At 40.5% G+C, this 144179-nt stretch overlaps 2 protein-coding genes across 4 annotated transcripts; one reads left to right on the forward strand and one right to left on the reverse strand.

The window, feature by feature from the left end:
• Positions 1-17835: 17835 nt before the first annotated feature.
• Positions 17836-22928, reverse strand: DBI (diazepam binding inhibitor, acyl-CoA binding protein). The gene is made up of 4 exons (XM_063105331.1): positions 22821-22928; positions 21613-21730; positions 19530-19592; positions 17836-18130 (listed from the first exon to the last, which is right to left on the reverse strand). Exons 1-4 carry the CDS (start codon positions 22827-22829, stop codon positions 18057-18059), a joined length of 264 nt encoding a protein of 87 aa, XP_062961401.1. The 5' UTR covers positions 22830-22928; the 3' UTR covers positions 17836-18056.
• Positions 22929-23046: 118 nt separating this feature from the next.
• Positions 23047-88700, forward strand: C1H2orf76 (chromosome 1 C2orf76 homolog). Of its 3 annotated transcripts, none has more exons than XM_063113717.1 (7): positions 23047-23091; positions 50807-50876; positions 52235-52379; positions 71525-71575; positions 75077-75114; positions 80725-80806; positions 88526-88700. In XM_063113717.1, the coding sequence occupies exons 2-7, from the start codon at positions 50856-50858 to the stop codon at positions 88600-88602; spliced, it is 414 nt and encodes a 137-aa protein (XP_062969787.1). In that variant the 5' UTR covers positions 23047-23091; positions 50807-50855; the 3' UTR covers positions 88603-88700. The 3 variants fall into 3 exon arrangements, with proteins under 3 accessions (XP_062969787.1, XP_062969777.1, XP_062969796.1); XM_063113707.1 differs by lacking the exon at positions 23047-23091 and adding an exon at positions 23143-23369; XM_063113726.1 differs by lacking the exon at positions 23047-23091 and adding an exon at positions 23160-23220.
• Positions 88701-144179: the final 55479 nt, after the last annotated feature.

Raw genomic sequence — 144179 nt, forward strand, 5'->3', positions numbered from 1 at the left:
TGTTAATATGTCTATAAAGCTATGTGCAGGACTGGCCAGTTGCTCAGTCGATTAGAATGCGGTGTGGTAACACCAAGGTCAAGGGTTCAGATCCCTGGACTGGCCAGCCATCAATAAATAAGGCTATGTATTACACCTCCTCTATTTGTAAGTGGTAGAGGATGAACATGGAGGTGTGAGCAAGTGAGAGATGATCAGGAAAAGTAGGGAAAGATCTGTCAGCACCGGTGGTCACACAGAATTGCAAAGGAGAAAGAAGGGTGAGAGCCTGCAGCAATGGTGGGTATGGCAGTCTCCAAAAGAGAACTGCCTGTCTTGACCCCATTCCTTGAATTAAGAGGAATGAGATGTCTAGTTGTCCTCATTAATCAAAATGTGTCTTCATAAAACTAGCATGTGTTTCCCCTACTCCTCCCCCAACGCCCCCCACCTTCCCTCCTCTTCCTTCTTCTCTTTTCTCTCTTCTCCCCTCCTGCTTTAGGGTCTTTTTACTGTATCCTTGAAGGTATCAAAATCACCACAATTCTAAAAAAGGTAAAAGAATAAGTATAAGGGTGGGGATTATAAGATGGATCCCATGGTGTTGGTATCTTAAAAAAGGTTTAAATGTAAATGTAGTAGTTAGTTTTGTTGTATTTGTGGATATTGTGTTCCAGTCTAAATGTTTTTTTTTAAAGGACCAGATAGTAAATATTTTTGGCTTGGCATGCCATATGATCTCTGTTGCAACTACTCTGTTGTCGTAGAGTGAAAGCCACCATAGACAATATGTAAATAAGGGCGTGGCTGTGTGCTAATAAAACTTTATTTATAAAATCAGCCAGTGAGCCATAGTTTGCTGATTCCCAGATTCAAATAATCATTCATGATAAAACTATAATTTTAGTTTAAATTGTTTAGGCAATTTGTTGAATTAAGTTAAATCAGTTTTCAAATGTTTAAGAAAAATCATTCTCTATAGGTAGTTTATTAAAATTGTGTTTTGTTTACGGCTGGCCAGTTAGCTCACTTGGGAGAGCATGGTGCTGATAACACCAGGGTCAAGGGTTCAAATCCCCATACTGGCCAGCCGCCAAAAAAAGAAAACAATTAGTGTTGTGTTTAACAAAGGCAGCATTAATTGCCACACAAGTGGTGGTAAGTGTTCCTCTCCACCGACAAAAGCCCTTCTGATCTTAAAATAGTCTATCGATGTTAATGGCAGAGCTGAATCTAAATTATCGAATCTTTCAGCTGGTAAAGGAATTCTCCTTAAAGTGTGGCAGACTGGTTGGCTGCTAAGCAAACTCTGTTCCTCTTCTGTCTGGGCCCTCACAGCTAGACTACATTTCCGAGCCTCCCTTATAACTAGGGTGCCATGTGACTGAATTCTAGCCAGTGGAATATCAGCAAAAGTGATGCATGTCAGTTCCAGACCTAGCCCATCAAAACCTCCATGCTTTTCCTGTCTGCAGGATGAATGCCGAGGACCCCGAGGCGGTGGAGAAGGTCAGAGGCAGGACCCGGAAGAAGCCTTCCACTGAGCAGGGACTCTGTTCTGGGCTTTGCAGGAATGAGCAATTAAGTTCTATTGTGTTGAGCCACTGAGATGTTTTACTTAACTGTCACAGCAAATAACGTTATCTTAATTGTGGCAATGATTGTTAGCAATGGCTATTTGCTAATATCGTTTGTTTCAGTATACTTTGAAGGTGGTAGAGCTGAGGAAGACAAGGCGATGGAATTTTGACATCCATCTGTTCATCCAGTCTATAAGGATTTATTGAGGATTTATGTGGCTAAGCTCTGAGGATACAGAGATAGAAAAGATACAGCCCATCTTCAAAGGGCATTTAGAGTTCTGTGATAAAAATGTGTCCATATGGGTGAGTGGGACAGAGGAGGGAGTTACCAGCTGGGGGAGAGAGGGAGCAGCTTTTTCAAGGGCATACAAGGGTGCCGCAGCCTGGAGCCAATTGGGCAGGGGGAGGTTGGGGTGGGGACAAGTACCTAGAGGTGAATTAGAGAAGCAGGCATCCTGAAGGTCCCACAAAGCTGGTGGCAAGAGACAGGCAGTGGGGTCCAGGATTGAGCTCTGCATAAAAAGTTCAGAATTCAGTAAAAATCTGCTCTCACAGCACTGTTTCTAGCCACCAAAAGCAGAGGCTGCACAATCAGCCAGGCAACAGGACTTGAATAAACTTGTGGGAACCCAACATGATGGTCAGCTCAGTAGTAGTTTTTCCCTTGGTCTCCAGAGGGAGTGCCAATGCTTCCTATCAAGGTTTATTTTTTCAATGCACACACTGAATGTCTATTGTGTGCCAGGTACAGTTCCAATCCCATTTCCAGTAGGCAGTGGGGGCAACAGACACATAAACACATCATTTAGATTCCATGCATGTAGTTAGTCCACCAAGAAACCTATGTGTGTGATATCATAGGAATTCAGAGGAGGGGTCAGCTATGTGTCCATCATAGGTAAGGACTTCATTGTCCTCATCTTCTAGGATTAGTACACCACGTCATCATTCCCTCCACACAATAAAATAATCACCCCACTTATTGAGCAGGTGCTGGGTGCCTGGCACTTTATACATCTGAACACATTTGGGTTCACTCAATCCTCATAATAACCCCCTTTAGAGATGAGTAAACGGAGATTAAGTAGCAAGTGGCAGAGGCAGGATTTGAACCCAGACCTGCCAGCACTGAAGTAAATCTCATGTTTTAAGCACTCTTCCTAGGGGTCCCTCCATGGGGGCTGCATACTTTGCTCATCAGATTTGCTTGTCCTTACTTCCTCTAGACCTGGACCCACTCTACCAGTGAGCATTTACACCTTCTCTCTATGTGTCCCTCTGACAACCTTGTAGCGTACTGTTGCATGAGGTTGTAGCCTGTCCGTTCATTATCCTACATTATTCCATTGTGTGAATAGTCCATATCATTTGGTTTTAATAAAGTATAACATCAATTATTTCTTTCATAGATTATGCCTTTGGTATTGCATCTAAAAAGTCACTGCCACACCAAGGTCATGTAGGTTTTCGCACTGTCTTGATTATTGTAGCTTTTTAGTAAGTCTTGACATTAGGTAGAGTCATTCCAACTTCGTACTCTCCTTCAATGTTGTGTTGGCAATTTTGTGTCTTTTGCTTCTCCATATAAACTTTAGAATCAGTTTGTTGTTATCCACAAAATACCTTGCTGGGATTTTTATTGAGATTGCATTGAATCTACAGATCAATTGGGAAAGAACTGACATCTTAACAATACTGAGCCTTCTTATCCATGAACATGTAATATTCCTTCATTGATTTAGTTCTTTGATTTCATTCATCAGAATTTTGTAGTTTTCCTCATAAAGATCTTGTTCATGTTTTGTTAGATTTATAACTAAGAAATTCATTTTGGGGGGATGTTAATGTAATGAATGGTATTATGTTTTAAATTTCAAATTCTGCTTGTTCAAATTCCACTTGGTATACAAGAAAGTGATTGACTTTTGTATAATAACCTGTGTTCTACAATTTTCTATAACTGCTTACTAGTTCCAGGAGGTTTTTTTGTTGTTGTTGATTCCTTCTGATTTTCTTTATAGACAATCATGTCATCTGCAAACAAATATAGTTTCATTTCTTCCTTCCCAGTCTATGTTCTTTTTATTTCCTTTACTTGTCTTATTGCATTAGCTAGAACTTCAGTACAATGTTGAAAAGAAGTGGTGAGAGGGGATATCCTTGCCTTGTTCCTTGTTTCCTTAGTGGGAAGGCTTTGAGTTTCTTACCATTAGATATGATGTTAGCTGTAGATTTTTTGTAGATGTTCTTTATCAAGTTGAGGACTCTCCCCCTCTATTTCTAGTTTACTTAGTGTTTTTATGTAAATGAGTATTGGATTTTGTCAGATGCTTTTTCTACATCTATTTATATGATCATGTAATTTCTCTTTATTAGCCTGTTGATATGATAGGTTACATTAATTGATTTTTGAATGTTGAGCCAGCCTTGCATATCTGAAACAAATCCCATTTGGTTGTGATGTATAATTCTTTTTATACATACATTGTTGGATTTAATTTGCTAATATTTTGTTGAGGATTTTCATATTGATGCTTGTGAGAGATATTGGTCTGTAGTTTTCTTTTCTTGTAATGTCTTTATTTGGATTTGGCATTAGGGTAGAGCTGGCTTCATAGAATAAGTTGGGAAGAGTTTGCACTCTTATAATGGTGTTTCCCACTGTCTTTTAAATTCTATTTAATGGGAAAAGTTTTTCTCTTGTCCCTGAATGAAAACAGCATCTCCAGCAAGCTCTATAGTTTTCCATTTTCCTCCTATATAATAAAGTGTCCTTACAGGGAGTGAAAGAAGCCTCACACAAAAGAATACAAGTGTATAATTTCATCTTTATGAAGATGCAGAACAGGCAAAACTAGTTTATGGTCGGAAAACATCACAGCAGTATTTGCCTTTGAGAGCATGATGACAGATATTGACTGGGAAGGAGTATGACGAACCTTTCTGGATTGGTAGTAATGTTCTATATTTTGACAGAAATCTGGGTTGTAAAAGTAAATGCATTTGTTAAAAGTCATCACATGGTACACTTAAGATTTGTGCATTTTGTTGTACATAAATTTAGCCCCAAAGAAATAATTGAACTGTTATAAAAATTGAACTTTAGTTAATAAATATATATATATATATAAGTATTTAGGGGGAAGCATACTGACATCTGCAATTTACTTTAAAATGTATCAAAAACTTTTTAAGACAAGTGAACAGATATGATGTAGTGAGGGAGGGGAGAGAGGGAAGGGGAAAGAGGAACGGGTAAAGGGTCATGAAAATCGACTACAATGTATATTGAGAAGTTAAAATTTAAAAAAAAGAAAAAATAAATGACTACAGATTCACATAAAAAAAAGAAATGCATCAAAAAATAATTCAGATAGCTGGATGAATAGAAGGATGGATAGGTGGATACATAATAAAGCAACTAGAGTAAAATGTTTTGGTAACATCTATGTAGTGGTTACTTTGTTACCCAACTGAGGGGGTTCTGCTGTTCACCAACCAAATGGCTAAAAAGTCTCTCACATCAGTGTTTGCAGTGATAAAGATCAGCATTTATTTGAGAGGTGAGTCAAAGGAGCATAAGGCATCTCAAAGAGCTTAAAGACCTCAAACTCCCCGATAGCTTAAAATCACAAGCATTTGTAAAGCAGAATCATGACTGTGTAGGGTCCCAGGAGTTGATGGGTTTGGGGCAAAGTCAGCACAACTATTCTTGGCATCTTGACTGATATTTTCCATGGCGCCTCAAGGTCCAGGGTGTGTGCTTCAAATCAGGCTTGTAGTTTCAGGTGGTCTGCAAAAACAAGGTGAGATGTTGTTACTGATATTATCTTAAGCTGTTTACTGAGGACAAACATCTGGTGGCCCTGAGATCTTGTTTAACATCAGGGAGATATATGTTTAACTAACTTTATTCTTTTTTTTTTTTTTTTTTTTAAAGATGACCGGTAAGGGGATCTTAACCCTTGTCTTGGTGTTGTCAGCACCACGCTCTCCCAGGTGAGCTAACCAGCCATCCCTATATAGGGATTCGAACTTTTGGACTTGGTGTCATCAACACCACACTCTCCCAAGTGAGCCATGGGCCGGCCCTAGCTAACTTTATTCTTATCTTAGTGTTAACAGTCACTCCCAGGAATTCAGCCTGTCATTAAGCTAATTTTTTCTTCAGCTACTCCCTGCCCCCAGCTCGAGGCCTCCTCTGGCTGGGGGTGTAGAGATAGCTTAGGGGAAATATTAGGGGTTTGCCCCATTTCTACTTGGGTGCTTGCTGTAAAATTCTATTTTTCTATATGTTCAAAAAATTTTGTAATAAAATGGGGAGAAATAAATAAGTGGGAAGTCCTTTAAAGTTTGATGTAGCTAAAAGAATGGTCTCAGTTCTGGCCCAGGCCAAGTGGTCTTGCTGTTCAGTCCTCTGGCTTCTGCAGGTCCTTAGCCCCCTCTGTGTGTCCCACTGTGTGTTCTGTGGCTCTTCTGCTGCAAAGTGGCTTCCTCCCCTCAGAGCCCTGAACACTGTTTTCAGATGACTCAGTTGTTGCACATGCAAGAGCTCCAGGTTCCCTTTTAAACATTCGAGTCTTGTTAATGTGCACAGTTAAGGAGGTGTGCTTCCTCAGATTCTAGCCGCAGCGATGCCAGAAAAGGCTTTGCTTTTTGCTCCTCCTGTGTGCCTCACTGGCCTGCCCTGACCAGTGGAAGATGCTGCTCTTCCTCACCAGGCAGAAATAAAGTGGGGCTTTCAGGGGCAGGCGCAGCCTCACTCAACACGTCTGCTGGCTCCAAAGTGTTCCTGGTCAACCATTTAACACACACTACCGTGGTTAATGGATAACATCTGACCTGCTGCACCCTGGCAGAGTTAGACTTTGGAGAGTACAGCTGGAACCTGAACAAAAGAAAAGTCTGCCAGAAGAGCTCTGAAGTCCAACCAGAAGGAGGATAAACAATCAGAAATCATGCAAGATGGCAGAGAGAGAGAGAGAGAGAGAGAGAGAGAGAGAGATGTCATATCAAACCTTCTTCACTTTCAAGAGAGTCTGAAACTGCCAGATACCGTTTTTTATCAGCTAAATTATAAAAACAAAACAATTTTTAAAAATGATAATACTCAGTGCTATCAACGAAGTGATGAGAGGGCACTTTATTACATTACTAGTAAGAGGTTTTTATGAAAATAATTTAACTATATATATAAGAGGTCATACATTTTGAATCAGTAAGTTATAGCCAAGGATATCTATTCTAAGGGCAAAAAATCAAAACATTCTCAAAGAGCTACAATTTTTTTTTTTTTATGGCTGACTAGTTGGGGTATCCAAACCCTTGACTTTGGTGGTATAAGGCAGTGCTCTTACCAGCTGAACTATCTGGCCAGCCCTAAAGATGTTTAAGTTATTACAATAATAGGAAAATGGAAGGCTGGCTCGTTAGATTATTTGGTAAAAGCATGGTATTATAACATCAAGGTCAAGGGTTCAGATCCTCATACCAGCCAGCTGCCAGAAAAAAAAAAAAAAAATGGGATATTGTCTGTCAGCGTTCTTGCCTTGGATTGAATGTCCCCCCAAAACTCAATCCCCACTGTAACTATTGAAGATGGAAAATCCTGATATGCTAATTGAAAGATGGGGCCTTGAAGAGGTGATAAGATTGTAAAGACCTACCCTTGTGAATGGATTGATGCATTCTTGGAATAATGGGAGTAGTTCTAAGGGCTTTAAAAGATAAGTGAATGAGGAGATTACTCTCTGTCTCTGCTCCACCATTCTGCCGTGTGAGACCCCTGCACCACTGTCACCACCAACCAAGACTGCACCAGATGTGTTCCCTGGACTTTGGACTTCCCAGTCTCCAAAACTGTAAGCAATAAATTATGATTTATTACAAATTACCCAGTTCCATGTATTTTTTGTTATAAGGAACAGAAACAGACTAATACAGTACTAATTAAATTATAGTTTAGCAATGTGATACAAATATTATACAACATTTTTCATGATATACTTTTAGGGGAGAAAAATCAGGTTACAGGACTTTATACACAATGTGATTCCCATTACATGTTAAAAGATTATGAGAGATTATTTGTTCTTTTTTTCATAGTTTTCAGTATTTCCTAAATTTTCTGCAATGTATACATGTTATTTTTCATATTAGGAAAAATATTTTTAAAAATGCAGCAGTCTAGAAAATGGGAGATGAAGGAGATTTCTGTCTGGGGATTGCTAATGTGATATATTTAAAGAAACTGTATTATAAAAGGCTTTTTAAAAAAAACTCTTAAAAATCAGTTCGCAGAATCTTTTATTTATACTATAATATGAAGACAGTGCAGGTCCCAGTTTAGAATCACACCGATAGAAATGTTAAATCAGGGGTGGAGGGAACAAAGACTCCTGCTGAAGAGCAGAGCTCTGTCTGCTTCAGGCTAGAGCACATGTATTACAAAAATTCCTGAGAGTGTAATTGCAAGGCAAGGCCATGAACTGTCCCCAGTGGCAAAGGATAATGCTACTGCTCTCTTGCAACATAGATGGCATTAGTAGCAGATTTCTCTCATCCACAGGGAAAGCGAAAGTTCACTGGAAGAGAAGGAACAGGGAGAGGGGTACTGCTACTTATGCAGTCCCTACTGTGATGGGAACTTACAAACATTATCACTCATCTAACCCTTAGAGCAGGCCTGTGAGATGTGGTTCTAATGTTCTTGTAGCCAGGAAGTGACAGAAACCCTCCTCACACTAGCATAAGCAGGAATGAGATGTATTGGTTTAGTTATCCAGAAAGGACAGGTTGATCGAAGCCTCATGTGATAATGTCATGAATCTTTGACAGCTCATATTTTCCAAAAATGGCTGCAACAGAATTTCCCTTCCCACAGGTCTTTCCTACAGTGTGACTTTGACATTCCTCTCAATGAAAGATAGGGTCTGTGTTCCCTCTCCTTGAATGTGGGTGAGCTTATCACAGTGGTGAAAGTGATGCTGTGTGGCATGTGAGGCTAGGTCATAAAAGGTGATAAGGACACTGCCACCATGCTGTGAAGAAGCTCAAGCCACATGGAGAGCCACGTGCAGGTGTTTTGGCCAACAGCCACCATCAGCCACCAGATACATGGGTGAGGAAGCTCTGAGATGACTCCAGCCTGAGCTGTCATCTAGCTGCAGCCACATAAGCGGTCCTGAACAAGACCCCCACCAACTGAGCCGAGTCAACCCCAGAACCATGTGAGTGATAATAAAATTATTGTGGTTATTTTAAGCCACTAATTTTGGGGGTGACTTTAACACAGGAATAGATGACTAGAACAATCTCCTTCTCTTAGCTCTTCCTGTCTTTGTTGTTGAACTCATTCTGTCCTGGTCGGGGGTAGAGGGAGTGGCTACAGTAAGCCCTGGGCTTGCATTAGTACCACTAGTAACTCCATGAGAAAGACATCTTTCTTCTTATGACAAATAATACCTCAGGTAAGAGTTAGTCTGTTGAGTCATACGCTCACCTCTGGAAAATCACTGTGGCCAGAGTAAAGGGGTTCTGTGACTAAGGCTGCCATTTGTCCACTCCAACATACATTCTCCTCTTCCCCTGGTAATGAAATCATGATTTTATTAGGGTTGGCAATGCACCCAGTCTCTCTCATAGCTAGGCGTGGCTATGTGGTTAAATTCTAGCCAATGAGATGTAAGCAGAGGTATGTGTGGTCCTTTATAGAAAAATCCTGTATTGGTTCCCTGTTCCTGCTGTAACACATTAACACAAATTTAGTAGCTTAAAACAACATAAATCTATTGTCTTACAGTTCTGGAGGTCAGAGGTCTGATGGGTCTCACTAGGCTAAAGTCAAGGCATTGGCAGAGCTGTGTTCCTTTTGGAGGCTCTAGGGGAGAATCCTTGCCTTTCCTAGTTTCTTGAGGCTGCCACATGCCTTGGCTTCCATCTTCAAAGTCTGTGATGGCCAGTTGAATCCTTTTTATATCCCACCACTCTGAGGTTGACTGTTCTGCTTGCCTCTTCCACACTTACAGACCCTCATGAGTACACTAGGCCCATCTGGATAATCCAGGATAATCTCCCTATTTTAAAGTCAGCGGATTAGAAAATTTACTTCTGTATGCAACCTTAATGCCTCTTTGCCATGCAACCTAATGTATTCACAGGTTCCAGAGATTAGAACATGAACATCTTTGGGGAAATCTGCTAACCAGATATCTTTAAGAAAGAAGGGAAGGCTGGCAAGTTAGCTAAGTTGGTTAGAATGTGGTGTTATAACACCAAGGTCAAGGATTCAGATCCCTGTACCAGCTAGCCACCAAAAAAGAAAGGGGGTGTCCTTTGGTTCTTTCTTCTTCCTTCCTGTTACCTTGAATGGACTCATGCTATGTCCACTTTTGGGATGAGGTACTGTGATTGAAAGCTTGCCAGAACCACCTTTTGGCAGTTGCCCAAAAGAAAGAGGAATTGTTATCAGTAGAATAGAAGGGACGCTGGACAGGTGAAAACATCATGTGTCCACTACAAATGTCTGCTGCTGCAACAAGGCTGCATGAACAACAACCCCTAAGTAGCTCACAACGTTATTCTTCTATATGTCTAGGTCACAGGTCTTTGGTTGAAGGTAGCTTTGCCAGGCTTGTCTGGGATTAGTTGGACTTGACTCTAGGCTGTTGGTTAGGTGCAGGTGTGCTCTACCTGTCTCTCATCCACTTGGCAACAGCTGCCCCTTGGGCACATTCTTCTCTTGACAGATGGCAGAAGTACAAGAGTGCAAGCCAAGCCAAGTAAAGCACATTTAAAGCTCTTGCTTGCATTGGCTGGTCACATTTCATCTGCCAAAGCAACTCACATGATCAAGCCCAGAGTCAATGGGGTGGGGACAATCACTCCACCTATTCTAGTGGAGGCTCTTCAAAGTGGTATAGCAAGGGGCACAGATATACAGTTCTTTATGGGGAGGAGGCAAAGCATTGGGAACAATGATCCAATTTACCACATGGGCTAAGTCAAACTACTTCCCTCATTGGGGCGGGGGGCGTTTTGTAGGGATCCTTCTTCATGCCTTCTTGACCTGGAGGAGTAGTAAAGTGATTGTCTTCCCCCAACTCCTCTATTTTAAAAAATACTGAAAACATAGGAAAGTGCAGAGATTAATATAACAAATACTGAAATATGTGCTCACAACCCAAATTTAAGAAATTTTCCTTACTCAAAGGAATCCCTTGAATTCATATTCTATTCTTTCTCTACTCCTGGAGCATCAAATTTTTGAGACCCTCAGATAACTATAAATGCAGTAGTTTCTGTTCCAGAATCCTGGGTCCCATACACTAGGATTTTATCATATTTACCTTATATGGACACAGGCCTGACTAGTCACAGTACCTGTATCACTGAGAAATTACATTTGGCTGCCCTGAACAGTGCCCTGAAAATAGGTGGTTTCAACACACAAGGACCTATTCTCTTACAGAAAGAAATTTTCAGGTTAGCAGCCCAGAGAGAGTGCAGCATGTCTTCAGAGTTATCAGGAATCAAATCCTTCTCTTTCTGTTGCCATCCTCAAGGTCTCATGGTTCGATACGTCTGCTGGAGCTCCCTCTATCATATTTGCTCATGTGTCCTTTTCCTCCTTCATCACTCCACGTGTATTCTTTCTGAAATGAGGGACTTGGTTGGGAGGATGACCTTTGTGGACCAAGAAGGATGTCGTTTGGTCAAGGGCATTACTGGTGAAGTGAGATTATTGTGACCTGGGACTTCCCATGACTCTTTCCTCAATTATTGTTCTCAATGTTTCTCTTCTTCCCTACAACAGAATTACATACCTATGTCCTTTGCCATGAAACTCTGTTGTATGTCCTGCTGGAATAGGCGGAGTGAACATCCCTGCCTTGTTGACCGGGGGCTTGGCCATAAGACTTGTTTTGATCAATGAAATGTGAGCAGTTGTGACCCAAGCAGAGTCTTTGGCTAGGTCAAACTGCTTGGTTTGGCCTCCTGTACTTTCTCCAATCTTCTGGGAGAAGAACATTCCCCAGATAGCTGCTGGTCCAAGAATGAGGAGACATTTGGAGCAGACCTGAACCCATACCTCAACCTGGAGTCAAGCTCAGCTGACCTCAGGGAGGTCCACCAGGGTCATGGATGAACGGCAGACCCATGAGTGAGAAATACATGCTTATTTTTGTAAGGCACTGAGTTTGGAGCATTGTAATAACAAAAAACTGACCAATATACTCACCAGGCTGGTAAACTCAGGAGAAAAGAATTAAGGATACTGTTTTGTACTCTTTCTGTTCAAAGTGACAAGGAGCCAACTCACAAGTATGAAAAGGGAATGTATTAGCTATCATTTGTGATAAGCTCAGGGGTAGATCTGTCTTCTTGTACAGCTGTATCCAGAACCCAGATAATATTGCACAACTTTCTTTCCATTGATCTGCTGCCTCTGCTTCTCTTTGAATATTGGCATCGTTCTTTGCTATGGCAAATGGCTTCTTCCACACTGTTGGGAAAGATGGCACAAGCAGCTCTAGCTTATAATGTCCCTATGACTAGAGATTCCAGAGGATGGGTGGGCTTTTCACCTAGACCTGGCCAATCAAGGTGCTCCATGTCCCCAGTATGGGATTGGTTCAGAGATGGTCAGGTAATCTAAGCAATCAGTATTCCCTGGGATTTTCATGCTGGGAGCCTCAGGAAAAATACTCTCCCCTATACTCTAGGGTTCTGATTGGTTCCTGATGTCAGAAATAGGGATGGCAGGTTGGAGATGGGGGACTGCTCCTCAAAAGAAGGGACGCTAGTCCAAGCACACGATACAAAAGACATAGTCTAAGACTAGTGAGAGTAGGGCAGAGGTAGTCTGTGCTAGTCCAAGCACACATGACACAAAAGTCATAGTCTAAGATTGGGGAGTCTGGGCTACCTTAACCTCTCAAATCTTAAAGCCCTAAAAGTTTCATCCCTATTCATTCAAAAATTTTGTTTTGATTAATAGCTACCATGTAAGGATGTTTCTATTGTGTACCAGGCACATTACTAAATCCTCACTCAATCTTGCAACATAAAGATTATTCCTATTTTATAGACAAAAACCTGAGGCTCTGAGAAAATAAGAAACTTGCTCAAGGTCACAAAGAACAAAAGTGGCCCTGTTGTGATTCAAATTCAAGTCTATCCGAAAATCCCATGCTGTTTCCATCCCAACATATTGCCTGATGAAGTTCAGACAACACTTATGCAAAACTGTGTTAAGGGCAAGGCAATCAGCCTCTCCAATCCCCTCTCACTTTGCAGTCCCACCTTTCTTTTGGCAAATTTCCTACTGGATGCGGATGCTCTGGTGCTGGTGGACATCATCTTAGTGTGGCCACCTTGGCAGCAATCGGAGCACGCTCCTTCCTGCTTTCTATTGAAACTGCTGACTCTCATAGGCTTAAGGCTCCTGATTGCCAACAGAGATTAACCCTATCAAGTATTTGCAAGACAGCACTCCAGGTAATGGTGTCACTTTTGTGTTTGAACAAAGACCTTCACAGGGTATCAGGAGGAAGATAATAGTCTGTGGACAGCCACATGGGAGTGGGCAGCTCTGTTTCCTAGGGCTGTTGCAACAAATTACATACACTGAGTGACTTAAAATGACTGAAACTTATTCTCCCCTAATTCTGGAGGCCAGAAGTCCAAAATCAAGGTATTGGCGGGGTGCTTCCTTCTGGAGGCTCTGAGGGAGAATACGTTCTGTGCCTCTCTCCTAGCTTCTGGCAGTTGCTGGCAATTCTTGGCACTCCTTGGCTTGTAGATGCATCACTCCAGTCTCTGCCCCTATCATTTTTTGTGGGTTTTTTTGGTGGCTGGCTGGTAGAGGGACTGAACCCTGGACATTGATGTTATCAGCACCATGCTCTAAGCTCCTGTTTATGTGGCCTCTTTCTCTGTGTGTCTCAGTGTTTCAAATGTAGTTCCAAGATCCAGAAGTCTGGGAACCAGTGCTATCAATCAGGAACCAGACATCTCGAGGGAACGTGGAAAGGCCACTGGATTGCAAGTTGGGGGGCTTTGCCTCAGCTGCTGTTCAAGTTAAATAGACCAGGCAAGTTATGTCACCTCTGTAAGCCTCTCTCTCTTATGAGGGCAACAGTCATTGGATTAGGGCCCACTCTAAATCCAGGATAATCTTATATTGAGATTCTAATCTTAATTACATCTGTAAAGATCCTATTTCCAAATAAGGTCACATTCACAGGTACAAGGGTTAGAACTTGTACATATTTTTGGGGGACACAATATAACCCACTACAACAGGGTATTTTGGGGCCCCACAAATCACACTCTTAGGTTATTCAACTTTACCCCTAAGTGCAGACTGCTGTGATATCTTTAAAACTCACCAATTTCCCTGGAAAAGATTTATGGGGCTATCTTTACAGTTACATAAGAAGGGAAATGTTGGCAGTCCATACTTAATGTTCATTCATTGCTTAGCAAGGATACTTATGGAAAATCATAAAACAAAGCATAATCAGCTGTAGACGAATTCTTGGTCTTATGAGGGTTGAGCTGTATCCAAGACAGGGGGCTGATGCCAAGCAGGGGGGATTCTCTACTTGGAGGCAGGCAGAGACGGCCTCCCAGGGCACTTCTGTTGCACAGCGGATTGTGGTGTACAGCTCTTTCAGGGTAAGGATGTCTTAGTTATCTTTAAACCCTAGGGTCCAGCTCAGGGCTTCCCTTATTTTTATCTTTGTTCTTAGCTACCCCAAGTCTTTGGAAAGAGAGGTCAGTGCAGTCACCGAAATAATAAGGAAAGAAACATTCTGACCTTCTCTTTCACAGAAGCTGCCTGGACCCAGACCTCAAAGGCACAACTCAGCGAAAGCCTGCCCCTGCTGGTGATTTCTCTTGGCTCATTCTCAACTCCAAATATCTGTAATTTAATTTTAAGCACCTTTAATCATATGGCTGCTTAAACCACCCCCTCACAACTTCCCAGCCTGACTCTGGTCAAGCCTACCATCCTGGGGCCTTCTCTTTACTCTACTCTGGCTTTTACCAGACTTCAGACCTTCTGCTGAGCCCCATTTTATTGATGAAGAAACCGAGGCTTACAGAGGTGACATAACTTGCCTGGTCTATTTAACTTGAACAGCAGCTGAGGCAAAGCCCCCCAACTTGCAATCCAGTGGCCTTTCCACGTTCCCTCGAGATGTCTGGTTCCTGACTGAGAGCACTGGTTCCCAGACCTCTGGATCTTGGAACTACTTTGGTGTGGGGAGGACGTGCTTGGACAACTCATATTTACTTGCATGGTTGACTCTAGGTGAGGAGCACTGCCCAGGTGAGGAGCCGCTCTGTGTGGCCCCAGGCCAGGATGTGCACAGATGGTGGGGTGAGTACATAAGCCAGGAGGACCTCCAGGCGGTTCACAAGTTGCTGCCTGGTAGGCTTTGTGCTAAGTGCTTGACCCATTTTGTCAGCTCTGTGAGGTGCAGATTCTACCCATTTTCCAGATGAAGGGACTGTGGCTCCAAGAAGATAAGTGAGCCAACACCTGACTGACTGAAGTAGGATTCACAAGTAAGCCTGCCACGAAAGACCGCTTCAAGGTAAAAAGTGCCACAGAGGTGCTGTAGGCTCCTCCCAGAGGTGAAGGTGAGGACTGGTGAACCCCACGACCAATCTCAGTTGTCAAAATAACCCCCTGTGAACCACCCCTGGGCTGTATTTAGGCTACTGTGGCAATCGCAGGAGCAGCACAGCCCCAAGGCTGCTGGCGATTGGCTCTCAGCACACACAGACTTTCTGAGAAACTGGCACAACTACTTTCCAGTGAGGGAGGAGGGTACCTCTTGAACCTGCTGAGCTCAAGGATCACCTGAGGTGCTTAAAAGTAGCACTCACCTGGGCCCCACTCCAGCTTTGGAGATGGGACCTGCTTTTCTAAACCAGTCCTCAGGAGCTTGTTGCACAGTGGGTGAGGGACTTCACGACAGCATCTTACACTGGCCCAGTGAGATGGATGCTGTTATCATCTGACAGACCCACAGTGGAGATGCAGAGCTGAGTGGCAGCCATTGAGAGGGAATGTGATGGAAGGGGACAAGCAGGGACCTCCTGGCCAGAGAGCCCTGGTTTTGGCTCCACTTATGTGACTGTGAGCCTTAATTTTATTTGAATAACGTGCACAGTAATCCCATTACTCAGTAATAAGGTATAATCACCACCTCAAAGGGCTGTGGGATTTGGAGCCTGGCCCTAGCAGGTCCTCAGTAAATGATGGCCATTAATCCGAGGCCTCACAAGCGGTGGCCCTGAAGGGCCTTGGATCCAAGCCTTTTCACTGCCACATAGTGGTTCTTGCCCATCTCAAGGGAGAAGAAATATCAAGTAGTCATAACAGAATCTTAACTGGATGTAACTGCAGAGGGCCAGACTGGCCCCTCTTCACTGGGGCTTCTGTAGGCCAAGGTCCATTGCTCTCTGATTCTGGCTAGCAATGAGGCAGAGACCTGGCACCTGAGCTCTAGTCTTCCAGGGCTGGCTGCCTTTCACAAGCTAGAAACAGGTCAGAATGCCAGGCAGACGCTTCTCCCCACACCCTCTAATTATCAAAGTTGTGCTAATTTGCTTATGGAGTAGGTCATCAACTCACATAGATATTGCAAGGGATGTCACCAGGGCCAAGAGATGGCCTGAAAGCTGGTGGGGGAGACATCCCGGATAAAGTGCCACACTCCGGGCACCTATGCCAGCGGCTCCTCATACAACCTCATTTCATGCTTACCATCAGCCTTTGGGTGGGTGTGCTGGGACCAAGCCTGGAGCCAGATCTGGTTGGACAAGAACTCTTAGATTCCATTGAAGGTCATTTTCCCCTTGATTTACTCCCCAAACAGCCAATAACTGAGCAAAGGAGATGATCCAAATATGAGCACAGGTAAGTGGCTGTGGCTCCGGCTCCCTGCTACATCTCACGGGTCTCACGGAGGTGCCTGTGAGTTTGGTGGTTCCAGCAGCCTCAGTGCAGTGGAGCCAGGTGGAAGGACAGTGTATGTCCCTGCCTCCTACACACTCTATCACATCAGCACCCAGGAAAACTAACTCCCGCATAAATGACACTGCTGCTCTGGAAGTCACTTCACCTGGGCTGCATGTCTGGGTTTCAGATCTTGACCCCCTGGCTTTGTTGGAGCAACCTCCCCATCTATACCTGAGCTGCTGGGCTGGAACCACATCTGCTCTTCAGCAGCTCCCCATTGCCTAGGATCAAATTCCATACATTTCAGCCTCTCCACTTTCTAGTCCCATTTACACTGAGGGTATGCCACAGCCCAGCCATGACAGACAGCTGCCCTCCCTGCTGTTCCTGTTTCTGTGGAGGTGCAAGCTCCCGAACCAAGGAGATATGCATCTGAAAACTGGTTCTTAAGTTTATTTACCAGCTGAGCGATCCTAGGCAAGTTCTCAGGCCTGTTCTTCTGGGGGCGAGGCTGAACTATGTCTAAGAAGAGGGTGTAGGCTTTGGAGGGAAGCCAACTGAGGGCTGCCTGGCCTCACAGGGCTTCTCCTGCATCCTTTCACCTCAGCACTGTCACCTGCGGAATGAGAAAACTCCTACCTCTTTTATAGAACTGCAGAAGCGACTGAAGGGGAACATCTAGCAGGGAGGGTCTTGACAACTGTTTCTTTTTCTTCCTTCTTCCTTTTCAATCACCGATGTCCTCCTTTCTTCTCTGCAACCTCCCCGGGTCCTGCTCCGCCTTCTCCCTGCTGAGGACTCCCTCCGCTCACAACTTAATGTTGCCCTCTTCTGCCTGTGGCTGAGTTTCCAATGGGACTTGGGGAATTCCTCACGGCAAGGGTACACCCCACTCCCGACTGGGCTTCCACTCTTGCTCCTTTGCTTGAACCATGCACTGGTTGGACCTCAGACAGACCTCAGACACTCCTCAACCCTGCCTCCCTGAGCCTGAGGCCAGCAATGTCCCTGACAAAGGACTGAAGTGTTGGCCGGCCCACCTGATCTTCTTCAGCATGGCTGGAATTAGGAGCAAGAAGAGAGGAGAAAAGGCCACTTCTACAACCCTTTTCCTCCCCACAAGGGTGAGCATATTCTGGACCTGGGGACAGGGTGGGACTGGCTGCCTCATGCTCCAGCAGGGTATAGAGGAAGGGAAGCTGAAGCACTTTCAGAAGAAATCTTTAGAAAAAAGATGAGAGGATGAGAGATCAGAGTAGAGTAATCATTTCAAGAATCCAGATTACTAAACACTTAAAGTAACAAAATGCACTTTAATTGATCTGTGATAAAAACTACTCAGGGAAGGTCAGTAATCATTTTAGCCCCAATCTGTTAGAGCCGTATCCTGAACAGCCTTGAGGAGCTGAGTTAACTGGTTATTTTCATTATTTCACATCATCCACAGTATTGGAAAAAACAAGGCATTATATCAGTTTAGGTTAAATGTGTGGCTGGCAACCAAATCCAGTCTTTTATATTCCGTATTTTTTCTTTAGCTCTTCTACTTTGCTGACGTAAGCTTTCATAGCATCTTCCTTGGAAGTCCCTGTAAGAAAGCAACAGGACTATTTGTCAGGGAGGCAGCATGAGAGGCAAGCAGGCTTTAGGGCCACAGACAGCCCTGGTGTAACTCTCCGAGGCTGTTTCTCACCTGGAAGACGGGGGTTCTACCACCACTTATACCTCAGAGACCTGCCAAGGATTAGATTTAAAGTACCTGAGGAACCTGGCCCAGTATGAAAGCACTGAGCTCATGGTGGGTGTGCGGCAGGCCTGAGGCCTGTCCCCCACCTGATGGCTACATGTGCCCCCATGGCAGTGGGGGCGTCGTTAGCATGAGCGTCGGAAGAAAGTCTCGGCCCTCCAGACAGGCAGGAAACTGTCAACGCAGTGATTTTCCTGGTCCTGCTGAGTCTCATGGTTGGCTTTGCCCTATCAAGTACTCATATTTCTGTGTTGAGCTCTTATCTCCCAGAACTGTTAAGCTGGCAGCGAAAAAGCAAAGCCAGGTACCTTCTTCTCCCCAGAGAAAAGTTTTGCGAACTCTGAGCAAAAGCAGCTGGTTTGTGGAGGGGGATGAGGCAATCTGTCCTCCTGCTGCAGCACAAAGGACACTGAATATATCCCTGAGAGAGAGTAACACCTAGTTTCCTGAATTCTACAGTGAAGCACTGGCGAGTACACAAAGCCTGAGAATAGTGTGGAAATGCCCGATGAGAATGGACAGTCAGGCGGGCATTCCCTTTCCAGTTACTTGCAAATCCTAGGAGTGTATCTATTGTATTGTGGCCCTTTCTGAATTCAAGGGTTTCTCATTTGCAAGAAGACAGAGGGCTTATTCAGAAACGAGCCAGAGAGAACATAAAAGCTGCCAGAAGCTTTGGTGCCAACTTTTGGTTCTTGCTGCCGCAGGTGGCACGTGATTAAGTAGGAGCTTGGATACTTCTCGGCTGCTATTGCTTACCATATAATAGCTCCATTCACTGAGCCTACTATGGGCCAACAGCTTGCCATGCATTAGCTCATTCCCTTCTTTTATGTTCTCTTCTGGCTAGAAAGGAACTGGGGAGGGCTATTTGGGCTAGGGGGTCACTGCTGAGCCTTGTGCAGGAGAGGGAGGAGTCAGCAGGAAACGACCCCTTATTCTGAATACATCCAATGCCCATGCCAACTATATCACCTCCCACCCTGTTTTTCAGTAGCCTGGTCTCCAGCCCCTCCTCTCCAGACGATAGCCCTGCTCAGAAATGGTGCTTTTAGAAAGGGCATGCGCAGTATTAGGAGAAAACAGCAGGTGGTCCAGTTTTTTTCCCATCTGGGGAATGCCAGGCTGGTTTCCAGCTGTGCCTCGTCTACTTTGTTCTCTCTGCTCACCCCTTACACTCGAAAATGAAGTTTTTCACTACTGGGCTTTACAAAGGAGGGAAACTATTTAGAACAATTACCTTTCAGTTCATTCCAGGCATCCCACTTGGCCTTGCCTTTGAGGTCCAATATCCCGGGCCGTTCTAAAACAAGGGAAGGAAAGACATTAGATCTGCTTCAAGTGCTGAGGAAATTTAATCAATTTTCTTGCCATGAAAACCATCTTTTATTATACCTATTCCTTTTAGGCCGCGTCATGGAATTCAACAGGTCTAGTGCAGAGGGCTCTGCATTAAGAAACTCACATGTATGGAAATCCAGACTTAAAACCAACAGAAAATAGGAGGAAAGCCATTCTCATAAGGCAGTCTTTGTCTTACAAATTAAACTCCCAAATTCCTCCTTTTAAAAATTGTACTTAAATAAAAAAAGGTCTTTAAAACATCCATTTACATGGCTCAAAATTCAAAAGCCACAAAGGTGAATACTATGAAATTTCCTGCCCACTCCTGCTCTCAGCCACTTAATTTCTCTCCCTAACGCATTACTGTTAGTCTTTGGGGTGTCCTTTTCTGTGAACTGTCTATTTGTATCCTTGCCCCATTTTTCTACCATTTGTTATTTGTATTTCTTGTTCATTTGTGGGAGTTTCTACTGATGGCAAGGTTTTTTTAAGTTATACTACGATTTTATGCTTACAGACCTGTTATCACCTGCAGCTGGCAAACACACTCACTACCTCCCTGCTGACCTATTCCACTGTCACACTGAGCACAAAGCTGAGGAGAGCAATCTGTGTGTCCATAGCCCAGAGCACTGTGTCTGAGGAAATAAGTGTCTTCGAGTGCTTTCAGGGAAGCGTTCCCAGGCACACCTGACAGACACTGCACCTGCACTCCTTGACAGCCCTTTCTGCCACAATGGTACAAACGTACATATGCACTGTCCAATTCAGGAGCCGCTTGCCACATGTGGCTACTGAGCACCTGAAATGTGGCTTGTGCGACAGAGGACAGAACTTTTGATTTTAACTGTTGTCAGTAAAAATTTAAATAACCACATGTGGCCAGTGGCTACTGAATAGTACAGCCCTAGAAGTGACAGATTCCCAAGCCAGCCTACCCCCACTCATGTGAGAGCAGGTAGCCCCAGCATGGCCAGTCTGTGAAAATACTGTTTGGCAGAAAAGCATCCTAGCCCCTCTGGCCGCCTTCCCCTCACCTCTCATTCTCCTCCCTGGCCTCCCAGACTCAGAGTTTATAAACCTACTGTAAAACTCATCTTTGCCACAAGACCTCCCTCAACTAAGCCCTCTGTGTGAACTGCAGGGTTTGACTTGGCATTGCCTGTGAACCTTAGCTCTGGTGTCCCATGTCTGGCTTCCAGGTGGTGAGCAGCCAGCCCACCTGCTCCACCCTCCATTCAAGCTACAGTGAATTGGGACCATGCTTGCCCTCCTCCTGAACAGGGTCAGGGAGGGACCTCCTTGCTCTGCTGCCATGACGACCATTCCTGAGTCCTTGCATGAAATGTAATATGCTGTTGCCTCAGTAAATGCCTGAGTTTCAGGGGCGCAGGAGCAGAAACTGAATGAGTAAAGGCAGGAAAGGCAATATTACAGAATTTGGTAGTCCAAAGCACGGCCTCAAAATCTGTGTCAAGATTTTCAGATAGGGAACAAATGGTTATCAGGAACGTACAGACTTGTCAGCAAAAATGCTTCTGACCTGCCCCAAGAAGCCAGGTACTTCTCTGCTCCTGATACCAGGCTTTGCTGGGCTGCCAAGTGCTGTAACTTTGATCCTGCCCATCTGGAGCAGAAGCAGTATGGTTCAACAAAATTACTACTGAGCTGAGCGCCTAGGGCAAGTCTCCTCCAAGCTGGGGCCTTTGCTTCCTCCCTAGGAGATGGGAGCTACTGGTGACAATCAGTAAAGCCTTTCTAAAACCAAGATTTGAATCCTGCTACTTGAGCCACTGAGAATCCAGGAACATGGTCTTTGGTAAACTCTCCCAGTTTAAGCACTGTGAACCCTCACCATGCCCCACCTGAAGAGTAAGTCTTCAGGTGGTTTGAGAGTGAAGTTCCCACAGACTTCAATCCAGGCTACAATAGGAGCCTGCTTGGATGAGCAGGGCCCTCCCAACCTCAGCTCCACATACCTGTATTCACGTCACCCACGGTGGCTTGTTTGTAGTGGCTGTAGAGGCACAGCATCTCATTGTCTGATGGCTTGGTTTTGAGGTGCTTAACTTCCTCGGCAGCTTTCTCAAACTCAGCCTATATGGGAGGGAGGGGAGAGGAATGAGGGCCTCTTCTGGGTGGGCAGAGCACAGTGGTGGGAAGGGAGAGGACGGAAAGGGAGCACTCTTTCTGCAAGGCTGGTCAGGAAAAGCAGCCCCCTCAAGTGTGCCTCCCTTCCCCCCAAAAGGGCAGCTAGAAAAATTCAGCAACACAAAGAGAGGAAGTACGTAAGTTGCTCATTCAATCACAACTACGTATCACATCGCGTGTTCCAGGTGCTGAAAATGCAGCGGTGAAGGAGGCAGGCCAAAATGCTGCCCGCAGTGGGCGTAACTCGGTGGGGAAAGCAGCGCGGCCAACTGCCTGGCCACCACCAGGCCAGACCGGGGAATGGCCGGGGTCCCAGCGAAGCCCTGACCTGTGGACGGGGATGGCAGAGCGTGCTCGAAACAGCTGAGAAGCGGACAGGGCACTAAAGCACCGCGGTCAGCCGCCAGAGCTCGTTGGGCCCCTCCCTTCGGGGCGCCGGCATTCAGCGCCGACCTCCGTCCCAGTGCCCGGACTGGGTGGTGGGGTGGGGTGCGGCAGGCAGGAAGAGCCAGAGGTTGCCCCACACAGCTCGGTTCCAGACAAGGGTCTACGTTGGAAGTAAAGAGAAATGCCTCATCTCTCCCCGGGCCGCGACCTTGCACACCGGGCACTCGGCCCCTACTTCTCCTGACCTCCAAGGTCCCAGCCAAGGCCTCTTCGCTTCTCCATTCTGCCGTGACGCCCTAGTCCTGCCCTGTCCTTCCAGATGGGGGAGCCAGTCTTCTCGCTCGTTCGGTCGGTGCAACTCTCCCCGTCCCCCCATCTATCTATCTGGGACCTTCGCCTCCACCCCTATCCCTGCTTCACCGCGAAGTCCACCCCATGGACAACTTTCCAGCAGTTGCGGGGTGGGTAACATTTTTAGAAATCCCATAATGGAAAGTTCCGCTCACAAGACTGCCCAAAGAATTAGGGCTGGGCATGGGTCCAGGAGGTACTGCGCGGCATTAAAGGCAAGACCCCCGCAGGGTCATGATCCCCACGCCGGTCTCCCGCACCGCTGCACCTTCTCAGCCTGGCGGGGCACGCGTCGTACCTGAGACATGCTGGCGGTGTTGCAAGGATTCCCGAGGCCCGCGGAGCACACCAGGAGCAAGCAGCAACAGCATAAGACTCCACTAGCAAGTACTGATAGGGTGCAGCCTCAGGCTTCCCACCCACGCTCGGGCGAGAGTCGGGCAGCCAATCAGAAGCCAGCTCTACGCTGGGGGCGTGTCCAGCCGCGGTAGAGGCGCCAGCCCCGCCCGAACCCTCGTGGGTCCGTTCGCGCACGCGCGCGGAGGTGCCGAAGAGGACGCCGGGAGCAGGTGGGGGCCGTGGAAGTAGGGAGCTCTTGGTCCTTTGGGTCGGTTGGTCTGTAGCCGCGGTCAGTGCCAGGCAGCTGTCGGGAGTGGCACGCAGGGGAAGAGGAAAGGAGCGGAGGCCGAAAGTCTGAGGTCTTTCCGTTTGTTTCCTTGAGTCTCGTGCCCGGCGTGAAGAGGGAGGAAGTTGTATCTCTGGAGAAGGAATCTCTCAGGCCTGGGGATAGCGAATGGGACCTGCTTCTCTTGGAGGTCCTGAGGAGACCCTCCGGGGATGGTCCCTGGTGAGCTGAGCGGCGGTGGGAAGCCGGACTGGTCCCCTTAAAGGCGAAGCGGAGGCCTCTTCCTCTGAACTTTTGGCACGTTCTTTGACATGCTTGTGGGCTTATTTTTTGTCCTGTGTTGGACATTTGCTTGTGGTGCGGCTGTCCATGTGGTGCATTAAAGGCAGGGACGATGTCTTATTTGTCTTGACTTTACAAACTTGGACGGGAGCAGGTGTCCAGCGAACATTTGTTGAATGAACGACTGTTTTCTTCATTCACACGTTTATTGTACTCCTGTCGGGTAACCTGTGCTGTTCTAGACCTTGGGGATACAGCAATGAACAGAACAGATGAATCCTTGCAATCATGGGACTTATAATAGGGATAATAGTTAATACTATAAGTTAAATACAGGGTTTTTCAGTGGCATAGTGTTGGAAGTTTACAGTTTTAAGTGGGGGAGGAGGTGTTGAGGGAAGGTGATATTTGAGGAAATTCCTCACGGAGGGAAGGGAGTGAGCAGGCAATAAGGGGAAGAGTGGAATGAGATAAGGCTGGGGGTTGAGGAGGTGGCAGATTGGCTAGATGATGCAGAATTAAGCATTATAGAAAACAAGGCTAGTGTTTAACATTAACTTGGCAGTCTCCAGTTTATGTAGAGTTGATTTGTCGGTTGTTTGGAATACACTCCACTTTCCTAAAAGAAGTTTTTCACATAGTGGTTTTATGCCCAGGTGAGTCTACACAAGTTGCTTAAAGCAACTGAAGTATGGAATTAGTGTGGATTCCAGGGAGCAGGGTGCTAAGTGATCTTGAAAAGGAAGAGAAAGAAGAGTATTTTTCCTTGTTACAGCGTCCACCCTAGGCCAAATTTCAAAATAGCTGAAGGCGTTTTCTTTGACATACTTTCTGCTTCCTTTCCTCCCTTCTCTATGACTGTTTTTGGTACCTCCATCTATGGAAATACCACCTTAAAGCCCTCCACTTAGCACTTTCTACTCTAGAGAAAGAGGATGGCATTCAGCTTTCAAGATAGATGAAAGCAAGTTGGCATCTGGGATTTCATTTAAAAAAATAAATTTTAGGGTATATTTGGGGTCGATAAATTATATACATTTTTTATTCTATATTTCTACAGTACTGGAAAGGATAGTTGTTCCTTATAACCCTGAGAAAGTGCAAGATCCTGAGCTCTTTGTCCTTGTTAGCAACTATAAAGTGCTGTAATTATTTTTATTTTAATTTACTCTTCTACTGCCTGAGCCCCTTCTCCTACGTAAGCCAGGGAGGATAGGGGTCACTGTGTATTAGTCACTGCTTTATCTCCAAATGCCTGGCACTACTTAGGTACTCAAACAAATGGTTGTTGAACGAATAAAGTGCTTTTTCTTTGTAAGAAGATTTGTTATTTCTGATTAGCTGTGAACCTGGAAACCAACTGTGTTTGTTAGAACTGAGTATGAAACTATGGGCTTGAGTTAAGTAGATGAACTCTGGTACAGGGACCAAATAATCTCTTTGTACCACTCCAAGCTTTGGAAGCAGAGTACCAGGAGGGTTTAGGGAAGATGGGAAACCTCACCAGCCACCTTGTCAGCCAAATCCACCCTACAGTTCAACAGAGAGGATGTTGTCATTGTTGTAGCTGTCCTCACATCCCTGGGATACCACTTTTGACCACCCACCGACTTCACTTGCTGGGTCCCAGCTAAAGCCAGACAGGCAAGATATATTAACAGATGAAAGCATTTCTTGCCCAGTGGGTATGAATAGTAGTTCAATTTTAGGTTTCTTGGTATAAATCAAACCTCTAATTGCTAAAAGTAACCTAATTATTAAAAAACTAACTACAGTTACAGGAGAGCGTTTGTAGACGGCAAGGGTTAGAGTGTTCACAAATGATGAATTTCATTCTGTATTTGTTTTCCAGTTCCTTGGAACGTGACTCTCATGGCAGGGATCTAGCAAAGCTGGGAGTAGAAGAGTGGGTTTTAAAGGGAAGGAGGCACTTGGGAAATGCTTTTGGGATAGGATGAAGAGAGATGGGTGGAGTCAGGGGGGTTTTGTGAAGGCTGAGGGAAGTAAGTGCTGAGGGGGTGGGGTAAGAATGCAGCATGGTTTCCAGATAACTGAAGCCAGAGGAGGCCTGGCAGCTGGAGGTTTTAGCAAACTCTTCTCCTTTGCTATCTTATCGTCTTCCTTTGGATGTTCATTTTGAGGAATTGCAGCAAGGTGGGCATGAGAGAAGAGTGCATTCACGTGTGTATTATTTTCTCCTTTTCTCCTCCTGTTTGTACGCAGCCAACATGGGTGGGGGTGGTTAGGGCTGAGGTGAGACACAGAGATGGCTTGGCAGTGGGAGATTCTGGTAGGGAAGTATCCTAGGCTGGCCCGGAGTAAGCAAGGGAAGACGACTTTCTTTAGAATCGCTTATCCATAGGTTGGTTGTTCACTAGTCAATTGCTGCCAGGAATAATGAAGCATCTTATGAATTATATCTTGTGTTCGTTACTGTAGTTCTTGTTCAGTATCATTATCTCTTCTAAATCTAGATTGTCTTCTACATCTTTGCCTGTTTTTTTAGCTCCTAGTTGAACATGACAAGCACTTTGTAAATGTGTTGAAACTAGGTTGTTAGAAATGAATTTTCTTAGTGAGCTCTTCTATTGCCTGTCAACAAGAAAATCAGAAATATTAAAATCTGGTGACAAACTAGGAATTTCTTCTCTATTTCTATAATTTTATCTTTTCAAGGATGTTATATAAATGGAATCATTCAGTACGTAACCTTTTGGGATTTGTTTTTTAACTCAGAATAATTCTCTTGTGATTTATCTAGTTTGTTGCTGTCATTATTATTTTGGTGGCTGGCTGGTACAAGGATCTGCACCCTTGACTTTGGTGTTACAACATTCATCTAGGTTGTTGAGTGTACCAATAGTTTGTTCATTTTTTTTTGCTGAGTAGGTGTTGCTTTGTGTTGCTTCGTCCCCCATGGATTTGTCACCCCACTTCCCCTGGGTGACAGAGATGCAAAGGATTACTCAAAGCCCATCTCTTCTGAGCAGTGAGAGACCCCGAAGTGGTTAACTTCCCTTAGGAACACTCAAGTGAGAGGCATTGCTTCCTTGGGAAATTAACCCCAAATTGGGGTTCTCTTCCTGCATTTATTTTCCAAACCAGGAAGTTACAGGAAGAGACACAGGTGGGGTTATAGTTTAACAATATAGGCTGGTAACTTTCAATGAAACAAGCCAGATGACATTCCAGTAAGGCTATCAACAAAAGATGGATTTTAGAAAACATTCCTTCTTACAGTATTTCTCAGTATCTTTACATAACAATCAGTAACTAGTCTGTCCTTGAGCCAGCAACCTTGCTGTGCCACAAATCTTTATCTTACACCAGAGACTTCATAGCCTGAGGAAAATTTCCAGTCCTCTGCAAGGTCAATATTTGTAACTGCAAGGCTTTGGAAACCCAGGCCCTGTGAAGTACATATGCTTTATAGTATATTCCACAAGTAGGGTTCCATTATAAGGGTGAGCCAGTTTATTTAAACATTCACCCATTGAAGGTTTCCACTTTTTGGTTATTATGAATGAAGCTACCTCTAATCGTGTGTGTGTAGGTTTTTGTGTGAACATTCATTTTTCTGGAAGAAATGCCCAGGAGTGCAATTCTGGGCGATATCATAATTCCATGTTTGATTTTATAAGAAACTGCCATGCTCTTTTCCAGGGTGGCTGTACCATTTTACATTCCCACCAGCAATGAATGAGAGATCCAGTTTCTACATATCCTTGCAAGCATTTGGTGTTATCACTATTTTTTGTTTTAGCCATTTTGATAGTTATATAATGATATCTCATTGTGGCTTTAATGTGCATCTCCCTAGTGGCTAATGAAGTTGAGTGTCTTTTCAAGTGCTTGTTTGCTGTCTGTATATCTTCTTCTGCAAAATGCTTTTTCATGTCTTCTGCCCATGTTCTCATTGTATTGTTTTTGCAGTGTTGATTTTTGAGAATTCTTCATATATTCTAGATACTAGTCCTATGTTGGATATGTGGTTTGCAAATATTTTCTCCCAATTTGTAGCTTGTCTTTTCATTCTCTTAACAGTCTTTCACAGAGCATAAGTTTTTGTTTTCATTTCAATGAAATCCAGTTCACTGTATTTTTTAATTTCCTTTGGGACTTGCTCTTTGGCTCAGGGCTTGTTTAGCAGTCTGCTGCTTAGTATCCAAGTGTTTGGAGATTTTCCTGATATGTTCTGTTTTTGATTTCTAATTTGATTCCATTGTGGCCAGAGAACATTCTATATTATTTCACTTCTTTAAATTCGTCATGGTTTTCTCTATGGCCCAGGATATGGTCATCTTGGTGTATATTTTGTGGGTACTTGAAAAGAGTATGCATTCCACTGTTGTTAGTGGAGTGTTCTATGAATGTTCATTACATCCTGTTGGGTTTATGGTGTTGTTGAGTTCTTCTATATCCTTGTTGGTTTTCTCCCTAGTTATTCTATCAATTGTTGAGAGAGGATGTTGAAATCTTCAACTATAATTATAGGTTGATCTATTTTTCCCTTCAGTTCTATCAGTTTTTGCTTTGTGCATTTAACAGCTTTGTTGTTTCCTATGTCTTATTGATGGAATAACCCTTTTATCATTATATAGTATCTCTCTGTGTCTGGTAAATTTTTTGCTTTAAAATAGCCACTCTTGTTTTATTTTTTTTAATTAAATTTTATACTTCACAGAATTAGCTATTAACCATTTTAAAGTGTACAGTTAATTCAGTGGCATTTAGTACATTCACAGTGTTGTGCAATCATCACTTCTATCTAGTTCCAGGGTATTTTTATCTCCCAAAAGGAAACCCTGTTTTCATTAACCAGTCACTTCCCATTGACTCCTCCCCTCAGCCCCTGACAACTACTAGTCTGCTTTCTGTCTCTGTGGATTTACCTACTCTGAAAGTTTACATAAAGAGAATCATAAAATGTGACCTTTTTATGTCTGGCTTCTTCCACTTAGCATAATGTTTTTGAGGTTCATCCATGCTGTAGCAGGTATTAGTATTTCAGTCCTTTTCTTGTGGCTAAATACTGTTTCCATTGTAAAGATTTATTGTGTGTTGTTTAAATGTTCATCAATTGATGGGCATTTGGGTTGTTTTCTCTTTTTGGCTATTGTGATTAGAGGGACAAGGCAGCTCTCTGGGGCCTCTTTTATAAGGGCTCTATTCCCATTCATGAAGGCTCTCCACACTCATGACCTAATTTCCTCCCTAAGGCCCCACTTCCTAATACTATTACACTGGTGATTAGGTTTCAAAATATGAATTTTGAGGGAACATAAACATTCAAATCATAGCACACTCTAACTTAACTAATTACATCTGCAATGACCCTATTTCCAAATAAGGTCACGTTCTGAGGTACTAGGGTTAGGACTTCCACTTATCTTTTTGGGGGGACACAATTCAACCCATGCAGCATTCATCTAAAAACCAGGAGTGGGCAAATCAGTTATAAATACATGATCCTTCCTCTCATGAGTTACATTCTTGTGGCGGTGGGGAGCAGAGAGCAAAGGAATAACCAATGGGATGAGCTCGTCAGGAAAGGCCCTTTTGAGGAGGTGACATTTAAGCTGAGAACAGAAGGATAAGGAAGATCCAGTTTTGGAAAAAGCAAGAATGCGTCAAGCTAATGAACAACCTGTGCAGGCAGGAAATAGCTCAAGGTATTTGAAGAACTGATTGAGGGCCAGTGTGACTTGTTGGGTGGTGACCAGACAAAGAGGTTGTCTGGGGCCAAATAATGCAGGGACTTGTTGGCCAGGATGAAGAATTAGCACTTTACTTTAGGGACTGTGCCTTTCCAGAATTTTAAGCAGGGGAGAGACATACTTGGATTTACATTTTCAGAAGATCACTCCTGCTGCTATTGCAGCATGAATTGAGGGGACCAGACTGGTAGTGGGAAGACCAACTTCTATTATTCCAAGAAAGAGACAGTGGTGACTTGGACTAGGGTGACAGTAATGGAGATGGGGAGAAATGGAGAAATTCAAGATACATTTTGAGGATAGAGCTGATAAGATTTGCTGATGGATTAGCTAGAGTAAGGGGAAAGAAGGAATCCTTTGCTAATGGCTTGAGGAACTGAGTGTATGGTTATATAATTACTGAGTTGGGGAAATCTGGGCTGGGGTGGGGGTCAGATTTAAACTGCCATGTTCAGTTTGGGATATGTTAAATGTTAGATGTCTGGCGAGATCCAAGTAGTGAAGTTAAGTGACCAATTCACTGTATGAGTGTTGAAATCAGGGCTGGTGATGTATTTTAGGGAGTGGTCAGCACAGATGACAATGAAAGCCATGGGTGGGAAATGAGAGTGTAGGGAGAAGAGGTGAGTCCTGAAGTCTCAGGGGCACTAACATTTTGAGGTCTCAGAGAGGAGAGGAGCCTGGAAAAGATCTAGAAAAGGAGCAGTACAGTCAGAGCAGCTGGAGAGAGTGGTACCTGGTAGCAGAAAAGAATGAGCAGGTTCTTCACCTGCGTCAAATGCTGCTGAGGAGTTGGGTAAGATCATCTTTCACTGACATCAAGATGATGTGAAAATAAGGACAGAGACATGTTCCTTGGATTTTACTACATGCTGTTTTAACTGAGGGGTAGGTGCAGTCTCATTTAGAATGGATTAAAGAGAGAGTAGAAGGTGAGGAATTGGTTAGATAGTTGTCTAACTTTATTATCCTGAACAGTACACACACCTACCCTCTGATGTGGGAGGAGACACTATCACTGTCTTCGAAGGCTATTGGCTATACAAACAATCTGTTGGCTACACAGAACAAAGACCAGCAGTTCCTCCACATGCAGCAGAAACTTGAGACTCATTTGTCTCCCACTAATAGTCACTACTCCTTTCCACAACTTATACTAGTAATTTTCCCTTGAGTATGCCACTCTGTCAGCCACTCTGGATAATCTGACTGATGGGGGCAGGGACTACATGGGTTCAGTTAGTCTCATACAGCATTTAATTGGGGCAACTCTGAACAGGATTCTATGCAGCAGGATGAGGCCAACCTGCAGTATTGACTTCAACCATGACCCCAGTGTCCTGATCCTAGCTTGCTGAACAAATTCCAGAAACCATCAGAGTTTGCCTTAAAAACCAGTTGGCTTTCTCATTAAGTTCCTCTACTGACCTTCCCACTTATTCCAAGGCATCAATCCAGGTATGGCAATATGTATAGTGATAGCACAGACTCCGTCTTATAGGCCCACAAAGAGGAAGTATAGGGCAATTCTGTCATCCACAGCAATCCTGGTATGTGAGGAGGGTGTTAAACAATAATGCCCTCCAAATTGAGAAGGTACTTTGAGACCAAAGAAGCAAGTGGGCAGGTCCATTCAGTATTCAGAAATATTTATTAATTGAGGTGACTTATAGACAAGAAAGCAGTGAAGAATCAGACATCAGCGATAAGAGCTCTCTCACTCTGCATGTTAAAAAATATTTATATAGCAAAATGCCCTGTTACTAAGAATAAATTCAAGGAAACATCTTAAGAAAAATAAGGTAATAACTTCATTTAGCAGGTGTCTTGTGATCCATGAGGTGGAGGTCTTGTGATGTCTGTGCTCAGACCACTGATACCACCTGCTGTAATAAATCATTTACTCCCTGAAGCCTCTATTCCCTTTACCTTTGTCGTAAGGTTAGGGTGTAAGTGGTCAGTGAGGCAAAGGAATGAGGCTGAGTAGGAGTCAGCATGGCAAGCAGGTCACCAAATGGCATTGGTTTTGTTTGCCCTTTAACACTGGCTGCTTACCTGAATGCCCTGTAAGTTAGGGTGGTGGTATTGATCACTTCTGCTACAGTCAGGGACAGGTTTCATACCACCTTTTTAACTGGATGACTCTCATTGTAGGGATATTACACATAGGGTGCTTATAAAATAATGAGTTAGTTAACCCTCCAGGAAGCTCCCTGAGTAACCAAGGGCAGACTTTGTGGAGAAATTGCCACGGTTACCTGAAGGCTTGCTGGTGGTATTTACTTTAACACTTACGGTCTCTTATGACCACCCCAAAGATGTGAATAACAGTGTTTTGGGGAACGGGGCAAGTTAATACTGACTTCCACAAAAAAGCACAACAGGCCTGGGGGTGCACATGGTGCACTGGAAAGAAAGTTCCTTTACAGTGGACAACTGGGCCCTGCATCATTTGGTGGGCACAGGTTGTCAGGGCCTTTTGGCCAGCTGGTAGGTGTTAGGGTTTTCACTTGAGTTCACATTGTTGCATTTAGCCCTTGTTTTTGGAGGGACTGCCTGAGGGCAGTCAGTCCAATCTGTCTAGTGTGTCTGTGCTACTAGCTGAGTGGCATAATGCCTGAGTGGTAGCTGTGAGGATGGGTGTTACCAAACCAAGAGAGTTCCATCATCTCTTGCCCAAATGACTAGGAAGTCTCTCACAACAGAGTTTGCAGTATTAAAGATTAGCATTTATTTGGATGGCCATTCAAAGGAACACAATGGCAGCCAAAGGGGCTTAAAGACCTTGTGCTCCTCGACTGCTTAAAATCACAAGCACTATAGAGCAAAATCATGAATGGGGGTCCTAGAAGGCATATGGGACTCTGATTGGTCAGTGGTGAGGTCAGCGTAATTATTTCTGGTCATGACTAAGGTCCTCCTTGGCTCCTTCGAGCTTAGAGGTGTATGAACTTCAAAGCAGGCTTGTAGTTAGGTGCAATCTGCAAAGACAAGTTGAGGAGTGGGGTTGTCTTAAGCCATACAGCATTTATCTAAGGAACAGGCATCCTGACCTTTAAATCAAGACTTAGCCTAAGGAAGTTTATGTTCAATCAACTCTACTCTTATTATTGACTGCATTTTTTTGCTACTCTTAGGTATCCAGCCCGTTCTGCTTTGATATTTCTTTTGAGATTTCCCCCTTCCCGCAGCTGAGGTCTGTTTTGTCTAGGGTTAAAGGAATAGCCAGGGGAAATCAGGGTCTGTCCCCCGGTTTCATGGATGGGGAAGACATCTGGAGGTGTTGACAGGTGCTTGTGTAGGAAGTGCAGGATCTGGGACAGATGTTTCTGATAGACTTGTTGGTAATGGGGATAATCTTATTCTCTGAACCATTTGGCAGGGGTTGGCAGATTCAGGCATAAGTTTAAGGTGCTTATTGCAGTGGAATATTATTCAGCCTTAAAAAAGAAGGGAATCCTGCCATTTGTGGCAACATAGATGAACCTGGAGGACATTATGCTAAGTGAAATAAGCCAGACACAAAGACAAATATTGTGTGATCTCACTTGTATGTGGAATCTAAAATAGTCAAACTCATAGAAGCAGAGGGTAGGATGGTGGTTGCCAGGTGTTAGGGAGGGGAACATGGGAAGATGTTGGTTAAAGTTCTGGAGACCTAATGTATTGCATGGTGATTATAGTTATTAATACTGTATTGCATACTTGAAATTTGCTGAAAGTGGATCTTAAGTATTCTCTCCATACACATACAAAAGGTAACATTGTGAGGTGATGAATATGTTACTTAACTTGATCGTGGTAATATATTCACAATGTATATGTATAGCAAAACATCTGTACACTTTGAATATATATAGTTTTTATTTGTCAATTATGCCTTAATAAAGCTGAAAAAAATTTAAGGTGCCACAGCAGTTTGGGAGAGCCTCTCCAGGATGTTTTGTTTTGTGAGGACTGCTCCAGTGGCAGTTCCGAAAGACAAGAGATCTTAAATGAATCATCCTCCCCACCCCTGCTTCCTGGGGTTTGAGTTGTTTTCTCCCTAGATGCTGAGGTTATTTCTCTCTCTCCACGTCGACAAATTTGTGTGTCCCATTCCAGTAGCTGTAACTTCACCTTTTTTCCTTAATCAACTTCTATTCCCTGAAGGGGATTTTTTGAAAACTCAGAGACCCATTATGTTTCCCACTTTGGCCCACAGTGTGCTCAAGGTTGTTATCCTTGTGATCTAGAACCATGTCAGTCCAGTAAGAGTCCAGGTGACTGAGCCAGAACTAAGCCCTCTTGGCTGGCTGCCACATGGGGGATGTACCAACCACGCTGGCCTGGGGTTCTGAAGGGGAGCAAAAGGAGCAGTATGCACAGGAATGTTCAAGGTGGAATCCCAGAATTTCAAGTTGGTCTATATAATTCTCCTCCCCCCAACACCCATCCTTCTGTCCTGATCGTCACCCAGGAAACTGCTGAGAGAGGATGATTCCTTTTCAGGGACAGCTGTGTTCAGTGAACAAACTGCCTTATTATGTTGTGTGGACAAGGAGGAGATGAGGGAGGTACAGCAAGAAAACTTTTTGAGTTGGATTTTTAGGAGGCTCTTCCAGTGCTCAATAAACCAGATGCCTGTGGATTGTAGGAAGGTATGGAATGCCTACTGAATATCTTGGCCTTTAGCTCATTGTTGAGAGAGTTAAAGGTGTGCTGTTGTCAGATTGTGAATAGTCCAGGAAACTGAACACATGGCACAGATTCATTTCAGTGGCATGACAGAAGTCTGTGATTGGACTATAACACCAACACTGTAACCTGAAAAATGTCAACAGGGTGAGGACTCCTGAGAGGAGGTCAAAGGCTGAATGTTGTCAATCTGCCAGGAGTGGGAGAGGCGACAGTCCTTGGGATGTGGCCTCCCTCACTGCAAGACTTAGGGTCAGCTTCTGGCTGGAGCCACATGTCTGGCATGCTGTGGTAACCTCTGCATCAGAAGCACAGTCCTTTGCTTTGTGCCCGTGGAGGATGACGGATGTATTGTTCTGCCCAGGACAAGGATAGATCCAGGCAGCGATGGTGGCAGTCTGGGCAGTGAGGGACTTATCAACAGCTAGAGTCTAGTCTGTCACATCAGAGAACAGCCCTTTCTGTGGACATCTGCCTGAGTCACCCAGATGGTTCAGTCAGCAGCTGTGGACTGTTTCCTCCATTTATAGCCCTAAAGAGAGCTGTCTTTCATCTGCTAGGCTGTGATTTTCGAAGAGGCAGACCAAACAGCTAGGCCTTTGGCAACAGACCAAGAGTGAGTAAAACTATAACAAGATTCATCTAGGGGGAATATTAGCCCGAGCTCTGGGAACGGCCTTGAATTCTACCCACTGAGTCAGGTGACCATGTCTGTTTTTCATTCTTCATGTCCAGAGCTGAGGCTGAACAGCTGCAGCAGCCCAGTGGATGCCACTGGGTTCCAGCTTTGGCAAACATCCTGTGCACAGGCCCAGGCATTTAGGGGAACCTTGGTGAATCGAGGGTCCTAATGAGGCAGTAGCTTCGCTTCAGGTGGTGGGGTGGGGAATAAAGATTTCCCTAAAGGGAAAATTGCCATGTTTTCACATCAAGCTGATATGCTGCTGAGGCCTGACCAACTGTGTTCTTGAATGTATCATTTCCATTTGGCAAGTGAATGTATTTGGTTCTTCCCATCTTGTTAGTCATTGAGTTCGAGTTGACTCACTCCAAAATGGGAATATTAGGCTGAAGTGTCACAAGACTCCTTGGGTCAGACATTCAGTTTCACGAGAGCTTGATAGCAAGCTAATAGCTGCTTGTCTAAAGGGGTGTACAAAGTAGCTGTGTCAGGGAGGTGAGGAATCTAAAAGCTCAAGGGGCACTTCTGGGTGGAGGCTGCCTCCCTTTGCTAGAGGCTCCAGTTGGCAAAATCATCAGCCACACAGACTGCTACTTCAGAGGGGTTATTAGAGTTGTGGGGCCCCAAAGGTAGAAAATGCAACTTGCTGGACAGCTTTCAGTGCAGCTGATTGGTTTGGGCACCATTCAGGATGTTGGTTTGTGGGTTAGTCAATATAAAGCATTAAGTAGAATGTCCAAGTGTGGATTATCTCAATCAGGGTTCATCCAGAGAAGCAAAACCAGTGGGGAAAAAAATATACACACACAAACACACATAAAACTCAGAAATTGGCTTACTCAGTTGCTGGGGCTGGCTAAGCAAGTGCGAAGTCTAGAGGGCAGGCCGGCTGTCAGGAAGGGCCAGTGAGCAGGCTGGACCCCACAGGCAGGAGCTGGAGCTTTTCATCTCAGGCAGCGGTCAGGAGGGGGACCAGCAAAAGGGAGAGCAGTGCAGTCCAGCTGCTGTTTGGAGCCTTGGCTCAGGGAAGGTCTGCATCCTCCTACAGGGCCTCGAACTGATTGAGTCAGGCCCACCCAGGATAATCTCCTGTTTGCTTAACTTAAAGTCAACTGACTCGAGACTTAATCACACTTGCAAAACTTCTTGCCAGCAGCACCTCGATGTGATTCAGTATTTGGGAGAAGGTGTGTGTATGCTGCAAAACGGCCACTGTCCAGCCTCAGGGACTATCCCTTGTAGCCCAGTGTAACATGAAATACGCTAGAAAGGGCATTCTGGAGTTGTAGTTTTGTCTGGCTGAGCTGACACATCACAAAGCCATTCCAGGCACATACTGTCTCTAACACCCGACATGGTCCTAGTCTTCCATTTCAGTGGTGGGAGGCTTAAGAGACAGCCATTTTTCCAAAAATGCCAAAGGGATTGGGCATTTTGAATCTACCCACATAGCCCTAAGAAACTTAACTTGGTGAGTAGCTCCTGAAATCAGTTGGCACAGGTGTGATCACAGTACAGTCAGGACTGTTGGGACTGAGGATTCTGATTTGACAACCAATAGGACATTATTTTATACAATGAAAACGTGGGACATCAGAGGGTAGGGGCAGCTTTAAATCCTGACCCATCCACTAGTGACAAATGACAGGGAGTTTGTCCTACTAGCATTTTTCCACCTGCAGCTCTTCCTGATTAGGAGAACCCCCTCTGTCACTATGGACAGGGAAGAACAAGAACCTGTGACATGTCACTTTCTACTGTACGTTCAGGTGTAGAAACAACCGTACATTGAATTGGCACAAAGGACCCCCTCCACTAGGTCATATTGGTTTCCCTGCCCCACTGTAAATCCTATCTGGGTTTCATTAGCTGAATCTGAGTACTTCCTTCCCCAGGGCTAGGTAGAATGGTGACTTGAGTGCCTGTATCCACAGAGCCATAAAAATTTGAGTCCCCTCCATGAAGTTCCCCAACATACTTGAATGGGTGCATAAGGCCTTCAGTCCCTCTTAGGAACAAGAATACTGTGACCCCCTCTAATCATCTTTCTCCTTAAAGCAGATGTCAGGGTAGAGGACAAGAGGAGAGAGGTTGGGGGCGTGGCAGGGAGAGTGGCTCTGCACCAGTAAGCAAGGCACATTTACTTTCAGTTTCAAGTGGCCTGGTGGCTACTCATGGCTCAACCTAATGAACTTTGTAGTCACCTAGAGATCTGTATTCTCAATTGCTGACATCATTTGTTTCAGCTTTGAGGAATCCTGTATTCAGTAGCTATAGCCACATTGCCTCTCATCTTGTGCTGTGGGACTTGCTGCCTCATTATCATAACATCCCCCCATCCTCCCAACCAGAGCAGAGTGGGCAACAACCAGAGCGCTGCTGGGCAGCTTGTTTCCATCCTACCATTTCCTGCTCACCCGCTAGACATTAATTAACCTTACTCCCCCATGCCCACTGCTTGGACAAGAACATTTGCTGCTGGATCTCAGGGAATCTTCTCATATCCCCTAAGCCCGTGGAACCCTTGTCTTTTTTGTTTGTTTGTTTCAGAAAGCCATGTCTCTGCCAGCATCCCATCCTTGTCACCAACAACTATTAAAACTGTGAAGGGTCTGAGATTTTATTCTACTTGCAAGCTGAAGAGTCTACCTGGTGGTTTACTGGATGTTGGCAGAAGACATGATATTCCTGGGTCAAAAACAAAGGACTGTATTTTTTGTGGTACAGCCAATAGCGTGAGCTTGTTAAAAACTTCAGACAGATTATTTAACAGAGTTTATTTGAGCTAAGAATGATTCATAAATTGGGCAGCATTCAGAAGACATTCAGAGAGCTTCACCCTAGCAGCATGAGCAACAAGATTTTGTAGGCCAAACACAGAAGCAAAGTAGAGAAATCACCTCATTGACTACAGTAGTTGTTTGCCTTATTTGGGTTATGATGTGATGAGGCATTTGCTTTATTTAGATGTGGTCCAATGGGATGTCCCTAGCTGTATAACCAGTTGGGTGGTTGGCTGTTTGTGCTTGGCTGAGGCTTGTAGTTTTTTTTTTTTTTGAGTCAGTTACATGAAATGTTTCCAACTTAAGTTCTGGTTTGTTTACAAAAGAGCTCTAGTTACAGAGACAACCTCAGGCTAATGCCCACCTTATTTGCTTTAGAAAAGCTTTATGTTTGTGTCAGTTTTTCTTGCCCCTAAATCCCACAGGGACAATGTGCCCTTGATGGACTGCATGTGGGTTTGTGCCATAGTTGTAGAACCCCGAGTTTAGGGCCACATCCTGATGCTGGCAGAAGACACGACACTCCTGGGTCAGAGGCAAAGGACTGTTGTAGCACAGCCAACAGCATGAGCATTATGTTTGTGTCAGTTCCTCTTGCCCCGTTAAGTCTCACATGGGAAATGCAGAGTGGCCCAGGTGGCTGCTGCACCTGCAATGGGTTTGTGTCAGAGCTGTAGAACCCCAAGTTGAGGTAATCCAAATTCTATATAAAAGGGTACAAGCAACCTTGTCCAACCTTACTCTGGAGGGAGACATCTTTATTTTATTGGATAGTAAACAAACCTGCCCTCTTTTCCAGTGGGAGATACTATCTCTGTCTTCCTCGGCTCTTTACTATACACACATCCTTGAAAAGACAGTTCAGAACAAAAGCAGTTGGCACCTCTGCTCAGAAGACATGCAGAAGTGTGAGAGACCCATGGAAAAATGTCTCCCAACACACACTGTAAGAATTAACATTCTCACTGATGATTGTAAATCAAGAAAAATAGAGTTTATATTTAGTATACTATTTAAAAAAGAAAGTGTGAAATATTCTTTCTAAATGGTTAAGTCTCTAAACCTTTGGAAAACTCAACTCCCTAGAATAGTTAGTTTGTGAGAGTCTTACATGCCTTGAGCAGAGAAAACAAATTATGGTTTTGTGTGTTTGCCCCAAATTGAAGGTCACAATGGCAGGTATGTGGAATTCTAGGTGCTGATTTGTTAGTGAATAGTGTACTCTAGGTGTGAACAACAATCAACGGTTTATTTATTTAGAGTTTGTTGACTCTTCCTCAGGAAAGGCCAGTAGCTAATGTCATCATGCAGTAAAGCAGCAACAGCATGGAAAAGCATGTGTACAGTTTTTAGATTGGCTAATATTAACTTTGTACCTGCTGTGTTACCTAAACCCCTAGATGTAGAAGATTTTATTTTTTTTAACCTATCTAAAAAATGGTTGCGGTAGAAGACTTAAAAATCATTCACAAATTAATATGCTGAAAATATCTTTCTCAGAAGTTTTACGTCAGTGAAATATGATTAAACTGATTTTTTAAAAATAATGGCACTTTGATTTGCATTATGCAGCTAAACCAAAAAAAAAAAAAAGCTGAGAAATTTTCAAATGTTTATTTAATCCTCACGTGGTTGCAATCTATAAATGTATACTTAGTTTCATATTTTAAAGATTATGCTTTTAAAAAAGTTTAAAACAAATTCTTTTACCTTTTTTTCCTTTTTATTATAATGACCAGATTTTGGTATTTCATTGTTACTGAGATCTATTTGTAGAATAAACTTTGTTCTTCATCTAAAAGTTAAAAAAATTATCCTTTTTAAGTAAGCCAGAATAGATTAAAATGGAATCAACATTTTACTTTTAATCATAGTCTTAAATTTGAATTGAGTATAATTTTTCATTCTTATGAACTTTAAATATAAATTTTATATAAAGTTATTGATTTGCCAAAGTTAACTTCTCTGTAAAAGGTGAGCATTTATCATTCACCTGCTAGCAGTATGCTAGGTGCTCAGTGTTTTTAATCAGGGTAATAAAAAGAATGTAGGGGGTAAAAAAGAAAGAATATAGGTCCCCCCCATGAAACATTTTTTTAAAAAATAAAATGACAAATTTGAATAATAGTTAGTAGTACTTAAGGATTATTTGCTCTAGAATCATTAAGGAGCAATTTCAGAATCATTCACATAATCAGTGATTTTCTTCTTAGTAGAACTCTACTCTGTACTTTTATACCTGGTCATCTCTGCCGGTTTAGTTTCCTCACAATAAAGAACAATAAACTGTATCTCACATCTTTTTATTGATTTGTTTTAAAAGGGAAGTGAGGGATTCTTTGCCCTGTAATACTGTTTCCTAAATCTAGAGGAAAATTAAGCACTTAGAATGACTAATATACATATATACATATTTTGTATGCGGTGTTAAAAGAAAAACTTTAGACAAATTTAGTAGAGTTTATCTGAGCAAGGAAACAAATCAGGCAGCACACTGAACCAGTAAATGTTCAGAGGCTCCACCCACCAAGTGGGCAGGACGCATTTATAAACAGAAAAAAGAAATGCCCTATAGAAATAGCCCCATTGATTACAGCCAGGCCTTTGCCTGATTTGGGCGTGTCTGAGCAGTTAGCAGCCTGTGATTGGCTGAAAGTTCTGCTGATATGATTGGCTGAGGCTCCTTATTTGTTACAAGAATATACTCTCAAATTAGGTTGCAGTTTGTTTACATAGGAGAGTACTTCAAAAAGCTCATGGAAAGATTTGCATTATGTTTAATTCTGTTTTCCCACAAACTCTTTTTTGTTTTGTTTTTGGCTGCTGGCCTGTACTGCCATAAACTTTTTGAAATATCCTTATATTAGATTACAGTTTGCTACATACGGAGGTAGCTTTAGGCCAACTTTAACAGTAGTAAGAACCTTACTTTTTAAAAACTTATGCCTTTTTCGTATGGGTAAGACAAGCTTAAAAGCAAACTTGATATTATGTTAAGCATGATTTTACAATACTTAAATTTAGGAAGTAGATATAACTGTATAAAATGTTTCAGTTTTTTAAAATGATTCACTCTAGGAGTCTTGGAAGCCTGTGTGTTGCTTAAAGGAAGGCCAGCTAGTATACTCTTGTGTCCAGTGGTTATAGAGTCTTCTCCATGTCAACTTCTCCGGGTGCTTGTGTGCTTTTCCTACACTTAAAGCTTCTAATAGCTCATTTTGGATTCCATTCTCTTATAAAAAGGTCAAAAGCAGGCTTTCTTCAAATACTGGAAGGCAGATATACTGGTTTCCTTGGTAATACAGTCAATCCTAATTATTTGGATTCTGTATTTGCAAATTCACCTATTCACTAAAGTTTATTTGTAACTGCCAAAGCAATATGCGAGGTACTTTCTTGTTGTCAGACTTGTGCAGAGCAGTGAAAAATCTGAGTCACCTAGCATGTTCCCAGCTGAGGTGGAACAGGCAGCACTCTGCCTCCTTGTTTCAGCTCTTGTATTGTAAAGTGTCCCGTTTGTGGTGTATTTAGTGCTGCATTTTTTGCATTTTTATGATTTTTGTTGGTGATTCTGCTGTATAAAATGATCCTCAAGTGTAGTGCTGAAGTGCTATCTAGTGTTCCTAAGTACAAGAAGGCTGTGATGTGCCTTATGGAGAAAATATGTGTATTAGATAAACTTGTTCAGGCATGAGCTACAGTGCTGTTAGCTGTTAGCTATAGAATTTGATGTTAGTGAATCAACAATATATATTAAATAAGGTGTCTTTAAACAGAAATACTCATGAAACAAGTTTATGTATTAATCTTTTGATGAAAATGTTGTGACCAGAGGCACATAAGAACCTAATCCTATATTTCCCATAGGAACAATGGTTCAGGATTTGCTAATTCAGAGTTTGCAGCCAACTTTATAGACTGTAACTACTGTGAATAGCCAGAATTTACGCAGTAACATGTTTTTATTTTTTTAAATTTTTTGAGCCGATAGAGATCAGTCTAAAGTTAACAGTCAAGTATTTTGTGAGTATGCGTGCTTTGTGCTTATCCCAATGCTAGGCTCTGAGCTTTTATGTGCTGTGCCTAGTTTTTTACCTCCAGAGCCTGCCCTGGCTGGTTTATAGTTCTTCAGATTGGAACTCTGCCATGGGAACAGGAGCCAGCTTGGGAAGGATGGAAGGTGGCAGGTTAGGGAGCCTGGCGTGCAGCTTGTCCTGGTTTTCCCTGATTGCTGAATTTCCACCACAGTCTCTGAGGACTGGAGGTTGAAGGCCCATCTCAGCTATAGGGGCTCAAAACTCCCAAGCCATGCTTCTGTTTTCACTGTGCTGGAGTCTGGGCCAGAAAAGTAGCCCTGGCCTATAAGGACAAGGGAACTCTGGTCCAGGAGGAGGGTGCTGGGCTGCTCTTGATGCACTGGTTACCATCCAGGGAACTGAGAGCTCCTTGTGAGGGAGTTTCTACACAGATTTTGTGTTTGTTTTGTTTATTTGTTTCTTTGCTTTTAAGAGTTTTATTTTACTTTGGTTATGGGTTTTTCTTCATTGTTCTGAACCAGCTGGGTAAGATAACAGCCAGAACAGGTTTTTTAAGACAGGGAAGTTTAAAGACCTACCTAAGCCCTAGGCACTCCTAATTTTCAAAGCCCTACCCTCTGTCATATAAAATGTATTCAAATATACCGATATTCCACATTTAATTTAACATTTATAATTATGAATAGAATTGAGTTGCTGTTGAAATATTATGTTTTGTGATATTTAATTAAATGTTGATTTTGATTTAAAAAAAATTTTTATATTCTGAAGCAGTAAGGTTTTTTCCCAGGTCTCAAACATTTTCCTGGGCTCTGTGTCTTCCGTGAGAATTGCTATGTCAGCATGTCTTTAGGAAAAGAAAGAATTCAGGCTTTCCTCAGCCCTGTAGCTGGTCATCGGTTCTGTGAACATTTATGGGGCCTCTGACGTGCATCATGCCACACAAATTGCTGGGCATCGAAAATAAACCACATGGCGTTCTTTCCCTCAAGGAGCTTGTGGCTAGACCTCTTAAACAGATGACTTCAATATGGAATGATCAGGTGCTGTGGCAGACAGAGGTGCTTATAGCTTAGTCTGGGGGAGAGGAGGAGCTGATCATCAAGGTGTCCTGTAGAAGATGGTCCCTGGGCCGCGTCCTGGAGGATGCCTATGTGCAAAGACAAAGAGGGTAAGGGATGGAAAGGGTTTGGAGAGAAGCCGGGCGTGAAAAGGTATGGCAGAGGCTTGGTGACAGTGTGATAGGTGTGGGGCGCTATGAGCTGTAACTGCTGTCATTGCAGCTAGAGGGATATGTGAAAGGTAGATCATATAGTGACAGATAACATCAGAGAGGCAAGGAGGCGATGAGCATGGGAGGCCTTTCGTGCCATCTTGGACAAGTTCAGACTCTTTCTAGGCATGTGATCTGCCTCTGGTGCCTACGACTGCTAAATGCTTTTTGGATTTATTTGGTATTCAATTTATATCAGTAGTTCAGTTAAGTTTCTAGCCCTCCCAGTCCTTTCCAGTATTTGGTAAGTTCTGTATTGTTTGTTTTTGTTCAGTGACCTCCTCCTGATAGTTTCCTTGTGGTGGTGTTTAACGTGTTCTTTCACATCCCATCATAGCTAATAAACTGGGCGTTAGATCTGGAGGCTTGATCCATTCACTAAGATGAAATTCAGGTGTTGTCAGCCCCTGACGTAGCCCCTGATTCTAAAGTTCCCTATCAGTCTTTTACCTGATGGTCTTAGCACCCCTTTATGATCATTGCCTACGTTTGTTATTTCATTTAAGGTTTTCAGAATGATGGTTTTTAGGAACTTTTTATTTTGAGACAATTATAGATTCACATGCAGTTGTAAGAAATAACACAGAGAGATCCTTTATGCCCTTCATCCAGTTTCCCCTGTGATAGCTTCAGTGGCTAGCAAGGCAGAATACACAGCTGCTAACTGCTTTTCAATTAGGGTATAATGCACTTCAGCGGCCTTCCAGAGCTGAGACCAGAATCCTACAGGTGTGCGGAATCAGTCTTGTCTCTGCCACTAACCCCATCCTAACCCCTCCTGGGTTATATGTACATCTAACTCAAAAGGCTTAGTGGGGTCGGTCACTTGTCATCAGCACCGCACTCTCCCGAGTGAGCCACGGGCCGGCCCATAGGGGTTGGTCACTTGTAAAGCTTATACTTGCTGTATTTCCCTTTTTGTAGCCCGATAAGCTTGTTCTACTTCCTCAGTCCAATCCCAGAGGGTTCCTTTCTTTGTTACTGCATATAGTCGGCATGCCATTTGGGCCCTATGGGGTACAAAAACTCTCCAACACCCCAAAAGTCCCCAGTATGTCTGTAGCTGAGCTACTGTTGTGGGTCGAGGATATGCCTGTATCTTATCTATAATAGCTTCTGGGAGGACTCTTGTCTTACCCAACCAGACCATTCCTAGGAATTTGACTGACAGCCCAGGTCCTTGCACTTTGGCTGTGTTCATGGCCCACCCATATTGTTCCAAATGACTTAGCAGTGTTGGAGCTGCCTGGGTTAAATCTGCAAGAGAATCAGAGGTTAGTAACACATCATCAGTGTAGTGAAACATTGTAACCATGCTGGGCCTAGTCCACTTGGCTAGGTCCCCAGCCACCAAACCATAACAGATGGTTGGGCTATGCAGATAACCTTGGGGCAATACTTGAAAGGTCCACTGTCTTCCTTCCCACGTGAAGGCGAACTGATCTTGGCTATCAGGCGAGATTGGAATAGAGAAAAAAGCATTTGCAAGGTCCAATACATAATGATATGTCCCCAGCTGAGTTGTCAGCTGATCAGTCAAGTCGTGAACTGAAGGCACAGCTGCATGCAAAGGAGGCACTCCTTTGTTCAGTTCTTGATAATCTACAGTCATTCTCCAGGTACCATCAGGCTTTTTCACTGGCCATACCAGAGCATTAAATGGGCTCTGAGCTGGGCAAATAATGCCAACTTTCTTTAATTTCAATATAGTGGCACTTATCTCTGCATGTCCTCCTGCTAGGTGATACTGCTTTACATTAACTACATGTCTTGGCTTGGGTAATACCTGTGGGTCATGTTTAGCATATCCTCGTAATACAGGCTTTACTGTCCATATTTGCAGCCAAAACTCCCCAACTGTTGTTTGCAGGTGCAAACCATAAAGTACATCCATACCCAAGATATATTCAGCTATGGGAGATATATATATGTACAGTATATACATGAGGGGGTAATCTTTCTATGCCCAATGGCAATGACACAGATTTAACCTCAGTAGTATGTCCTCCATAGCCATCTACACAAACTGTGGCCCCTGGAAACTTATCGGGATTGCCATATATCAGGCTACCTTCTGCACCTGTATCCACCAATGCCAAAACATGCTGCACATTTGTCCTTGACCAATATATTGCCAATTCAACATGAGGCCTCTGGTCCTCGCCTGCCCCCAAAGGACGAGTACCTTGGCCTGCTCCCTAATCAAAATGGAACAGTTCATCCATCCCCTCAGGAGCAACCAAAAAGTCCATTAAATCCACTGAGCATACCTTGCTACCTGTTTCCAGATGTTTGGTGAAAAGCTGTTCAGGGCATAATTGCTGCCACAAAGCAAATAGGACTGCATTTGGCTGCTGGTCAGTTTTCTTTTTGTCAACCCCTGCTGCAAGCAGGTCAAGCCACATCTGCTTATGGCTAGTCTTGCTTGGTCCCTTTGGGGTAAAATCTCGAGCATTTCTTGAGGGTTTGGTCTTATCTACATTTTGGACCCCTTTTGCTTGTCTACCTTCCTCTACTTGACCCAAGCTGGCTATCATGGTCGTTACCTCACGTATAGGACCAGTGTATGGGGCCAGTATGGCCACCAGTGACCCAAAGAATGTTGATGGGGCATTTTGCAGCACTATGTCTCTCATGTTGCTTGTAAAATTTTCATTGTCTGGGCCATGAGTGTTCACATTAAACATTGACTGCCGCATCCCTAGCTCTCGAATGATTTGGACCAACTCCACATACATTTGCCATTTACTAACAATCTCGGGCAGTTCTCCAACATTTGCCCACACAGTTTGGGCAGCTGTATTTACCTAGTCCCGGCAGCTATATTCACCCAGTCCATCAAGGAGTGATTACCTTGCCTTTGTGCATATCTGCGGCTATTCTGCAACCACTGCCTCAGCGATGGGTGTATGGTAATGGAATGCCAGCATGTTTTGGCATTGAATGCCAACTTCTCCATCTCCTCACCAGAACATACCACACTACCCACCCCTAGGTCCCATAACCATAACAGCCAAGCAGCCAGGGTCTCCCCATGTTTCTGCCTGAACTGTCTCCCCAAGTCAACCAGTTCAGCCTGGGTATACGGGACGTACGTAGTGAGCTGGGTCACCTGTGGATCGCCCACTGGTTGTCCGTCTGGTCCCATAGGCTGCTTGTGCTTCATTTTCTGATGCACAACAGGTTGTGCCTGGAGATGCATGGTTTCCCCCAATTCACCACTGGGTTGGTTGTCTTCCCTGGTGTGAGAGGCAGGAGTGGCCGGTTGCTGCATGTCATCCTCCAGGATAATCATCCTTGCTTCCAACAACTCTGCTTTCTGCTGCAAATCTCGATCAGTTTGCAACGTAGTGAGCAGCAGCCAGGCTCTGGTCAACAGAAAAGTGGCCACCAGGCACCACAAGTTCAAGGACAGCCACATTTCCTCCCCCTCCCAAGGGGTTTTCCATTCTAGTGCCTGGTCTATGCTGCCTTGCAATACAGTGTGCAGCAAACAGATCCCAGTCAACAGGAAGGCGGCCACAGGGCACAGCATATTCAAAAGTAGCCACATTTCCTCCTTCTTCCAAGGGCTTTTGGCTCCTGTACCTGCTCAGAATCCTGTCTCAGACTATGCCAATTGTTGTGCTCTTTTACCTGCCCGTAATCCTGTTGACTGGACCAATCATCAAGCTAGGGCTGGGTCCAGAGCTCACAGACCCCTCAAGCCCATTCCAGATTGGGTCACAAACCCTTCACACACCAGGCTGGGTCACCAGACCCCTCACACGAAGATCTATGAGCTAGGTAACTGGCAAACAGGTACTTGGAGCCACAGGTTCAAGAGCATGGCTGCGTGGGCAGACACCTGAGGCAGATGCCAGCCAAACCGTGGCGCTGCGCATGTGCACTAACTCCACCCCCCCCAATTTGCTTACAAAGAATGTGCGGCACCAGCCCCAACTGTACCTAAGGTGAGGGGGCCCGATTATATTATTCTATTTTCCCAACGTGTCAACCTAAGTTTTCATTTCTCTGGCATAAATGCCCAAGAATGTGGTTACTGAGTCATATGATAAGCACATTTAGTCCTGTAAGAACTGCTACATTCTGGGCCGAGCCTGTGGCGCACTCGGGAGGGTGCGGCGCTGGGAGCGTCGCGGTGCACTCACTGGCTGAGTGCCGGTCACGAAAAAGAAAAAAAAGAACTGCTACATTCTTTTCCAGAGTGGCTATACCATTTTACATTCCCACCAACAATGAATGAGAGATCTAATTTTTTCACATCCTCACCCAAATTTGGGGTTATCACTATGTTTTATTTTAGCCATTCTGACAGGTATAGTAGTGATGGTTTTTAAATTCTATCATTCTTTCAATACTTTTTAGCTGTAATTCTTCTATAAAGGAGAACTTTTCTTCATCAGCTATTTGATAACCCTGAAATACAGTCTGTTCAAGAAAGGAAAGATGAAGTATTTGATATTTTTCTCATTTCTGCCCTTTCTCCCCTTTCATTAGCTAATTTTCAGAAAAACAAATCAGTGCCCTGTTAGCCTCCAGAATGACTCATTAGCTTTTTAAAAAAGTATCCTTATGCACTCATGGATTTAAAAAATATTTGATGTGATTACCCTCTCAGGGAGAATTATTGGAAGAGAAATTGGCACATGAAAGGGTGGGCGGGGCCTGGCTGGTTAGTTCAGTTGGTTAGAGGATGGTGTTGGAACACCAAGGTCAAGCGTTCGGATCCCTGTACCAGCCAGCCCCCCCCCACCAAAAAAAAAAAAAAAAAGGGTAGGCAAATTAAAAATTTTGATGTGGATTGCCCCACTCACTTCCAGAAAGGCTGTACCATTTTATGTTCTTACCAATACTATACACAAATATTTCTCCATATCCTTGCCGACATTGATTTGGCCAGTTTTTTATTTTTATTTTTTAATTTTACCAGTTTGATGGTAAAATTGATATTGCAGTTCTTTAGTTAGAAATGAAGTTGATCTTTTCAAATTATTGACTTTTAAAAGAAAATTTAGCAAAAAATTAAGTAAATAAAATAAAATAAAATTTAGCTAATTGCCTGTTAATTACCTTTACTCATGTTTCCATTAGGATATTGGTCTTTTCTCACATTTTTATGTTGTTCCACCTGTCAACCTTTTCCTTGATGGTTGCTGCTTTCTATTTGCTCAGAGCCTTTCCTACTTTAAGATTATAAAAATAAGCACCTATTTTTCTGGTGCCTCCCCACAATTTTACAGTGAAATTTAAGTATTTGTTCCATGAACAGTTTATTTTTGTATAAGGAGTGAGCTAAGAATCCAGCATTACTTTCTCCCTAATGTCTGACCAGTTTTCCCATTGCCATTTATTAAATACACTCTCTTCCCCACTAATTTGAAATGCCACTTTTATCTTATACTAAATTCTCCGTAATCTTGAGTCTGTTTCTGAGTTTCTATTATCTTCCACTGATTTATCCATCTATTCCTGGCTCCAGTATCACAGTTTACATTACTACAGCTTGATTTTTCATTAAAATTTTTGTTATTGGATTTTGTAAAATTATGAAAGGAAAGTATACAAATTTACTCATGCATGACTATTGTTTTATAATGTGTTTTAATAATTGATGTCATGGGCCTCTTTTCTTTTTCTTCTTTTATGACTTTGCTGATGAAACTCACAAATTCTTCCAGATGGATTTCAGAAATATTTGTGTCAAGTTCTCCAAACGGTTCTTTTATGTTTTGATTGGGATTTTATTCAATTTATAGATTAATCTAGGGAAAATTGATTTCTTTACAACTTTGAACCTTTGTAGTTAAGAACATGGTCTGCCATTTATTTAAATCTTTTTTTTATGTTCTTGAATATTGTTTGTTAATTTATCCCTAAATTTATTGTTGTTGATTTTTCTGTCCTTGCAAATGTCTCTTAAACTTCATCAGATTCATTTTTTAAGTAGGTCAAACCTTCTGGGAAAAATGTTGGATTTTATGATCTGTAATATTAGCATTCTAAGCTGCCTCTTCATTGTATCAGCCTCCCTAAACTAATAAGCTGTATTTCTCAGAATCCTTAAGGCAAATTAAATAATGGTTTCCTTTTGACTGTAGTTGTTGTTTAATTACTGAGTATAAACTACAAAAAATATTGAGGAACATAATATACTGTTGACCAAAATTAGATATTAATGCAAGTTTGGAGTTTTATTTATTTAGGTATTTTGGGGGCAGCTGGCTGGGACTGGGATCCGAGCCCTTGACTTTGGTGTTATGTTTGCGCTCAAATTTGAAGTTTTAAATTGAAAACTTTAACTGTGTAAGTACAGCATCTGGCAGCTTTTTATTGAGTGATAAAAACAAACCTACAATTATAAAACAGTTTCATAAGGCTTATGTAGTGGGATGAATTGTGTCCCCCCAAAACTCATTGAAGCTTGAATTGTGTCCCCGAAGTTTTATGTATTAGAAACTTGGCCCCCGCTGTGACTGTTAAGAGGGTGGGAAATCCTATTACGGTAATTGAAAGGTGGAGCCTTGAAGAGGTGATTGGATTGTAGGACCATGCCTAGTGAATGGATTAAAAATGGTGGTCAAGGGTGTGGTTCTGAGGGCTTTAAAAGAAGAGGAGAGTCTCTCTCTGCTCTCTCTGCTTCCACCATCTTGCATGTGAGACCCCTGGGTCACTGTCGCCACCACCAGATGGACTTTGGACTTCCCAGCCTCAGAAACTATAAGCAGTAAATGTCGTTTTTCTTTATAAATCACCCAGTTTCAGGTATTTTGTTATAAGCAACGTAAGTGGACTAATACAGCTTACATGTGCCAGCCTGCCTGGTCTTCTTGGTGGCACCATTTATATGATTCATTTCATTGCATCTGGGAATTTACTATCTTTATCTGCTGCTTATACGAGTTATCTTTATGCCTAAACCTATTTAGTCCTAGGTAGAATAATAATGATAAAAGCAGCTACTTTTTATTGAGATCCGCCTATGTACCAGGTACTGTCTTAAGTGTTTAACATGTTAATTTCTTAAAAATGCGTAGTACAACTTTTTAAGGATTTTTTTTTTTTTTTTTGGCTGCTGGCTGGTACAGGGATCTGAACTCTTGACCTTGGCATCATAACACTGTGCTCTAACCGACTGAGCTAACTAGTTGGTTAACAACTTTTTAAAGAATTGTCCTCATTTTACGTTTCAGATAGTTGTGGCTAAGAGGTAGAGTTGATATTTAAGCAAAATCTGTCCAGCTCTAAGCTCTTTGGGGCCTCGGACTGAATTATAGGGCTTCCCAGCATTTGTGGGTGTGGATGTATCCATCTTGGTGTGTTTGAAGGACTTTTTTGTTGTTTTGGGAAGGAAGTGAGAGGAGGGAGACGTGGTCATAGCTTTAACAAGTCTGTTAACACTGCTTCTAAAATAACAGAAAGCTTTTATAATATCACTTTCTTAAGAGCTATTCTTTTTATGTACCTCGATATATTTACAATTTTAATTTTACAGATGTTTACTGAACTGCTATTATTTGTTAAATTCTAAGATCAGATTTTCTGGGTAGCATCGTAAACCAGATGTAAAAAGAAATTAATTACAAACAGTATGCTAATTATAACTCCAAATTATTTTTATGTATTAAAACAGCTGGACCCTTTGCTTCTCACACACAATATACTGTTTATTCTCTCAAACTTAGTAAAATAGTTGTATGAGCATGCTATGGTTCAGAGAGAGTTGTCAGGCCAAATTAATATGACGTGTTTATGTATATTTTGAAATATTTCAGACATACTAAAAGGCATGAATAATAATAATAATAATAATAATATCCATATACCTAACATCCTGTTTATGACATAAAATGCTACCAGTATAATTGAATCCCCTGTGTACCTTCCCTCAATTGCATAATTCTTCCTCTGCCTTAGAGATAACAATTATCTCCTTTTAAATGTAATAAAAAATTATGTTTATGAACTTCGTATAAATGGTAGTATACTCTGATTCTTCTGCAACTTGCTTTTGTTCAATCAGCGTAATATTTCAGAGACTCATCCATAATGAGATATGTAGTTCTAGTCCACTCATTTTTACTGCTTATAATGTTCCATTGTATGAGTATGCCATCATTTACTTATCCATTTTCCTGTCAATGGACAGTTAGTTGTTTCCAGTTTTTGCAAATAACAAACCATGCTTATATTAATGTTCTTTTGCAGTTCTCCTTGTGCATATACATGAGAGATTCCCTAGTGTACCTACCTATGAATGAAATTGTTGGATCTGAAGGTATGTATATCCTCAGCTTTACTAAATATTATCTCCAAAAGTAGCGCCCTTTGGGTGCCCACCTTCACTGATTAGGTTCTTATTGTTCTGTACCCTTGCCAACACTAGGTATTGTCAGACTTTAATTTGTTAGTTTAATAAGTGATATATCTCATTGTTATTTTGAATTTTCCTGATTATTAGTGAGGTTGAATATCTTTTCTTCCATTTTCTAGTATTACAGGTATTTTTTCTTAATACTTAGCACTTATTGTATGTTATGGTTGAGAGTTACATGCAAAGTTGAAAGTAGCATGAAGTAGTTACTACTTGATAGAACTATACCATGCTTTTATCTTTAAAACATTGGCAACTTTGCATATTGTTTTTGATGAAATAATTTGGGGTTTTTTCTAATACTACCATCATGCTGCATAATGACGTGTTAGTCAGTGATGGGCTGTGTATACAGCAGTGGTCCCATGAAATTATAATGGCTATACATATAGCCTAGGTGTGTAGTAGGCTATACCAACTAGGTGTGTGTAGGTACCTACGATGTTTGCACAATGATGAGATCACTTGATGATGCATTTCTTAGAACGTATCTTGATCGTTAAGTGATGCATACTGTAGATTAGAGAGTGTAGACTTTGGAATTAAATTGATGCTTGAATCTTGGCTCCATTATTTACCAGCTTTATGACCTTGGGCAATTTATGCAGTCTCTCTGGGGCTATTTCCTCATCTTTAAAATAAGCATAATACCTCATGGTTTGGTGAAGGAATTAAATGAGATGACATTAACACCAGACACATAGGACTAGTACATAGTTGTAGGATGAAATGTATATACTCCACTTTAATAATGCAAAATTTGGGTCTAACACCATGGCGTACAATTAAATCAGTCCAGAAATTTGGCAGCATTCCTAAGACTGAAATGCTGTCTGTTGACAGTTGAGTCTAATGCAAATGTACTTACATGTGAGGGCCAGTCGGGGAGCCCATTGGCATGGATGATCCAAAGCAGTTGTGTGTCTGCCATGTATCTGTGTTTGGCCACCCTGTATACATGTGCACACACCCCTATCTGTGTCACTTCTGTTTATCTTCTGTGCCCTGTCATTTTTTTGCCAGTCAGAGCATCTTTGACTGTGATAGAGCTGTCCAGGAACACAGGGGATCGGTGGGAGTAACCTTGGGAGCCTTCTGGGTGCCCAGGAATCTGGCTTCCATTTGGGGACTCTGTTAGTAACCATACGGCATGGAAGAGATGGGCTGGGTGCCAGAAAGCGGAAGGTAGGAATGCAGGCTAGTGGCTTGTAGATAGTTGTGAGTGGGTTTCATTTAGAGTCTTCTCATGTTTCTTGCTGCAGGAATTTCCTCACATGGCCGCTGAAGAAGTGACCATTACAGTTCGCCTCATTCGTTCATTTGAGCATCGCAATTTCAAACCCGTAGTGTATCATGGAGTTAATTTGGATCAAACCGTAAAGGAATTTATAGGATTTCTAAAGCAAGGTATGAGACGTTATACTCATTTTGTTTTGTTAAGTATTAAAAAAAAAATAGTTGACTATGGCATTAATAATAATCTTTAAAAACACAAAAGTTCTTTGAAAGATGCTAATCTAGGTGCTAAACCAGTGCTAGGCTAGCTCCTCGGCATCTGCAGAAGTGCCTCCCCCAAGGGAGTGTGCTCTCATCAGGGTTTGCTACCATCATGCTTGGCTTCTGCTGCTGCTTTTCTTTTTTTTTAATTAAAATATAAAAAGTAAGGTCTAGGTTTGCTTGTAGTGGGCTTATGTATTTGGAGGTTGATTAACAAGGGAGTGTAGTGTAGCTAATTGTATTGCCCAGCTGAGCATATAGGGTGCTTCCTGGGGAGTGTGGCAGGAAGGTAGCAGAGACCCATACAGCCAGGAAACCATTGTGGTCACAGAAGCAACCACCAGACTAATGGTGCTGGTTTATCATTTTGAACTTAAAGGAGGCATGAAGTTAGTCTTCGTTTTGATAAGACCTTGACGGGTTTCTCACCTCTGTTTTTATTACCGAAGTGCTCCTATCATCAATGTTTGATGAAACATCTAGAATAAGCTTTTATTATTTTAACTGAAGTATAATTTATATATGGTACAATATATAGATCCTAATGTATATTTCCATGAGTTTTGACAAATGTATCAGTTTATGTCCAGCTTAATTTTTTTACTTTGATGTAATTTCATACTCACAGAAAAGCTGAAAAGACAGGACAGGGAATTCCTGGCTGCTCTTCACACAGATTCCCCAAATGTTAATGTTTTGTTATATTTGTTTTATTCCTCTCACTCACTCTTTTCCCTTTCCCTCTCTCACTCTTCTTACCTCCCCAACCCCGTATTTTTTTTCTTTCTGAACCATTTAGAAATATATTGCTGATGTAATTCCCCATTTCCCCTAAATATTTCAGTGTGTATTTCCTAAACACAAGGAATTCTGTTTCTCTGAGACAACCATAGTACAATGATCAAAATCGGGAACTGGACATTGAGTCAATGCTATTATCTGATTTATAGTCCTTGTTGAGATTTTAATTGTACCAATAAGGTCTTTTATAACAAAAGAAAATCTGAGGTCACACGATGCATTCAATTCCTTTAATCTGAAACACTTTCGGAGTCTTTTGTGGTATTTCATCACATTGACAATTTTGCATAGCACAGGCTAATTGTTTTTCAGAATGCCCCTCAGTTGGCTTTGTCTGATGTTTTCTCACGGATTAGATTTAGGTTGTGCCTTTTGGCAGGAAAATTACAGAACTGAGTCATCTCAGTGCATCACGCCAGGAAGAGTCCCAATATGTGGTAACTTTGATCAGTCTGGTTAAGGTGGTGTCTGCCAGGTTCCTTCATTGTAAATTTTATTTTGTGGGGATATAGTCTGAGACTATTTGAATATCATGTTACTTCTAAAACTTTCATCCACTGGTTTAGCATTCTTTGATGATTCTTGCCTAAATCAATTATTATTACGATGATTGGCAAATGGTGATTTTTCTAATTCCATCTTTTATGTGTATTTTTTGACTTTCTACAGCGAGGAAGAATTTTTGTGTACCTCCTTCCCCCATTTATTTAATCATTTGTTTATTTTACTATGAACTCATGGATTCTTACTTCATTCAAAGGGTTATAATTTGTTATTATCATTATTTATTTTGGTGCCGTAATATACCCATTTTGGCCTGTGGGACCCCGTTCAATCTGGCTCCTGCGTTTTTTTTCATGACCCCATCATTCTTTGGGCACTTCCTTACTTTTTGGTATAAGATGTTCCAGACTCATGTTCTTTCCCTGCCCAGCCCTGGAGCCAACCATTTCTCTGAGGAGCTCTGATTCCATTACTGAAGAATGGTGTTGGGAAACCAGGATTTTGGTTTATATATGTGTAGTGTAAATGTGTATAGCTAACTTTAAAAAATGTAGGGACCTCAACATCTCACTTCCTAATTGACTTTGTAAATTTCCTAAATTCTTCTCCCTCACCTTTTTTTTGATCCTGTATAATTTTAGATAGTGTTACTGCCCAGTATTACTTGAGTAAGGAGTAGGCAGAATATATAGATCCATGGAGAAGACAGAGTAGTTAATGTACTTGGTAGTGACTATTTAAAGATTTCATTAAAAAGACATAATTATTCATAAAGTAACTGAATTGGCTTATATAGAGTATAATTTTTATTGCCATGTTCTTAATTATTAGGGAGAAATTGAACCTTTGTATTAAGAGATAATGCTGTAGGGAAGGGAAAATAATTTTTTCTTCAGCCCTCATAAGTTCTTAGTTGGAAGGGACACCTGTAACAAAAGACAGATTAACAAGAATAAAACCCCCAGAAGTTTATTAACATGTATGTATATTTCATATATACATGGGCGAAACCTAGGGAATGAGAAATTTGCAAAGAGGTGGCTTTAAATTCTAGTTTATATGGTTCTTCAACAAAGAACAGTAAATTGTCAGAGAAGAGACAAGACAAAGGAAAAGGATTTTGAATCTCCAAGGGAGGCCGCTAGTGAGAAGGAAAATGAATGGCCCATACAGGATAGTTAGTGAAGCTTGTTAATGTAGATTCCTCTGGTGCTGTCTCCAGACAGATAAGGGTCTAAAGTTGTTTTCAGTGGTTAACCTTTGTTCTCCCTGGTAGAGAGAGGAGCAGGATACCTTTTGTCTTTGTAAATCTATGTGCTGCTTTTAGGCAAACAAAGGGAGGGCACAGAGCTTTGCTTTCCTGCATCTGCTTTTTTTTTTTTCTTTGACGGTAAGGGGATCGCAATCCTCGGCTGAGTGCACCGGCGGCCTGGTTAACAGCACCGCACTCACCCGAGTGAGCCACGGGGCTGGCCCCCTGCATCTGCTTTTTAATTGCCTGTAGCTCAAAACAAGCCTTATGCCAAAAAGGTTTATTTGGGGGTGGCTTATTCTGGTCTCTCACAGTGTCAATCACAGAATGTCCTGCTTTTAAAAAATCATCACCCAAAGCATTTTCAGGCTTTGAAATAAAAACAAATCCCTACATTTTTATTTAAAAAATCTTTATGTGCATTTTGGATAGTATTTCTTAGTGTTGATACAGCAAGTGCTATGATGTGCTTGGTACAGCACAAAATAGGTTCTTGAAGTCCTTGAGTAAAAGGTATATTTTCCAAGCTGCTACAATGGCAGGGGAAGATGTCCTCCAGGGTCACTGTGTTCTTTTCTTCCCAGGTACCATAGAATGCCTTCCCCAGCAGAGCAGTGGTACAGATCACAGCTAGATGTTCAGGCCTGCCTACTTACATCTTTCACCTGGGAGAGTAGTAACGTAACCACTGCCTGTTTCAATTGTGCATGTGGGGAAATGTGTTCCACTGACTAAAAGGTGAACTTTTGGGGAACAGACTTTTTTGAGTTGTGGACACTGTGCCCAAGCCTGTCTTTGTCATCTGATTTGAGGTCCTGTGGTGTTCTGAAAGTTTGGTGGGCCACATAGGTGCCTGTTATGAATTGTGTACATAACAAAGCAAATAGTTTGATAGTGAAGGATTTTTGAGATAATAATAGCTAACATCACTGTGTATCAGGTACTGTGCTAAGAATTTTACCTAGATTATCTCATTTCGTCCTCACAGCATCCCTCTCAAGTAAGGACTATTATTATCCACATCTTACAGGTGAAGAAACTAAGGAAGAGAGGAGTTAAGAAACTTTCCTGAGGTTACATGTCTAGTAAAAAGCAAAGCTGCATGCAAATCAGCCCAGGCAGTTTAATTATAAAACATATATTCTTAAACACGACACTAAATTGCCTCTTTGTTCTTCTCTACTGTCTCACTTGCTAAGTTGGCTTTCTTAAATACGTGGATTCACTCAGTGTCAAAAAAGTCTTCGAATTTAGATCATCTTGCTCTAGTGTTTTGAACCCTGAAACCTAGAAGGGTGGTTTGACGTCATGGCATAGTGAATTTTGTACAGATGGAAATGGTCTTTGTGATGAATGATCTTTTGGGATTGTTTTAGGTGCCTGTTGCCTTTCTATCTGTTTTTTCTTATCACAGTCACTTTTTGCCATTCATGGCTTAACCTAGTCACCTGTTGTAATTGTCTGTATTTTCCCCTGAGGCAATAAGCTTTGGTTAATTTAATTCACTCTTCATTGAAAATCATTGTACTAGAGCATTGTGCCGTTAAAACCTAAAATCATATGGGCCAGCCCGTGGCTCACTCCGGAGAGTGTGGCGCCGGTAGTGCTGAGGCAGTGGGTTCAGATCCTATATAGGGATGGCTGGTGCGCTCACTGGCTGAGCGTGGTGCGGACGACACCATGCCGAGGGTTACGATCCCCTTACCGGTCAGAAGAAGAAAAACAAACAAACAAACAAATGTAAAATCATATAAGTATAATAAATATAAATGTGTGTATTTATAAATAAATATAATGAACCCATTGTTGATATATGGAGAATGAATGTTAATCAGATATTCTGATTACAAAGGTAACATATTATCTTCTATAGATGACTATTTTTCTAGATTCAGAATAGTATACAAACAAATTAGATAGTATAAGACTTTTAATTATTGCTTGATTTGGAAGCATTTCAATAATTCTTGATACTTCAGATTTTGCTTCCAAATGTAAAATTATCCCACATATGAAAAGGAAAAGAGCTGTGGAGGTTTTATCCAGCTTTCCAGTTCAGAATTCCTTCTTTATACCCTGTTAATCCTGGTGTTATGTTACTTTGTAAAGCAGTCTATGCTATTGGGAGAATGCTAGAATAGTTAGAAAGACTTTCTTTATATCTTTTCATCTTTATGTGTTTCTTTATATCTAATACCCCCTTCAGTTTCCCATTAACATCTTTCATTAGTATGTTGTATTTGTTACAATTAACCAATACTGATACATATTGTTAACTAAAGTCCACAGTATATTCACATTTCCTTAGTTTTTACCTAATGTCCTTTTTTTGTTCTAGAATCCCATTCAGGATACCACATTACATTTGGTTGTCATGTCACCTTTGGCTCCTCTTGGCTGTGGCAGACTTTCCTTGTTTTTGATGACTTTGAAGTTTTGAGGAGTACTGGTCAGGTGTATTATAGGATGCTCCAGTACTGGAATTTGTTGGATGTTTTTTTCATGATTAGACTGGAATTATGGGTTTTCGAGAGGAAGATCACAGAGATAAAGTGTCACTTTTATCACATGATTTATGATTGTTGATGTTGACCATGATCATTTGGCTGCAGTCATGTTAGGTTTTGCCATTGCAAAGTTACTCTTTGTTTCCTCCCTTTTCATACAGTGATCTTTGGAAGGAAGTCATGTGTATAGTTCACAATTAAAGGTTGGGGAGTTATGCTACCCTTCCTTTAGGGTGGATGGAATATCTACATAATTTATAGGGATTCTTCTGCATGGCAGATCTTATTTATTATTTTATTAATTTACTCAAATTGTTTTAGCTTTAGCCATTGAGAGCTGTTTCACTTGTCTCCTGTGCCCCTTTGATATATGCCATCTGTGTATGCATGTGTGTGTGCGTGTGCATGTGTGTGTTGGGTACTTTCTTACTTTGTGGCACTATAGAATGCTCCAGGCTCATTTTGTATATTTCCTGTCCCAGGCCTAGAATCAGCCATTTCTCTGAGGGGTCTGATTCCTTTTATTGGAGAATGGTATTAGATACCAAGATCTGGGTGTTCAGTGTGCTCATTTCTCCCGGGGTGTCACTTCTTTTAGGCTCTCTCAGCTGACGGAAAAAAGAAATATATGTTTATATACTAAATTGTGCTTATACACATATCTATAAATATTTTTGTATGTAACCATCTGTATTTATATGTTAAACATGAGTTTATACTGTTTCCAACTCTAATCCATTATCACATGGATCATTCTAGCTTCCTCTCCTTGCTTATCTATAAATTCCCATACCAACAGTGTGAATCCTGGCTCCCACCATCTGCTGTCCATTTACTTAGTTGTTTGATTCCTGTATACATGTATGACAGTGTACCCCCATGGGAAGCAAGTTGATATTAAATAGATTATAGTGCTTATGTGCAGTTCCTTTTGCCTTAGTCTTACAGAATCTATTCATTGCCATAGTTATTTATGTCAGCTCTTTTTTTCTACCCTCTTTGGTAAGATTGTTTCATACATTTGTAATACATCTATATTCTCTTGTCTGGCATTCCTCTGTAAAGAAGCACTCACCTGGTGCCTCTCTGTCTTTGAAAGGAGCAGGGTAATTTTGCAGTAGCAAAGTAATAGCACTTTATCATTTCATCACATAGGGACTATTCCATGAACATGGTATTTAGGTGATGCTTTCTTGTTTGTACTACAAAATGTACTGTAGACTCTCTTGTTTAAATACCTAACTCCATAAATTTGAAATGCAAAATAATACTCTATTTTGTTTGGCTATGACCTATGAAATGAGAGTGCAACAACAAAGAGGGTATGCTAAGGATAGTGGTTACTTCTAGGAAGAGAGAGGTAATGGGACTGGGGAAAGAGAGAAAGGTTTCAACTGTATTCATATTGTTTTATTTAATAAAAAAATAGTAAAGGATATGAAGAGTTATGACAGTGTTAAAATATATATATATTTTTAATGTTTTGTTTTTATTGGTTATGAATATTCATGGGATACAAAGCAAATTGTCACCATTTGTGCCTAAGATTTAATGGCCAGATCCATACTAGCAGCATGTCCATTACCACAAATTGTGATTATACCCCATGTCCCCCACCCAATTATCCCCTCAGTGATACCCGACCTCCCTCCCCATCCCCCTTTCCCCACTCCACTTTGTATCCCTAGGTATGTTCTCTCCCTCTGCAAGTCCAACACACAACTGTGGTCTTTCTTTCCTTTCTTCTTTATCTCTTAGCTCCCACTTATGAGAGGGTACATATGGGATTTATCCCTCTGTGCTTTGCTTATTTCACTCAACATAAGTTTCTCCAAGCTCATTTATGTTGTTGCAAATGGGAGCATTTCATTCTTTTTTATGGCAGAGTAGTATTCCATGGTGTATATATACCACATTTTCCTTACCCAATCATCCATTGATGGACTTTTAGGTTAGTTCCATATCTTGGCTATTGTGAACAGAGCTGCGATGAACATGGGAGTGTAGGTATCCTTTCAACATGATGATTTCCATTCCTTTGGGTATATACCCAGAAGTGTGATTGCTGGATTATATGGAGGATGTATCTGTAGTTGTTTGAGAAGCCTCCATACTGTTTTCATAGTGGTTGTCATAATTTACAGTCCCACCAACAGTGTAGGAGCGTTCCTGTCTCTTCAATCCTTGCAAGCATTCGTTATTCTCATTCTTTTTTTTTTTTTTTTGTGACAGGTAAGGGGATTGCAACCCTTGGCTCGGTTGCCATCTGCACTGCGCTCAGCCAGTGAGCACACCGGCCATCCCTAGATAGGATCTGAACCCGCGGCCTCGGAGCTCCCAGCGCCCCCATGCTTCCAGTGTCGCACTCTCCTGAGTGAGCCACGGGTTCGGCCCTCATTCTTTTTGATTATGGCCAGTCTAACTGGGGTGAGATGATATCTCAATGTGGTTTTAATTTGCATTTCCCTGATGACTAGTGATGTTGAGCATTTTTTCATGTACCTGTTGGCCATTTGTAAATGTCTATTCAGTTCCTTGCCCATTTATTAATTGGGTTATTTGTGGGTTTTTTGCCATGTAATTGCTTGAGTTCCATGTATATTCTGGATATTAGTCCCTTGTTGGATGCATAGTTAGCAAAAATTTTCTCCCACTCTGTAGGTTGTCATTTCACTCTGTTGATTGTTTCCCTTGCTGTGCAGAAGCTTTTTAGTTTGATATAGTCCCATTTGTTTATTTTTTCTTTTGTTGCTTGTGCTTTCAGGCTCATGTTTATAAAGTCTGTGCCCAGACCTAGTTCCTGAAGTGTTTCACCTATATTTTCCCTTAGTAATTTTACAATTTCAGGTCTTATACTTACATCTTTAATCCATTTTGAGTTAATTTTAGTATGTGGTGAGAGGTGCATGTCTAGTTTCATTCTTCGGCATATGAATATCTAAGTTTCCCAGCACCATTTATTGAAGAGGCAGTCTTTTCTCCAATGTATGTTTTTGTTCCCTTTGTCAAATATCAGATGGCTGTAAGCCTGAGGGGTTATTTCTGGGTTCTCTATTCTGCTCCACTGGTTTGAGTGTTGGTTACTGGGTTAAATGAAATTTTTGTTCTCTCCATATTTTTCTAAGGTTTAGATTATTTCATAATTAAAGTAAAAAGCATCTTAATATAGCTTAACCTTAGAATCTTAATATTTGGTAGGATGCCTTATCAGGTTAGAATGTTCGCACATTGTTTTGGTTAATGTCAGGTTTTTGGTATTCTTTGCCCATACAGATTAAGTCATTGAATTAGCTAATTCCTTTTTCTAACCTTAGGTGTTTGTGTTTTCCTAAAAGTCTTCAAATGTAGATCCAGCATCTAATAATTTATTATAAGTTGTACCACTTCTAGTTTTGGATCTATGAGGTTTTACTATGAGGTAAATAATTATTTTATTATCCATTGGTATTTTAATACTTTTCCAGACTTATTGATTTTTGTATGGAAATTTGTTTTAACATTTCAGACCCCTTTGTGGCATTCTAATTGCCAGCAGTATATATATTAAGTTGCCTTATTTTTCTAGTAATTTATTTTTGCACTGATGCCTTTTATGGATACCTAAATGTATGAGTAAAGTTAGCGGTTACTTTCTTCTGAACTTTCCTTTCCAATGATTAAATATTAAATTGATTTTTGCAGCATTTTGCAATCTTAGATTCTTCTGTAAGAGTTTCATTAGGTCCCAAAGTTAAGTGCAAAGGTAAGAAAACATGAAATGAAATGAAAATTCAGTAACAAGTGGGAAATAGTTTCCAAAATATAATAGGTATTTCATAGACTTTTCTTTCAGCCAAGATGATATAACAGGGGACCAGACTTACTCTTCTACTTGAAACAACTAAAAAACTAATCAAAATATATGAAACAATGGTTTTCAGATACTGGACAGTACACAGCGCAAGACAGTGATCCCTGGGATAAGGGGAAACAAATAAGGTGACCCCTGTGGTTGTGTCACCTTCCAGGCCACAGAGCAGGGAGGGGAAATCCAGGTAAAGCCTGGTGGGTTCCATGTGTTTAGGAGTCAGAGCTGGCAGTCTGGAGTGGAGCCTGGAAAGTTCACAGGGCAGAGTACTGGAATAGAGAGGGCTGTACAAAGATAGAGCTCTGAAGATTTGCAGAGCATCTTCGAAGATGTGCAGAGTGTGAGTCTTCAGTTGAATATGAATCACTGCAAGCATGTAAGGAAACTACTGGAAGCCTGGGAAAGATCCATCTAAAAGTAGCACAAGGCAAAATGCTCAGAGCTCATACACAGCTGGGAATAGTTTTTATTCCCACTAGTTGGAGTGGAAACCTTGTTTTTCACAGTTTATCAGGCAGAGTACCCAGAAGGGAATTGCTTCAGTAGGAGGGCAAAATTAGCCCTAGACTAAATTTTTCCCTGGTCCCTCCTAAGAAATTTCAAAAGCAAAACTCAAAAGGATCAAATTGTTCGCAAGTAATTTAACTCAAGAGAGTTTATAGGAATATAAAAATATCCAGCACCCAACAAGATAAAATTCAGTGTCCTGCATCAAATCAGGACTTAACAGGCATACAAAGAAGCAAGAAAATATGACCCATAATGAGCAGAAAAATTCAATCATTTGAAACCAAGCCAGAAATATTGCAGATTTTAGGATTAGTAGACAAGGACAATGAAGCAGTTATCCCTGTATTGCAAGTGTTTAAGAAGGTAGAGGAAAGATTGAGCATGCTAGTGATGGAAGTTATAAAAAAAGACCCAAATTGAGCTTCTAGAAATGAAATATACATTGTGAGAGTGGATATACACGGGATAGGGTTAATATGCAGATTGGGTGCTGCTGAAGAAAAGATTAGTCAACTTGAAAACATAGCAACAAAAATGATCTAAAATGAAACACAATAAGAAAAAAGACTGAAAAATAAATAGAGCAGTAGGGAGGTTTGGGGCTGCTTCCAGTAGCCAAATATGCATGCATTTGGAAGCTACAAAGGAGAGGAGCAGGGACCAGGGAACAAAAGACATATTTGAAGAAATAATGGTTGAAAAATTTCTAAATGTTATAAAAACTATAAACCCACATATCTAAGCAGTTCAACAAACCCAAACCGTTCAACAAATCAAGAGCAAAAGAAACGTGAAAAAAGCTACACCATGGCATACCATAATCAAATTGCTTATAACTGATAATAAAGAGAAAACCTTAAAGATAGCCAAGAAAAAAGAATACATTACATAAAAAGGAACAAAGATAAAAATGATATCAGACTTCTCATCAGAATCAGTACATGCCAGAAAGAAGATAGTGGAACAAATTCTTTAAAGTAGTTAAAAGTAAAAAGTCAAACTAGGATTCTATACCCATCTTTCAGAAAAGAAGGCAAAATAAAGACGTTTTCAGACATAAAAAGGCTGAAAGGGTCTATCACCAGGAGACCTGCACTGTAAGAAATGCTGGAAGACTTTCTTTAGACATAAGGAAAATGATACTAGATAGAAATCTGGATGCACACACAAAAATGTAGAGTCCTGGAAATGGTAAACATGTGGATAAATATAAAAATACTTTTTTTTTCTTATTTAAAAATTATTTTTTTAAAAAGATATTTGACCATCTAAAGAAAACAGTTAACAGTGGGTTGTGGGGTTTGTGGAAAATTTACAGCAATAGCACAAAGGCTAGGAGGAGAGAAATGGAAGATTATTCTATTGTCTGTGAACTATTATAGTATCACATGGATGTAGAGTGATTAATTAAAGATGTTTGCTACAAACCTGAAAGCAATCCTGCCACAAACACACACACAAACACACACACACATACAAAATCTAAGAATTACAGCTGATAAGCCAACAAAAAGGATGAAATGGAGTCATAAAAAATTATCAAATAGTCAATCTAAAGGAAGGTAGAAAGAAGAAATAAAGAACAGATGAACAAATAAAAAACAAATAGCAATATTTAAACCCAGTAATATTATTAATCATATTAAATGTAAATATTAATCATATTAAATGTAAATGGTTATTAATCATACTAAACCCAGTAATATTATTATTCATATTAAATGTAAATGTAAATACCCCAATTAAATGACAGACATACAACAGGAAGTTTCAATTATATACCGCCTACAAGAAATGCACTTTAAATATAAAGGTAAAATCAGTTAAAGGAAAAAGGATGAAAAAGTTATACTATGAATCAAAAGAAAGGTAGAGTGACTGCATTAGTATCAGATGAATTAGGTTTTAGAGCAAAGAATATTACTAGGGATAAAAAAAGTTATTTCGAATGACAAAGGCATCAGTGAATTAAGAGGACGTAATGATTCTAAATGTTGATGTGCCCAGCATTAGAGCTTTAAAATACATGAATTCTGTAGATTGCTTTGGGTAGTATGGACATTTTCACAACATTAGTTCTTCCAATCCATGAGCATGGAATGTCTTTCCATCTTTTTGTGTCCTCTTTAATTTTGTCAGCAATGATTTGTAGGTCTACAGATTCAATGCAATCTCCATCAAATGACTAATGATATTCTTCACAGAAATAGAAAAAACAATCCTAACATTCATATGGAACAACAAAAGATCCCCCAAAGCCAAAGCAATCCTGAACAGAAACTGTAAAACTCCTAGAAGAAAACCTAGGGAGAACACTTCAGGATGTAGGACTGGGCAAAGACTTATGAATAAGACACCAAAAGCACAGGCAACAAAAGGAAAAATAAACAAATGAGATTATATAAAACTAAATAGCTTCTGCACAGTGAAGGAAACAATCAATGGGTGAAAAAACCTATAGAATGGGAGAAAATATTTGCAAACTATGCATCTGACTAGGGGTTAATATCCAGAATATACAAGGAACTCAACAGTAAAAAAAAAACCAAAAAACAAATAATCTTATTGAAAAATGGGGAAAGGAACTGAATAGACATTTCTCAGAGGAAGACATACACATGGCCAATAGGTATATGAAAAAATGCTCAACATCACTAATCATCAGGAAATGAAAATCAAAACCACATTGAGATATCATCTCCCCTCAGGTAGACTGGCTATTACCAAAAAGACAGAGCGTGACAAATGCTGGCAAGGATGCGGAGAAAGGGGAATCCTTCTGTACTGTGGGTGGGACTGTAAATTAGTGAAGCCTTTATGGAAAGCAGTATGGAAGTTTCTCAAACAACTAGAGATACTACCGTATGATCCAGCAATCCCACTAGTGGGTACATACTCAAAGGAATGGAAATCATCATGTAGAAAGGATACCTGTACTCCTATGGTTATCGCAGCTCTATTTACAGTATCCTAGATATGGCACCAACCTATATGTCTATTGATGGATGACTGGATAAGGAATATGTGGTATATGTACACAATGGAATACTACTCAGCCATAAAAATGAATGAAGTTGTGCCATTAGCAGCAACATGGATAAACTTGGGGAAAATTATGTAAAGTGATATTAGCAAGGTACAGAAAGAGAAATACCGCATGTCCTTACTCATAAGTGAGCTAAAAAATAAAGAAAGAAAGAAAGAAAGAAAAAAAGAGACAACAAACAATAATACATTGAACTTTCAGAAGGAGTAAACAAGCAGTTCTGTTGTTAGAGGGGGAAAAGGGGACAGAAGGGGCGTTGGGGAGAAATTGGTTAATGAACACAAAGAATGAGTACGTTTTATAATAACGAATATGACAACTATCCTAACTTGATCATCACATATGGTATACAAATACTAATAGTCAACTCTGTACCCCACAGATATATATAATCAATTATGTTTCAGTAAAAAAAACCCCACATGAAGTCAAAACTGTCATAGAACTGCAAGGAGAAATGGATGGATAGAGCAAGTAGACAGAAAATCAGTAAGGATACAGAGAACCTGAACAACACTACCAACCAAATCGACCAAATTGACATTTATAGAAGCCTGCATCCAACAACAGCAGAATATACACATTCATTTCTAGTGCACATGGAACATTTATCAAGGGAACGTATTCAGAGCTATCAAACAAGTTTCAATAGATTTAAAATGATTTGACTCATACAATGTCTGTGGTCTGGCTGCAGTGGAATTAGATCAGCGATTAATAACAGAAAGATACCTGGAAAATTCCCAAATATTTGGGTCAAAGCATAGATCAAAAGGGAAAGTATATTGAACTGAATGAGAATGAATATACAATGTTTCAATATTGTGTATTTTGAAATGCATGTAATATGTAATTTGTGATGCATGTACTTAGAAGAAAGTTTATAGTACTAATATGCCTAAATTAGAGGCTGCCCAGTTAGTTCAGTTGGTTAGAGTGAGAACCCCAAGGTCAAGTGTTTGAATCCCCATACCAGCCAGCTGCAAAAAAAAAAAAAGAGAGAGAGAGCTTAAATTAAAAAAGAAAAGAAATTTGAGCCTTTACATAGAATCAATCAATAATTTCAGCCTTTACATAGAAACAGAAAAGCAAATTAAATCCAAAATAAGCAGAATAAAAGGTATAATAAAGATCACAGCAGGAAATAGAGTAAACCATAGAGAAAATCAATAACAGCCTAAGTTGGTTCTTTGAGATCAATAAAATTGAGGAAGCCCTAGCTGGACCGATAAGGGAAAAAAAAAAGAGAGAGAGAGAGAAAATATACAAGTTATTAGTATCAAGAGTGAGAGTTGTTACATCACTACAGATTCTCTACAGATATTAAAAGAATAATAAGGGAATATTTTTAACAATTTCATACCAGTCAATACGTTATCCTAGATATGTGGACAAATTCCTTGAAAGACCCAAACTGCCGAAACTCAGTAAAGAAGAAATAAATAACCTGAACAATTCTGTATTTTAAAATGAATTGTAGTTAAAACACATTTTCACAAAGAAAACTCCAGGCCGAGATGGCTTCACTAATAAATCTGCTGTATAATAGAGGAGAAATAATCCCAATTCTATGGAAATTTTTCCAGAAAATTAAAGAGGAGGGGATGTTTCTCAGCTCATTCTCTGAGGCCATTTTTACTCAGATACCAAAATCAAAAAATGTCACTAGAAGAAAATAAAGCTACTAACCAGTCAGTATCCATCATGAATTGGGATGTAAAAATTCTTTGTTTTTGGTTGGGGAGGGTGGCGTCTGGCCAGTATAGGTATCTGAACCCTTGACGTTAGTGTTACCAACACCACACTCTAACCAACTGAGCCAACCGGCCAGCCCTAGGCATGTAAAAATTCTTAACCAAATTTTAGCAAATCAAATACAACAATATTTAAAAGGATAATGCATCACGACCCTGTGGGGTTTGCATGGCTGGCTCCATTAAAAAAAACTGTGTAATTCATCATATCAATGTATTGATTAAGAAAAGAAAACCATATGATTATTTTAATAGAGGAAGACAAAATACAAAATCCATTCCTGCTAAACACTCTTGGCACACTAGGTTAGAAAGGAACTTCCTCTACCTGATTAAGGGTATTTATGAAAAACTGACACCTAACATCATACTTAACGGTAAAAGACTGAGTACTTTTCTCCTAAGATTAGGAACCAGGCGGGGTGTCTGCTCTTCATCACATCTATTCAACATTGCCCTGGAGTTCTAGCTAGTTCATTAAATCAAGAAAAAGAAATAAAAGGCATCCCTATTAGAAAGGAAGAAGTAACACTGTCATTATTCACATGCAACATGATTGTCTATCTAGAAAATCCTACAAAATCTATAAAAAATGCTACCAGAACTAATAAGCTGAACTTAGCAAGTTTGTCGGATACAAGATCATTATATACAAATCAATTGTATTTCCAGTTACTAGCAATATATGATAGTTGCAAACTGAAAAAAAATTTATGGCAGCATCAAAAACATGAAATATTTAGGATACCTTTGATAGATATGTAAGGCTTTTACACTGAAAACTGTAAACATCACTGTGAGAAATTTAAAAAGACCTAAATAAATGGAAAGATAAACTGTGTTCATGGATCACATTGAGTTTTCTAACTCAATACTCTTATGATGCCATGTCTCCTCAAAATGTTGAACAGATTCTGGTCTCAATCAGAATATCAACAGGCTTTTTTTGGCCTTTCAGATAATATCAAGCTTATTCTAAAATTTAAAAGGTTAAGACAAAAGACAAATAGTCAAAACAACTCACAAAAAGAAGAAAGTTGAGGGAATCATGCTACCTGATTTTGTGACTTAATCCTATATAGCTACAGTAATCAATACAGCATGTGTGATACTGGTATATAGATAGACATGTATTAACAGAGTCCAGAAATAGACACGTGTTCAATTGATTTTTGCCCAAGGCATTTTTGAGGAAGGGGTAATCTTTCCAAAAAAGATACTAAGGCAATTTGATAGCCATGCAAATAAATGAACTTCAACTCTTATCTCCTACTGTATACAAAAATAACTCAAAATTGGCTAAGACCTAAATGTAAAAGCTCAAATTATAAAACATCTAGAAGAAAACGCAGGAAAAAATCTTAGAGACTTTGATTTTGGTAAAAATTTCTTAAATACAGCACAATAAGTACAAACAACAAATAAAAAAGTCAGTTGGGGTTCAGCAAAATTAAAAACTCACCTTTCAAAATGCACTGTTAAGAAAACGAAAAGACAAACCAAAGATGTGGAGAAGATATTTGTAGAACATATATCAAACAAGGAACTTGTATCTAGAATAATAATAATAATTGGGAAAAAAAAGCCTCTTATAACTCAGTAATAAGACCTATAACCCAATTAAAAAGTGGGCAAAAGATTTGAACAAACACTTCACCAAGGAAGATATATGGATGGCAAATAAGCACATTAAGTAACACTCATGGTTAGTGTTTAGTGAAATGCAAATTAAAACCACAATGAGATTGCAAAACATACCCACTAGAATGGCTAAAATTAGACTGACCATAGCAGGTTTTGGCTAGGATGTAGAGGAACTGGAACTCTCATACACTAATAATGGGAATGTGAAAAGTCACAACCACTTTGGAAGATGATTTGGCAATTTCTTAAAAGTTATATGTATATCTGCCATACATACGATCCAGCCATTCCTTTTCTTGGTGGAATGAAAGAATATGTCTGCAAGAAATGACAGTAAATGTCCACATATGAATATTTGTAGCTTTATTTGTAGTAGTGCAAAATGGCCTTTTGCATAAGTAGGGTGTTTATTCTTTTTCTCTTCCTTCTCAAGTGTTTTTATGTGTATTTCCACTAACACACTTATCTCACCAGAATGAGTTATCTGGTCTGTCTTTCTGCCACCGCAGAAGATAACCGCTTTAGTTCTCAGCCTCCTCAGTACAGCAGAATGGCAGTCAGAGCTCTCATCCCAGCTCGTGACACCTTGAGCTGACCAGCTTCCTTCCTGAGCCTCAGTGTTCTCGACTGCCAGTTGAAGGGATTAAATTATACTTACTCATTCATGAATATTTTTGAGCACATGCCACGTACCACGCACTATTTTAGCTGTTGACATCACAATGAAGAAAATTGGCTGTGGTCCCTGCCCTCACGGAACCAGTATTTGTTAACCTGTTATGTGCTGGACACTGTCCTAGGTTTTAAGAAGACAGCCCATCATGTCTTAATCTAAAGGAATTTATGAGTTAATAGGGAATACAGACAAAAATAAGTAAAGAAACAAAACAGTAATTGTAGAAAATGTTGTGAAGGAAACTGTCAGAGGAGACCTCTCCTTTAGGTAAGGTTGGCAGGGGAGGCCGCTTTGTGGAGGTGACACTTAAGTTGAAATCTAGGAGAAGGAAGAGAAAAGGTGCTTGTATTTGTCTTGGTCATGGTCTCTTTTCTCAAGTCTATACTGTACCTAAAACTGATTTGAATTCTTCCATTGTAGGTGTCTCTAAATGATGATAGCTTCATGAAGCCATCTTCAGGGGTTTTTATTGTCTTAATTCAGGAAATATAAATGGCAGTACCTTAAATGAATTTGATTCCCCTTTCTGTTTAGTAGATGTTTCTTTGGCCCATAAGTCGTAAGTGAGAGAGAAACAAGAAGGATAAAATGAAGTAGGTGTTCTCTGGTGAGCCCAAGCCAGAGGGTTCAAATTGGTGCCTGGTCGGCAAATCCCACCTCCAGAAAGGTTTCCTTTGGCTTATGGTGTTTTAAAAGTTGGGGAATTTCACCTAAAAACCCAGTCTTTTAGAATTGCCATTTAAATCTGCAGGTGTGGCCACTCCAGGCCCACATCCCTACAGCACTGTGGTCAATCAGAGCTGAATGGCAGAGCATCCTCTGGATGGGTCATGTGCCCTCGGGTCTCTCAGCTCCCTCTAGTTTGACCTGCTTCACTCACCTGTTATTACCTCTCTGGCCTGTGTAAATTTGTTTTACTAAGAATCGTCTCAGAAGGTTTTTGTTTTGTGTTTAAATATCTACGCCTGGGACCAGCCTACTGCAAGTCTGATCCACTTGTGCTGGGTTGGGTGACTCTGGTGTGCAAGCCACACTTGTAAAGCGACAGCACTGGCTGTGAACATCCCTGTGCTACAGAATTCACCATGCAGCATGCGCTCTCAGGAGCAGGGACTTCTCTTGGTAACTGCTTGTTTTCCCTGTTCCTGGAATACCTGGTAATAGGCACTTCAGATGTGTGTAACATAAATGAAAATGTTATATTTTAATTTTGGTATACATTTGACCTCTAAAAGGCAGAATACTTAAAAAAATACATTTCAGAAATCAGATGTATGGGGTTTTTTTTTTGTTTGTTTGTTTAGGTTTCTTAACTAAATAACACATTTATGTGGGGGTTTTTTTGTTTTGTTTTTTTCCTAAAAGATGACTGGTAAGGGGATCTTAACCCTTGACTTGGTGTTATCAGCACCATACTCTCCCAAGTGAGCCACGGGCTGGCCCATTCGTGTGGTTTTAAGATCAAAACATAAAAAGGAATACAGTGAAAAGTCTCCTTTTCCACTTCTGTTCCCTGTCTGACCCGTGAACCATGCCTTCCCCACACAAGTATATGCAAATTCAAACATATATTCTTATTTTATCCCCTTTTTACTAGAAAGCCATTACTAAATATAATCTCCTTAAACCTCTTTACCCTTGATATATCTTGAAGATCTTATATTAGTAGAGAGCATCCATCTTTTTTCTTTTTTTTTTTTTTGGTTGAAAAATAGGTTTCATTGTTTGGACGTATTATAATTTATTTAACAAGTACCTCATTGGAGGATGTGGATTTTCCTAAGCATTTGCTACTGTGAATAGTGCTGCTGTTGGTACTCATGTGTATGTAATTTCATACACACACGTGTGTATGTGTGTGCAGAGTATATCTCTGTGATAAATTCCTGAAGTGGAATGACTAGGTCAAGGAATATATATATGCATATGTAATTTTGATATATATTACCAAACTGCTCTCTGTAGGGATTATACCATAATATGTTATTAATTAAAATTAATACTTGTATTTGCAATACGTTTTAAAAAGAATGCTTACTCTGTATTGTTTTGTTTTCTTTGCTGAGTGAAGGAGTTATTTTGCATTTTATCTGAATTTTGATAAGAGTGATAAGACTGTTCCAGATCATTGGTTCCCACTAGTGGCCAAAGACCATCAAGGGATTTTCAGATTCATATGCTAAACAGATATCAACTGTATAGAAAATAAATAATGCCTCACACATGCATATTACATATTTCAAATGTACATAGGTACTATTGTATTTAATAAAATACCAGTTCTTTTAATGGTGTTACTGAATTCTTAGTTAATGATAGCTCAGTGTCTTATTGATGGTTTCATTGTTTTAGATGACCCTTGTATTGTGATGGTGTGTTAGCTTCATTTTGTGTTCTATCAGGTCTTTTAAGGTAACTTAGTCTGTAGATACAGGAGAACAGAACCAAAAGACAATGTATATACTGTGAATGTCTATTTGAATATTTTGTAATAAAACAGTCTTTCTCTTATAGATATCCCTTTAAGGACGAGACTGCCACCACCATTCAGAAATTATACATATGGTAACCAATTTTTCTTCTTCAAAACGTATATTATATAATTTTTCATTAGTTTTTGTTGATGTGGATTTAAATTTGGCTTTCAAAAATGAATTTACTATCTGTAAATAAAAATAGGAATCCTAGTATATTGTTAAAGTCAATTATGATAGTGTAGAGAAGTGGCATATTTGTGAGGAATAGCATATTTGGCAAAACGGTATCTAAAACATAATCAGCAAAGGAAAAATTATTGAAGACTAAGAATTAAAAGAAGAGATTCAACATTTTAAGTGCCAATAACTTGAGCGTATTATGTAGTAGTTTTATACGTTGCCATTGGTGATTTTAAAATGTAGCAATAAGGCAAGAAGCTTGATGTCATTATTCAGTATAAAGATGGTACAGTTGTTAACCTTCAGTGTAGTGAGACTCATCAAACTGAAATCTGAGACTTCACTCGAAAGTTATGATGCACCTAATAAATATTTCTATTAGTTGGTGCAGACATTTTAAAGTATAAATTTTTTATTACCATAGATCACTTTTCGGAGTGGCTTTTCATTCTGTTCCCATTTGATAGAGCAACTTATGACCTAAAATCCTTTGAAGTCACAATCTTCACCGTGCGTATGCATTTTAATATCCAGAGACTAATTGTAAGGTCATAAAGGGTAGTCAAGCAGAAGTTGAAGGCACTGAGTGGAAAGTACTTTGATTTATTGGACTTAAAGAATTTACATACTCAATATTGAATAAGAGAAAGGAATAAACAGCATGATTAAGGTAAATATGAAACTTCTCGATTGTGGCTTTCATGGCTTTCAAAGTATAATGCTTTGAAATATAACCTTAAACTTGAATCAACATACAGATGCCATTTCAAATTAGAATAGTTACATATGATTTCCCTTTTTGCATGGGATGTGCCTGTGTGCATGTGTATATGTCTATATACAAACATGTTCCATGTAAGTTATTTGAAAATTTTAAGTAATGAAAGCATCAGAATATCTGGGTTGCTAAGCACATTGTAGTAGATAATGTACGTTTTATACTATTCCATCTTATTAGCACCCTTTTGTCCTAGTATTTCTATACTATTCAGATGAATTGGCAGAAAAAGTGAATACATTAGTTTGTGAAGAAATTATAGAATGACTAGAGTTTTGATAGACTTCAAATGGCTTCGTCTGAGTTTGGCTCTTTAACCATCTACTGCTTTGTGTTGAACAAGAAAGACTGAAGTGTTACTTTTTCACCTGTCATTGTCATCCAGTAGTTCTACATCATGGTCTACAGGAATAGAACATTGCATTGGATGTTGGGGAGTGGGAAGAGTGCAGAGTCAGGTTTCAGTTTTGCTCGTTACTGTCTCTCTGTCCTTGGGCAAAGGGCTGGCTTTCTCTGCCAGGAGAGTCTGATATTTCTCAGAGCCCCTCCTCCCATTTGGTTGGCATCTATATCTATTGTTGATTTACCACTCATGCTACTTATTTTTTAAATCTTTATTGCCTAGACATTGTGCATGGGAGCACACATAAATGGTGGTGGTGGTACAGAGTGGGACTGCTAAACCCTATCTTTCATAAGGCTCTGTGAGATGAGATTAAATAATGCATGTGCCAACACGTTAAATATTTCACACACACACACACAAATATATATATAGATATATCTATCTATCTATCTATCTATCTATCTATCTATCTATCTATCTATTTATTTATTTATTTATTTATTTTTAAGAGGCTGCTTTCCTCAAGGAATTTGCATTAAGGGAACAATACTCATAGATGTTGTTTTGGTAATAATGAGGATTATTTTAAAGAAGTAAAAACAAATGAAGTAGATTATTCAACAGAGAAAGGGACATTAATACATCTTTTGCTAGCTTGTCATTTCTCCTTTCCTACCTTCTCAGGTCTCACCAATTTCTGTGAAAGAGAGAAATCTGGTGAAAATTTCTGTTCAGATCATTTCTTTTTCTGCTAAAAAATGTAGCCTTTTTATTGTGGATTTGCTTAACCTATTAGAGCAAAGTTATTTCTAATTTAAAGGCTAATAAACAAAATATACAGAACACGATTAATACCTAGTAAGATGAAACCAGTTTTGCAGGTTGATTGTGACAGACTGTAAACTTTTGTTAAAAAAATTACTATTGGCTTCTCTAACTTGTCTCAAATAATATGTGATATCTATTTATGGTGAAAAAAAAGAGTATAATAGGTAACTTAGAAAAATAGATAATCCAGAAGTCACATTTGCTTATTTTCTTATGTACATCATAAGCTTATTTTTTTAGCAATTGTGGCATATTTATATTCCTAATGTGCATATTTTACTTGGATTAGATTTATTTTTATTTATTAGGAATATGGAGTTACAGTCCAAGGATTTATGCTGACCTTCTATTAAAAATTCCAATAGATAATTGAAAGTTGAATACTTAAAATAATGGGTAATTCAGAGGATAACTAGATAGGCACCCTATTCTATATTTTGAGAACATAGTTAAATCAAAGTCTGTTTTTTAAATAGATGCTTTCATTTCATATCATTTTGGAATTCCTTGTTACAGCATGATTGATAGAAAATGAATTTTAGTTTAAGGTTGAGAGTTTGTTCAGATATAATAATACATTTTAATCATAATGCATTACTTAAATGGTTAAATAAAACTGATTGAAGAATTGCAAACTTCCTGAATTTCAACCTGTTGATGAATGGCTAGGTCTGTTATATAATTAAGGGCTAATTATTGCAGTGTTAGGATTTTACCTAAGTGTGGAGAAATTACTTATTGGAAAAGCACAGTGTAGCCTGACTTCAAGATAAACAGATTAAAGAATGAAGGTGGGTTTGAATAAAGTGGATTAGATGGTGTGAGCATGTGCAATATTTGAAAACCAGGAGGCAGATATTGTATTCTTTGGGTATTAACAGGCTTGCTCAGATCGCCAGTGATCCTTGATAGTGTTTGAATTCTGAGGCCAGTAATGCCTTTTTAGTATGAGCATTTGACCTCCTGTCACCATATCTATTGAGAGATTAGTAGATTTTTAAAAACCGTTTTTGTTAATGTCTGTCTTGATTTAAGACTATTCTAAAAAATATTATTTACTAGTCCTGGCCTTTAGTAACTCCAAAAAGCAGGATAGAGTAATGTGATTTACCTGTATTCTATTGGAAGAGAAAATGAGCTGTACTGACTTCAGGTTCTGGCACACACGTCTATGTGTGTGTCAAAGACCAATGCTTTAAAGTATCTTTGTACTTTCATCTTTAATTTTAGTGATTTGCAAAAGTAATTTTCTTTTTACTGTGTACCAGAGTTTTAAGTGAATTTGGGCCTAAGGCAAGGACTTAAATCTCTAAATTTCATTTTTTTGTTTGTTTTTGGCGGCTGGCCGGTACAAATTTCTCAATTTCATAGCCATCACCCTCCATTCTTATTTTAATAATTTGAAAAGAGATTTTAGAATAATCTGTACAAAAAGGCAACTTGCTTTTTTCTTTCAGATAAACTAAAGATTATTCATCAAGCACATAAATCAAAGGTATGTTCCATATGTATAGTATCTGGTGCATGGCAAGTAATCAATGTTGGCTGAATTGGTGAATAAGAAAATGAATACGTGAATGTCTAAAATATTTTCCAGTATAATAAATCTTTTTTATTTTGTAGATACGCTTTCTACAGCCTCACTTTTCCATTAATGAAAAAAAGAAGCTGTCATATCCCTGTAGTAGTAGATCCTTTTAAAAAGTATTAATTGGAAAAAAAAAAAGCATAACATATATTAGTTCTCAAGCCCATATTTAACATAAAATAAGCATAAAACTTGTTAAATTCAGGTTACATATAAGGGAAACCACTTATCTGGAGACTCAGTCTCTTTGATTTTCTTAATTCTGCACCAGAAGAAGAGGGCTAGAAGCAGATCCAGATGATTTACTTGTTCTGATTTGACTCTTGCTGTGTGTAAGAGAAGGCCGAGGACTGTGATTCTTGGGAACGAACCTAGTTCCCCAGAGGGCATGGCCTGCAGTCCTAAAGTTGTCTCACCTTCTCCAGAGGGAGCTGTTTATCTATGTGTTTATCGTGTGTTTGCATTTCTGTTTTCTTACTTTTTAGAGTAATGTTGCTATGAAGCCACAATCAATGATTTGCGACTCCTACAGAGTAAAGTTATCTTTTTTTGTTAATATCAATGGCCTTGCACAGACTCCTCATTAAAGCAGTGATCTTACTCTATTATATGAACTACTCGGGGTTAAAGGACTGTATCTTATCCTTCATATCTGCAATACCTAGCACAATGCCTGGTCCCTCGTAGTTTTTCCATAACAATTTTTGAATGAAGTATTTATTTGTGAATTCATTTCATTTCATTCTCTTTTCTAGTCATAGATGCAGTCCATAAACTCAATCAGATTTCAAATAAATATATTCCTCAGATCACAAAGAAAATGGTATGAGCGTATGTCTATTGACTGTGGATTAGTAACTTTATTTATTTTACTTTTTAAATTATTTTTGTGGCTTAAAACAATACACACTTATTCTCTTACTGTTTTGAAGGCCAGAAATCTGAAATCTGTTTCACTGGGCTAAAGTCAAAGTGTTGGCAGGGCTGGTTCCTTCTAGTAACTTTATTTTTTTATAGCAAGGATTGTATATGCAAATTTGACAGTATCCATTGTCACATGCCTCAGAATGTCATGTTTATATGTGTCTCGGGCTGAGGTGTGGAATCTGCTCTTTTTATGGGCTAGAATGTTCTGCCACTGTGTCTGGCCACATGCTTCATCCATTTCTCTTCTCCAGGCCTGGAGTGTTTTCAACCTGGTTCCTAAAATGTGGAGAACAGGAAGTGTGGTCCTATTTTACAGGGGGAAAAATATATAAATATATTATAAAAATATAAATATAAAATAAAGGTAGAATGAAACGATATGTTCTTGGAAAAGCCTGTAAAGAGAAGTATGTAGTGTCCTCCATTCTTTGTTGCATGTTTTACATTGGTAGGCTTGTTCTTATGCTCATGTTTCCTAAAAGGAGTAATTAGTACATTATTCCATTATCCTAGTTATGACCTAGTTCATCATGTTCAAATAATTAGTATTATTACATTTAAAAAATCAGGAAATTCTTTTGTAGTTGAAATTTTAAAAAAAAACCTTAGAAAAACCCTTACTTATATTTAAAGCAGATGTTCTACCCTGGCATGTTCTAGTTGTAAAATTAGGGTTTTTTTTTTTCCATTTGAACAATGTATTTGTTTAAGGGGGGATTCCCAAAACAAATTAAGTCACTTAGAATGTTTCCGAAATCTGGCTTTATAAACTTTCATCTAAACCATAACAATTCTAGTTAAGTACAGAATATATACCCCAGAGATAATTCTGCCCATTTCCACTTCAACTTTTATAAGGAGAGGGTTCAATATAGTTATATAGATATAGTTTTAAAACTTCAGAAAAACTTAATTCACATATCCCCACTCTTGCCTTATCCAGCTCTGAGATATTTTTCTCATTTCCAAGTGATTGTTGTCCTTTCATCTTCTCTTCCTCATCTGCGGGGCCTGTAGCATCCCTGGCCCAGCCTGTTAGTTTTCCAGCCCAGCTATAATTTTAATTTCCTTCCTCAGCCAAAGGGAGAGACTTCCAAATAAACCCTTGTATCTTAATCAGCTCTTCATGAAAGGCATTTTTCCCCATTTTCCCAGTTTTCTGGGTTTTAGAGACTTTCCTAATTGCAATTACCAGGTGTCCTAAAATTTCTTCCCATCACTACAATAAAAAGGCTATCTGGATACCTTCCCACCAGAGCCTCCTGTTGACTATGAAGTAAGTGTTTGTTGAAGTGAATGAATCAATAGCACAGTGAAAGTAATTACCATTATATGACTGTGGTTATCAAGAAAATGTGTGTGTGTGTGTCTATTATGGATTGTAATCAGTAGGGTATTTATAAAGTCAGAATAATTTCTATTAAAAAGACTTGAAATAAAACCTTTAATTTCTATCTAATGTTTTGTGAGTTTGGAAACCAGATAGCTGTCCTTGTTAAAAGTATTTAAAAGGAAGAAGTCATACCTTGGAATAAACTTCATAAGAAATGTGCAGAGTCTTTAAGAAGAAAACCTTAAAATGCTACTGTCCTTCCCCGCCTCCATCACACACACACTTGGAAATATGAATCTAAAGTCTGTGATTAATTCTCCAGACTTATTGATGTGAACTCTTCTTAAGATCTGTGTGTTTTATTATGTGAAATTCTACTGCAATTTAACAAAAAAGTAAAATCTAAATATGAGGGATCCAAAATAAGACTTACATAGAAATGCTCAGGATATTTTAGATGGGAAGATGCAACAGCATGAAGATGTCATTCCTCTGTCACCTAATTTATGAATTTAATGCCACCCCAGTAAAATACTAACAACAGTTGTATAAACTAAAGAAGCTAGTTATAAAATTAATATGTAAAAAAATAATCAAGAATAGTCAAGATAATTCTGGAAAAAAAGAGAAATGAGGGTAACTAGCCCTAACATATATTAAGACATAGTATAAAACTATGGTAATTAAAACATTGTGGTACTGTCACATGAACTGGTAGTTTAATGGCACAGAATTAAATCCAAAAATTGACCCCAATATATATGGGAATTTAGTATATAGTAAATATGGTATTTCAGACCTATGGAGAAAAGATGGAGGAGTCAATAAATGGTATTGGGACAACTGGATAGATATCTAGAAAACAGTTAAGTTGAATCCATATCTTTTTTTTTTAATGCCAGAATAAATACCATTGGATTAATGACTTAAATTAAAAATTAAACTCATAAGTGAGTATAGAGATGAAACAGATTGAACATGAACTGATAATTTATTTGTTCAAGTTTGGTGATGGGAATGGGGCAGGGGGTTTATTACACTATTCTGTATATATTGTATGTTTGAAATTCTCAACAATTAAAAGTATTGAAAATCAAATTTATAAAAATATTTGAAGAAAACATGGAATTTAAAAAATAATCTTGGAGTGAAGAAGATCTTTCTAAGTATGATAGAAAACTGACAAACCATAAAAGAGTGATACATTTTACTTCATTCATTAACTTATTTATTCAACAATTTATTTCGTACCTTCTATTTTTTTTTAAAGAAACAGTGTAAGAAAAATCGATGAACAAATGAAAAGTGGGAGGAAGTTTTCTAACTTATAGAAAAGACAATTTCCTTAGTATGTAAAGATATTCTGCAACTCAATTAGATAAATTATCCTACAACTCCATTAAAAAACAGCAAATATTCACAGCTTTAGTCAAAATAAATAACAACTTGGCTGGCCGGTTGGCTCAGTTGGTTAGAGCAAGGTCAAGAGTTTGAATCCCTGTACTAGACAGCTGCCAAAAAAAGAAATAAAGAAATGAATACAAATTAAGAGTACATTTAACCCACATTTGTCAGATTGGCAAAAATCAAGGTTTTGATAACACACTGTATTGGCAAGGTTATAGGGAAACTGGTACCCCCAGTGATTGGTGGCATTAGTGTAAATTGGTACTGCTTCTCTGGAGAGTTATTTGGTAACATCTGTCAAAATAAAAGTTGTACATAACTCTCTGACCCAACAATTCTACTTCTAGGAATTTATCTTACAGATATAATTTGTACATATGCAATATGATATATGTATAAGGATATTCATTTCAGGATGATTTATGGTAGCAAGAGATTGGAAACAACCTAAATGTCATGTCCATCAATAGGAACTGAGCATGTGTGTGTCCCTTCAAGGAAATATGCCACAGCCTTGATAAATTATGAGACAGCTCTTATTGATGTAGAATGATTTTAAACTATATTTTTAAGAGAAAAAAGTTTTTAGAACACAGCATATAATATGTGACTACTTGTTTGAAAAAGTTGAGAGACACATGTCTGCCTGCATTACATGTGCAGACACAGTCTCCGGAAGGGTGCACAGGAATGAGTACAAGTTCTCCGGAGGAGAACTAGGTAGCTGGTAGATAGGGGTTGGGAAGAGACTTACTTTTCACTCTCTATCCATAGGTACTTTGAAAATTTTGTATCGTGAGTACTATTATCTGTTCTAAAATGATTGTTTAAAATGAAGTTTGTTCTTTTAATTTGTGTGCTCTGGAATTCAAGCTCCTGTGCTGTCTAGTGAATGAAGTCCATGAACCGTGGAACATAGCTTTAGGCATAGGGGGTTTCTATTTTGGCTGCTGAAAGCCCTTCCTGTTGGCTCTCTGTCTCAGCCATATTCTAGAAATAGAATATATTACTGAACAGCTGCATTCTTGTTGACAAGTGGTACTATGTGCCTAACTAGTGGTCACCTCTATGTGCTATTCAGGAGCAGATATCAACTCCAAATTTTCTCCTATATTCCTGATGTCTAACTGGATTGCAGATATCATTGGAGGGCAAACTTACCTACTCCCACAAGTCACATAGAGAAATATTACTGTTAGTGACATGGGACCAGATGCTTAGTAGCTTGGGCAAGGTTTTTAGATATGTGGACTTTTGGCCGTTTGAGGTAAACTGGCTTCTCTGAGAAGTCAAACTGGACAGAGCCTGAACCTTAGCTCCTTCACTGACTAGCCATGTACCCTGGGGCTTGTACCTGAGCCTTTCCAATTCCTCCTGGATTATTGCAAGGATGACTTGAGAGGATGATGATGATGATGACACAACAGTGATGGCTAACACTGAGAGTACCTATCTTGCAACCCACACTGCGCTGAGGGTTTATATGCTTCATCTCATTTTATCCTCACCACAAGGCAATGAGAAAGATGTGTTCTCTTCCCCTCTCACATAGATGAGGAAAGTGAGTCTTAGAGAGGTTATGTAGTTGGTTGAGAACACACAGCTGGGTACTGGGGGAGCCTGGATTTGAACTCAGCCCTGTCTCTTCAGTGCTTTACAGAGTATCTGTGCACTTAGTAGGTACTCACTATGCATCTGCTCACTTGCTGCCTTACAATAGTGGGAGTAGAATGTGACGTAGGTATCGTTCTGACTCAAGGTAACAATTATGTCTTTGAGAAGTCTTACCAAATATGAAACCCATATAAGTGCTGAAGTACTGATCAAATGCAGATTTTCTTTCTTTTTAGACAAATGAACTTGTGTTGAGTTTGGAAGATGACGACAAACTCCTGCTAAAAGAAGACAGCACTCTGAAAGCAGCTGGAATTGGTGAGAAAGGGGTCTTGTGTTGCTGGCAGGGACACTCACCTTCCCAGACTGTATGGTGAGGCCTGGCTGATTCTGTTTGGATAACTCACTGCAAAGTAAATGCTACCTTTGGTGCACCTGATCACTATTCAGAGGAGGAGGGCAAGAATGATGTGCATTCTGATCATTTGACCCAGGGCATTTATCTGCTCTCCAAATGTGCAGAATGCAAATAGTTCTTTTCAGATTGTATGCTCAGAATTCTGCTGAGGGTCATTCTAAGTGATTGGCAGGTCATTAATAGCATGTCTACTTACTTTTATCAGCATCATTTGAGCCGATGGTTTGAGAGAAGTGGACATAGTAGAACTAATGTGGAATAATGAAATGAGATGTTGTTTGTATAACATGCAGCATGGTTTCTGATTGTCATCCAAATCACTCAGGGCCGACCAAGGCATGGAATTTAAAATAGGAGCCTAGTGTCTACAGTTGAAAAATTACCCAATTTAGCCTTTCAACTTGGAACGGGCATGTAGTTCTATTTTAACGAAATATTATGTGACATGTTTTGTGACCATTAGATGTCACTGTTATTCTACTTATATGTACGCCTAAAGATGGTCTGGCAGTAGAGGGAGTGATCAGAGAGGTCTGAGCAGTTGAAGGCACTATGGCTAGTGACTGTGATGGAGCACCACAGTCATACTCCCTTAGTAATTGTTTATATGCACTGGATGAGGAACACTCTAAATGAGGTCCACATTGGGAAGCCTTAAAGTTTTTTGACAGGTGTTCTATTGAGTTACTTAAATCACATATGTCAGGAATTCACTTTTAAATGACTTGTGGTTAATGTGAGATCCTGACATAAAGGATCTGATTTAAAAAGGATTTTAAGTACTATGTTGTGAAATCTTAGACTCATTTTCTCTAAGTCTACTGTTTGCTAGAATTAATGTCTTTCCATATTATGAATACATAAGATTGATTATTATTTAAAAAATGATTTTGATTTGGCATTTGTTTCTTCAAATGCTATTATATTATTGTAGCAGGTGGCACCTGTGCTATTGAAGCACATGGCACTTAGAAGGTAGCCCTGCTTGTTAAAGCATAAAGCTATAATGTATATAACAGACTGGTTTTGATATGGGAATTGACGGATAGCTCCATGGGAAAGACTCGAAATCCAAAAGCAAACTTAAAAAAAAAAAAAGAAAAAGTAAGATTTTACAAAATAATAAAGTTGGCATCTCAGATAAGTGGGGAAAAGAATGAATTAGCCAGAAGATTGTAGTGGGCTTATTGCCAACCCATGTAGGAAAATAAAATTCAAATTCTTATTTTGGTCTTTATTTCAAAATAAATTCTAGAAGGATTAAATGTTGTAATGTAAGAAAAAAATAGAAAAATAAAATATATATAGCTCAATAATTTTACAATTTTGGGGAGGAAAAGAGCTTTCTAAGCATGACCTCTCAAAGGCAGAAGACTTAAAGGGAGAAAAGTGATAGATTTGACCACATAAAAACTAAAAACTGTAAGCAGAGTTGAAGGAGAAGCAATAAACTGAAAAAGTATTTGCAGCATATATGACAGATAAAAAGTTATTAGCTTGACTTTGTGAAGAGCTGTGTAATTAGTACGAAAAAGGTAAACAAGAAATTCTACTGATAGGAGAAATAGCTAACATATGAAAAATAGTTTCACCTTATTAGTAATGAGAGCATTTAAAATAGCTACTATTTTATGTAGTATAATCCAGTGGTTAAGAATTTGATTCCAGAGCAGAGTGCTTGGGTTCAAACCCTGATTCTGCCTTTTACTGTCTGGGTGACCTAGGGTGAGCAGCAATTACTGTAAGATTAGTAAACATGAAAAATAGTAGTAATATCCAAAGGAGTTCATGGTGTGGAGAAATGGATACTCTCTTGTACTACTGTTGGGAATGTATATTATCTCTAACTTTCTGTAGGTCAGTTTGATCAGTAAGACTTGTTCACGCTTAACTTTGTGTCATATCTATTACTGAACCACCAGGAGTATGCTTCCTCAAGCTATGAAGTTGTGATATGCCGTCACATACCGTCACATGCCGTCATATGCTGAGGGGTGGTGGGTTATCTCTCACCTTCTCTGTTTGTGAATTGCTGATGTAGAGCTTTATTTATTGAGTGGAAATAGAATATATTGTGTGATACCATTATTACTTAAAAATATGTCACTATTTACATGATCGTATGTATATACGGAGAAAAGATCATATACCAAAATTACAGAAATGGTTTCTTGGGGTGTTCACACTGCCAGTAACTGATTTTTTTCCTTTCTTCTCTGTATTATCCCATTGTTCTTTTTGTGATTTAAAAATTTTGTATAGTTAACATGTATTCTTCAAAATTAGGGAACCAGTGTTTTAACATAGAATAAACCCCTGAAGTTGGGAGAAATTGGTTTGAATGAGGGCTATACATTTTAATTGCTTTGTGACCTTCTGTAAGCCATTTAGCCTCTTGGAAATTGTAGTTTGTTTTCTGTAAAAATGAGAATGAAATCTATTTCAGAAGGTTGTCAGAAGGGTTGAGTACAAGAATGAAGGTATCCGGAACAATGCATGTAAAAGACCCTCAAAGAGTACCTGTCTTATTTGGAAACCATTCTGGAGAAGGTGACTGGCAAATGTTTTCACTTTACTAAAACATTGAGTTGTTGGTCTCATTGTCATTAAGTTCAGGCTGACTTATGTAATGAACCTCCTATATAGATAAGGATTAAATTTCTTTTTTTGTTTTTCTTATTTTAAGACCATAAGTCTTGGGTTGGAATCAGATCCTTTTCACGGGTTCTCCACTCATTTCAGGGTGATATGAGGACTCCAAACTGCCCTCTGATCCTGGAAAGCCAGCAGCCTTGGTCAGGGGCAACTTTGGTCTCTGCAGGGAGCAATTTCCTCTTTGTTTCCTAGAGCAGTGTCACTGTACGTAGGGAACAAAACCAAGGTTATACCTGGGAAGGAAATGAGGGTCCCCAGTGAGCACCAAAAAATTCTAAGTAGAAATTGACTTGTAAAATTGATACCTGGAGTGTGTGATTTTTCTAGGGAATTTTTCCTTCTTTGGTGCTGTGTCTGGTTAGGTTTTTAAGAGATTTAAGAGAAGAATTAGAAGTCATCACTCTCCCTTTTTGCCACTTGATCTTTCTGTAGAGCTGTCACTCTGCTCTCACAGCCAGTTACCATGGGAATAATGCCAGTGTAACAAATTTTTCATGATGACTTTTCTGCAGGAATCATGAAAGGAAAAGAAAGGCTGGGGTGGGGGTGGGGGGGAATTAGGGGAAAAACCTTATTTGAAGATTTTTTTTCTCATGAAGAAATTCTCCAGTTCATACTCTGGCCTTTTATCTGCACTGCAGATCCCCATTGTATATTCTACACCCGGCGTCAGTGGAACTTTTTGCTTGTGGACTTAATGCTAAAATACATAAATAAACATTTGCTTTGTGAAATGAAGAAGAGGGTTTTGCCTAGAACTGTTATTTATAATTTAAAGATTTTTTACCTTGTTATTAACAATTGTTGTTTTACGGACTAATTCTCCTAAGTAATAAATTTGCATGTAAGTGATTTTTTTAAATTGATATTTATCTTTTTAATTTTGCTACATTTTATTACTATTACCTTTTGAATCTCCTCTGGTTTAAAAAAGAAATTGTGGCAGAGTAACTCTTCTAAAGCCAGTTGTGGTTTTTTGGAATTATTTTAAAACAAAATACAGTGGTCCAAACTGTTGGTGCCTATCTGAGGGAAGAGTTCTTGTCAAGCCAGGTCCTGTAATAATTCCAGAACTCCCTTGTGGGTTGTTTTCATTTTCCATGTCACTTCTGTCTGCCCACAGCCTGAACCAGTCTTCATGCCCTGCACCTTTTGGTTATCTCATATGCACGGCTAGTATTGCAGGAATCTTTGGCTCCTACTTCTTTATCAGGACCATGTTTCATTTGTGTTTCTTTAAGGTTTCAGTCCCTTTCCCATTCTTTTTTTGGGTAGTAATATCTTAGGGCATATGTGTTTTCTTCCTTTGACAGAGCATTACGGTGGCTGTTCTTCACAGTTACATCTAAACAATGATGCCGTCTGGTACCCAGTCATGTAGAAGGTGGCCTGGGGAATTGGGGGCTTCCAGAACAAGGAGTCAGAATGAACCTCCATAGATTGTTCTTCCATTTTTACCCTCCCCTCACCATTGTGGAAATTATAGGCATGTGCCTAGTTTCTAAAAGGTCAGATTTTTTACTGTTTGTTTTCTTCAAACTGTAGATTGACATCTTCTCTGCCAGCTGATCCAAAGCAGACACTGGAAGCAAGTATGACATAAAAAGCACAGAAGCTGCGACCTCTTAGTTGATCGCTGTCCTCCGTTAGCAAAAACTTAGAAATAGAACTCAGCTGTGAGCACAGCTTTGAAAGATGTAATGATTTGTAGATTAGGATTTTGTGAAACTTGGAAGGATAGGATATACTCCTGGAACAGGAGAGAGGGTGAAACTTTACCTTTGGTCTCAGATCACTGCACAAGCCATACCTCCCCCTTCGTGTATTTTTTTTTGTCAACAATCTGCAGTTATTGTTGCATGCAGCCTGCCCTGGTTGGGGACTGTCTGTACCACAAAGTCAGTGCACATGTCTCAATCTCTTTTCCTGCAGACAACTGGGGCTGTGCCTTATTCTGCTTTGGTGCTGATGAGCACGAGGCTAGGGACTTAGAAAATACTCAATAAATCCTTGTTGATAGAGGAGTCTATTGAGATAAGTTAGTTGAACAGTTTAATAATACATTGCATTTAATTTTTCTTGGGATTTTACACTTAAAATTGAGTTTTCTTATATTCTTTTACTTAAAGTCATTATTATTTTCCTGTTAAATGCGCGTGTGTGTGTCTGAGGTGCTTGGAAGCATTATACAATTATTAATTTTATATCCAAAGTTTGAATGTCCTGGCTTGTGTTCATTTCATTCAACTTGAATGTCAGTATTAAAATGATCCTACAAATGTATTTGGAGGGTTCTTACTTGATTTCATTTGATAGTGAGACGAAGGGATGAAGTGGCAATGTATTTATTGGATTTTAGATTGCACATTCATTTCCGATTCCCATGCCAGGGCGCTCTGCACCTGACTGCACTGCCGCCTGCAGCACATTTAATTTAAAATCAGGTGCCCTAGGGGACCAGCACATGTAGACTTTCTGAGGGCTCTTCCCCAGTCATTTTTAAAGGAGCCATTTTAAATAGAATTTGGGAAGCTGGAATTTGAGGGGTAATGGTGGAAAGAGTGATTAAGTAGAGGTCTTGAAAATCATTTGTAATTTGTTTTCACTAAAATTGACAAATGAATTTGCAGTGTAAGTCCATGAAGTCATCCTCTCAAACATTTTCAACAGTTTTACAGATTTTTAAAACATTATATTCTACTTCTGTTTGAGGACCGCATTATTAAAGTTTAAAATCCACTTTATGTTTTACTTTTGAATGTTCAGAGTAACTTCTAATTGTGCATTTTCCAATTTAAGGGTAAAAATATTTTTTTGTCAACCTGAAGTGTTTGAGTTTAATCCATTTGTCAATCTAGTTATCCTGAAAGAAAGCAGTCATCTGAAAATAAAATCTTTACCTAGATCATCTCGTTTTGAGCCTGTGTTATGAGACATGGCATAAATACTTTATATAAATAATGGATTGATCTATAAGTTAATTGCACCCAAGAGAACCTACATGGCGAAACAAAACTGCTTTGTCAGTACTTGCTTTCCATCAGCTTATTCTGAACCTACTGTTCTGTAATGAAGAGCTGCACAACGTATTAGTTTCTCATAAGGGGTACAGATAAATGTCAATTGCAGTAAGTGAAAACTGTAATTACAGTTAGCATGGCTGAGCCAAGTGCTGCGTGGGCAAAGCACTGTGTAAAGTTCTGTATGTAAATAGCACATCTGTGATTATTAAGAACAGGGTGCCTTTTGCTCATTTTCCATTAGAAGAATGATTAGAATCACTTGCAAATCATATAGATCTACCTCTGGGCATGCTTCCCTTCAAAAAGGAAACACCAGGAGCTTTTCGTACAAAGGCAAGATCTCCAAATATCTTATCTTTGAATTGAAATTTTTGAAGCCCCCTTTTCAACATTTTACTGAGTTCAAGTGTGGAGCCTCTTACAGATTCTATTAAATGCTATTTTCTTGAAAAATTTTTTTCATTTAAATTCTTATATATATTGTAAATAAGTATATATATATTTAGTTTGTTTACACACTCTTGTGTAGTTTAACTGTACATTAACTTACTGTTTGCCCAGGTTCCATCTACTTATAGCCCCTTGTCATTGATTCCTAGTGTCTTTCTGTCCCATGTCACCGGCTCATTGTCTTGAGAGTTTGCAATCTGATTTTCATCTACTCCAATTAAATTTAATCTTGAAGACACAGTAGGACTAGAATGAGGCTCTGAAACTATGGGTGATTTTCTTCTTTCAACATTTGCTTATTTTCTGTAATGAGCACAGGTAGCTTATGATTGAGAGACATTAAATTTGATATTTTTAAAAACAGCAAAAATATTTTTAATGAAATGTCTTGTTAATCTCTTTAGTTTCATTTTTTTGTGATAAATTCTAATGGTGAGATGAGAGTAGTAAACGAAGAGACCAGTGGTAATCCTTGGCACCCTTTCTTATTATCCTATTTATTTGGTTTGAAGAGTTTTACTTGTCTGTTTTCAGAGTATATGTTAATTGAGTGCTCAGTATTCATTACAAATAATCTTGTCTGTTTTCTCGTTGAGATTCTGAAGGCCCTTTTGCTCTCTCTGTAAAAGCCAAGCAGACTGTATTAACTTCTGGTTTAATTTAAAAAACGAATGTGGAACTTGTTGGCACAACACCTTAAAGAATTGCATGTTAAATAATTGGAAGGCTTTCCATCAGATTTGTCTCCAGTCTGAATTAATAATGTTGCTGACTTATTGTTTTGGAAGACGTCGTCCTTGACCTGCTAGGTTGAAAGAATTGTGACTGCTCTGAACCTTTGCGGGTCCTTTAGCTGTGCCATATCCCCTGTGAATAATTAGAGGCATTTGAAGGTATTGAGGTAGAAGCCAATTTGTGTCTTTCACTTTGCATATTGTTGAAGCCTCATGAATTAATCATAAGCAGGGCAAAAATTAACTTCTTCAGACACATATTTTGATGGGTCATAAGGGAGAATGTAAAGTGATCTGTAAAATATTCTACTGATCCTCTAAGTATTAAATTATTATACCTACAGGCTAATTTCAGGGGGAAAAAGAGTTCCCCCCACCTGCAGTAACTGAATAGCGTATTTGAAAAAAAATCAAGGTTCATTATTTTCGAGGACTGTAAAGAGGACTATCTAAATGAGCAATTCTATGACTTTCTGAAAACCAGATTCTTGTGTTAACTCTCGATTTTAATTTTGGGGGGTTATTTTTCTTTTTACTTGTAAATTATTTGACTTTTAGATTCTTATAACTGCACCTAAACTCCTTGTTGATTTGGTAAAGTATATTGTGCAACCCAATAAATAACTCATCTTTTTCACTTTAGGTGTCTGAAGCTTTTCTAAAATTCTGAATCAAAGTAATATGGATTTCTATACTTGTTTAAAATTTAGTTCTACATTAAAATCTTTTTACCATTTTCTGTTCTTTTTTTTTTCAGCTGGTGAAACTGAAGTAGCATTCTTCTGTGAAGAAGATTATGAGAAGTACAAAGCTAATCCCATTTCATCCTGGTGAAAATGTCTCAGGGGCTTCCTTTTCGCATACCTGTATTAAGCTCTTTATTCCACTAGTGTGAGTTTTTGAAATTGACAAATAAATCTTAAAAAAATTAATCCCAGACTCTACTATTTGAGCTAAAATCTAGTGATTTCTCTCTGCAGTTCTCTTCTTTCCTTTCTTTCTTGTTTTGTGTTGTAAAATAATATAAGAAAAACATGATTTTTTAAAGTGAAATTGTTATTCAAAAATCATCATGAAATATTGGTTCTTAAATCATAATTTGTTTTCTAAAATTAGGAATTATTTTGGTGACTTGCATGTTGGACTCTTTAAAAAGATTATAAGACTAAGGTCATGTTGTTTATTTCATGCTTTTTCCATAGTTTCTAATTAGAGCAACTATTAGTATCTTTGGCTACTAAAAATTATGAGTCTCTTATGACCATCAGTGCCATCTTTTCGATCAGAGAGTGTGTGATCCATACCACCATATAGGCAGTTGAAATGCGTATATTTTAGGGAAGCTCTATGATGTAAGAGAGTACTTCCCCTTTGTATTAGTCCATTTGTGTTGCTTATAACAAAATACCTGCAACTGGGTGATTTATAAAGAAAACAAAATTTTTTGCTTATGGTTTCTGAGGCTGGGAAGTCCAATGTCCATCTGGTGGTGACAGTGACCCAGGGGTCTCACATTGCAAGATGGTGGAAGCAGGAAGAGCAGCGAGAAAGATAGACTCTCCTCTTCTTTTAAAGCCCTCAGAACCACACCCCTGACCACCATTTTTAATCCATTCACTACAGCATGGTCCTACAATCCAATCACCTCTTCAAGGCTCCACCTTTCAATTACCATAATAGGATTTCCCACCCTCTTAACAGTCACCGTGGGGGCTAAGTTTCTAATACATAAAACTTGGGGGACACAATTCAAGCTTCAAGGAGTTTTGGGGGGACATAATTCAATCCACTACAACCTTTTTTTAGTATTTCAGCCAATACAAATAACCTTTCTGAAATGTTTTTTTTTTTTTTTTTTTTTTTCTGAGTGGCGCTTTCCAACTTCAGGAGAAAACTATAACAGAACCAAACTCATTTATTTGAGAAAGTCCATGTATCTTTCCCACTCTTCGAGGCAAAAACTGTGTCTTATTTTCTTCTTTATAAACTTCCCAAGAAACCTAGGTCATCTGTGAATTCAGCACATTTATTTGAGGAAGGAGGTAACAGAATGTTTGCAGTTCTTAACAAGTCTGTGGCCTGGAAGATACAGTCTTTCAAAATACTATAATATGTTCGGTGCCTGATAATGGCTGACTACCAGCACTTGAGGAAGACTAGTTTCAAAGAGGCAGCTTGTGTCTAATCAGAACTCCTAAAGAGGTTAGATGGCTCCAGAATAACTCCATGAACTCTTAAAGTTTCCAGTAGGGCAAATTGGTTTCATTGTGATAGAGTCTAGCTTAAGAAAACCTGTTTTTTAAAAAAAATCAACTTTGAAAGTCTGACATGATCAGTATATGCTTTACTTTGTTGAAAGATTTAATAGAATCTTCTTTAAAACAGAAATTCTGTTATATTCATTGTTTCATTAATTAAACAGAGTGCTGAATTCACAGATGACCTAGGTTTCTTTGGAAGTTCATAAAGAAGAAAATAAGACAGTTTTTGCCTCGGTGAGTGGGAAAGATACACAGCAAGTGATTTTTAATAGAACAGCAGTAAAAACTGCTGTGGGAGCAATGATGATAGGTAGTTAATTGTGTGGGATTATTTTTACGTTTTTTTGAAGAAGTATCAATTGAGAGCTATATCTTAAAACACTGAATAGGAATTTTTAGAAGAGAAGGGTGTACGTTTTAGAAGAGAGACTAGCATATGAAAGGCAAAGCTCTCTGAAAGAGCTTGAGGTTTCAGTAGAAGCACGTGTTTCAGTGCACTGGAGAGTAAAGTACATGGAACAGAGTGGAGGAAGATAAGGCCAGAAAGGAAGGTTGAGGTAGGCCTTGTAAGTCATGCTAAGGAGTTAGAATTTTATCTAGTCAGTAGTTGGGAGCCAGTGGTAAGATTTAAACAGGTAAATTACATGATTTGTTTTGCATTTTAGAAAGTGAGATTTGGTAGCAGTGTCCAGATGGCAGAAAGACTGGAAGACAGTTGTCATCGACCAGGTGAAGACTGAAAGGGTGGGTATGAACAGAGGGGAGGGAGAGGACAGAAGATGTTCTTCATAGTCAACATTTGCTCATGCATTAGACAGCAAGCGTGGGTGTGATAGGTACTTTACATATGTTTTCTCATTTAACTTTTACCACAACTCTTCAAACTTGATAGTACCATGTCTATTTATAGATGATGAAGTTGGGGTTCAGAGAGGTAAAGTAATTTACCCAAGGTAATGCAGTAATGTGCATTGTGAGTGGAGCCCAATCTGTTTTAAAATCCTGACCTTGCCCATCCCCGCCCATAGCCTCCCAGAAGAGGCATGAGGTAGAATGACAGGTGGACTGTTTGGGACTTGGTGAATGCCTGGGTGTGGATGGCATGGGGAGGGAGGAGTGGAGGCTTCAGTGATTCTGGCTGGAGTAAGTGGCTGGATGGATGGTGACAGCATTAACCCAAATAGAGAACTCAGTAAGTAAAGGGACAGATGAAAACATATACCTTTTGTTCATTTTGCAAACATTCAATTTACATACAGGCTTTTCTTTTTCATGTAAAAGTAAGCATATCTTTAACTGTATATTTTCTTTTCAAGAAATAATACAAATGTATATATGTGTGTGTGCATATGTATATAATATACCTTTTTTAGTGCGTGTGCATTTTTCTTACTATAAAAGTTACATATTGGTTATTTTCACTTATAACCACAGATATAAAAATCAAAAATAAAAATATATTATGACTTAAGACTTTTACCAGGAATGGAAGGTTGGTTCAAAATTAGAAAACTTACCAATATAATTTATAAAATCTATAGATTAAAGAAGAAAATTATGCTAATCTCAGTAGATATTGAAAAAGCATTTGATGATATTCATCCTCATGCATGAGTAAAAATTAGCAGTGTAAAGGCATGCCCTTAACTTGATGAAGGTTACCCACAGAAAACCCACTTAATGGAGATGTGTTTAAATCAATCTATTAGATGTGACTAAAACAAGGATGACCACTGTTGCTGGTACTGTTCAGAATTGTTCTACAGGACTTATTGTAGCCAACACAATAAGAAAAGAAAAGCAATAAGAACCACAGTTATTGAAGAGGAGACAAAACATTCATTTGCAGGCAATATGATTGCAAGAGAATCAAGTGACAAGTTATCGGAACTAAGAGACTTCAGGATTGCTTAGTAATGAACCTAAAATGAATTGTTCACATAAGCTATGAAGTGTTATTAGAGATTATAAAAGACCTAAATAAAGAGAGAGAGATTACGTTTTCATATATGGAAGATATGGTGTTCTAAAGATGTAGATTTGTACCTAATCTGTAATTTAGTGCAATCTCTATTAAAATCTCAAAGGATTTATCATGGAACGTGAAAACTGGTCTTAAAGTTCATTTGGAAAAGTGGGGCTGGCCTGTGGCTTACTTGGGAGAGTGTAGTGCTAATGACACCAAGGCCATGGGTTTGGATCCCTATATAGGGATGGTCGGTTAGCTCACTTTGGTGAGCATGGTGTTTTCAACACCAAGTCAAGGGTTAAGATCCCCTTACCAGTCATCTTTTTTTAAAAAAAGAAAAAGTTCATTTGGAAAAGTAAGTGTGTAAGAATAGCCATGATCAATTTGGAAAAACAAAAAGCAGAATCGGGGAAGGGGTGGTTGCCAAAATGTATTTTAAAGGTGTAATCAAAACAGCTTGGTAATCAACAGAAATAGGCAAAAAGATCAATGGAATAGAATATAGAAGTTGACAAATGTATATGGAAACTTAATGTACAAGGGTACTTCAAAAAGTTCATGGAAAAATGGAATTGCAAGATAATGTCAATCTTTCATGAATTTTTTTTTTTTTCCCCAAAAGATGACTGGTAAGGGGATCTTAACCCTTGGTGTTGTCAGCACCACACTCTCCCAAGTGATCCATGGGCTGGCCCTTTCCATGAATTTTTTGAAGACTTCTTGTATTGTAAAGGTAGTATTTGTAATCAGTGAAGAAAAGAAAGACTGTTTAACACATTGCTAGGAATTTAAAAATGATTAAGGGCCTATTTCATATTCACTAAAATTTCAGGTGGATTAGATAACGAGATATGAAAAACAAGATGATTAGCTTGTTAGAAAAAAATGTAGATAACTTTGGGGTAGAGAAGGCTTTTTTTTATTTAAAATTTTTATTATTAGCATATTCATTTTTACAAATCATGTTATTTCTTTATGCCCTTTGCCTGACCTATCTGATGTTATCACTTGAGAAGGCTTCTTAAAACACAAAACGCAAAGCCATAATTTGCCAAATTTTGAAGTATTTATTTGAAAAACTGGATTTCAAAAAAAAAAAAAACAAAAGTTGAAAAGCAAGTAAAGACTGGGAGAAACCACTTAAACTTATAAAATAGACAAAGGATTAGTTTCTAGAATATGTAAAGAGCTCCTACAAATCAATGAGGAAAGGACAAACATACAATAGAAAAATGGTCACATTTTATAAAGATTCATATAAAAAGAAACATATGGCTCACAAATGTGCGAAAAGATGCACATTCTGTTTTGCAAGGAAATTAAAACAGCAGAGTATTGTTTTCTTTCATTAAAATGGCAAAAAGTAAAGGGTTTGGTAATAGGTATTGGCAGTGACATGTGCCTACACTGCCAATGGGAGTATAAATTCACATACAGTCACTTAGGCAAGCAATTTGGTGTGGTATCTGTTAAAATAATGATGCAGCAGTTCCAGTTCTTGGAATCTATCCCAAAGAAACCCTCTCAAGCCTACAGAAGGAGGCATTTATGAGGAAATTCACTATAGTGTTTTAATAGAAGAACACTGTAAGCAACCTAACTGATGTAAGAAGACAGTAGCGATATAAACTATAGTTTATCTGTATTCTGGATTCCTACTTAATCTAAATCAGTGAGGGACATCTATATTATTTACTGATATGGGATGGGCTTGGAGACATCTTAATGGATGAAATGACAGAGGGACTCAAAATGTCATGTCATTTGTTTAAGAAAAGAATGAAATGATACTATATGTTTATATACTATGTATATGTATGCTGTTATGGTCTGAATGTTTATGTGCTACCAAAATTCATATGTTGAAATCCTTACCCTCAAGGATGGCTTTAGGAGGTGGTGTCTTTGGGAGTGATTAGGTCATGGCAGTGGAGCCCTTATGACTAGGATTACTGCCCTTATAAAAGAGGCCTGAGAGAGAACTCTTATGCCTTCTGCTATGTGAGATTAGAGTGGGAAGACAGCTGTCTATGAGGAAGCAGGCCCTCACCAGACATTGAATCTGCCAGCACCTTGATCTTGGACTTCTCAGCCTCTAGAAATGTGAGAAATAAATTTTTGTTTATAAATCATCCAGTCTATGGTACTTTGTTACAGCAGCTGGAATGGTCTAAGACATGTATATATGAATTTGTACATTGTATACACACTTATGATGGGTCTTCAAAAAGTTCATGGAAAGATTCATGTCTTTTAATTCCATTTTTCCACAAACTTTTTGAAGTACCCTTGTATACCTATACATAAAAGGGTACAAACCAAATTGATAACATTGATTACCTCTAGGGAGAGGATTAGGATTGGAAGGGGAAGGTAGTAAAAAGCCTTGTTTGTAATGTTTAACTTCATAAGGAGAATGTATTTTTGTTTAGAATTAGTAAAAACAAAACCATTACATGTATAAAATTAAAAGAAGCAGGAAAAACCCCATCAGGCAATTGCAATGAACATTTTGGCATATTTCCATCTAGGTTATTTTTTCTATGTGTATTTTTTAGAGTTTTTGATCTTTTTTGATGTGTTTTAAGTTATACAAGTAATATTAATTAGCTCCTTAAAAGCATCGACTCTAAAAACATCAGCTCAACAACAAAATGCAAAAAACAACTCTGAGGTAAAAAAGTAAAAATCCCCTTCTTCAAAGATCACTCCTTTGCATAGCTTGGTTTGCATACTTTCAGACTTTTTTTTCCTGCAAATATATCATTATTTAAACATATAGGTGTATATTTTAAAGCAATATCATTTTATGTATTTTAAAGCATTGTTCTCTTAAATATGGTTGAGAAGTCTTTTTTTTCAGTCACCACTATGTGCGAGATACTGTATGTGTTTTATGTATTATCTCATTCAATCCTCACAGTAGACCTGGAATAGAGCTCTGAACAACCCTGGTTTCCCCACGTGTAAAATGGAGAAGATAATAAGGGCCACCTCACAGAGTCGGGGTTCAAGTGAGACATTGCCTGCAGTCACTAACACAGGGGCCTAGCATGAAGCACGTGCCCATTATGTGTCTTAAGATGATTACTCTGAGCAGTGCAGCAGCATCAACTTCATTTTGGAGCAGAGAACCCTGACCCTCACGGATATTAAACCACTTGCCCAAGGTCTAAAATCTTGTAAGTCAAAGAGCAGGTTTCTTCTGGCTTCAAATCCCACTTTCTGCTACTCTTTGAAAACAAGGGGCGTTGAGCACTTGGAGAACATGGTAGGAAGGTTGTCAGCCACAGGCCAAGAGACGGCTTCCCGTTTGGGTTGGTGGGCACCCTTTATGTGAGTTTTTGCCATTCTCACTCGAAGAGAACTTGCTTTCTCTCCCTGTGCCGAAGGAACATAAATGCCCTAGCCCCACTAGCCAGACCAGGTTTTACGTGAGTTTGAAGAGCTTTTTTTCCATAGCAAACGTGTATATTTCCCTTCTTTTTCTGCCTACTTCAGACACATGTGGGAGAGATGATGATGCTCCTGCCTCTTTGGGACACACAGAAGTGGCCTGGACTGGGCCCCTTTGGAAAACTGCTGCTGATTACTGAGGGCAGGATGGGGAGGGACTAACGGGGCTTCCCTATTTCTGCTAATGCACTTGTGGTGGTGGTGGAGGTCTGAGATTGCTGGACCCCTTCTTTAACAGACAGAGGAGTCCAAGTACAGCAGTGTCTGAGGAATTGGACTCTTGTCATCTTTTTTTCATTGTGTGTGCACATGTGTATATGTGTGCATGTGTGTGCACATGTGTATTGGGGGAAGGGTTCTGAGTACTGGTTACTGGCAGTTTCACCTCATTTTACTTAGAAATGATTAATGTGATTAATCATATTACAAAGGTGATTGAAGTAAGTGGAATATTTACTTAACTGGTTTGAGGTTAATATTTTGAACTCCACCATCAAGGCAGTGGGTCTTGGGTCTCTGCAGGCTTGAGAAGTACCCATGTCTCATGGTGAACCCACAGCGGGAAACTCACTGCCACTGTCTACCTTTCACTCTACACTTCCAGCATATATAGCAAGTGAGGAGGTGGAGAAGGAAAGCACAGCTTTTGTCATTTCTTTCCATCAAAGGAGATATATTTATTTAATGAATCAGACCTGAGACTAGTTTCCCCCATCCCCAAATGTGCATTTTGGGTTAGAATGCGAACATAAGAGTTTAGATAATGGCCTTTAGAGACTCATTTTTTGGTCATTTGTCAGAGGATCGTATAATGTGTAATGACTTAAACGTACAGGATATGTGTCATGCTGCTCTGCAATGTGGGTTTTTAGAGAGCAGCGACCCTACCCTGTTCTGTGCTCTGGCACTTCGTATGAATATTCAGTAAATAATGTCACTCGTGGACAGTGAGATTTAAGATGGAGAAAATCTGTTTCAGGTCCCAGATGATGTCATTTGACTCTTTTGAAATAAGTAAAGGCAGATCATTCTGAAAATGCTGCCTTAGAGACTCGAGCTTTTGGTTTTAGCCTCATTCCTATTAAGTCCATACACAGGAAAAATGCTGCCACTGATAATGATATACTTGTGATCAATCAAATTTGGTCAATCAAAGCAGTGACCAGAGTACTCTTAGGGCTCCGATTGTTTAATGGGGCTAAGGCAAGTGGTGGGGATGAGCACTGTGAGGGCTTCTTCTCCTCCGTTTTTGACTTGGTGAGGACTGGGAGCTGGAAAGATCAAGAGTGGTCATCTTCAATCCTTTCAGTGTTAAATTCTGTTTAGCAGAAAACAACAGCCTCATTTAATTTCCTGATCATTGCCCTTCCTCTTCCCTATAACTCCTGGCTTTGAGCTTTATGTCATCAGGCTAGACATTGTCACCCCCCACCCCTGTTGTTGCAGACACTCGCAGGCCCTGGGCCACTCCCTCTTATTTCTTGATGATCTTAGCTCCTGGCTCACTTTCATCTCTTAAATCGACTCCTGTTGTAATTCACTGCAGACACAGACAAGACTTCCTGTACCTCAGGGCCTCTTAGGTCATTGACTAGCTCAACTGCAATGTTCTTATTGTCTTCTCTGCATCAGCCACCTTTTCCCACGGTCACATCTTAGCCATAGTCATCATCAATTGCCACACCCTAGTCCACAACATAATTTCAATATCATGCCTCCCATCCTCCTACCATAGCCTCCTGTTTTTCCATGTCTCTGCCTCTGGTGTCTCCCCCTCCCCGACAAGCCTCCACAGTTCTTCAACCCCACCTGACCTACAGTTTGTTGATCCTACCATCTTCTCACTTTCCCTCCCTCTAACCTGACAATCATCATTGCTTGGTGTAGACCCTCACTTCCCCTGACCCCCGCCTCTTCCCAGGTTTAACTCTGTTACTCTCTCCTTTCCCCTCACCTACACGGCATCTGCTGCACATGACTGGAAAAAAATTATTGACCGACCAAGCTGTAAGTCATGAGCACTAAGCCCAGGTGAGTTCTTAGCACAGCCCTGCAGTTCTCACTCTCCCAGGTTCTCCTAGGCCCTCAGTCTAACATCCCTCCCCTGCTCACTCTGAGCTGCTCTCCTTGCTTCCTATTGTACTGAGAAAATAGAGGCCATCCGAAGATAATATGCTGCTGCCCCACCACCATATGCCCTCCTTGTGGCTGCACCTGTGCACCCTGCCTGCCTTCCTGTGTTTGTGGGTGAATAAAGAGTGCCCATTTCTAAGTCTGTCCTCACCTGTGCACGGAGCCCACCGCCCCTTAAGTAGGCACAAGCACCACTCCTGCATCATCAAGCTTCCCCCTCCACCAGAGCCCTCCCACCAGCCTATAAACATACTAACCCCCCCCCCCAAAAGTTGGCCCATTGTACTTTTACAGTAAAATTCCTTGACAGAGCTATCCACACCTTCTTTTTTCCACTTTCTCTCCTCGTTTTCTCTTGAACTCTCTCCAGTCGGGACTTCTGTCCTACCACTGTACTGAAACAGATCTTATCCCCAATGGTTCGTTCCCCTCTTGCCACAGGAATATGATTCTCTGTCTTAAAATATCAGCAGCATTCGACAAGGAATCAACTGACATCCTCTTCTTGCAAACACTTTCTTCACGTGGCTTCAGTGGCCACCTTCCTCAGTTCCTTAACCTTTAACCATTGGAATGCCCAGGACTCAGCCCTCTGACTTCTCTAGTAACAACTGCTGGAGACACTAGCAGGTCTCCCCTTACTCTCATACTTTCTCTAGTGTAGACCCTCACTTACCAGACACCTCCCTTACTCCTCACACCATCTCTAGTGACCTCATGTGCTCTCACAGCTTTAAAGAACAACTAGATGCTGTGGACTCCCAATTTTACACCACAGCCCAGATTTCTCGCTTGAATCCCACACTGGCAGCCCTACATCCCCATTAGGTGGCTAATAGGTATCCACTAATAGATGTCTCAGACTTTAACATATGAAATACTGAGTTTATGAGCTTTCTCCCCAAACCTGGTCCTTCCTCAGTCTTCCCCGCCAGAGGAAATGAACTTCAGTCCTCCCTTTGTTCAGGATCCAAGCCTTGAAGTCGTTTCTCTTTTTCCCCTTACCCCCACCTCCAGCCCATCAGCCAGCCCTGTCTGCTCCTCCTTCATAGCATACATAGCGCCCAGACTCATCTCTCCGTTTTCACTCCTGCCCCTGGGCTGAGGCACCACCACTGTGCACCTGGGAGATTACTGCAATACCTTCTTTCTAATTGGCTTCTTGCTCCCACTTCTACCCCACTAGAGTTCTCCATCTAGTGAGAGTGATTCTTCTAGAACATAAGTGATTCTTCATATTCTGTCAGGCCTCAGCTCAAAACCTTCACTCACAGAAAAAGCCAGTTTCTGACAGAGGATTGCAAGCTCCTACCACCTCTCTGACCTCATCTCCTAGCACCTCCCCTCACTCTGCAGTAGCCACCTTGGCCTTGGTTCTCTTCCTGGTGCACACCAAATATATTCATGCCTCAGGGCCTTTGCACTGCTCTCCTGTCTGCTTGCAGTGCCTTTTCTACAGTTATTTGCCTGGGTTGTCCCCTCATTTCTGTCAGTATCTGCTCAAATGCCATCAGATGCCTTCCCTGATCACCCTAACTAAAATAGAGAATGCCTGCCCCAACAGAACTTCTGGTCCTCTAATTTGGCTTTATCTTTTTTTTTTTTTAAATCTTTTTCTGCCCTGTCTCCCGTTATTAGAATGTCCCTAGTATATAAAAGAGTGGCTGGCATGTAATAGGCCAGCAAGAATATTTCTTGGATGAATGAATGATTTTGAGATTGTATTTGAATTTTGAAGCAAAACTTTACAGATTCTTGAAGCTCATTTCAAAGCAAAGTAGATCCATGTCGATTGGATAAATTTAGCCATCCAGATTTGTAAACCGATGAAGACTGGGCCTAGGTAAGTAGTACCAAGTGTGTATGTGTTTCAGAAGGAGTTAAGGGAATGAGATTAAGAATCGAGTTAAAAGTTTGTCTTTATTGGTGTGAGCTGGTTGCTGTGTTGTCATGTGGCTGACAGCTCTCTTCCGCTATGCAGTTCTGCGTATGCCTGAGGCGATCCTGCGCCTCCTGTGAGGGCTTTTTTTACCAGCTGGAAAAAACTCTGTGGTGGTTATTCACTATAGGCAAGATAAGTGTCCTAGATTGTCATTTGTTTCTGTTTGAACTGTCCCTGGAAAGCTGAGCAAAAAACTGAGCCGTGGATTGTACAACTGTACAAATTACAGCAGGATTTTTTTCCCACTTGCCTTAAAGCAAAGTTGCTTGTTTTAAAAGTGACCTAGAAGTGAACTTGTGGTGACATTTAAAATTATACAAATTGGAAAGGCAAATGGTGCACTTTTGTGTGTAGTATTGGGATTATTTATCTTTCTGTGTTTGCTTTAGGTGAGCGTGAGGAGGAAAGAGCGTCGGCTTTGATGTCTGACAGCCCTGGGTTGGAAGAACTCACCCGTTGTCTCTAGCATAGAGGTGTGACCTTGGGCAAGCTGCTCAGCTCTCCAGGACTCCGTTTCTTGCTCCTGTAAATGGGAATAGTAACTCTGACCTCACAGAATTGCTCTGAGACTTCGGTAATATGACCTAGCATGGTGCCAGGCACATGTACTGTATTGTGGGGAGAATAATGTTGCATTGCTATTTCACTAAGGAATATTAATCCTATTACACAGAAGATTTAGACACTGAGCGAGAGGTTACATCCCATGTCAAACACTGGGCAGTGGAGCCAGGCATTTTCCTGTAAATCGGGTGTGTCCTGAGCTTGCCAAGTCTTTCTCCTCCACCTGTCAGCTCCCCACTGCCAAACAGTATGCTTAGGACCCAAGGAAGGACTTGCTGTTCATTTTCCAAGAATCCTTCCCTTCCCATTCCCTTTCCCGAGATGCCTTGTTCTTGGTTGCAGCTAACCCTGAGCACATTACCTGTCAGATGTTTCACATGTGCCCTTTATTCTGGCTGGAAATTTTCCCAATCAGGACTAATGGGCTCATTAACAACAGCAGAACCATTTAAATTTCCTTCTTGTAAGAATAAAGCCATCCCTTTCTCTATTCTCTGGGCACAACTTGCTTGCTTAAAACAGTGGAATGGGGTGGGGTGGTAAATGAATGGATATAGAGGTTGTCCAAACAAATCTTTGGAGGAAGAATCTTGCAAAGGCAGGTTTTACAGTTTGAATTTTCTAGACACCCTGCCCAGGCTTCATCTGTTGGTGCTGATTAATGCTCATCCATTAATCTATAGATCTTGTAAACCAGCTATTCTGATGTAACACTTTTCCTGCTGTTTTAGCAAAAATTCATTACACAGAAGAGAAGTCCAGGCAGCTCAGGTCAAGGGAATTGGTCCTTGTCTGCCTATCTCAACCACCAGGTGTCAGCAGAGTCTGCCTAGGCCTGGAAGATGGTGAGGAAGAAGGTCTGAGTCAGTGGCTGCTTAGAGGGTAGGTTTGTCCACCTGTAAGTCAGCCTTGAAGTCCTTTAGCTGAATGTCAAAGCCTTCAACTTGTAAATGGTATGGCATATTGTACCAGTGCTCAAAAGTGATCATGTTATTGTTACTGCCTAAGATTTTGATTTATTTTAAAAGTCAATGCTTAATCATTTCAAAGCCAATAACTTTAGTCAGTTGTACCTCTATAGTCTTACTTATTTCTAAAAAGAATACCAGTACTGTGTTAACACTTCAGAAAATACCACTGCTTATTTGTCAGGGATTGCTTCTTAAAGCTGAGGATTGAAAAATGGCAAGTAATTTTTAATAGATCCTTTGTTAAACAATTCCAAATACTCTGCCTTATATTCAACCTCCTTTGTTTGGCCCAGGTGAGACGCTTAAACCAATTTCTTCCCAAACCAATTGCAGAGAGAATCTGTTCTGCTCATGGAGGGGCTTGGAAGCTATCCTTTTGCACGTGCAAAGGCAAGCCTTCAGGCAGTGCCCAGAGCTCTATGGGCAAAGAGATCTCCCACTGCAGGGATGCAGGAATTACTTTTCAGGAAGGGATATCTCTCTTCCCTTTTGAAGGCTGGATGTTCTCACACATGATCAGGGAATACCATTAACTATTTGGATAGTTACAACACCCTGTGTTTGTTCCTAGATTATTTTAAAGATTAAGAAATTTTACTCTAAGGTAGTGAACAGAATAATAACCAATCTGCCAAGATGTAGAATTGTGCCTTTGTGAGTTTTCTTCATGGTTCAGCTTAGGTCTGGCCAATAACAGAGAGCTGTTTTAGGCAGAGGGGTGAGTTGGGGCTAGGAGAAGGGCCTGAGAGTAGGTTTGAGGTGACAGGGTCTCTTTATAGCTCTGGAGACTCCCTTGGTGTCTAATTTCAGACCCCCAGTCCTGTCAATGCCATCCAGCTCTTTAATGTACACACTACAGCTGTAGATGCCTCCAGACTACAATGCTGAAGAGAAACTTGGTTAAGTATAAAATAAAACACGGAAGCTAAAAAAGGAGAGAGGAGAATCATACAAAGGCTTATTGGAGGTGGGAGCAGAGTACAATATGCCAACCCCTCCCAGGTCTCCCTTTTCCACATTCTTACAGTCCTGGGTTGAATAGAGACGCCCCTGGCCAAGTGCGCATTGTATGGTCTTAAATCCCTTGTGTTTGATAGGAATGTGTTGGGACATGCTGTGCAAAGGTCCTGGTACCTAGCCATCCTCAATCTCCAGATCAAATTCTTTCTGTCTTTTCTGAAAGCCTTAGCTAGTCAGGGAGATTTTGCTAGATGGCTTGAAATAGAGGGGAGGTAGAGGTGGGCTGGGGGCTGGAGTGATTCTCCAAGTCTGGAAGGGGGTAGAGGCTTGTGTGTTCTGTCACTAGCAGGTGTCTGTGTTTATTTTAAAAGTCAATGACCAATCATTTGTTATGGGGAGGTGGCATGTCTTCACAGCCCCTAAACAGGTGAACACCCCAGCTCTTCTCTAGACTTCAGGCTTACACTTGGCATAGGAGCAGCCAGGACCCCTTCAGGACCACATGAATTGAGATAACAGACATCTCTGGGAAGGTGTGAACTGAAGACTAAACAAGTCTTCTGTAATATTTTGCACCAAAACCTTTCCATAACCCTGAGACAGAGGGATAGGGAAGCCCAGTGATGACTGAGGTGAATTTCAAGCCAGATGAAAACTTGGAATCAGACTTAAGAAAATAAAGAAATAATGAAACTCCTTTCACACAAATGTTGGTTGTAATTGCAAATTTATACACATTATACCAGGTTGGCCCAACCTAATATTTAATAAAGGGCAATGTAGCCTCTTGGTTTCAGTTACTAAAAAAAAAAAAAGCATAATTTAATAAAAGCAAAGAACAGAATAAATTTGACTCCTAAATTATCAAAACAGTCTACTCTCCTTTTTTGGAAAATTTTAAAAAATATTTTATTTTTATAGATATATATATATTATTTTTACCAAATTAAAAAAAATACAATAGTACTAAAAGTCTTTTGTAATAGTTTCCTGATCTAACTCCTCTCCTTAGTCTCAGGTCCCCAGAGCAATTATTTTAAACTCTTTAGCAGTCTCTTCTGCTGTCTGCATATTTTGTCTAATATGATCCTGTTGCTTTACCTTATCTATTTCAGGAAGAATCTATTGACTTTCTATCATGGAAGGTGAGGATTTCACTCTTTCACACTACTTTCATAGTTCTATCTCCTGTTTTTACACTATGTTTTAACCGTTTTTAGTTAACATTTGGTGTTTACATGTTATGGTTGCATACCATGGTTGTACCTTTTCTTGACATTTTAAAAAATATGCTTTTCTTGTTACGTGTATAGTTGTCTGTATACCTATACACACTTTACCCCGTGAGATCGGTCATAAGCCTTCTAAATTAGATTTTTTCCGGGGGGGTTTCAAGATGGCGGTGGCTGCGGTGGTTGGCGCGGAGTAGCTGAGGTGGAAAAGGTGGCCACTGGGCCTCAGGCAGCCGGGAAACTCGTGGACCTTCCTCTTGCCATCTCTTAAGGGAGGACCGCTGCTGGTGGCCGGTCGTGGGGGCTGACCGCCACTTTGCCCCCGGCAGGAGAGGCTGCCTCATTTACAGGCAACAGCTTTGAAGTGTGGAGCAGGAAAAGAACTGTTTCTTAGCTGCAAAAGCGAGTCTCGAAACAGGGAACACGGCGCCAGGGCTGCTGTGGATGCAGACAGGATCCCGGAGGCCGGGGCCACGCTGAAGGTGGCCAGCTGCCCTATTCAGGATTCGAGGTTTCAGGCCGGCATTAAAGAAGATTCCTGGGAGCGCCCGAGCCGCGCCGCGACTGAACAGCCCGAGGCGGCAGCGGCCGAAAACGGGGAAGGCGACAAACCAGAGGCAGAGAGTGAGTGCCTGACCTGGCACAGCCCTGTGAGTGACCCCTGGCCAAGCCCTGTTCGGGGGGCTGATGCCCACCCGGCTCCCTCCTGCATCACTGGTTTACTCACCGCCCCGGGGCTGCCTCCATTTTCCCAGGCGCTTGCAGCTCCGCCTGGCTCGGCCGTCACTGAGCCTTCCCGCTTGCTTGGCCCGGCGCGGGGTTTTCTGGAGCCTGTGGGCCGGCCTCCCCTCTCACTCCCTCCGCGGTTCTCTGGCGGGGCTGTTGGCGGGGGGCGTCCCAGGACAGTGTCGGGAGGGCAAGGAAGTATGGGCGGGCTGACTGTCACTCCACCACACCCTGGACTCCGGCCCCCGGTAAACTTCCTGTTACTGGGAGGCAGATACCATCTCTGTGGCCACCAGTTCGGAAAAAAGCCTAACCAATTTCTGGTTGGGAATAGTGTGGTAGGAGAGTTCCCAGGTCCGCTTGAACCTGCTGGAGAGCTGGCTGCAGGTGGGCGCTAGATTCGGTCTATGCCGGGGGGATACAAAGGTGAACAAGTCCCGAGAAAGATCTACACAGTGCTACAAAGGCACCCAGAGAGACCGGTCGTCTGTGCCTACCAGAAACCTGGTAGACTTCCTGGGTGAGGCGGTGCCGAGCAGGGTCTTGAAGGCCCAGCTGATAGATGAGGGTTGCAGAAGACATGTCCCAGCCCAGCCCAGTGTGCACAGAGTGGGGAGATGTGCGGCCAGGGAGGCGGAGACTCGACAGAAACCACACACCCTGTGGGGTCGCCACTGCACAATCCAACAGCCTGGGCCAGAGCACATGGAACAGGGAGAAGTCCTGCACAGGAAGTGAAAGCTCAACAGAGATCACACACCCTGTGGTACGTGATCCACCAGCCCAGCAGAGTCCAAGCTGACCAGAAAGGTGGCTCCCCGGAGAAGCCCAAGACCCGAGGCAACCACACACACAAGGCACTAGAGGCCAACGGAGCAGTCACGGAGGGAGCCATACAAAATTGGCGACCACAGCAACATCCTAGTTAGTCATTATTCTTAAACCGGTGGACTGTGAAACCCCCTGCCACAATGAATAAACACCAAAAAAAAGATACCAGAAATACAAAAAATCAAGAAAGTACACCACCAAAAGTTAATAAATCTCAAACTCTAGATCCTATAGAACAAGAAGCCCTTGAAATGACTGACAAGGAATTTCGAGTGATAATTCTAAGGAAACTGAATGAGATACAAGAAAACTCAGCTAGACATCATGATGAAATTAGGAAAAGTATACAGGATCTGAAAGAGGAAATGTACAAGGAAATCAATGTCCTGAAAAAAAATGTAGCAGAACTTGCTGAACTGAAGAAGTTATTCAGCGAAATAAAAAACACAACGGAGAGTTAAACCAGCAGGCTTGTCGAAGTTGAAGAGAGAACCTCTGAACTTGAAAATGGGCTGTTTGAAATAACACAAGCAGACAAAAAGAAAGAAAAAAGAATCAAGGACATTGAAGAAAATCTGAGAGAGATATCAGACAACCTTAAGCGCTCAAATATCCGAGTCATGGGTATTCCAGAAGGGGAGGAAAATGGAGATTGCATTGAAAACATATTCAACAAAATAGTGGCAGAAAATTTCCCAGGTATAGGAAAAATCACAGATCTTCAGATCCAGGAAGCTCAACGATCTCCAAACGTATCCAACCCAAAAAGGCCTTCTCCGAGACATGTCATAGTCAAATTGGCAAAACTCAGAGACAAAGAGAGAATCTTAAAAGCTGCAAGAGAGAAGCGTCAAATCACCTATAAGGGAGCCCTAATCAGGCTAACATCAGACTTTTCATCACAAACCCTAAAAGCTAGAAAGGAATGGGATGATATTTTCAAAATACTAAAAGACAAAGATTGCCAGCGAAGAATACTCTACCCTGCAAGGCTATCCTTCCGAAATGAAGGGCAAATAGTATATTTCTCAGACAAACAAAAACTGCGGGAGTTCACTACCACACGACCACCCTTACAAGAAATCCTCAAGGGAGTACTGGGTTTGGTTCCTGAAAAATAACTACCACTGCCATAAAAACCCAAGAAAAATCAATACCCACTAGTATAATAAAAATGGCATTCATGAAGAGAAAACAAGCAAACAAAAATGCTATCTACAACCTAAGGAACCAACAGACACAGAAACCAAACAGTCAATCAGAAAGCAAGGAACAAAAGACACCTAAGACAACCAAACAACCAATAAAATGCTAGGAATAAATCAACACCTTTCAATAACAACTCTTAATGTAAAAGGCTTAAATTCCCCAATCAAAAGACACAGACTGGCTGACTGGATCAAAAAGGAGGACCCAACTATATGCTGCCTACAAGAGACCCACCTCACCCATAAAGATTCACAGACTAAGAGTGAAAGGATGGAAAAAGATTTACCATGCAAACAGAAAAGAAAAACGAGCTGCAGTAGCTATTCTTATATCTGACAAAATAGACTTTAAACTAAAAACCATAAAAAGAGACAATGAGGGACACTACTTATGTACTCATTTACAATGATAAAAGGACTGATTTACAATGATAAAAAGTACTCATTTACAATGATAAAAGGACTGATCCATCAAGAAGACATAACCATCATAAATATGTATGCACCCAATGTTGGAACAGCCAGATTTATAAAACAAACTCTATTAGACTTAAAGAAGGAAATAGACACTAATACCATAATAGCAGGGGACCTGAACACCCCACTGTCAATATTGGACAGATCATCTAGGCAAAGAATCAGCAGAGAAACACAAGATCTAAACAAGACTCTAGACCAATTGGAATTGGCAGATATCTACAGAACATTCCATCCAACAACCTCAGAATATTCATTCTTCTCATCAGCACATGGATCATTCTCCAGGATAGATCACATATTAGGTCACAAATAAAGTCTCAATAAATTCAAAAAAATTGGAATTATCCCATGTATCTTCTCAGACCACAATGGATTAAAACTAGAAATTAATAACAAACGAAACTCTGGAAACTATACAAACACATGGAAATTAAACAGCATTCTACTTAATGACATATGGGTCCAAGAAGAAATCAAGCAGGAAATCAAAAAATTTATTGAAACTAATGAAAACGATGATACATCATACCAAAACCTGTGGGATACTGCAAAAGCAGTATTGAGGGGAAAATTTATTGCATTAAACGCTCACTTCAGAAGAATGGAAAGATGGCAAGTGAACAACCTAACACTTCACCTTAAAGAACTAGAAAAACAAGAACAATCCAAACCTAAAGTTAGCAGACGGAAAGAAATCATTAACATCAGAGCAGAACTGAATGAAATTGAAAACCGAAAAACAATTCAAAAGATCAATGAATCAAAAAGTTGTTTTTTTGAAAAGATAAATAAAATTGACAAACCATTAGCATGGCTAACAAAAAAAAGAAGAGAGAAGACTCAAATAACAAAAATTAGAAATGAAAAAGGCGATATTACAACTGATTCATCTGAAATACAAGGAATCATTCGAGACTACTATAAACAACTATATGCCAACAAATTTGAAAATCTGGAGGAAATGGATAAATTTCTGGACACACACAAGCTCCCAAAACTGAACCATGAAGACGTAGAAAATTTGAACAGACCAATAACAATAAAGGAGATTGAAGCTGTTATCAGAAGGCTCCCAACAAAGAAAAGCCCAGGACCAGATGGATTCACAGCAGAATTTTACCAAACATTCAAAGAGGAATTGACACCAATTCTTTACAAACTATTCCAAAAGATTGAAACGGACGCAAATCTCGCAAACTCATTCTATGAAGCAAACATCATCCTGATACCAAAACCAGGTAAAGATATAACCAAAAAAGAAAACTACAGGCCGATATCCTTGATGAATATAGATGCAAAAATCCTCACTAAAATACTAGCAAACAGAATACAGCAACACATACGTAAAATTATCCATCACGATCAAGTGGGATTCATCCCAGGGATGCAAGGTTGGTTCAACATACGCAAACCAATAAATGTGATACACCATATTAATAAACTCAAACACAAGGACCATATGATCATCTCTATAGATGAATTTGATAAAGTTCAGCACTCATTCATGACAAAGACCCTCTATAAGTTAGGTATAGAGGGAAAGTATCTCAACATAATTAAAGCCATATATGCCAAACCCAATGCCAATATCATCCTGAATGGGGAAAAGCTGAAAGCTTTTCCTTTAAGAACAGGAACTAGACAAGGATGCCCACTCTCACCACTCCTATTCAACATAGTGTTGGAAGTACTAGCCAGAGCAATCAGAGAAGAGAAGGAAATAAAGGGCATTCAGATTGGAAAAGATGAAGTCAAACTGTCCCTGTTTGCAGATGACATGATCCTATATATCGAACAGCCTAAAACCTCGACAAGAAAACTGTTGGAATTGATAAATGATTTCAGCACAGTAGCAGGATACAAAATCAACACACAAAAATCAGTAGCATTTCTTTTCTCCAATAGTGAACATGCAGAACGAGAAATCAAGAAGGCCTGCCCATTTACAATAGCCACCAAAAAAATAAAATACTTAGGAATTGAGTTAACCAAGGAGGTGAAAAATCTCTATAATGAGAACTACAAACCACTGCTGAGAGAAATTAGAGAGGATACAAGAAGATGGAAAGATATCCCATGCTCTTGGATTGGAAGAATCAACATAGTGAAAATATCCACACTACCCAAAGTGATATACAAATTCAATGCAATCCCCATCAAAATTCCAAAGACATTTTTCTCAGAAATGGAGAAAACTATCCAGACATTTATATGGAACAATAAAAGACCACGCATAGCCAAAGCAATGCTGAGCAAAAAAAATAAAGCTGGAGGCATAACACTACCTGACTTTAAGCTATACTACAAAGCTATAATAACCAAAACAGTATGGTACTGGCATAAAAACAGACACACTGACCAATGGAATAGAATAGAGAATCCAGAAATCAACCCACACACTTACTGCCACTTACAAGCCTATTCACTGGGGAAGGGACTGCCTCTTCAGCAAATGGTGCTGGGATAACTCGATATCCATATGCAGGAGAATGAAACTAGATCCATACCTCTCACCGTATACTAAAATCAACTCAAAATGGATTAAGGATTTAAATATACACCCTGAAACAATAAAACTTCTTAAAGAAAACATAGGAGAAACACTTCAGGAAATAGGACTGGACACAGATTTCATGAATACGACCCCAAAAGCACGGACAACCAAAGGAAAAATAAACAAATGGGATTATATCAAACTAAAAAGCTTCTGCACAGCAAAAGAAACAATTAACAGAGTTAAAAGACAACCAACAGAGTGGGAGAAAATATTTGCAAAATATACATCTAACAAAGGATTAATATCCAGAATATATAAGGAACTCAAACAACTTTACAAGAAGAAAACAAGCAACCCAATTAAAAAATGGGCAAAAGAGCTAAGTAGGCATTTCTCTAAGGAAGATATACAAATGGCCAACAGACATATGAAAAAATGCTCAACATCACTCAGCATCTGGGAAATGCAAATCAAAACTACACTGAGATACCATCTCACCCCAGTTAGGATGGCTAAAATCCAAAAGACTATGAACGATAAATGCTGGCGAGGTTGCGGAGAAAAAGGAACTCTCATACATTGTTGGTGGGACTGCAAAATGGTGCAGCCTCTATGGAAAATGGTATGGAGGTTCCTCAAACAATTGCAGATAGATCTACCATATGACCCAGCTATCCCACTGTTGGGAATATACCCAGAGGAATGGAAATCATCAAGTCAAAGGTATACCTGTTCCCCAATGTTCATCGCAGCACTCTTTACAATAGCCAAGAGTTGGAACTAGCCCAAATGTCCATCATCAGATGAGTGGATACGGGATATGTGGTACATCTACACAATGGAATACTACTCAGCTATAAAAACGAATGAAATACTGCCATTTGCAACAATATGGATGGACCTTGAGAGAATTATATTAAGTGAAACAAGTCAGGCACAGAAAGAGAAATACCACATGTTCTCACTTATTGGTGGGAGCTAAAAATTAATATATAAATTCACACACACACACACACACAAAACCGGGGGGGGGGGAGAAGATATAACAACCACAATTACTTGAAGTTGATACGACAAGCAAACAGAAAGGACATTGTTGGGGGGGAGGGGGGAGGGAGAGGGGAGGGGGGTTTTGGTGATGGGGAGCAATAATCAGCCACAATGTATATCGACAAAATAAAATTAAAAATAATAAAAAAAATAAAAATAAATAAAAATAAATTAGATTTTTTCCAACTGTTGAAGCATATCAGATAGCTCTCACCTTCTAGAAACCACTCTCCTGCTCTAATCTGGGCGGGTTGCTCCTTAGGTCTGCTGTAAAACTATTATATTGGGACCTCCCATTGCCATCATCCTGGGGCTTCCCTTCCTTGCTTCGTTCTTGGTTTCCTGAATCCTTTATCTTTTTCTTTCTTGTTCCACTTACTTGTGAATGTGCATAGATTGTAGTAGTTTCCTAAGAATGGGGTGTATAGAAGGTACGTGTTTTGAAATGGTTGAAAATGTCTTTGTTTTTCTCTTAAACACTGTTGGTGGGCATTGAATTCTAGGTTGAAAACATCTTTGCTCAGAATTTTGAAGGCATTATTCCATTACTTTTTAGCTTATGGGAAGCTCTTGAGGGGGCCAGTGCCATTCTAATTTTTATTTCCTTGTATGTAAATTATCTTTTCTTTCTAAAAACTTTTAAGATATTCTCTTTATGCCAGATGTGCTGAAATGCACTTTGATGAGGGTGAGTCTTTGGGCTGGGTATTTGGTGGACGTTTGTAATCTGGAAACTCATGTCTTTCAGTTTTGCAAAATGTTCTTGACCAGGTTCTTTGATTATCTCTTTCTTCTGTTTTCTGTGTTTCTGGCATTCCTATTACCCAGATGTTGGACTTCTTGGATTGCACCTTTAAAGATTTTATCTTTTGTCTTGGTTTTCCTTTCTGGGAAATTTACTAAGTGTTATCTTCCTATTTTTCTATTGCTTAGTAAATATTTCTGCTATCATATTTTCAATTTCTTTCTAGTTCTCCATTTTTTAGGGTATCTTTTTCTTATTTTATGGGTATAATATCTTCCCTTTTCTCTCTAAAGATGTTAATTGTTTTATTTAAATGTTTTATTCTGCTTCTTGAATTGTCTCTGTTTCCTCTGGGGTCCTTGTCCCAGTTTGTTCTGGTTTCTTTCTTGCATGGTAGAGGCATTCCTCAAATGTCCATCTCTTTAAATTTAAGCTTGAGGTGCTGAAAAGCTCTCCCTGCTTGGGTGGGACCTGCAGATTATTATCATATTCTTTTAAATTTTCATCTACTTCCTGCATTACCTTTGTTTCTCTGGGTCCTCTTTCCCTCTTTGTTTGTTTTGGTCACCACTTTTGCAGTTGGAAGTTTTTCTCAAATGTCGGTTGAACCTGGTCTGCTTGTGTACTAGGAGAGAGGCACAGAAGCTGGGGTTGGGGGAGCAGGTGCACTGCAGGGGGACAGGGGGCCCAGCCAGCTCTTGCCACAGATGCTCACTGACCACACGTGCTTCCCACCTTTCCTAGCGTCCTTGCAGGCACATTGGACCATGGTACTAGCTCTACTGAATGAAGCATTTATGAGCCAGTGCAGGAGCATTCTCTCTTCTCCTTCCTTGTCAGCCATGGATGCGACATACTGGATGACAGAACCAGGAGATGGGGCAGCCTGGACAGCTGAGGCCTTGCATGGAGGACAGGGGATGCTGCCCTGGAGAGCCACCTGTCTTTCATTGGATGGAGGAGGGAGAAATAAACTGTAATGATGTCAAGCCACTGAGACTTGGGAATTCATTTATTACCACGGCATAACCTAGACTACCTTGACTAATATATAATCATTTTGTTGGAGGGTCCTAAATGTTAAAATCTGAGGGCATTTTTTCAGGAGTTATTCAGTTCTCCACAGAACAGCCCTCTTTTTTTTTTGTTGGGGGGGACCTTCTGAGAGCAGGGTCAGGGAAGAGGCTTGGATCCTACTTGAGCCCTGAGATGTACCTTTTACTCCACTGGTCTCCAGGTCCTGGAGTCCAGAGAGTAACTGACTACCCAGTCTCCTGCCCAGGAAAGGCCTGGGCCTCCTGGGCTTCTGAGAGTGACAAGGTGGCTTCTGGTGGGTTTGTCAGCTTTCTGTCAGCATTTGAGTTAGAGCTTCTTCAACTCTGTGAATTACTATTCCTCCATCTACTTTCCATGTTCAAAAATTGGATCAACTCTCTTTTCCTGGACGTCTTCGGTCCAGGTCTTTCCTATCTTCATGGGTTTATATCTATATGATCTCGTACTCTCTTCTTAGTTGGGGTTTCCAGAGGAGATGAAGTAACTGAGCAGGGTCAGTCTATCACATTTAACTAGAAATCTGCTTGCTTGCTCCCTTCCTTTCTAACAATTGGAGTATAATTTACATATAGTAAAATGCAAAGATCTTAAGCGTACAGTTCTTTGAGTTTTGACAGACATGCAGCCCACCTTCCAACTAAGACACAGAACATGCCCGAAATCTCCTTCGTGCCCATTTCAGTTCCCTCCCTGCCCTTCCATTGTCACCCGCCACTGCTCTGATTTCTGTCACCATTGATGAGTTTGGGGCCCTCGTTTTTGAATGTTTGAAGGTAACATATATACAGTCCAAATAACTCTCCCAACTTAACCCATGGAAGAACAACTCTATTACTATATGAAATTGTAATTTAGCTAAGAGCAATGCTATTTTATTAAAAGACAAAACAAAACAAAACAATTTGTCCAAATCTGACCTTTTCCTTCAGGAGTGAGGAGAAGTTTATTGTTTCTAGAAAGACTTTTGAGGAAATCAGTTGCCTTCATAGCCAACAAAACTTCATGTGAGTTAGGAATTTATTCAGTGAAAAACTCATGTAATCGAAAAGATCCTTAATGTCTTTGAACAAACATCATGTCTCCTTCACAGATCTTCAATGTCATATTCTCTTTTGTTGTTCTGAACAAAAACCAAGATTTCCCTTTTTGTCAAATGTGTATCTGACTTCTTATCAAAAAAGGTATTATTAGCTATCCTTTCCGATAACTCTCCGAGGTCTGCACACGTCTGGGCACAGGGGTGGCTGGGCGGGGGGCGGATCTTGGGTTGCGCCCCTGTGTTAAAAAGACCTGTAACTGACATGGTGAGGACTCAGTGTGCCAGTGCCTGCTTCCTGTCTAGCGGTCACTCCCATCATGTAGACCTTTCATGAGGGACAAAAGCCATATTTCAGAATTCTGAGTATTTTTCCCACAGTAAAGTTCAGCAGCTCTGCAGGACAAGCTAAGCCATAGAAGAGAGGCTGAGCCAGGTGTAATAACAGCCAGCATTTACCAGTGCTTATGCTGCAGGCTTTGCTAAAGCACTTTGTGTATATTTACTCCCTAATGCTCAGACCCACCCTGTGAGGTAGGTCTCTCCATTTCACAAGTGTGGGAGGGAGGCCCTATGAGGTAAAGTGAGCTGCCCAAGGTTACCCAGCTAGTAAGTGATGGAGCCTGCCATAACCAACATCAGGAGGGACTTCAAGGGTAAAGGAGTTTCCTTATACTTGACAGGGACACTAGAAAAAAATCCTGTTGTAGCTGGAGAGAGTGATATCCTTCACTGCCTTTCACCACTTGGGTACCTCATCCACACAAGTCAGCTCAGAATTGCTAGAATTAACATCTCACAAGGATGCTCTCCCTTTCTCTTTCAACTGCCCTTGCCCTGGTTTGGGCCCTCATCATTTCTCATCTTGACCACTAAGACACTTTCCTGTCTGGTGTCCTTACATGCAGCCTCTCATCCATCCAATCCATCCTTCACACTTGCCGCCAGAATGATTTTTTAAAAATGCAAGTCTGGGGCTGGCTGGCTAGTTCAGTTGGCTAAAGCACCGTGTTATAACACCAAGGTCAAGGGTTTGGATCCCTGTACTGGCCAGCCACCTAAATAAAGAAAGAAATACATAAATACATAACTAAAAATGCAAGTCTGACTATGTCCTTTTCTGTTTAAAACCATCTGATGGGTCCCTGTTTCCTTCAGGATAAAGTGTACACTCCAGCAGGGCATTGGGGACATCCTTGATTTAATCTCTAGCTACATCGCCAACCTTTTCTCTTGCTATGTGATTTGGCAACCCCCTCCTATGTCCCACAGCCCCCCCCCCCGGCCCCTCCAACTATTGTCTCTGGCACACCATGCTGCCACATACCTCAGACCTCTCCCTCTGGTCTCTGTGTGAAGTACCTCACACTCTGTGCACCAGACTGGGATTTACCTTGGGAGACACTGCCAAGCATCACCTCTTCCCTAAGGTCTTTTCTATTCCACCCCTCCCACCTCACTGCCAGTACACTCAAGTATGCTCTCCTCTGGGTCTTCACTATGTCCTGGCCAGTCTATTATAGCACTTGCTTTTTTATATGTTGATCTTCTCCACAAGATGGGACTCTTCCTGAGTTTGGGGGTCAGGTCTTATTCACTGTTGTACCTCCACTGTCTAACACATAATGGTAATTAATAAATGGATCTATTTATTTGTGGATCTATTTGTATGGATCTATTTGTGTATGAATGAGTGGATTAGCTTTTCCTTTTGTATCATATACTCTTCTAAAAGTTGCTGGGCATTCTGAAACTTACATTAGGAAATTCAGATACCAGCTATAATATCCAGATAACTCAACCTCTGTCAAAATTGCCTGACAAGGCTCTGGCCATCTCTTAAGGGAGGACTGCTGCTGCTGGCCGGTCGTGGGGGCTCAACGCCACTTTGCCCCCGGCAGGAGAGGCTGCCTCATTTACAGGCAACAGCTTTGAAGTGTGGAGCAGGAAAAGAACTGTTTCTTAGCTGCAAAAGCGAGTCTCGAAACAGGGAACACGGCGCCAGGGCTGCTGTGGATGCAGACAGGATCCCGGAGGCCGGGGCCACGCTGAAGGTGGCCAGCTGCCCTATTCAGGATTCGAGGTTTCAGGCCGGCATTAAAGAAGATTCCTGGGAGCGCCCGAGCCGCGCCGCGACTGAACAGCCCGAGGCGGCAGCGGCCGAAAACGGGGAAGGCGACAAACCAGAGGCAGAGAGTGAGTGCCTGACCTGGCACAGCCCTGTGAGTGACCCCTGGCCAAGCCCTGTTCGGGGGGCTGATGCCCACCCGGCTCCCTCCTGCATCACTGGTTTACTCACCGCCCCGGGGCTGCCTCCATTTTCCCAGGCGCTTGCAGCTCCGCCTGGCTCGGCCGTCACTGAGCCTTCCCGCTTGCTTGGCCCGGCGCGGGGTTTTCTGGAGCCTGTGGGCCGGCCTCCCCTCTCACTCCCTCCGCGGTTCTCTGGCGGGGCTGTTGGCGGGGGGCGTCCCAGGACAGTGTCGGGAGGGCAAGGAAGTATGGGCGGGCTGACTGTCACTCCACCACACCCTGGACTCCGGCCCCCGGTAAACTTCCTGTTACTGGGAGGCAGATACCATCTCTGTGGCCACCAGTTCGGAAAAAAGCCTAACCAATTTCTGGTTGGGAATAGTGTGGTAGGAGAGTTCCCAGGTCCGCTTGAACCTGCTGGAGAGCTGGCTGCAGGTGGGCGCTAGATTCGGTCTATGCCGGGGGGATACAAAGGTGAACAAGTCCCGAGAAAGATCTACACAGTGCTACAAAGGCACCCAGAGAGACCGGTCGTCTGTGCCTACCAGAAACCTGGTAGACTTCCTGGGTGAGGCGGTGCCGAGCAGGGTCTTGAAGGCCCAGCTGATAGATGAGGGTTGCAGAAGACATGTCCCAGCCCAGCCCAGTGTGCACAGAGTGGGGAGATGTGCGGCCAGGGAGGCGGAGACTCGACAGAAACCACACACCCTGTGGGGTCGCCACTGCACAATCCAACAGCCTGGGCCAGAGCACATGGAACAGGGAGAAGTCCTGCACAGGAAGTGAAAGCTCAACAGAGATCACACACCCTGTGGTACGTGATCCACCAGCCCAGCAGAGTCCAAGCTGACCAGAAAGGTGGCTCCCCGGAGAAGCCCAAGACCCGAGGCAACCACACACACAAGGCACTAGAGGCCAACGGAGCAGTCACGGAGGGAGCCATACAAAATTGGCGACCACAGCAACATCCTAGTTAGTCATTATTCTTAAACCGGTGGACTGTGAAACCCCCTGCCACAATGAATAAACACCAAAAAAAAGATACCAGAAATACAAAAAATCAAGAAAGTACACCACCAAAAGTTAATAAATCTCAAACTCTAGATCCTATAGAACAAGAAGCCCTTGAAATGACTGACAAGGAATTTCGAGTGATAATTCTAAGGAAACTGAATGAGATACAAGAAAACTCAGCTAGACATCATGATGAAATTAGGAAAAGTATACAGGATCTGAAAGAGGAAATGTACAAGGAAATCAATGTCCTGAAAAAAAATGTAGCAGAACTTGCTGAACTGAAGAAGTTATTCAGCGAAATAAAAAACACAACGGAGAGTTAAACCAGCAGGCTTGTCGAAGTTGAAGAGAGAACCTCTGAACTTGAAAATGGGCTGTTTGAAATAACACAAGCAGACAAAAAGAAAGAAAAAAGAATCAAGGACATTGAAGAAAATCTGAGAGAGATATCAGACAACCTTAAGCGCTCAAATATCCGAGTCATGGGTATTCCAGAAGGGGAGGAAAATGGAGATTGCATTGAAAACATATTCAACAAAATAGTGGCAGAAAATTTCCCAGGTATAGGAAAAATCACAGATCTTCAGATCCAGGAAGCTCAACGATCTCCAAACGTATCCAACCCAAAAAGGCCTTCTCCGAGACATGTCATAGTCAAATTGGCAAAACTCAGAGACAAAGAGAGAATCTTAAAAGCTGCAAGAGAGAAGCGTCAAATCACCTATAAGGGAGCCCTAATCAGGCTAACATCAGACTTTTCATCACAAACCCTAAAAGCTAGAAAGGAATGGGATGATATTTTCAAAATACTAAAAGACAAAGATTGCCAGCGAAGAATACTCTACCCTGCAAGGCTATCCTTCCGAAATGAAGGGCAAATAGTATATTTCTCAGACAAACAAAAACTGCGGGAGTTCACTACCACACGACCACCCTTACAAGAAATCCTCAAGGGAGTACTGGGTTTGGTTCCTGAAAAATAACTACCACTGCCATAAAAACCCAAGAAAAATCAATACCCACTAGTATAATAAAAATGGCATTCATGAAGAGAAAACAAGCAAACAAAAATGCTATCTACAACCTAAGGAACCAACAGACACAGAAACCAAACAGTCAATCAGAAAGCAAGGAACAAAAGACACCTAAGACAACCAAACAACCAATAAAATGCTAGGAATAAATCAACACCTTTCAATAACAACTCTTAATGTAAAAGGCTTAAATTCCCCAATCAAAAGACACAGACTGGCTGACTGGATCAAAAAGGAGGACCCAACTATATGCTGCCTACAAGAGACCCACCTCACCCATAAAGATTCACAGACTAAGAGTGAAAGGATGGAAAAAGATTTACCATGCAAACAGAAAAGAAAAACGAGCTGCAGTAGCTATTCTTATATCTGACAAAATAGACTTTAAACTAAAAACCATAAAAAGAGACAATGAGGGACACTACTTATGTACTCATTTACAATGATAAAAGGACTGATTTACAATGATAAAAAGTACTCATTTACAATGATAAAAGGACTGATCCATCAAGAAGACATAACCATCATAAATATGTATGCACCCAATGTTGGAACAGCCAGATTTATAAAACAAACTCTATTAGACTTAAAGAAGGAAATAGACACTAATACCATAATAGCAGGGGACCTGAACACCCCACTGTCAATATTGGACAGATCATCTAGGCAAAGAATCAGCAGAGAAACACAAGATCTAAACAAGACTCTAGACCAATTGGAATTGGCAGATATCTACAGAACATTCCATCCAACAACCTCAGAATATTCATTCTTCTCATCAGCACATGGATCATTCTCCAGGATAGATCACATATTAGGTCACAAATAAAGTCTCAATAAATTCAAAAAAATTGGAATTATCCCATGTATCTTCTCAGACCACAATGGATTAAAACTAGAAATTAATAACAAACGAAACTCTGGAAACTATACAAACACATGGAAATTAAACAGCATTCTACTTAATGACATATGGGTCCAAGAAGAAATCAAGCAGGAAATCAAAAAATTTATTGAAACTAATGAAAACGATGATACATCATACCAAAACCTGTGGGATACTGCAAAAGCAGTATTGAGGGGAAAATTTATTGCATTAAACGCTCACTTCAGAAGAATGGAAAGATGGCAAGTGAACAACCTAACACTTCACCTTAAAGAACTAGAAAAACAAGAACAATCCAAACCTAAAGTTAGCAGACGGAAAGAAATCATTAACATCAGAGCAGAACTGAATGAAATTGAAAACCGAAAAACAATTCAAAAGATCAATGAATCAAAAAGTTGTTTTTTTGAAAAGATAAATAAAATTGACAAACCATTAGCATGGCTAACAAAAAAAAGAAGAGAGAAGACTCAAATAACAAAAATTAGAAATGAAAAAGGCGATATTACAACTGATTCATCTGAAATACAAGGAATCATTCGAGACTACTATAAACAACTATATGCCAACAAATTTGAAAATCTGGAGGAAATGGATAAATTTCTGGACACACACAAGCTCCCAAAACTGAACCATGAAGACGTAGAAAATTTGAACAGACCAATAACAATAAAGGAGATTGAAGCTGTTATCAGAAGGCTCCCAACAAAGAAAAGCCCAGGACCAGATGGATTCACAGCAGAATTTTACCAAACATTCAAAGAGGAATTGACACCAATTCTTTACAAACTATTCCAAAAGATTGAAACGGACGCAAATCTCGCAAACTCATTCTATGAAGCAAACATCATCCTGATACCAAAACCAGGTAAAGATATAACCAAAAAAGAAAACTACAGGCCGATATCCTTGATGAATATAGATGCAAAAATCCTCACTAAAATACTAGCAAACAGAATACAGCAACACATACGTAAAATTATCCATCACGATCAAGTGGGATTCATCCCAGGGATGCAAGGTTGGTTCAACATACGCAAACCAATAAATGTGATACACCATATTAATAAACTCAAACACAAGGACCATATGATCATCTCTATAGATGAATTTGATAAAGTTCAGCACTCATTCATGACAAAGACCCTCTATAAGTTAGGTATAGAGGGAAAGTATCTCAACATAATTAAAGCCATATATGCCAAACCCAATGCCAATATCATCCTGAATGGGGAAAAGCTGAAAGCTTTTCCTTTAAGAACAGGAACTAGACAAGGATGCCCACTCTCACCACTCCTATTCAACATAGTGTTGGAAGTACTAGCCAGAGCAATCAGAGAAGAGAAGGAAATAAAGGGCATTCAGATTGGAAAAGATGAAGTCAAACTGTCCCTGTTTGCAGATGACATGATCCTATATATCGAACAGCCTAAAACCTCGACAAGAAAACTGTTGGAATTGATAAATGATTTCAGCACAGTAGCAGGATACAAAATCAACACACAAAAATCAGTAGCATTTCTTTTCTCCAATAGTGAACATGCAGAACGAGAAATCAAGAAGGCCTGCCCATTTACAATAGCCACCAAAAAAATAAAATACTTAGGAATTGAGTTAACCAAGGAGGTGAAAAATCTCTATAATGAGAACTACAAACCACTGCTGAGAGAAATTAGAGAGGATACAAGAAGATGGAAAGATATCCCATGCTCTTGGATTGGAAGAATCAACATAGTGAAAATATCCACACTACCCAAAGTGATATACAAATTCAATGCAATCCCCATCAAAATTCCAAAGACATTTTTCTCAGAAATGGAGAAAACTATCCAGACATTTATATGGAACAATAAAAGACCACGCATAGCCAAAGCAATGCTGAGCAAAAAAAATAAAGCTGGAGGCATAACACTACCTGACTTTAAGCTATACTACAAAGCTATAATAACCAAAACAGTATGGTACTGGCATAAAAACAGACACACTGACCAATGGAATAGAATAGAGAATCCAGAAATCAACCCACACACTTACTGCCACTTACAAGCCTATTCACTGGGGAAGGGACTGCCTCTTCAGCAAATGGTGCTGGGATAACTCGATATCCATATGCAGGAGAATGAAACTAGATCCATACCTCTCACCGTATACTAAAATCAACTCAAAATGGATTAAGGATTTAAATATACACCCTGAAACAATAAAACTTCTTAAAGAAAACATAGGAGAAACACTTCAGGAAATAGGACTGGACACAGATTTCATGAATACGACCCCAAAAGCACGGACAACCAAAGGAAAAATAAACAAATGGGATTATATCAAACTAAAAAGCTTCTGCACAGCAAAAGAAACAATTAACAGAGTTAAAAGACAACCAACAGAGTGGGAGAAAATATTTGCAAAATATACATCTAACAAAGGATTAATATCCAGAATATATAAGGAACTCAAACAACTTTACAAGAAGAAAACAAGCAACCCAATTAAAAAATGGGCAAAAGAGCTAAGTAGGCATTTCTCTAAGGAAGATATACAAATGGCCAACAGACATATGAAAAAATGCTCAACATCACTCAGCATCTGGGAAATGCAAATCAAAACTACACTGAGATACCATCTCACCCCAGTTAGGATGGCTAAAATCCAAAAGACTATGAACGATAAATGCTGGCGAGGTTGCGGAGAAAAAGGAACTCTCATACATTGTTGGTGGGACTGCAAAATGGTGCAGCCTCTATGGAAAATGGTATGGAGGTTCCTCAAACAATTGCAGATAGATCTACCATATGACCCAGCTATCCCACTGTTGGGAATATACCCAGAGGAATGGAAATCATCAAGTCAAAGGTATACCTGTTCCCCAATGTTCATCGCAGCACTCTTTACAATAGCCAAGAGTTGGAACTAGCCCAAATGTCCATCATCAGATGAGTGGATACGGGATATGTGGTACATCTACACAATGGAATACTACTCAGCTATAAAAACGAATGAAATACTGCCATTTGCAACAATATGGATGGACCTTGAGAGAATTATATTAAGTGAAACAAGTCAGGCACAGAAAGAGAAATACCACATGTTCTCACTTATTGGTGGGAGCTAAAAATTAATATATAAATTCACACACACACACACACACAAAACCGGGGGGGGGGGAGAAGATATAACAACCACAATTACTTGAAGTTGATACGACAAGCAAACAGAAAGGACATTGTTGGGGGGGAGGGGGGAGGGAGAGGGGAGGGGGGTTTTGGTGATGGGGAGCAATAATCAGCCACAATGTATATCGACAAAATAAAATTAAAAATAATAAAAAAAATAAAAATAAATAAAAATAAATTAGATTTTTTCCAACTGTTGAAGCATATCAGATAGCTCTCACCTTCTAGAAACCACTCTCCTGCTCTAATCTGGGCGGGTTGCTCCTTAGGTCTGCTGTAAAACTATTATATTGGGACCTCCCATTGCCATCATCCTGGGGCTTCCCTTCCTTGCTTCGTTCTTGGTTTCCTGAATCCTTTATCTTTTTCTTTCTTGTTCCACTTACTTGTGAATGTGCATAGATTGTAGTAGTTTCCTAAGAATGGGGTGTATAGAAGGTACGTGTTTTGAAATGGTTGAAAATGTCTTTGTTTTTCTCTTAAACACTGTTGGTGGGCATTGAATTCTAGGTTGAAAACATCTTTGCTCAGAATTTTGAAGGCATTATTCCATTACTTTTTAGCTTATGGGAAGCTCTTGAGGGGGCCAGTGCCATTCTAATTTTTATTTCCTTGTATGTAAATTATCTTTTCTTTCTAAAAACTTTTAAGATATTCTCTTTATGCCAGATGTGCTGAAATGCACTTTGATGAGGGTGAGTCTTTGGGCTGGGTATTTGGTGGACGTTTGTAATCTGGAAACTCATGTCTTTCAGTTTTGCAAAATGTTCTTGACCAGGTTCTTTGATTATCTCTTTCTTCTGTTTTCTGTGTTTCTGGCATTCCTATTACCCAGATGTTGGACTTCTTGGATTGCACCTTTAAAGATTTTATCTTTTGTCTTGGTTTTCCTTTCTGGGAAATTTACTAAGTGTTATCTTCCTATTTTTCTATTGCTTAGTAAATATTTCTGCTATCATATTTTCAATTTCTTTCTAGTTCTCCATTTTTTAGGGTATCTTTTTCTTATTTTATGGGTATAATATCTTCCCTTTTCTCTCTAAAGATGTTAATTGTTTTATTTAAATGTTTTATTCTGCTTCTTGAATTGTCTCTGTTTCCTCTGGGGTCCTTGTCCCAGTTTGTTCTGGTTTCTTTCTTGCATGGTAGAGGCATTCCTCAAATGTCCATCTCTTTAAATTTAAGCTTGAGGTGCTGAAAAGCTCTCCCTGCTTGGGTGGGACCTGCAGATTATTATCATATTCTTTTAAATTTTCATCTACTTCCTGCATTACCTTTGTTTCTCTGGGTCCTCTTTCCCTCTTTGTTTGTTTTGGTCACCACTTTTGCAGTTGGAAGTTTTTCTCAAATGTCGGTTGAACCTGGTCTGCTTGTGTACTAGGAGAGAGGCACAGAAGCTGGGGTTGGGGGAGCAGGTGCACTGCAGGGGGACAGGGGGCCCAGCCAGCTCTTGCCACAGATGCTCACTGACCACACGTGCTTCCCACCTTTCCTAGCGTCCTTGCAGGCACATTGGACCATGGTACTAGCTCTACTGAATGAAGCATTTATGAGCCAGTGCAGGAGCATTCTCTCTTCTCCTTCCTTGTCAGCCATGGATGCGACATACTGGATGACAGAACCAGGAGATGGGGCAGCCTGGACAGCTGAGGCCTTGCATGGAGGACAGGGGATGCTGCCCTGGAGAGCCACCTGTCTTTCATTGGATGGAGGAGGGAGAAATAAACTGTAATGATGTCAAGCCACTGAGACTTGGGAATTCATTTATTACCACGGCATAACCTAGACTACCTTGACTAATATATAATCATTTTGTTGGAGGGTCCTAAATGTTAAAATCTGAGGGCATTTTTTCAGGAGTTATTCAGTTCTCCACAGAACAGCCCTCTTTTTTTTTTGTTGGGGGGGACCTTCTGAGAGCAGGGTCAGGGAAGAGGCTTGGATCCTACTTGAGCCCTGAGATGTACCTTTTACTCCACTGGTCTCCAGGTCCTGGAGTCCAGAGAGTAACTGACTACCCAGTCTCCTGCCCAGGAAAGGCCTGGGCCTCCTGGGCTTCTGAGAGTGACAAGGTGGCTTCTGGTGGGTTTGTCAGCTTTCTGTCAGCATTTGAGTTAGAGCTTCTTCAACTCTGTGAATTACTATTCCTCCATCTACTTTCCATGTTCAAAAATTGGATCAACTCTCTTTTCCTGGACGTCTTCGGTCCAGGTCTTTCCTATCTTCATGGGTTTATATCTATATGATCTCGTACTCTCTTCTTAGTTGGGGTTTCCAGAGGAGATGAAGTAACTGAGCAGGGTCAGTCTATCACATTTAACTAGAAATCTGCTTGCTTGCTCCCTTCCTTTCTAACAATTGGAGTATAATTTACATATAGTAAAATGCAAAGATCTTAAGCGTACAGTTCTTTGAGTTTTGACAGACATGCAGCCCACCTTCCAACTAAGACACAGAACATGCCCGAAATCTCCTTCGTGCCCATTTCAGTTCCCTCCCTGCCCTTCCATTGTCACCCGCCACTGCTCTGATTTCTGTCACCATTGATGAGTTTGGGGCCCTCGTTTTTGAATGTTTGAAGGTAACATATATACAGTCCAAATAACTCTCCCAACTTAACCCATGGAAGAACAACTCTATTACTATATGAAATTGTAATTTAGCTAAGAGCAATGCTATTTTATTAAAAGACAAAACAAAACAAAACAATTTGTCCAAATCTGACCTTTTCCTTCAGGAGTGAGGAGAAGTTTATTGTTTCTAGAAAGACTTTTGAGGAAATCAGTTGCCTTCATAGCCAACAAAACTTCATGTGAGTTAGGAATTTATTCAGTGAAAAACTCATGTAATCGAAAAGATCCTTAATGTCTTTGAACAAACATCATGTCTCCTTCACAGATCTTCAATGTCATATTCTCTTTTGTTGTTCTGAACAAAAACCAAGATTTCCCTTTTTGTCAAATGTGTATCTGACTTCTTATCAAAAAAGGTATTATTAGCTATCCTTTCCGATAACTCTCCGAGGTCTGCACACGTCTGGGCACAGGGGTGGCTGGGCGGGGGGCGGATCTTGGGTTGCGCCCCTGTGTTAAAAAGACCTGTAACTGACATGGTGAGGACTCAGTGTGCCAGTGCCTGCTTCCTGTCTAGCGGTCACTCCCATCATGTAGACCTTTCATGAGGGACAAAAGCCATATTTCAGAATTCTGAGTATTTTTCCCACAGTAAAGTTCAGCAGCTCTGCAGGACAAGCTAAGCCATAGAAGAGAGGCTGAGCCAGGTGTAATAACAGCCAGCATTTACCAGTGCTTATGCTGCAGGCTTTGCTAAAGCACTTTGTGTATATTTACTCCCTAATGCTCAGACCCACCCTGTGAGGTAGGTCTCTCCATTTCACAAGTGTGGGAGGGAGGCCCTATGAGGTAAAGTGAGCTGCCCAAGGTTACCCAGCTAGTAAGTGATGGAGCCTGCCATAACCAACATCAGGAGGGACTTCAAGGGTAAAGGAGTTTCCTTATACTTGACAGGGACACTAGAAAAAAATCCTGTTGTAGCTGGAGAGAGTGATATCCTTCACTGCCTTTCACCACTTGGGTACCTCATCCACACAAGTCAGCTCAGAATTGCTAGAATTAACATCTCACAAGGATGCTCTCCCTTTCTCTTTCAACTGCCCTTGCCCTGGTTTGGGCCCTCATCATTTCTCATCTTGACCACTAAGACACTTTCCTGTCTGGTGTCCTTACATGCAGCCTCTCATCCATCCAATCCATCCTTCACACTTGCCGCCAGAATGATTTTTTAAAAATGCAAGTCTGGGGCTGGCTGGCTAGTTCAGTTGGCTAAAGCACCGTGTTATAACACCAAGGTCAAGGGTTTGGATCCCTGTACTGGCCAGCCACCTAAATAAAGAAAGAAATACATAAATACATAACTAAAAATGCAAGTCTGACTATGTCCTTTTCTGTTTAAAACCATCTGATGGGTCCCTGTTTCCTTCAGGATAAAGTGTACACTCCAGCAGGGCATTGGGGACATCCTTGATTTAATCTCTAGCTACATCGCCAACCTTTTCTCTTGCTATGTGATTTGGCAACCCCCTCCTATGTCCCACAGCCCCCCCCCCCGGCCCCTCCAACTATTGTCTCTGGCACACCATGCTGCCACATACCTCAGACCTCTCCCTCTGGTCTCTGTGTGAAGTACCTCACACTCTGTGCACCAGACTGGGATTTACCTTGGGAGACACTGCCAAGCATCACCTCTTCCCTAAGGTCTTTTCTATTCCACCCCTCCCACCTCACTGCCAGTACACTCAAGTATGCTCTCCTCTGGGTCTTCACTATGTCCTGGCCAGTCTATTATAGCACTTGCTTTTTTATATGTTGATCTTCTCCACAAGATGGGACTCTTCCTGAGTTTGGGGGTCAGGTCTTATTCACTGTTGTACCTCCACTGTCTAACACATAATGGTAATTAATAAATGGATCTATTTATTTGTGGATCTATTTGTATGGATCTATTTGTGTATGAATGAGTGGATTAGCTTTTCCTTTTGTATCATATACTCTTCTAAAAGTTGCTGGGCATTCTGAAACTTACATTAGGAAATTCAGATACCAGCTATAATATCCAGATAACTCAACCTCTGTCAAAATTGCCTGACAAGGCTCTGGCCATCTCTTAAGGGAGGACTGCTGCTGCTGGCCGGTCGTGGGGGCTCAACGCCACTTTGCCCCCGGCAGGAGAGGCTGCCTCATTTACAGGCAACAGCTTTGAAGTGTGGAGCAGGAAAAGAACTGATTCTTAGCTGCAAAAGCGAGTCTTGAAACAGGGAACACGGCGCCAGGGCTGCTGTGGATGCAGCCAGGATCCCGGAGGCTGGGGCCGCACTGAAGGCGGCCAGCTGCCCTATCCAGGATTCGAGGTTTCAGGCCGGCATTAAAGAAGACTCCTGGGAGCGCCCGAGCGGCGCCGCGACTGAACAGCCCGAGGCGGCAGCGCCGAGAACACGGAAGGCAACAAACCAGAGACAGAGCGAGCGCCCGACCTGGCACAGCACTGTGAGTGATCCCTGGCAAAGCTCTGTTCGGGGGGTGGATGCCCACGCGGCTTCCGCCTGCACCACCAGGCCACTCCTTGCCCCGGTGCTGCCTCCATTTTCCCAGGTGCGGGCAGCTCCGCCCCGCTCGGCCATCACTGAGCCCATTTGCTTGGCCTGGCGCGGGGCTTTCCGGACCCTGCGGGCCGACCTCCTCTCCCACTCCCTCCACGGTTCTCTGGCAGGGCTGGGGGGGTGGGGCGTCCCGACCAGTTTTGGGAGGGCTAGGAAGTACGGGCGGGCCGACTGTCACTCCACCACACCCTGGACTCTGGCCCCGGTAAACTTCCTGTTACTGGGAGGCAGATACCATCTCTGCGACCACCAGTTTGGAAAAAAGCCTAACGAATTTCTGGTTGGGAATAGTGCGGTAGGAGAGTTCCCAGGTCCGCTTGAACCTGCCGGAGAGCAGGCTGCAGGCGGGCACTAGACTCGGTTTATACTGGGGGGATACAAAGGTGAACAAGACCCGAGAAAGATCTACACAGTGCTACAAAGGCACCCAGAGAGACCGGTCGTCTGTGCCTAGCAGAAACCTGGTAGACTTCCTGGGCGAGGCGGTGCTGAGCAGGGTCTTGAAGGCCCAGCTGATAGACGAGGGGTGCAGAAGACACGCCCCAGCCCAGCACAGTGTTCACAGAGGGGGGTGACGTGCGGCCAGGGAGGCGGAGTCTCGACAGAAACCACACACCCGGTGGGGTCGCCACTGCACGATCTAACAGCCTGGGCCAGAGCACACGGAAAGGGGAGAAGTCCTGTACAGAAAGTGAAAGCTCAACAGAGATCACACACCCTGTGGTACGTGATCCACCAGCCCAGCAGAGTACAAGCTGACCAGAAAGGTGGATCCCCGGAGAAGCCCAAGACCCGAGGCAACCACACACACAAGACACTAGAGGCCAACTGAGCAGTCACGGCGGGAGCCATACCAAATTGGCAACCACAGCAACATCCTAGTTAGTCATTAGTCTTAAACCGGTGGACTGTGAAACCCCCTGCAACAATGAATAAACACCAAAAAAAAGACACCAGAAATACAAAAAATCAAGAAAGTACACCACCAAAAGTTAATAAATCTCATACTCTAGATCCTATAGAACAAGAAGCCCTTGAAATAACTGACAAGGAATTTCGAGTGATAATTCTAAGGAAACTGAATGAGATACAAGAAAACTCAGCTAGACATCATGATGAAATGAGGAAAAGTATACAGGATCTGAAAGAGGAAATATACAAGGAAATCAATGTCCTGAAAAAAAATGTAGCAGAACTTGCTGAACTGAAGAAGTTATTCAGCGAAATAAAAAACACAACGGAGAGTTTAACCAGCAGGCTTGTCGAAGTTGAAGAGAGAACCTCTGAACTTGAAGATGGGCTGTTTGAAATAACACAAGCAGACAAAAAGAAAGAAAAAAGAATCAAGGACATGGAAGAAAATCTGAGAGAGATATCAGACAACCTCAAGCGCTCAAATATCCGAGTCATGGGTATTCCAGAAGGGGAAGAAAATGGAGATTCCATTGAAAACATATTCAAAAAAATAGTGGCAGAAAACTTCCCAGGTATAGGAAAAATCACAGATCTTCAGATCCAGGAAGCTCAACGATCTCCAAACGTATTCAACCCAAAAAGGCCTTCTCCAAGACATGTCATAGTCAAATTGGCAAAACTCAGAGACAAAGAGAGAATCTTAAAAGCTGCAAGAGAGAAGCGTCAAATCACCTATAAGGGAGCCCCAATCAGGTTAACATCAGACTTTTCATCACAAACCCTAAAAGCTAGAAAGGAATGGGATGATATTTTCAAAATACTAAAAGACAAAGATTGCCAGCCAAGAATACTCTACCCTGCAAGGCTATCCTTCCGAAATGAGGGGCAAATAGTATATTTCTCAGACAAACAAAAACTGCGGGAGTTCACTACCACAAGACCACCCTTACAAGAAATCCTCAAGGGAGTACTGGGTTTGGTTCCTGAAAAATAACTACCACTGCCATAAAAACCTAAGAAAAATCTAAACCCGCTAGTACAATAAAAATGGCATTCATGAAGAGAAAACAAGCTAACAAAAACACTATCTACAACCTAAGGAACCAACAAACAAAGAAACCAAACAGTAAATCAGAAAGCAAGGAACAAAAGACACCTAAGACAACCAAACAACCAATAAAATGCTAGGAATAAATCAACACCTTTCAATAACAACTCTTAATGTTAAAGGCTTAAATTCCCCAATTAAAAGACACAGACTGGCTGACTGGATCAAAAAACAGGACCCAACTATATGCTGCCTACAAGAGACCCACCTCACCCATAAAGATTCACACAGACTAAGAGTGAAAGGATGGAAAAAGATTTACCATGCAAACAGAAAAGAAAAACGAGCTGGAGTGGCTATTCTTATATCTGACAAAATAGACTTTAAACTAAAAACCATAAAAAGAGACAATGAGGGACACTACTTAATGATAAAAGGACTGATCCATCAAGAAGACATAACAATCATAAATATGTACGCACCCAATGTTGGAGCAGCCAGATTTATAAAACAAACTCTATTAGACCTAAAGAAGGAAATAGACACTAATACCATAATAGCAGGGGACCTGAACACTCCACTGTCAATATTAGACAGATCATCTAGGCAAAGAATCAGTAGAGAAACACAAGATCTAAACAAGACTCTAGACCAATTGGAATTGGCAGATATCTACAGAACATTCCATCCAACAACCTCAGAATATTCATTCTTCTCATCAGCACATGGATCATTCTCCAGGATAGATCACATATTAGGTCACAAATCAAGTCTCAGTAAATTCAAAAAAATTGGAATTATCCCATGTATCTTCTCAGACCACAATGGATTAAAACTAGAAATTAATAACAAACAAAACTCTGGAAACTATACAAACACATGGAAATTAAACAGCATTCTACTTAATGACATATGGGTCCAAGAAGAAATCAAGCAGGAAATCAAAAAGTTTATTGAAACTAATGAAAACAATGATACATCATACCAAAACCTGTGGGATACTGCAAAAGCAGTATTGAGGGGAAAATTTATTGCATTAAATGCTCACTTCAGAAGAATGGAAAGATGGCAAGTGAACAACCTAACACTTCACCTTAAAGAACTAGAAAAACAAGAACAATCCAATCCTAAAGTTAGCAGACGGAAAGAAATCATTAAGATCAGAGCAGAACTGAATGAAATTGAAAACCAAAAAACAATTCAAAAGATCAACGAATCAAAAAGTTGGTTTTTTGAAAAGATAAATAAAATTGACAAACCATTAGCATGGCTAACAAAAAAAAGAAGAGAGAAGACTCAAATAACAAAAATTAGAAATGAAAAAGGCGATATTACAACTGATTCATCTGAAATACAAGGAATCATTCGAGACTACTATAAACAACTGTACGCCAACAAATTTGAAAATCTGGAGGAAATGGATAAATTTCTGGACACACACAAGCTCCCAAAACTGAACCGTGAAGACGTAGAAAATCTGAACAGACCAATAACAATAAAGGAGATTGAAGCTGTTATCAGAAGGCTCCCAACAAAGAAAAGCCCAGGACCAGATGGATTCACAGCAGAATTTTACCAAACATTCAAAGAGGAATTGACACCGATTCTTTACAAACTATTCCAAAAGATTGAAACGGACGCAAATCTCGCAAACTCATTCTATGAAGCAAACATCATCCTGATACCAAAACCAGGTAAAGATATAACCAAAAAAGAAAACTACAGGCCGATATCCTTGATGAATATAGATGCAAAAATCCTCACTAAAATACTAGCAAACAGAATACAGCAACACATACGAAAAATTATTCATCACGATCAAGTGGGATTCATCCCAGGGATGCAAGGTTGGTTCAACATACGCAAATCAATAAATGTGATACACCATATTAATAAACTCAAACACAAGGACCATATGATCATCTCGATAGATGCTGAAAAAGCGTTTGATAAAGTTCAGCACTCATTCATGACAAAGACCCTCAATAAGTTAGGTATAGAGGGAAAGTATCTCAACATAATTAAAGCCATATATGACAAACCCACTGCCAATATCATCCTGAATGGGGAAAAGCTGAAAGCTTTTCCTTTAAGAACAGGCACTAGACAAGGATGCCCACTCTCACCACTCCTATTCAACATAGTGTTGGAAGTACTAGCCAGAGCAATCAGAGAAGAGAAGGAAATAAAGGGCATCCAGATTGGAAAAGATGAAGTCAAACTGTCCCTGTTTGCAGATGACATGATCCTATATATCGAACAGCCTAAAACCTCTACAAAAAAACTGTTGGAATTGATAAATGATTTCAGCACAGTAGCAGGATACAAAATCAACACACAAAAATCAGTAGCATTTCTTTTCTCCAATAGTGAACATGCAGAAGGAGAAATCAAGAAAGCCTGCCCATTTACAATAGCCACCAAAAAAATAAAATACTTAGGAATTGAGTTAACCAAGGAGGTGAAAAATCTCTATAATGAGAACTACAAACCACTGCTGAGAGAAATTAGAGAGGATACAAGAAGATGGAAAGATATTCCATGCTCTTGGATTGGAAGAATCAACATAGTGAAAATGTCCATACTACCCAAAGTGATATACAAATTCAATGCAATCCCCATCAAACTTCCAAAGACATTTTTCTCAGAAATGGAAAAAACTATTCAGACATTTATATGGAACAATAAAAGACCACGAATAGCCAAAGCAATGCTCAGCAAAAAAAATAAAGCTGGAGGCATAACACTACCTGACTTTAAGCTATACTACAAAGCTATAATAACCAAAACAGTATGGTACTGGCATAAAAACAGACACACTGACCAATGGAATAGAATAGAGAATCCAGAAATCAACCCACACACTTACTGCCATCTGATCTTTGACAAAGGCACCAAACCTATTCACTGGGGAAGGGACTGCCTCTTCAGCAAGTGGTGCTGGGATAACTGGATATCGATATGCAGGAGAATGAAACTAGATCCATACCTCTCACCATATACTAAAATCAACTCAAAATGGATTAAGGATTTAAATATACACCCTGAGACAATAAAACTTCTTAAAGAAAACATAGGGGAAACACTTCAGGAAATAGGACTGGGCACAGACTTCATGAATACGACCCCAAAAGCACGGGCAACCAAAGGAAAAATAAACAAATGGGATTATATCAAACTAAAAAGCTTCTGCACAGCAAAAGAAACAATTAAAAGAGTTAAAAGACAACCAACAGAGTGGGAGAAAATATTTGCAAAATATACATCTGACAAAGGATTAATATCCAGAATATATAAGGAACTCAAACAACTTTACAAGAAGAAAACAAGCAACCCAATTAAAAAATGGGCAAAAGAGCTAAGTAGGCATTTCTCTAAGGAAGATATCCAAATGGCCAACAGACATATGAAAAAATGCTCAACATCACTCAGCATCCGGGAAATGCAAATCAAAACCACATTGAGATACCATCTAACCCCAGTTAGGATGGCTAAAATCCAAAAGACTATGAACGATAAATGCTGGCGAGGCTGCGGAGAAAAAGGAACTCTCATACATTGTTGGTGGGACTGCAAAATGGTGCAGCCTCTATGGAAAATGGTATGGAGGTTCCTTAAACAATTGCAAATAGATCTACCATACGACCCAGCCATCCCACTGTTGGGAATATACCCAGAGGAATGGAAATCATCAAGTCGAAGGTATACCTGTTCCCCAATGTTCATCGCAGCACTCTTTACAATAGCCAAGAGTTGGAACCAGCCCAAATGCCCATCATCAGATGAGTGGATACGGAAAATGTGGTACATCTACACAATGGAATACTACTCAGCTATAAAAACGAATGAAATACTGCCATTTGCAACAACATGGATGGACCTTGAGAGAATTATATTAAGTGAAACAAGTCAGGCACAGAAAGAGAAATACCACATGTTCTCACTTATTGGAGGGAGCTAAAAATTAATATATAAATTCACACACACACATACACACATACACACACAAACCGGGGGGCGGGGAGGAAGAAGATATAACAACCACAATTATTTGAAGTTGATACAACAAACAAACAGAAAGGACATTGTTGGGGGGGAGGGGGGGAGGGGGGAGGGAGGGAGGTTTTGGTGATGGGGAGCATTAATCAGCTACAATGTATATCGACAAAATAAAATTTAAAAAAAAAAAAAAAAAAAAAAAAAAAAGAAAAAATTGCCTGACAAGATTGTCTGTGCCTCACAACCAGCACCACAATTTCTGCTGCTTTGATGTTCTCTTCATGCCCCAACACAGTTTGGGATATGCACTACCTGTTTAAAATTTATTTAAACAGATGTGAGGGTAGGATACAAAAGACAGGCAGCGCTGGCCCGTTAGCTCAGTTGCTTAGAGTGCAATATTACAACACCAAAGTCAAGGATTAGGATCCCCGTACTGGCCAGCTGCCAAAAGAAAACAAGAAACAAAAAAAGAGAGAAGATGTGGTCTCAGCTATTGAGGACTTGACACATAAAAAAGGGAGACAGGACAGATCCTGTAGAGAAAAATGCCCCATTAAAGCCAATTACTGAGACTTTCCCCCAGAGTCCTCAGAGATACTGCATGTATCCCCAAGAAGCCCTTCTGAGTTGCATGACCCTGAAGAAGGTCTTCCTTCACCATATGATTTGTTGCAGTAAAAGTAGGGAGGGAATTTGGAAGCAGTTAAGGTCACTTTGTGTAGAGACTATAGCGCTATATCATGTTAAATAAAATGTCAGTTGATAGTTATTGTGTCATTCTTTTCAAATAATTTTATGCACAGTAGATAATTTTATTTTACATACATGTATGATTTGGATTTGACTAAATTATCAATTTTTAAGAACTTAGTAAGAACATGTAAATAAGTTTGTATTCCCTATTTAAGGAACCTTGAGAAGGAAATGACAGGAGTAATAATGTTTCATGAGGGCTGTGGTGGGCTTTTTGTATATGTGACCTTATCTGATCTCCTCTCCTCCACAACCCTGGAACATAGATATTATGTTCGTTCCCTTCTTACAGACAAGAAAACCTAAGCTCAGACAGGTTAATTCGTCTGAGGTCTCTACAGCCAATATTGAACAGCATGGGTTCAAATTTTAGAGGTTTTTCACATTATGTTATGTATCGATATTCAAATCTAAATTCAGTCAAATGAAATTGTGTGTTAAATCCTTTAGAAAACTGTTGACCATAAAATTCTGTTAGCAAACATTCTTGATATATTTATTCTCAAGAATATTTTATCCATGCACATGTATTTCGGTTTTTTTTTTTTTTTTTGACCGGTAAGGGTATCACAACCCTCAGCACAGTGTGGTCTGCACCACGCTCAGCCAGTGAGCGCACTGGCCATCCCTATATAGGATCCGAACCCGCGGCCTTGGAGCTCCACCGCACTCTCCCGAGTGAGCCATGGGGCCAGCCCTGTATTTCAGTTTTAAACATGAAAAATATTTTAGCTGTTAGATTGTGAAAAAAACAGATATTATACAAAATGAACACAGACAGATGTACATCAGTGTTTCTGAGCATGAGGAAACCCAGGACATTATTTTTGGGGTAGAGGTAATTTGGCAATATATACCTAAATCAAATTTACACAAGCTTAATGATCCATCAAAGCCTCTTGAGGATCCTGTGGGTGCAGTGACACAGGGACCTTAAGGAGCCACATAACTGTGGGCAGTTGAGTGTGAGCCCCATTTTCGTCATCTGTAAGATTAGTCTCTTAGTGCCTACATCATGGGGTGTCAGGACCGAATTCTGGGATGTCTGTCAAGTGCTTGGCATAGTGCCTATCCATAGCACAGCTCGGCCGGGGTAGGGAGCGCTTGTCACTGGCAGCATAGGCACACTCCTTCGTGGTTAATGAGGCATGCTCTCCTGGCTGTGAAGGTTGAGAGGACATGAAACCAAAGCTGGGTGCCGGTTAATCATGGAGGCTTCTGGGAACCTCAGCCTTTGGAGGAGGAAAGGACATGGCTTAGAAGGATGAGCCTGGTGTCTGAAACCACTTTCCTCTCTCGAGTGAGCAGGATACAAAGCCAGATTCCATCAGGAAGCCAACACAGAACCTCTCAGCTGGCTTCTGAATGTCTGGGGTCACTTCGTCGAGTAGTCACATAGGACTCGCTTATGTGCTGGACTGTCTGGGAAGTTCCAGTTTCCAAGACTCAGTCCCGTTTGTCAAAGCCCAATGTCTGATTTTTGGATTTGATCATATGGCGTGTAGAAGTGGAAAAATCCTCACATCTGGGTCTTTAAACATTGTAAAATAGAAACGGACATGCAGAAGCGAGTGTGGGAAAATAGGAGCAGGAGGGAGGAACGCAAGGACAGAAGAGGAGAAAGTTGGAACCAAGGCAAATGCTGGGCTTATTGCCCAGGAATGTGGGGAGAGCAGGTGGCAGTATTGGGGGGCAGGCTCAAAGCTTCCCCTGCCAAGCACATTACATAAAACAAGGAATGGGAGGGCAGGGAAGATACCAACAGAGACTGCTGAGTGCTAAGCTCCTGTGCCCCCTGCTTCCAAGCCACCCTTGGTGCCACCACAAGTATCAAGCCTGGAGCCTCGAGGGAGATGGTTGCCAGCCTCTCAGGGACTTGGGCTTCCTTCTCAACAAGGGCCCTGTAGAGAGATGTCCCAGGTTGAGAGGGGGGCTAACTAGGGCATTGCCCAACTGTGAATGGCCCAGCTCATTATTGGTGACACCCTCCCAAGGTGGCTGACTTTCACGGCTTCTCCTGCCACAAATCCTCAAAAAGAGAACCTTAGAAGTAGACACTCTTTCTTTCAGGGGAGACTTAGAATTCTCCCAAAGGCAAGCATGTTGTTTTCTACCTTGATCTCAAGGTTTTGAAAGAGTGAAATGAGGGTGTTAATGATTGCGGGCTTAATGCTTTCACCCGACGCCCTGTTTCATCATACCCCTCAGTGCTATGAAATTTGAATTATTTTCTAATCTTCCCTTCCCATTTTTGCTATTCTGGTGTTGAACTGATTATGCAGAACTGTGTGTTGATGTCTCTGTGGCACCTTCCCTCCAGGGATGGAGCTCTGCTTTCTAAACATCCTCCTTAGACCTTTCGTGGAGGGAGGATGCACTGGGGTCCTCACCCCATCCATCAGGGCCTGCCGAGACTGACACTTTACAGGTGTTTGTAACCTGGGTCATGCGGACAGGAGGTTCAGAGGCACCAACATCCCAAATCTATTATCCATCTCTCCAGCCGTCCATCTCAGGTGGTTACAGAATAAATGCATGAAAATTAAGAGCCAGCTCTGAGTGTGGGAAAGAATAGAAGGCAAGTTGGCAATAGGCTGTCACCTGGAATCACCTACTAGGGAGTGCTGAGTCACTCTCAGATCAAGGACAGAAAGGAGGCTTGTTGAGTGGCACTCCTACCCTGGCAGCACCTTGGACAATGAAGCTTCAATTCAGAGTGAAAACAGATTTGCTGCATCACAGCCAACCTATCAGTAAGATATTTCCCTCTCAACCCAGGGGTGTTTGTGATAAATAGATCTACACAGGAATGCCTGGTTTCATTTTTCATTTATGTGGGCTATTTGGGATACCTCTCACTTTCCCAACTTTTTATATCTTAATGGCCTTTCCAGAACTTTCCAGAACATGTGCAACTTCCTCCTAGTGGGCCTGGGGATGATTTAGCGTGGTGCACAGTAAGGCAGTCACTCTTCTTTCACTTCTCTTTCACGTCTTCTGGATGAGTGAAGAGCAAGTCTCAGTCTGGTGCTGGCATGTCCTTCAGACTTCCCTAGCCTCCCTCTCTCTGGAAAGAGAGAGCAGGTCTCCACCAAGCATTTTAACAGGTTAATATCTAGCTAGAATTTAGTAATATGATTTTGTTTTTATTTATTTTAAGGTTGTATTTGTTTTAAGGTCTTATGGCAAGTAATACTGGTTTTCCATTTACATTAGAAATATGTTTTTTTACATTAGAAATTAGTTACTTCATTTATTTATGTTAAAAATTATGTTTATTTAGCAGACACCTATATAACACTTATTTTGTGGAAGAGTTGTTTAAACACTTTACTAAAAGAAACTCTTGGGCTGGCCAGTTAGCTCAATTGATTAAAGCATGGTGTTATAACACCTAGGTCATGGGTTTGGATCCTCATACTGGCTGCTGACAAAAAAACAAAAAAGAAAACAGACAGAAAACAAAGAGAAACACTTATGATTTTCATAACCTAATAACCTAATATATCTCTGCAGTACAAACTACACTCAGGCTCATATTAAAGATGGGGAAACTGAGGCACGAGGGCTTAAATCAGGTCAGGAAGTGGTAGAAGTGGTGTTGAAACCCGGGCAGCATGGGTCCAGACTGTGTTCTTAACATTTGTGCTACGCTGCCTCTCTACAAGGAACCTTTTAAAAATTAATGTATTCAAGGAAAAAAGTGAGTTGATTTGATGGAAACATTGATAATGAAAACGAGGTACAAGCACTGTGCGAAAGTGGCAGAAATTGTGGAGGAAAATGAAAATGAGGGCAATTGGTGGCTACACCAGCATACGGAATGGAGAAGGGACTAGCAGATTACACACTTGGCCTGAGACACAGCACAGTCCCCAGAAGGGTCCCTGGAGCTTCAGGTAAACCTTCCTGCAGGTGATTCTGTAACAGAGACATCTTGCAGGAGCAGATGTATTTGTAATATGTACATGCATACACACTTACACACATAGACTGCTGCTTTTACTATCACACACCAGGAATTAAGCCAGACAGCATTATCATCTCCTTTAATCTTGAAGGTAGCCTATGGAATGGTTTTCATCCCCACTTATGGGTCAGGAAGCTGAACTGAGATAAGCTGCAGAACTGCCTGGAGTCCCCACTGATGGGGTGGTGCTCTGCTGGAGACAAGCCAGGTCACTCCTGAATCCAAATGAGGTTTTAACCACCCAGTGGAGCTCAGTTTCCTACATTCTCTCTCAAAAAAAGAAAGTATTGGGTCCAAACATGACTCTGGGCCATGATTCACAGACTTTGGGATTTGAATAATAAAGTATTTTTTAGAATTAGAATAATAAAGAATTTTTTAGAGATTGATTTGGATTTGCCAGCTCTTTATTTTAGTAAGAACATTAAAAACAAAACAATACTTCCCTAAACAATAACAAAGTCCAACAACTGTCTACCATCACTATCAGTACACAAATGAAAGGCGATCCTAACTCAAACATGTGGGAAATAAACTTCAGAATAATCTCTGTGCGTGTGTGCGCACACATGTATGCATGTGTATGTATATCATATTGCCAAAGGCAAATTAAAATTCCTTCATGGAATGGAATTGGCAGGGTAGGGAACCACTGTCTCGGTGTACCTGTCTGCTGCTCCTGCTGTCTCCTGTTGGCTATCTTCATTACCTTAATTTAAAAATTACCTCCTTCAAGTGATACCAAGAAGGTATCTCCTAGTTATCCTGAAGCTGATGGTTCTGGTTGTAGATTGTCCTGGCTCTTACTTTCTGTAGATTTTTAAAAAGCTACTTCATTCTCGGCACCATCCCCAGTGGCATCATAAGTCCTGTGAGCTGTGAGCTGTGGGAGGAGAGCAAGGGTGTCCATCTGCTCACTGCTCTATCCTGGAACCTTGCACAGGCCCTGGTGTATAGTCGGCGCACAAGAGCTATTTGTCAAGGGACTGAATGAATGAACAAATGGACTATGAAAGGGAGAATTAAATTTTTAATTTTTATTGTTTGTGTGCAGATCCGATAAACTCTTCACATAAAACAAATTTGTAAATTATGAAGCATCATAATAAAAAGTACACTGTGAACCCACTACACAACTTAAGGAAAAAACTCATGTGCAGCTCCCCTATCCCATCCTCCTTTCTTTCCTAGAAATAAAAACTACCATGAATTTCGGGTTTATCTTTTCCTTGTTTTTTTAAAGTATAGTTTTTACAATCACATGCATATGTATCCCTGAACAATATACTGTTTAGTTTTGCTTGGTTTCTGGGGTTCATAAAAAAGGTACCATAGAGCATGTAGTTTTTTGCTACTTGCTTTTTTTCCCATTCCATATTATGTTTCTAAGTGTCACTGGAACAATATTTTTATTGCTGAATAACATTGGCTATCATCTGCATAGTGCAATTTATTCGTGCATTCTCCTGTCAACGGAATTTGGGTTGTTTCCGTTCTGGGGCAATTATGGAAAAGAACTGCTATGAACACTCTTTAAAAAAGATTTTAGTTGTTAAAATAACATTATACACATATATATATATTTAGCATAAGGCAAAATGAAAGGTTAATGAAATTAAAAGATGAACACGTTTAAACACTCCCTTTAAAAGAAACTGACTGCCCTGTAAGCCTGCTTGGCTTACAAACACAGTGCTCTGCTTGCTCCTATGTGAGCAACCACTAGCCTGGCTTCTGTGTTTATCACCTCCTTACTTTGCTTTGAAGTTGTGCCGCCCATTCCTAAACACTACAGTTTGCCAATGCCTCTCTCCCTCCCCTCCCCTTCCCTTGTCTTTCAGATCTGCTCTAATCTGTAGGATCCCATTCCATCTCCCCTCCCCACCCCTTGTCATTTCAAAATACCAGGCTATAGTTTTCCTCTGTGTTTCTCTGGCATGCTTTTATTGTCTGCAGGGCTGTTATTCTGTTCCTTATTTTTTCTTTGAATAATTGTATGGGATTTGACTCCAATCCTTTTCTGCTACTTACATTTACATAATATTAGATTTTCTGAACTTGTAGAAAGGAGGCATAATTTAAGAGTTTTTCTTAGTTCACAACTGTAGAGCACCCTCTTCTGTTATTTTGGTTAAATATTAAAGAATATGGCACCTCAATTCCTGAGATCTTCTGACTCTTTTCTCTACTTTTATCTGGATTCTCTCTCTTCTTTTTTTCTTTTGTCTATTTTCCTGACCTGCTTAATTTGGATTCTATACCTAGCAGTTACTCCTCAGTTGGGGTTTTGTCCTGGATGGGGGATTGGGCTGGTTAGCCTTGAATGTTTATTAGACCCAGTCTTCTCTGGCCCCTTCAGACTTTACCCTTAGTACTCACATGCTGTTGGCGTACATAAATCCCTCCCCAAGTTAAGGTGCTGTTCTCCAACTAGCCAGTTGGCTTTATAGTGGCTGCCTGTTGGTTATTTTGAAGTTCTTACGTCTGTTGCTTTCTTCTGCTTCCTCTGACACAATGGCTGATGCCATGTGGATCTCATAGGTGTGTCTCCACCCATTAATATGTTAGAGTTTGTAGGGATTAAGTGTTATCTGTTTTGCAGTACTTATTGTCCCATGGGTTTTTAGTTTTGCAATCCTAGCTACTGTATGTATCTTTATGGGGGATTTGGAGTTAAATAATTATACCACCAAGGTTCCTGCTTTCCCAGAATCCTCATGATTATTTTTATATACTTTTACAGTTGCACACCTACAAGAATTTTTCTAAATATACCGAGAGGAGAAATTACAGATTCTTAGCATATGCAAATGTTCAACATTACAAGATAATGCTAAATTGTTTCCTAGAGTTGTATCAATTTATGCTGCCACCTTACTTCTGATTTCTTTGGATTTGATTCTCTCTTGCTTTTCTAGTTTCTTAAGGTGTATATCTAGGTTATTGATTTGAGCTTTTTCTTCTTTTTTAATACAGATATTTACTGCTATGGATTTCCCTCCAAGTACTACTGTAGTTGTATCTTATGAGCTATGGTATGTTGTATTTTTGTTTTCATTCATCTCAAATTTTTTTCTAATTTCCCTTGTTATTTCTCCTGTGACTGCTTGATTATTAAGGAGTGTGTTGTTTGATTTTCACATATTTGTGAATTTCCCAAATTTATTTGTTATTGATTTCTAATTTCATTCCTCTGTAGTCATAGAACATACTTTATATGATTGGGATTTATTTTATGGCCTAATGGATAGTCTATCCTGGAGAATGTTCCATGTGTACTTGAGAATGTATATTCTGCTGTCATTGAGTAGAGTGTTGTATAGATGTGTGTTAAGTCCAGTTGTTTATAGTGTTGTTCAAATCTATTTCCTTGGTGATCTTTTGTCTAGTTATTCTATTCATTGTTCAAAAGGAGGAATTAAAGCCTCTAACTATTATTGTTGAATTGTCTATTTCTCCCTTCAATTCTGACAATTTTTACTTCATGTATTTTGGGCTCTATTTTAAGTGCATATATATTTATAACTGTAATATATTCTTGATGAATTGACACTTTTATTATTATAAAATGTTCTTCTTTGTCTCCAGTAATAGTTTTTGTCTTAAAGTCTATTTTATCTTTTATTATATAGCCATTCCAGTTTTTTGTTTACTGTTTGCATATCTTTTTTCATCCTTTTACTTTAAATCTTTTTTTGTCTTTGAATCTAAAGTGTGTCTCTTGCAGACAATACATAGTTGGGTCATTTTTTTTTTTTTTTCTATTCTGCCAATCCATGCCTTTTAACTGGAGTGTTAAAGCCTTTAATATTTAGTGAAATTTACATTTATTGATAAGGTAGAATTTATTTTTTTTGTTTTTTGTGGGTTTTTTTGGCAGCTGGCTGGTACAGGGATCAAAAGTGTAGAATTTATGTCTGCTGTATTGCTATTTGTTTTTGTCTTCTCTCGTTTTTGTTTCTCAGTTTCTCCATTACTGCCTTCTTTGTGTTAAATAGATATTTTCTAGTGTACTGTTTCAATTCCCTTGTCATTTCTTTTACTATACATTTAAAAATTATTTTTTTTATTGGTTTCTCTGGGAATTTTAATTAACGTTACTTTATAACAATTTAGTTTGGATTAATACCAACTTAATTTTAATATTATACAAATATTTTGCTCCTATATACTCCATCTTCTCCTCCCTCCTTTGTGATATTACTGTTGTACAAATTACATCATTATACACTGTGTGCCCATTAATACAGGTATATAATTACTGCTTTATATATTGCATTTTAAATTAGATAGTAGGAAAAACAGAGTTACAAATAAAAAATACATTTATATATTTTTTAATTACTTGTCTCTGTAGTTACATTTACTGGTGCTCTTTATTTCTTCATGTGGATTCACATTATTGTCTAATATACTTTTAATTTGGCCTAAAGAATTCCTTTTGGTATCTTGTAGGGAAGCTCTGCTAGTGATAAATTATCTCAGTTTTTTTTTTTTTTTTTATGGGAATGTCTTAATTTTTCCTTCATTTCTGAGCATATTTGTGATGAGTATTTTGAAATATTTTTCTGTGAAATTTGACATTTGGTCATTCCCACAGACAGTTTCTGTTGTTGCTTTTTCTCATGGTGTATGGGTTATACTCTTGTATTTCCTGCATGCCATGATTTTTTGTTGGAAACTGGATATTTTAAATAATATATTTTAACAACTTCAGCTGCTCCCCTTACCCCCAGGGGTTGTTATTTTTATGTGCTTGTTTGTTTTTTAGTGACTAGACAGATCATTTTAGTGAAGTCTGTTCCCTTCTTCCCCCAAGGTGTTAAACCTCTGATTTATTCCTCAGGGAGGTCCATCTTGGGTATGCCCACAGTCATCCTGGGATGACAGTGGTTTTGGCTAATCTCACTTTTTCTTTTTCCCTGACCATGCCCAGCTGTTAAACTCCACTAATTGCTTGATAACTGCCCTATTGTTTTTAACAATACCCTGTAGAGCAATAAATTGCTGTACAAACTAATCCAATCAAAGTGTGGCTCCTTTGAAGAAATAGTTTCTGAAGTCTGTGTTTGATATGTGTTCTGACCCCAGAGGGTTCCACCCAGCTGTGTCATTCCATGACTCTAGTGCAAACTAGCTGGCCTACAGTCTAGTCTGTGCCTTCCTTAAACCCATGAATCTTCCCCCAATTGTGTTCCACCACAAACTACACTGTTCTTGAGAGCACCTTTAGGTTTAAATTTCTCTATGCTCTGTTGAAAATGAAGTCAGTTTTTTTGGGGAAACGATTAGGAGCTACCTGTTTTACAGCCTGCATCTTCCCCCACGTAAAACCCCTGAGACAGGGCTCCGGAGCTGGGAGTGGGAACAATGGCAACTTCTCTCTTATACCCTGATCTAGGAGCTGAGAAATCTGTACAGAGAGATGGCGGCAGCCTGAAGTCCCTTTAGCTTGCCTCTCTCGGCATGGAAACACCATCTCATGAGCTGGGGCAAAGGCAATCAGGATCTCAGTATTCCCAGCATGTCATGCCCAAGGTATAGCCTCCATTCCACAAGTGGGGCTGAGGGAAAGAAGGGAGCCACCACTTATCAACAACACTTGCCTGGGAATTATTCTTAGAAACAGGCAGCTGGCAGCTGGGTGAGAAACACAAATTCTGCTTCTCCAGAAAGCAAGCCGTTCAACTGTATTTGGGAAGAGGGAGCCCTTTGTTCTTGGCTATAGTTTGGAGTAGAATCTCTACTTCACTGAACTGGGAGGAAACAGGAAGAGAGCAGTCTTGACTCAAATACTGCATACTCTTGCCTTTATTACCATTCTTTAGCAGATTTTCTTGAATAGATATTTCTTCATTTGCTATTTGCCCTTTGGACCACTTCCAGAGACTATAAATGGTTGTTTTAAAATAATTTTCACTGAGTTCCAGTCAGGATGGTGGAATAGACGGTCCCCAGCATCACTCTCTCCCACAAATCAACCAAATTTACAACTGTAAAAATGTAACATCAGCCAAGCTGGGCCTGCTGGAGCTCAGGGGAAGAGGAGGAGAGACCTACGGAGTTCAGGACGGCAGGAGAAACTACGATGAAAGGAAGAAAAAGCTGCTCTGAGCATTTTGGGCTGTGGCTGCTTTAAGGCTTGAGCTGATGAGTGCATGGAGCAGAGGCTGGCAGAAGCCACAGCTGTGCCTTTTGGATGGAGTTGTTTGGAGGAAGCAGGGGAGAAGAGGGCCTTGGCGACCCCAGGACAGCAAGACCACTAATAGGGTTCCCATGGACCCATGCATGAGCGAGGAGCCAGAGCAACTGAAAAAAGGGAGCTATTCAGAGGCCGGTGAATCATCACAAGGGACCAGCGCAGGGCCCACCCCATGGAAAGTGTTTGGAGCATGGGTGGTGAGCGAGATGGGCCCACTGGGAAAACACTGGGACACAGCAAGGACAGCCAACCCGCCCCCCAATCAGCGCAGGACCACTCAGAGGAGAATGGTCAGGAATGCAGAATTGCATGGGGTGCAGTTTGATGAAAAAACTCAGGCCTAGATCAGAGATTCTACAAAACACAGATCAACTGGGTCTCTGGAGAGCCAGAAGTACCTATAAGGTTGACCATTAAACCCTGAGCTGCACATAATCCTTCCCTAGGGAAACAGCAGCAAAGTAGCAATTTAAACAACCACACAGTTCAAGTACTGGTTCCCACAGGAAGTTCTCCTGTGTTAGAAGCTAAAGGACAAAAAATTAGTTCTAGCCCAGGCACACCACCAGCACCTTCGAGCCTGCCTGGGAACTGGAGGCTTGGATCCGGGGACTGGACCCCACTCCCACTTCTAGGCAAACTGTGCCAGCGCCTTGGGGCCAGCCCGGGGACCTGAGGCACAGAGAAGGGGACTGGACCCCCCTCCCACAACCAGGCATATCATGCCAGCACCTTGGGGACTGCCGAGGGACCCAAGGCAAGGAGAAGGGGAACAGACCCTACTCCCACAACCAGGCACACAGCACCAGCACCTCCGGGCCTGCCCACAGACCCGGGGCATGGAGAAGGGGACCAGACCTCTCTCCCACAA

This window comes from Cynocephalus volans, chromosome 1 (genome assembly GCF_027409185.1).
Source record: "Cynocephalus volans isolate mCynVol1 chromosome 1, mCynVol1.pri, whole genome shotgun sequence".
Lineage (NCBI taxonomy): Eukaryota > Metazoa > Chordata > Mammalia > Dermoptera > Cynocephalidae > Cynocephalus > Cynocephalus volans.

Coding starts and splice junctions, on each gene's coding strand:
- DBI (XM_063105331.1), bottom strand. Junction 19,593..21,612: donor CGTGGGTGACGTGAATACAG/GTATGTGGAGCT, acceptor CCCTTGTTTTAG/AACGGCCCGGGATATTGGAC. Junction 18,131..19,529: donor TGCCTGGAATGAACTGAAAG/GTAATTGTTCTA, acceptor GCTTTCTTACAG/GGACTTCCAAGGAAGATGCT.
- C1H2orf76 (XM_063113717.1), top strand. CDS start 50,856: ATGAAATTGTTGGATCTGAAG. Junction 52,380..71,524: donor TATAGGATTTCTAAAGCAAG/GTATGAGACGTT, acceptor TTTCTCTTATAG/ATATCCCTTTAAGGACGAGA. Junction 75,115..80,724: donor ATCAAGCACATAAATCAAAG/GTATGTTCCATA, acceptor CTTTCTTTTTAG/ACAAATGAACTTGTGTTGAG.